This window comes from Eumetopias jubatus, unplaced genomic scaffold, assembly GCF_037043125.1.
Source record: "Eumetopias jubatus isolate StellerSeaLion01/CBP00866 unplaced genomic scaffold, mEumJub1_p1.0 scaffold_16, whole genome shotgun sequence".
NCBI lineage: Eukaryota > Metazoa > Chordata > Mammalia > Carnivora > Otariidae > Eumetopias > Eumetopias jubatus.
In genome coordinates this window covers 2,574,198-2,717,122 of record NW_028274822.1, presented here as the reverse complement: position 1 = coordinate 2,717,122, position 142,925 = coordinate 2,574,198, and the positions used below count along the sequence as shown (strand labels likewise).

Genomic DNA, 142,925 nt, shown 5'->3' with positions numbered 1-142,925 from the left:
ACTTTCTCCCGGGACCACACATGGGATCATGCTCCATGATGAGTTTACTCAGAATTTAGGGTTTCATAGATTTATTTCTTCTCCACTTGAAAATATTATGGACAATACAAACACTAGAAATGTTTGTTAACCTAGTTTACTTTAAGATATCATTTTGTTGTAAAATTTTCAGGTTATTTAAATAGGCATTCAGCCTCTGTATTTGGAAAAAGGTTGAACTTCCTATGAAGACTAATCCCTAAACAAATGGAAAAGACCAGGTACCGAAGTGTGCAGCTGCGTCAGTTCAACCTACAGGGGAGACCTACGCCAGCAGACGGTGCCTTTCTTCCAGGACCATCCTCTCTAGGCCGCCGGTGGCGTCCTAGGAGACACCTGCCGAGCAGGTGGTCTGCCATGTCATCCAGCCGCCTGCCTGATGGCTTCTTTATGGCTCACCCAACAGCCTTCAGAAATCAGGTCCGCTTTCTTCTGAATGTTTAAACGAAGCAGTGCTCAGCCGTGGTTTGCCTGCAGCCCCGCTGATCGCATAGCCTCTGTCCTGTGCACTGACGGTGACTCATGATGTCACTAACGTGGCACTCCTCAAGGACCGTGGTAGCTCAGAGAGCTTAACTGAAGGTACGGCCGTCTCATGATGAGCCTGGGATGTTAGTAGGTGGGAGGGTTGGGCAAAAGTCAGTAAGAGAGGGGAGAAGGTTCCAACAGAATCCTAAGAGATTGTCACTTTTGAATAAATTCGGTGTTTTTCTCTAGGTTGGTATGAACATTAAGTGGCAACCTCAGAAATAATAACATAATTTCATTTCCCTTTTCTAATTTGAAATCAGGGTTGAAAATGTTTTTAGAACATAAGACACGTGTAGCGAGAGGTCTGTATGCAGCTAGTCGGCCTCCGAGGGGCTGCCCGCATGGTGATATTCAAGCAACTCAGAACAGCCGATCCACGCCCACAGGAGACAGCACACCTGCCGTGAGGCCTACGTCCTGCCACTGGTCCTTCCTCTGGGGAATGCTCGGCCTCCTTTTCAAAATGCAAGTGTCTGTAAAGGGCTGATTGCCATACTGTCATCAACACTGTTGCTACCTTGGCATGACTTGGCAGATTGCTTTTCAGTGTCCTCTGGGAACGTGTGGGACGCAGACGTGTACGTTCTGTTGGGTGTGACACACCGAGGAATCCCGGTCTTGTGGGGAGGGGAGATGGAGCAGAGCCAGAAGCCGTGGGGGGACTTAGGGACGTGGGTGAAGGCACCACTGCCCCGTGCTGCAGTTCAGAATCACAGGGGCGTGGCACGAAGGGACCAGCCATCACCCCAACTTCCTGTGACTTTATACACAGGACAAGGGGACACGTGGGAAAGGAGAGTGACAACACAGGCCCCTGACAGTCCCTTGACCACGTCCAAATGTCTGGTTCACGTGCATGTTTCGGTGATTTTTTTTTTTCTGATTAAAAATTAGCTCTCATTACAGAACATTGAGAGAATACAGAGAAGCATCGAGAATAAAATCAGGGCGCCTGGGTGGCTTAGTCGGTTCAGCATCTGACTCTTTTTTTTTTTTTGCAACTTCTAAGATTTTATTAACATGAGTTTTTAAAAACAAGCATCCATACCAGTGTGGGGGTGAGGGTGGGAGAGGAGGGGGTGGGGGGAAGAAGGGAAGAGGAGAGGGGAGGGTAAGGCAGGGCACTTGGCAGGGGGAAGGAATTCTGCTCTATTGGTAATAAAGCTCCAGGTTCATCCCATCATGGATTTCATAGTGCCCCAGAGACACATGGTCCTTAAAAATTGTGTACCACTTCAGGACGATCTTGTTCCAACGGGTGCCAGTTTGGGCTGCGATCAGCTTCTTAAGGTCCCCGACGGTGTCATCAGTGTTGCACTTAACGCGGACCTTCTTCCCTAGACGGTCATTGCAAACCACCTCGATCATCCTGTCTGGAGCTCGAAACGCCTGGAACCAGCCGACGCCACAACCTCCTCGCTCGAGGGCGGAGCCGGGGTCCCAGCGTCTGACTCTTGATTTCAGCTCAGGTCATGATCTCAGGTCCTTGAGCTCGAGCGCCACGTCGGGTTCTGCGCTGGGCATGGAGCTTGCTTAAGATTTTCTCTCTCCCTCTGCCCTTCCGTGCCCTCTAAAAATAAATAAATCAAAACCCCATGAAAGATGGTTACCCAGCAGAGACCAGCAGCATGGAAATGACCTTTCAGAACAGCAGGCTGGGCAGCTGGAGGGTCCGGGTGGTCCCTCTGTCCTCTGACACCCTCCGCTAGCCTTGCTACCTGACCTCTTTCTCTGCACTCTGTGGCTGGGTGTCCAAGGCATCGCCTCTGCTGCTTCTCCACGTTCAAGCACAGAAAGAAAGCGGCTCTCCTGGGCTCTATCCCGCGAGTGCTGCTCACGTCTGTCCCCGGGCAGTGCCATCCAGCCCACCCACGTAGGGGAGCCCTGATGCACCACTCAGTTTAATTGTTACAGTGGCCATTTTATTTTTTAAAAAATTTTTAAAGATTTTATTTATTTATTTGACAAAGAGGGGCACAGCGAGAGAGGGAACACAAGCAGGGGGAGGGGGAGAGGGAGAAGCAGGCTTCCCGCCGAGCAGGGAGCCCGAGGCGGGGCTCGATCCCAGGACCCTGGGACCATGACCTGAGCCGAAGGCAGACGCCTCACGACTGAGCCACCCAGGCGCCCCACGATCGCCATTTTAAAATCCCAAAAGCTACCTTGATTTCAAAAAACGCCCTGTAAATTCTTAGTTTTAAGATAGTTTTGTAAGAGTAATGCACAACAGAAATGGCAAAAAATGTTCTAATTCTACTTTTTAAAGGTATTTAATCAAAATAACTTCATCTTCTAGATGGTTCTTTAGATCCTGTGGAATACGCGATGCTACATTTTCGTGAGCATCCCATTTTAATCGTGGACTGATTGAGATTTTTTAAGAAGAGTTTATCTGGAAAATGCCAGGGCAACTCATATATATCCCAGCAGCACTCCTGCCAAAAGAGTTGTTTCTTTACTGAAAGTGTTGTGCTTCGTGGATTAAGACCCTCACGTGGGGCGCCTGGGTGGCTCAGTCGTTAAGCGTCTGCCTTCGGCTCAGGTCATGATCCCAGGGTCCTGGGATCGAGTCCCACATCGGGCTCCCTGCTCGGCGGGAAGCCTGCTTCTCCCTCTCCCACTCCCCCTGCTTGTGTTCCTGCTCTTGCTGTCTCTCTCTGTCCAATAAATAAATAAAATCTTTAAAAAAAAAAAAGACCCTCACATGGTGAAGGAATGTGAAGTAGATTTCTTGCTTTATTGTCCAGCCTGGTTTCTTGCTGCCGATTTCTCAAAACGAAGCTATCGGTCTCAATATAATGCCAATCCTACCTTGACTCCAAAAAAGCTCCGCTATAAATACTTCTTCTCTTTCATTTCTTTCTTTTTGCGCTGGAAGTAGATGTTCGGCCTTCCTATGAAAAGGAATGATTCTAATCTTCAAGCATGGCATGTAGTGATAGTCCTCAAGTGTTACTCCAGAGAGTACCTTGCTGTGAGAGGGAGCGATCTGCTGCACTCCACGGTATGTAAAACATACCCAGCAAAATCCTCTTGGGGTGCACTCGATTCTGCGGTGGCAGAAGGGCAGCAAATATCTTTAGTTTCATTATCAGAGAAACTGAATCATATCTGTCCATCAGATGAGATTAGGGAACGAGGGTCAAAGGTGTGGACTTGACAAGACTTTTACTCCCCAGCCACTCCTTTATAATTGCCCTTTGCCCTCTCTGGGGTGGCAGGGGGTGGGGGTGCTCCTATGTAGGGTCCCTCTTCTCCCCACTGCTGGAAGTCTTCCCATGGAGGAGGAGACTGCGAGGAGCTATCCACACCCACCCAGAGGGGTGAGGGTCAGTGTAGGGCTCCCAACGTGTAAGGGACCAGGAGTACTGGCCAGACGCCCTGGGCAGCCTCAGTGTCCATTGTCTGGACAACCTAAGAGGGCTCTGGGGGCTCGTAGCTGGTGCAAGCAGGGCCTGGGAGGAGCTCCAGGCTGGCCAGACATTGGGCTGACAGCAACAAGACACCTTCTAGAAACTGCTCTAGAAACCACACCCAGGAGGAAAGGTGCTCCAGTCTCTCTGCCTTGGTCAGGCCGCCTGATCATGACCTGGCCTAGTGAGGGGAGTTGGACTGGGCGTAGCAGAAGATGGCCCAACTGCGGATGCCCTGAAGGACGACACTGGTGGCAACTGCATCCAGGTTCTAGAAGCTTCACCATATGAGCCATGGGGCTTTGGCTGTAAGCGGTATCTTCACATGTTCCCTTTTCTGGAATGTGACTCCCAGCATCTCAGAAAACAAGCGAGGTCTTAACTCTAATCTGGCAATGGAGCAAGACGCCCACCCCATCTAAACCCTGGGTGGTTCCTTGGGCCTTTAAATGCCAGTAGCACTGGGGGCTGCAGAATCCACTCACATTTTCATCAGCGGTCTTGTTGATGATGATGACGATGATAAAATACACACACATAGAAATTACTATGGCAACCACTGTAAAGTACACAGTTCAGGGGCATTACGTTCATGTGAATGTGCAGCCATCGCCGGCATCCATCTCCAGAACTTTTTCATTATCCCAGACTGAAATTCTTGCTGTCCTGTTTTAGGAATGATTTCTTCTGTCTTACTGCGTATTGCCAAAAGGACGGTAAATCTCTTGAGAACAGGAGAGAGTGTTCACAGGTCCCAGCACGAGTGCCATTTGCAATGGGAGCTCCAGTGAATATTTGATGACTGTAGTACGTGTCTTTGTAGAAGTCTGCTTAGCTCTCAGCTCCTCAACCTCCTCAGCCACAGAGTCCCTGTGTGTTAAACTTGACCACAACTCCCAGGCTGTAGCTGATTGGGTCGGCACTGGGCCCCTGACCAACAAGGACCAGTCACGGTCACTCTTTAAGGCCTCCACTGGGGACAGTCTACCTTATTTCAGAATGTGATGGGAAATGTAACATTGAACTGAAAAGATGTAGAGTCCCTAAACTTGCAGATAGATGGGACTCTGAGATGGGGTGAAAGAGAAAGAAAGACTGTGTGTGTGAGAGTGTGTGTGTGTGAGAGTGTGTGTGTGAGAGAGTGTGTGTGTGAGTGTGTGTGTGAGAGTGTGCGTGTGAGAGAGTGTGTGTGAGAGACTGTGTGTGTGAGAGACTGTGTGTGAGAGTGTGTGAGAGTGTGTGTGTGAGAGTGTGTGTGTGAGAATGCGTGTGTGTGAGAATGTGTTTGAGAGTCTGTTAGCAAATGTGTGTGAAATAAAATGTGTGAGTGTGTGTAAAACAGAATGCATACATGTGACGGTGTGAGAATGTGTGTGAGAATATAATATAAACACCAGGATGTGTGTGAGGGTGTGAGAATGTGAGTGTGAGTGAGAGTGTATAAGAGAATGTATATGTGAGATAGTGTGTATCTGAGAGTATGTGTGAGTGGAAGTATGAAAATACTAGAGAATGCATGTATGAAAGGGGGTGTGTGTGAGAAAATGTGGACTGTGCATGTGACAGTGGTTGTGAGGGTACATGAGAGATTATCTGAAACAGAATCATGTGTTCAATGTGAGAGAATGTGTGGAAGTATGGGTGTGAGAATGTGAGATGTGAGATACTGTGTGTGAGAATGTGTGAGAGTATGAGTGTACATAGAAATGTGTGAAATATGAGCATGTGTGCAAGAATGTGCATGAGAATATGGAATTGTGAGAGGATATATGTGTGAGGGTTTGTGAGAGTGGTTATCAGGGTGTGTGAATCGTGAGTGTATGTGTTGAAATATGTGAGAGAATGTGTGTGTGAAAGTATGTGAGTGTAAGTGTGAGGATGTGTGAGAATATTGTGTGAGAGAGTGTGTGTGATTATGGAAGACAAAGTGAAAGTGAAAATCTGTGAGTGTATTTGAAAGAATGTGTTAGAGTGCATGTGAAAAGTGCAAGAATGTGTGTAAGATCATGAGAGTGAGGGAGTGGTAATGTGGGAGCAAATGCGTGTGAGAGTTGTGTGAGAGAGAACGTATTAGAGTGTGTATGAAAATATGTGAGTGGGTTAGAGGATGCATGTAAAAATTGTGCGTGCAAATGTCAGTGTGAGAGTGTGTTGAGATTGTGAGTGTATGTAGGAGAGTGGGCTATGAGTGTGTGAGTGGTTGTGAGTTTGTGTTTGTGAGATTGTGTGTGATGGAGAACGTGAGGGAATGTATGTAAGAATGTGAGTGTGAGAATATGTGAGTGTGTATATGAGAGTGAGTTTGTATGCCAGCAAAGTGTGGCAATTAGCCATTTCTTCTGATATTTATCCCACTATTTCTTAATATCATCTCTTCTCACAATTTTTTGTTTTTCCCATGATTTTGACTCTTTATTCTTCTATTTTGCCAGAGCACATCTCTGGGAGACTTGCAGACACCAGGAGACTGGTGTGTTCAAACATCTTTGCTCTGTCATGCCCAAAAACAGTTCATTTAGAAATCCAGTACTAGATGTGATTGTTTCCCCTTAGAATTTGGACATTGGTCCATTTTTGGCTTTGGAAGTCCAATGCCATTTTGATTTCTGAAATTTTTAAAAGTGGCCTGTGTTTTTTCCTTTCTCTTTCCTCTGGGGAGATCCTGGGATCCTGCCTCTATCAGCACTGTTCTTAAATTGCATGGGCAGGACCTGATGGAAGTCCATTCATTAGGTAGATACTTGGTGGGTTCTTTCAATTGTGGAACTTCATGTCCTTCAATTTGGGGAAATTTCCTGGGGTTATCTTTTTTTAAGATTTTCTTTATTTGAGAGATAGAAGTAGTAAGAGAGCATGAGTGGGGGCAGAGGCAGAGGGAGAAGCAGACTCCTCGCTGAGCAGGGAGCCCCACATGGGGCTCGATCCCAGGACCCCGAGATCATGACCTGAGCTGGAGGCAGACACTCAGCCAACGGAGCCACCCAGGAGTCTCTCCTGGGGTTTTTTGTTATTTCCTCCTCCATGGTGTTTTGGGTTTTCCTTTTTTGTTGTTTTTTTTGAACTTCTATTTATCAGCAGTTGGACACCTTGAATTTATCTTCTAATTTTATCTTCTATTTTTTTTTATGTCTGTTTTCTTATTCTACTTTCTGGGAGATTTCTTCAGTTATATCTTTAATATTTCTGTTGAGTTACTTTCTTTCTGTTTTCATATTTTAATTTCAAAGAACTCTTTTTTATTCTTCCATGTCCTTTTATATAGCATCTTGCTCATGTGCGTGGACAAAGTATATTCTCCTACCTTTGCAAGGACATTAAAGATAGAAATATTTTTTGAAGTTTTCTTTTGCTCCCTGCACTGTACTGTTTTTTCTCTGAGTTCTTTTGCTCTGTTTTGTCTCTGTCTTCCATGCTGGAGTATTTCCCCAAATGTGCGGCAGTGTTTACTTGTTTAGTCGTCCTTGTTAACACACGTACGTCCCGAGTGGGGAGTGAGTTAAAGCTGGTTGGGAGTTCCGTGGTTGACCAGTGGTTCTCAGTCCAGAGCAGCAATCAGCAAGCCTTTTCTGTAAAGGAGAAGACAGCACCTATTTTAGGCTTTGGGGGCCATAGGGTCTCTGTTGCAACCACTCCGCCCTCACTCTGCTATTGTGTGTTGTAATGCAAGAGAAGCCGCAGACAACATGAAAATGAATGTGTATGGCTGTGTTCCAATAAAACTTTATTTACAAAAGTGAGTAGTGGGCAGGTTTGCCAGCTCCCGGCAGGTACCTCCCCTTGCCCTCAGCTCTCCCTAGAGTCCTTGAGACCAGAGCCTCCCTGAACCAGTTTCTCCAGTCTTCTGTGTGGGTGTGGGTGTGTGTTCGGTTGAGTAATTGCCAGTACACACAAGCTGAGGGAGCAGAACTGGGAGTTCCTGTAAACACCACACCTGTTTGCAGGTTTCCCCTTCAACCCTGCTTCCAGAGGCAGAGGATGCCTCCAGATCCATCCGCCCACTTCTGGGCAACGCCCGGGAAGCTAAGGTAGCGAAAGCTTCCTCCAGTCACTGAGTTATGTGCCACTCGTCCATCTACTTTCCATCTCCCCAAACTGTATTAACAATTTAACACATCTGTTTTCTTCTTTCTTATGAGCTTATAACTGTTCTCCCGCTTATGGTCATTTTGGTACGACTTCAGGAGGATGCCAAAATGTCATGTACTTCCAGTCTGCCGTCCTCCGGGAAGTCTTGACATGTTGACAAAGGTCATGGGCAGGATGAGGTCAGGGGAAGAAACATCTGAAAAGAAAACAAAATGGGAAAGAAGAGAGGACGGAGGGAAGTCAACCATTCGAGTTTGGGTTTTTTTTTCCCCACTAAACACAGAGCAGTGAAATGTGAAAGCCTCTTTTACTTGAGTCTTCCTTCTCTTAACGTTAAAAAAGAAAAAAAAAACCAGGAAGAAATAAAATAATAAATAGCACCGAGGGGTACATTTTGCCTTAGAGACTGGAGCTGAAACACAGAGAGGTTTCTCCAACTCCCCTTCTCCATGTTTGCATGCAGAGGAAGCCAAAAAACGTACTAAACATGAAATAGGACTTTCACAGACCATTACGTCTGACAATAGTATTCTTTCTGACGATATTGCAGCCTTTTTTTTCTTCCCCAGGAAATTTTAAGGCAGGAGTCACACTGAGATCAGATGTAAAGTGATCATTGCTTCAGGATGACATAGGTGTTAATCACTGCGGTCGTCTGCCAAGGTTTACTGTTAGTGCAGCCGTGCAGAGGGGGCGGAGTGCAGCTATCTGAGAGGCTCCCGAATTGGGATGTAATGTCATTGTGGCTAATTTTATGCAGATAAAATGTCATGGGGCTCTCTCAGAATTAAATAATTGAGTCTTGAAGTGCTGTTCTTTAGAGAAAGGAGAGAAAATAGTAATGTTCCCAAAACAAAAGCATCGCCATCACACCACCCCCACCTCCTGTCTTTCACCCATCACATGTACACGCAGGCGTGCACACACATACAAGCACACACATGCAGGTGCGCACACATGCACACACACATACATGCATGCACTCAGGCACACATGCAGGTTCACACATTCATACCCTTGCACACATGCACGTACATGCAGGTGCGTGTAGGCACATATGCACACATGCAGGCACGCATCGCACACGCGCACACATGCATATACATGCATGCACACACACATGCATGCACACACACATGCACACACATGCATACATAGTGCACATGTGCACACGTGCATATACACACATGTGCATACATACACATGCAAGTGCTCACACATGCACACACGCACACATGCGCACACATGCGCACACATGCACACAGGCATGCATGCATGCATACCCCCAGACTTGCTGTTTTTCCCTTGTACAGGGTTCTGTTACCTGATTTACAGTTCAACTAACTTAGAATTTAATGCATCTGAATGTCAACTATGGAGGAATGTCGGAGGCAGGTGCCTGGACCCAATGAACTTCACAATGTGAGATGACTGAGGGTGAGCGAGGGGAGCTGAGAAGGAAGGTCCGCCACTGCGTGGTCCCTCCTGTGGTGGCACGCTATCACCTTCCTTGGGTGTGAGCTAGGGAGTTCCACTTGACCTTGAGGTTTTTAAGGCGGGGATAAGCTCATTTAATCCCAAATCCAGTCCTAACCCACTCCCTGTTTATTAGATGAGCTCACTGCAAACGGAAGGTTAGCGACTTGCTCAAGGTCACCCCAGAAAATGATGGAGCCAGCACCCGAGCCCAGGCGCAGTGGGTTGGGGGTCCGGTCATCTCTGATGGGGCTGTGGGTGCAGGTGTCATGGGTCGGAGGCAGGGGACCAAGAAGTCTCCGCTTCCCCCAGAGCTGAGAGTGAAGGCGGCAGGGGGAGGGAGAGCATCCAGTGGTGCTGAGCTGACACCTCCTAGGACCCAAAGACCTAAGTTGCGGGGCCTGGCCGCAGGCTCTTTGCGTGAGCCCCTAAGTAGCTGCAAGTCCTTGGAAAGCCACCTGACCTCTGGGTCTGCGGCCTCGTCTGCAACGTGAGGAGCATGAGCCACGTAATCTCTCAGGCTCCTTCTGTCTCTCATATTCTGCAATTCAGACGCTTGTTGTCTACAGACTTGGTTGTGATCTGTTCATTGAAATTATTTTCTATAAAAAAGAACAAGCTTCTGTTGTAAGAAAGAAAACCCTGTCAGAGGCCAAGCTATGTAAATTCCAGGGATGTTTCCACTCGGCTTTCAGGAATATACTTAGTATCGTGTCTGATTTCAGCAGCTCACCAAGCTGTTGGTCTCCTTCCTTCAGCCCTGCACTGAGTCCATCAGCGGGTCCTGTAAACCCTTTGGCCTTCAGCCCTAAATATCCGGAAGATGCCTGCCTCTGTGCTCCCCCATGACCACGGCTCCGAGCCCGACGAGCTGGGGGCCTGCCGCCGCCAGGCCCATGCCTCCACGTCTGCCCCCTCCAAGCCACAGGGCGGGGCAGCCGCCACAAGGGCCGGGCACCTCAGCCAGTCACAGACCCCTCGCTCACGGGCGCACAGTGTCCCCTGGTTTTCACAACGCCAGACCCTCCTCTTTGCTCGGATGTCAGCGTCCCTGCCTCCTTCCATTTCAGTCCCTCGGTGCTTGCCCCCGGAAGCGCTTCCCTTGCTTACTTGTTCGGTTGTTTGCTTCTGCTCCGTCTCCGTCCACAGAATGCCAGCTGCTTGGCGGCAGGGTCGTGGCTGCTTGTTCACTGATTTCTCCCAGCATCTGGAGTCATGCTGTCCCCGGGAGGTACTCAGCGTGTGAGCACATGACAGCTGGGGCGGCGGGGTGGGCAGAGCGGGAACAGAGCTCCCTTCTGACTGGGGCGTCGTGCTCCCGATGGGCGGATGCTCGGCCACAGTCCCTTTTCCCTCTTAGAGCTCTGAGCTTATTAAAGATGCCTACTTGTTATTATGTTTACATTTCTTTCCATTTTGTTCTAAATTGTGTTTTACCCATCAACCAATTGATGCTACTAACAGCCAAATGAAGTGAAATGTGTGTTTTCTCCTTCACCTCATGTATGATTCCCGTGGGATGATGAGCACCTCTATAAGCAGAGCATCTCTGTCCTCTGTCCAATCATGACACAGCACCAGCAGGTCCCCCTGCATTTTCCACTATCCTGGCATCTGCATATCAAACAGCTACTCGCCAACGGCGCTGCTTTCACTCTCGGACTCTCCACCAGCACAGGAACAGAGTCAAGTAGGAGGCACATCACGTTGGGTGCAGGAAACAATTGCACAGGCCACCAGAGGGGCTGGGAACGGGGACTGAGTGCGCCCGGGGTGTCCAAGACCGTGGGTTCAGGTGGGCGCGAACCTGGACCCGAACCTGCTAACACAAGGCAGAATATCCTGACAGCCCACGTGTTAGCGGCACGGCAGGGCCCGGACACCGGGAGACCCACAGAAGCCAAAGCAGCGGGTGTTTATTCTGAATCGCAGAAGAGAAGCTGCATCCAAAAGCCAGGGAAGGATCTTGCAAACAAAGGAAGAATTTGGCAAGTGCCGGGGATCCCACTGGGGAAGACACAGCAGATCAATACAAGTGAGGTTGACGAGCAGCTGATTTCTGGTCCTCTCTGCTCTGTTTAACCTTGCTTGGGAGAGAAGATGGAATGTGCAAATACATCTGGAACTGGACAGATGCTGAAGCACGTGGTACCAGCCACATCCAAGTTTTGTAGGGGCAGCAGACCGCCAGACACTCCTGACGTGCCTGTAGTAAGTCGGAAAGGTCAGCATGAGTCCTAATAAATGTGTTCAAGGGGAGGGAGTGATGCGATGAATCTTGGGTCACGTTCAGAGCCTCAGTCTTTCACTGTGTTCTGGGGAGAGCACACAGTCAGTGTGTCCTGGCCTGACTGTTCTGCATTTGTGTTACCTTTGGTGGGCTGGATTTGGAAGGCTCTGGAGAAGTGCTGCCCCTCGCTGTCTCCCATGTACACCCCTGCCCTTGTCCTGCACCCCACACTGCCGAGCCCCTCCCAGCGCTCCAGCACCCGGGGTGTCTGCCACAGAGACATCCTCCCATTCAGGGCTGGATCAGCATAACTGCAGAAAACCGTTTTCTTTCCCCTTTTGCTCAGTGACTTGGGGGAAATAAGAGGAAAGAGCAGACTGGAGAGCATATTTGACAAGGCAGGGAGGAAGGAACAGCCCGCGGAGGACAGTGGTGCAGCGTGCAGCCCTGCCCACAGGCTTCCACCCAGAGTACCGTTTAGAGGGGAGCTTCATGTGTTTACTGCATCAGTTTGGAATCTCTCCCCTAGTTACAAACATACTTCGCTTTCCCCTGAAAAATAACACGTGATTTAACCAAACATCTCTTTGGTAGGACATTATAAAGTGATTTGGAAAGAAATGAAAATTTCTGGCTTTCTCTTTTAAAAAGGGTCATATGCCGGCCTCCAAGGAGGACAAGATATCTCCACCTGCTCTTCTAAACTCCCCTTTCTCTCGTGTTCGGTTGTGCCGAATCCGCCCCTTCCCTCGGCGGCCTGGGCCCACTGATTATTAACAGAGACTGCAGGGTAATAGTGTGGGGAAAGACACCTTTGAGGCATCTTTATATCTGGACAAAGTCTGACTTCAGGAAGGTGAGCGACTCATTGGTGTGGTCACTGCGCACAAATTGTTTTTTTCTGGATGTAACACTGGCACCTTGTCTTTAAACTCCAAGAGGAAATTGCTTGTGATATGTAGATGAAAATGGAGAACAGGCTTCTAACCAGGACATCATGAAAGCTCATGACGAATTTGAATCTGTACACAATAGAGCTCATTCACACTTCAGGGCAAATGAAATGTCAAATAATTCTTAAAGCATAATGTGTGGCTTGTTAATCCCTGCAGAAGTCTTCATGCTCTTTGGTAGAGAAGACAGACTGGGAGCAGGGTGGAGCGAGAAGGGGACACTCGTCCAGAGGTCCCTGCCTCCGAGCGAGCACTCGCGAGCGCATCTCTGGAGCAGGGGGAAGGGGGCCGAGCATCCTCACAGGTTGGAAATGTTCTACCAAGTTAACCATCGGAGACAAGGAAGTTCGAATGAATTGCTAATTAATCACTTAGCCATGTTCCTAGTGATTAATATATAAAATACTCTACAGACCAATAAGAAAAAGGCAACACAATGACTCCACTCCAAAAGAAAAATGGTCAAAGATCTGAACAACTCTTCACAAAAGAAAGAGTTGACAAGGCCTGCGAACAAATGGAAAATGCCTAGATTCAAGAGCTGCTAAAGAAACACAAAACAAAAATACAGTAATACATGCCTTTGTGGGCTCCAGAGATAGTAGGCTTTCCCCTAAGTGATAATGCCTTGTGGCAGGAAGGTCTGGGCGGCGGGCCGTCGTGGGGTGCTGGCGGGACCAGGCGCGGGCACCACTGTCTCCAGTAGGTTCGTGCTCCGGGCACAGACGCCCTCAGCTCGAGCCGCATCGCCCGATTTACCCCCAGGAGGAGCCGGGGGTGAGCACAGGGCTGCAGCCCCGTCACCCACTTCCCGCAAGATGAAGACCTAGAAAGAACCCAAGTATTAGCGGCGCCTGGGCGGCTCGGTCAGTGAAGCGTCTACCTTCAGCTCGGGTCATGATCCCGGGGTCCTGGGATCGAGTCCCTCATTGGGCTCCCTGCTCAGTGAGGGGTCTGTTTCTCCTCTACCCCTCCCCCTGCTTGTGCTTGCTCGCTCTCTCAAAAATAACTAAAATCTTAAAAAAAAAAATAGAAGCCAAGTATTAGGTGACAGGCCCCAAGTATTAGATGACAGGCAGGCCGCTAGGATGGCTGGCTGTTCTCGCTTCCCCCTTCCTCCCGTGGTGATAGGACTTGGTCATGTTTAAATTTATGTTTTCTTATTGGATTCGTGTGCACCAAGTTGAAATCACTGGAATCCTGGGTTCATGAAAAATTGTGGAGGTCAGCCCCTGCGTGGGCGTTCTGATGATTTTGTGTCTCTGTGACCACATGATCGGTGCCCGTGAGCCCCCCAGTCAGCACGAAAGCTAGAAGCCAGGCAAGTGCTCCTGGCTGAGGGCACTCCAGCCCATTCTCTCCCTGGTGTTCCTCTTTACGTTGTATCAGATTACATGGTGTGCTCGGGAAGGAGCGCTCTAACTTTCACTTTGCAAGCACAGTAGCATACGCGGGGTGTCTCCTCTGAAAACTAATCTACATTCTGCTGCAATTGCTCCGTTTTGACCACTTCTGCTTTGTGATTATATCATAGTATGTTAATTCACATTCCTGTGGATGAGTGTGTGCAGTTTCCAGGTTTTCTCTCCTGAGAACAGAGTTGCTGTTCAAGAACGCGTGCGACGGCCCCGAATGCGTCCGCTGGCATTCGTTTGCTGGCCTCCTCTGTGGTGCTCTTCTGGGGCTGTCGTAATGGGGTGGTGTCCAACAGCAGGGCCCGTTCTCGCAGCGTCCGGAGGGCAGAAGCCTGAGGTCAAGGCAGGGCTGCACTCTGGGGGAGGGACCCTCCCTTGCCTCTCTCAGCTTCGGGCGGTCCTGGTCCTCGATGAGCCCAGTTATATTACATGTTTGAGAGGACAAAATTTTAGAAATGGAAAACAGATTAGTGGTCATCAGGGGTTAAAGATGGAGGTAGGCAAGGTAAGTGGGCTATAGGGAGGATTGTCAGTGTTCATAGCAGCAACGTCCACAACAGCCAAACTGTGGAAAGAGCCCAGATGTCCATCGACAGACGCATGGATAAAGAAGGTGTGGTTCATGCGTACGATGGAATGTGACTCAGCCATCAGAAAGGATGAAATCTTGCCATTTACAACGACATGGATGGAACTAGAGTGTATAATCCTAAGTGAAACAAGTCAATTAGAGAAAAACAATTATCATATGATCTCACTGATATGCAGAATTTAAGAAACAAAACAGATGAACATAGGGGAAGGGAAAAAACAGAGAGACGGAGACAAACCATAGAGACTCTTTAACTATGGAGAACAAATGGAGGGTTGCTGGAGGGAGGTGGGTGGGGGATGGGCATTAAGGAGGGCACTTGTGATGAGCACTGGGTGTTGTTGTATGCAAGTGATGAATCACTAAAGTCTACACCCGAAACCAAATTTACCATATATGTTAACTAGAATTTAAATAAAAAATTGAAATTAAAAAAGGGTGTAATGGAACTCTTCCGTGTCCTGACTGTGGTTGGTGGACACAAGCCGCAGGTGATAAAATTGCATAGAACTTAGCACCCACCCCCCCCGGATGTAAGTAACACGGCACATTGCATATTCTGGCTGTGATGGTCTATCATTTTGCAAAATGTTAACACCTAGGATTAAAAAGTGAATTTATTTACCCCGATGTTTGTTAGTATCTTTTTGGAAGAATTGTTTGCCATTACCACTAAGTAAGCAAATAAGCAAGCTTTGCCCCTCGAACAGGGGAATGCCGAACAGACTTGCTCAGGAACCAGCAGCCGGAGCAAGTACTCAGTACTCAGCATGTGGAGCGCCAGCTCTCGTGACTCTTAATTAGGTCTCTGATTCTCGACCACTTGCCTGTGCCTCTCTGCCCACAGCTCTTTAGTATGCATGGCATTTCTCCCTAGATTACCGTGATGTGTCTGTCACATTTAATTGCCCAGGACAACTGCCCATGGAGAAGAAGACCCCTCCAGGGACCCCCAAGTTCAATAAGATGCCATCGAGCCAAAAATGCCCACCAGACTTGGCGACAATCCGTCTAAACCACTGTTTTCCAAAGCAGCAGTAAACAGATCTAAACTTCACCTTATTTACACAAATAGTTATTTCTGATGTGCCACCACATTACGTCAGCAAAGTGCCAGGTGGAAGTCCAGGGGGTCTTCGGGCGTTCCTGGTCCCCGGCCACTGGTGACTCAGGCACGCGCGGGCTTCTAGGATGGCCTAGAACCAGGATGAGGGCCTGGAAGATGCAGGTTTTTGCTGAGACCGAGTAGGAACACGCTCACCGTCGGCCTCCTATGTTGCAGGCAGCTTGAGTGTTTCCCACAGATGATCAAACGCGTTCTCTCGATTGCACGAGCCCAGCTATTAGCCTTGCATTTCCAGCTGAAGAAATAAAGTCTTAGAGTGGCCATGCAACTTGCCCACAATCGCACAGAGCTGGTAAGCGGCTGAGTCTGTGTGCACGTATAAACTAGGTGTCCGGAACACTGGGCCGGTGTCGGCAGCCTCTTCCTGCTTTCTGAACACGGAGCAGCCCAGCAGCCCCTGGGAGCTTGTGTAGAAATGACCGACCCGACCCCGGCAGCGTCCCCAGCAGGCTTGTCTCCTCCCTCCACAGTCCTGCGCCTTCTCCTCTTTGGTGAGATGGCTACAGGGAAGTAACGTTGCCCTCGAAGAGCGAGTAGCCTGGACACCAGGCCAATGGCTGCTGGATGCCCGGGGCCCCGTTTTGTTGTTATTGGGGGACTTTATTTTTATTTCTGGGTTTGACGTCCCATTTCAGATGACCATGGTCAACAGAGGGAGAGCCATGCTGGATCTATGTCGATGCACGGTTCATGCCAAGCTTTACTTGGCTAACAACCAGCCTGAAATGTACGGGTAGAAATGGCCCTTTGGACTTTCTTTCCATCAGCCAGGCAGATGGTTCTGGGATGCATTTCATAATGCTCCTCAGAAGGTCCCCCATCGGGGGCATGGTGGCCCCAACTGGGGAGTATATTGCACTGGGCTTCCTTCCCGATTTCCGTTCCCTAGAGTCACACTCCCAGATACAGCACCCGCAGAGAAGCCTCTGTTGCAGCCTCTGGCTTTGGCTGAACCAGGCTAAGACACCTCTGCTCCAAACACGCTCGTTATATAGAAAATGAGGGAATGAGAGAAGGAATTCTTTTGTGCTTCATTGGTGGAAGAAAACATATTCTGTCATTATCCTTTTGGGGTCTTGTTTGAAATTTCAAGAACTATGAAATATCCCGTGTCTCACCTAGCTTTTTGACTTCCTCCGTTTGCTTCTAGAGACATGGTCAGTGGCTGACTGGGTGAGGTCCCTGGGAGAGCTGAAGGGCGTAAGGCCCTGGAGAAGGGAGGCCGCGGGCGAGGACAGAGCTCCGGGACCCAGCACGGCAGCCCGGATGGCCCCGCCCTATGGCCCCGGGGAACTCGGTGCTTCCAAAGTAGGCCCGGCGGGCATAATAGCAATAGCTGGCCTCTCCTGGAGGCTGCCGTGCCGCCGTAAATACTCCATGTACACCGTGGGCAATTCCTAACGCCTCTGAGGGGGGGTGAAGACCCTCCTTGCTCCCCACGCAAGAGACAAGGCAAGGGCGAGTCTTCAGCCCCTTGGCCTTCCCAGTGCCCGGAGCTGGTGGGTTCGGCTCCTGAGGCTGGGCTTTTGGATGAAGCTTGCACTTTCGGTGGTAACTGTCCCAGAATGATGGCAACTGTCTCGTTTTAGACTGAAATTTCCAAGAGAGGTTTCCCACTGGGTTTTATGTGTGTTCGTTTCTGTTGCTAAGTGCGGGGCTCAGCACAACATGGTGTTCCTCATGCAGTTGTCACAGTAGAGTCTCAGGTCCGAGAGCTCCTCCCTCCAGCTGTGCGGTTTGTTTCAGGTCTCAGCTGAGGATAAAGTGAGGCCTTCAGTTTCCTTCCTCTTGTGTCAGACGCGTCCTGCTACACTTCCACACCCTCCCTCATGTAGCGATTTCCTGTGTCTTCAAGGTAAGCTCCCCAAATCATCAAATCATAAAAGTGTCAGAGCTAGACAGAACTTGAGCCGTCACTTACTTTAGGTTAATAAACTGAGCCTCAGAGAAGTTAAGAAACTTAACACACAGCAGGTGAATAATGGCTCTCCATCAGAGTTCCGGCCTCCTGTCAGAACGGTTCTCTGTGCCGTCCCCCTTCAGAGAATCTCTGGGAGAGGCCTGGTATGCCACAAAAAGTTACATGGTGTTTGCTCCACAAATTAAAACTCACCTGTGGTATAGGCAGCGTGTCTAAAATGACAAGACCTACCTCTGAGAGCAGTGATTACAGCAAGGTATTGTTACGGAGTGAATGTTTTGTGTTGTCCCGCCTCCCCTCAGGGTGACGGTATTAGGACCTGGGGCCTTTGGGGGTGATTAGGTCGTGAAGGTGGAGCCCTCATGGATGAGATCAGCGCCTTCGCAAAGAGGCCCCTTCCACCAGGTGAGGACACACCGTGAGAGACAGCCGTCCGCAACCCAAAGGAGCGCCCTCGCCAGAACCTGACCATGCGGGCACCCTGATCTCGGACTTGCAGCCTCCAGGTGGTGAGAAATCAGTTTCTGTTGTGTCTAAGCCACAGACTTACCAGACTGTGGTACTTTGTATAGCAGCCTGAATAGACTGAAACAGCTACCCAGAAAATTTTGAAATAAACATAATTTAAATCTGCATGTGAGTTCCCAAGGCATATAGTGTTGGACAGATGTTGGTGTGTGTGAAGCCTCCAGCACCATGGGTCCTAATAGTCCACCAGTTTTAAAATAGCGATGTCTAATCAAGGCGGCAGCCTGTGAGAAGTGAGTTTCCCTGATGCTTTTACAGTTATTTGCTTTAATTAGATGAACACAGGAATGCATCTGTGCTGTTGTTACTGCTCTTTCACCTTAATCAGAAGTTTTAAGTAATATTTCCCCAAATGTTGTACACATACCACAGATGGTGTAGGAGATTATTTTAAGTGGCAGCCCAACAAATATGTTTCATTTAAACATCTGTGCATTGATTTCATTTGTATTAAAATATATTGCAAAGCACATATTTGATAAAGCACCGGTACCCAAAATATACAAAGTTAAAACTCAACAACAAGCAACAGCCCAATTACAAAAATGGTCAAAGACCAGAACAAATATGTCACCAAAGAAGACACACAGATGGGAAAGAAGCTGATGAGAAGATGCTCTATATCATCTGTCAGCAGGGAGATGCAAAGTAGAAACAATGCTGAGACATCACTACGCTCCATCAGAAAGGCCAGACCTGTGTGGCCGTCCGGTCATTCGCACACTGATGACACTGGGCACCTTGGCCACAGGAACTCGCACTCGCCGCCCAAGACAGTTCGCTGGGGGTTTTTACAAAAGATAAACCCATTCACCTTAGGATCCAGCAGCCCCTCTCCTTGGTATTTACCCACAGGCTTTGAAGATGATGTCCACAAAAGCACCTGCACACAGATGTTTATAGCAGGTTTATTCATTATTGCTGAAACCTGGAAGTGCCCAAGATGTCTTTCACAGGTGATGGATAAATAAACCGGGGTCCTTGCAGACCATGGGATATTATTCAGTCCTAAAAAGAAATGAGCCATCAAGCCGGGAGAATTCACAGAGGAACGTGGAGAGCAAGTCCCTCAGTGAAAGAAGGCAGCCTGAAATGGCCACGAACCATGTGATCCCAGCTCTGTGACGTCCTGGGAGAGGCAGAGCTATGGAGAAGGTGAGGATCAGTCACTGCCCGGGGTTCAAGAGTGGGGGAAGGGAGGGGGTGAATAGGTGACACAGAGAAATTCGGGGGCGTTGAAACTATTCCCTGTGCTGGAATGGTGGTTACATGACATGCACTTGTCAAAACGCATAGAACCAGGAGTCAGCCTCAATGCAAGGCATGCAATTCGTATTAGCTAATACAAATATATCGATATGGGTTCAGTCTTTGTAACAGATGTACCAACCAGCGCAAGATGCCATTCCATGAATGGGAGAGACTGTACGGATGGGAGGGCCTGCAGAACTCTAACTCTGTACCAGATGCTCAATGTTCCTGTAAAGCTAACGCTGTAAAAAGAATCTATTCCTTGAAAACCCCCTCCAAGTTGTTGCTCCGTAAGTAGAGGTCACCTGTTATTATAAGCTGCCAGTGTGTGCCCAGCACGGTTGCTGCGCTGGAGGTCAGCGTAATAAAGGGCTCACGTCCACCTTGCGGCTGAGGACATGCTGGCGGTGGGCTGCCACCAGGTGGCGCTCCCGCCCCTCTCCTCCTTCCTTCCTCCTCCCTCCGTCTCCCTTCCTGCCTCCCCCACCCTGCCTCCCTCCTTCCCTCCCTCTCTCTCTTCCTCCCTCTCCCCCATTTCTTCTTCATTTTCTCAATTCTGTTTCTGTCTTTCCCTTTTCCCATTTCTGTGAGTGAACTGTCATCCCTGGATCTAATAACATGAAGGTGGAGCCCAGTTCTGTTCTTTTGGATGAGCATTGCCCATGGGGGATGGAGAGGGGGAGCAGGGCATGCAGGAGGGGGCGTGGGCTGACAGTAGCCCAAAGCAGCCCTGCTGCACCTGTGGGTTCCTGGCACTGTGGAGCGCCGTGGTGACTGCGCAGTGTGCTGGGTGACCCTGTGAGGCTGCTTTGGCTGGAGCACCCACCCACATACAACCTGGAGGGACCGCAGTCCTACCTGAGCTCTTAAATGCCCCTGGGCCCCCTTCCCCACCTGCAGCCCCTGAGCCTCACCTCACTGTCCAGGTGGTTTTCCCTGTAGCTCCTGGGTTGGATTCCCATCCACACCCTGGCCCCTGGCTGTGGGATGAACCAAGTGTGTCCAGACTCTCCAGCACGCTCCTCCTGAGACCTGGTTTTGCTCTTGGCTGCCCAGCCCTGCCCTTCACACCCAGACCACCTCCCCACTCCCCATGCGGATCCTGAGTCTGAAGGGCCTTGCCGCCTCCTACAAATCCCCCTGTCTGAACAAAGGGATTAAAATCCCAAAATCTAAGGGGGAAAACAGACACTCAGATAACCAACTCCAGCTATTACCAAAGCCATGGCCAGGAGGAATTTGGCTACATGACGGAGGATGCCTCATCCAGACGGGGTCAGGTAGAAAGCTGGATCTGACCATGCATGGGAGGCCGTGAGCGTCACTACTATGGGAGACACAGGGGGCAGGGGGACACTCAGGCTTGGGAAGCCGGGAAGGGCTCTTGAGGTGAATGAGAAAGGATCATGAATGTCATGATGGAAAAACCTGAAATCTTGGGTTGGGGAAAAGGCTGGTGCATGAAATTACAATCAAATTAAAACTTGGATTTCTTGATAAAATACTAGTATCTATCTCATAAAATACCTGTATTTATCAATAAAATATTAGTATTCAGAATATAAAAAGAATTATAATAGATCAATGAAAACACACAAAACCAAATTTTTAAAATAGGCAAAAAACAAAACAAAACAACAGGCAAATTATGGAAGAGGAAAAGCCAATAGGAGGCTCACCCTCACTAGAAATTAAGAAAACTCAAAACCTCACAGGTTAGCAAAAATGGAGAAGCCTGGTAGTGCTCAATGGGGACGGGAACAGAGAGCACCAGGAATCTTCAGACATTGCTGGTGAGAATGTAAGTTCTTGCAATCACATTGGAAAATCATGTTAAACCCCAGCAACTCCACTCCTACAGTCCAGAATATTTATATCCACAGGGACACATGTATAAGGATGTTCAGAGCAATAATATTTGTAGTAGCAAAGAAAAAAAATCGAAAATAGCCTAAACTTCATCAACAGAAGAGATTAAGAAAATTGCAAGATAGTCATACAAGGAACTGTTTGCAGCCGCGGAAAGGAAGACAGTATGCATATCATCACAATATGGAATGAGAAAACAGATGCCTAAGTATATAGAGCTTGCCACCACTTACAGAGGGTGGGCAGAACAGTACCACATGGAGCTTCGAGATGCAGAGGGAGTGAGCACATGAAGACTAGCTCTGTGTCTGCGCGTGACTTCCGGGGGGTGGGGAGCACATGCAGGGCTGCTCTCACAGCCCCGAGGCTGAGGGTGCATGGCTTGAGCCCCGGGCGTGCCCCCTGAAGTTGCACAGAACAGTGGCCATGAGGACACAGGCCTCCAACAGTGACGTCGAGGCCGAATCGGTGACGAGTGTGCAGGTGTTAGCAACAGTATTCATATACTTCTGTGCAGTTTAGCATTACAGAACGTATCTTAAAACAGATTTTAAAATCCAGAGTGCAGGAACTGGCAGCGCCTCGGAACAGTTTAGCTTAGGAGTGAAAAGGTCAGGTTTGAATTTTGGAAAGCTCACTCTGCAGGCAGGATGGGGGATGAAACTGAGAGGCGTGTTGAAGCGGGGTCTAATGAGCCTAGCTTCGAGTCGGGAGGATGCAGGGGAAGACGAAGCCCTGGCAGCCGGGCTGGGGAAGAAGAGATGGAGCTGAGGTTAGCAGAAATGCTTGCAGATGACAAGCTGCAAGGAATGTCCTAGACATCACTGTCGAGACAGGAGGGACGAGCGCAGGAAAGCCAGCAAGCCCTGTCCTAGGAGCCAAGATCCTTAACCGAGACGTGAGCTTGGCGGGAGGAAGGCTGCTCCAGGTTGGGTAAATGGCTTCGAAGTGATGCTGGCACGTGGCTGTGGGAAGACCAGGCAGGTGCTGGAGGGGCCCCACTCACCGGGAAGGGGACGGGGCACAGCCCGAGCAGCTTGAAAAGTGGAGCGTGCGTTGCAGAGGGTTGCTGGCTGAGACACAGGACGGACTGTGGGGAGCAACCCAGGGCCAGGTGCAGCTGTGGGAGGCGGCGGTAAGCTGGGCAAGCCTAGCAGGTGACTGGGCGCACGGCGAGCAGGAGTCAGGGAGGGCAGGGCAACGGATGGAGAGAGCAGAGCTGTGGGGGCCCGGCCCGGGTGTTCTAAGGAGTTCTGGAGGACCAGAGAAGTGAAGACCAGCTGAGAGTGGTTTCAGAAGATCCCATTAAGTTCTACAGTAGAGGTGAGAAGTAACCGGGGAGCTGCACTCCACCAGCGTGAGCAGTGGGTGGGCCCTGAGGTCCTGACGGGGACCAGGAGAGGGACAGGAAGGGCCAGTAGTGGTGGGGCTTTGGAATCTGCCCTTTCCTCCATCACTTGGCCCCGGGGTAACCTCCCCAGGAAATGGGCTGGCTGCGATTAGGGTTCTAGAGAAACGGGGTCGGGTGCTGTCCCCTCTTTCGGCGTGGCTGCCCCTGGGCACTTGACCTCCCCAGAGAGGGGTGCGGGCAGCATTGAGCTGCAGAAAGGAAGCTGGGGTCTGCTAGTGAATTGCTGGCACATTTTTGTTTTTATTATAGCCAAGTGTGACTCTCACACCTGTGATCCACGGGCCAGCAGGGAGCCCTGGGAACGTACATGTTCAAGGACATTTACCCTTTATCCCAACAGGCTCTTCCTTAAAAAAAAAAATAGTGTTTGACGTTTTATCGTTGGAGCATAGAGCGGTGATAGGATATTAAAGCTGTTGGGGGGGGTACCTGCGGGGCTCAGTTGTTAACCGTCTGCCTTCGGCTCAGGCCATGATCCCAGGGTCCTGGTTTCAAGCCCCTCCTCGGGCTCCCTGCTCGGCGGGAAGCCTGCTTCTCCCTCTCCCACTCCCCCTGCTGGTGTTCCCTCTCTTGCTGTGTCTCTCTCTGTCAAATAAATAAATAAATAAATAAAATCTTAAAAAAAAAAAAGCTGCGTGGGGACCTCAGACAGCCATTAGTTCAACTTTCTAATTTTACCATTTGAGACCTAGAAAGGTAAAAGTTACTGTCAGCAGCTATGAGGATTCTATGGGAGAAAATGTGCTAGAAGTGTGCCAGCTTCACAGATCCCCTGTCACACACTGTGGACCGCAGAACGTTGTTGTGAGCTGAGTGTGTGTAAAAAAGATGGAGCTCAGGGTGCCTCTGCCCCATCCCACCCGGGGCAGGTGAGGCTGGTGTTGTGTGAGGTTAATTCGCTGTCAGAAAGGTTCAGTTTACATAAAGCCTCTCATTTTTAGGGAAGAAGTGAACAGATGCCCCCCAATATGAGACAGAATTAAGAAAACTTATCCGTGTTTTAGCGACTCAGGAGAGAAAATGATCAGATCCTGCTCCAGCACAGAACAAAAACAGCCTCTCTTGTTCCCCCGAAGAGCAAGTCGAAGGCGTCAGCCAAGGCTGAAGGCTGGTGAGCCTGCCACGGGGCAACATTCCTATGGAATTCCACGGGATTGGCAGTCCTCTGTGTCAGGGGATGTACGCACACCGATTGTACTTTGGGAATGATTGTTCATGTCGCGTGCCTACTGCACATTGCTCCGGGACGTTTTCTGGAAACAGAAATTCAGGAGATTTGTTGAGTGCCGTTGAACAACCTGATCTCCATTTGGTTTCACTAACTGGGAAGGATGACTGCCGATTTTGGAAAGAGTCTATGCGGCTGTGTCAGAGGGATAGATGCAGTTGCCCCTTCCTGGGAGGCCTGTCACCTTTCCCAGGAAGTGGCCGCTGGTGAGGATGCACACAATGCAGTGCTTCCATCTATGACCTAACACAGCTCTCCAGCACCGTGAGGCACTAAGCAATAAAGGAAGAAGAACGTTGTGGGTCCATGATCAATGTGCCCTATGAGAGGAGTGAGCCTCCTCGAGTAGGAAATGGGAATTGAAGTCGAAATAGGTATTTCTGCCTCAACCCTTGGTGCAGGTGAGTCAAGGACAAAATATGATCTAAGACGCCAAGGGGCACAGAGATGGAGCTGGTGTGGGTGCAGATCGCATGGACCAAGCTCGCTCTGCAGATCAGAGGTGTCTGGAGAACAGCTCTGCTATTTCTTTCCACGAAACTTGAGCAAGAGAGTTACTTCACCCCCTAGGGCCTCAGCTTCCTTGTGTATAGAAAGGAATAACAATCCTCATCTACCACAAATTGGATTCTAAGGAGCAAGTGATAACATAGACAAGCATTTTATAGAAAGGGGATAAATAAGTATCATTCGGGAAAACTTCAAAATTTCAGAATGCTTCACAATTGAATTTAAACAAGTATTGTCCCTATTAGGATTATATGAAAATTTTACCCGAAATTTTGATGTTTTGCCTATTCTTTTTTTAACATTTCAGGACTGAATCTATTCATACAGTTTTGGAAAGTGGACACTGTATCTCTATAATAAGTAGTCTTTGGCATAAAGAACCTAAAATCTGCATTGTCTTTTCAACACCATTTTAACTTTCTGGTAGATGAAACCCTCGTGCCCCCCCCCACCCCGTTTCTCTGCTCATTACTTTGGCAGACGCAGAAGGGAAAGAGCTTGTCTTTCATGTGTCCTTGAAGAGGGTGACATGGTGTCTGGCGTGTAGTAAGCAGCCAGCAGACGGTGAGGAAGGTAGACGACAGACGCAAGGTAGATAAACCAAAGCAGTCTCTTCCATGATCCCACGGCGGAACTTGTCATCATTCACAGTTGTTCAGCCTTCCGGTGTCTTTTAGAGCCCCATCCCTGATGGCAAACTTCCTTTTCCCACTCCATCATGGCCACTGATCATGTCCTATGTCCTCATTAAGCCTCATTCTTCCTTATTATTCAAGACATTCACACGTCACTTGCTTTCTTATTTGAATGTTTGAACATCATTCCTTATTTCCTATCAGCTGATTGTGCTCTCTGAAATCACGCTGTCAGGTGGGAGATCGAGGCCCCCCCCCCCAGTCAGCTCTGCCAGTCCTCACACCCGCCCTTCCATGTGGACCATGCCCATTTTCTTGGGCTCCTGTGTGCTTCTGAGAGAGTCACATGTCGGGACACATTGGTATCACTATGAATTCCAGCTTGGACTCAGCAATCATTAAATTCATCTATTTATTGTATCTTATCATTATAGTGCTGTTGTTTCAATTATCATGTTGTTTCCATTTTCTTTGGTGTCAAACTAAGTCAATTTATTTCTGAAACTACTCCAGGCAATTTCAACATCAGGTGGATTTCAGAGTCTACTTCAACATGCAACCTGTGCATTTAAGCAACTCTGGAGTGAAGTTACCCTTAGCTTGAATCTATCTTGGAACCTGAGAAACAAAGAACAACAACAAATTAGGGTGCCTGGGTGGCTCAGTCGGTTAAGTGTTCACCTCAGGTTCCGGTCATTATCCCAGGGTCCCAAGATCAAGTCCTGTGTCGGGCTCCCTGCTCTGCGGGGAATCAGCTTCTCCCTCTGCCTCTGCTTCCCCTGCTTGTGCTCTCTTTCTCTCTCACATACACACAAATAAATAAATGAATAAAATCTTAAAAAAAAAAAGAACAACAACAAATTGAAAAGCCCAAACATTCTAAGACTTGGCAAGTGTGCTAATGCTAAGCTCTTCCATCCAATTCAAGAGAAAGGAATACTTCACAGTTCAGTCTAGGAGACTAGTATTAACCCAATACAGAGACCAGAAAAACACATTACAGGAATTAAAAAAAAAAAAAAAAAAAAAAAAGAACCACGGACTGATATCTCTCATGAACACAGATACAAAAATTCATAAGAAAATGTTAGCAAGTGCAATATTCATTCATGACAGAAACTCTCAGTCTATGAAAGGAAGGGAATGTCCTCAGTATGATAAAGGGCAACTTGAGAAAACCTAAAGCTAATATCCTAATTAATAGTGACAGACTGAATAGTTGCTGTTACTTTGTCTACCCATTAGTACTAGATACTAGTCTTAGAGGTTCAGGCCAGTACAATAAAATTAGAAAAAGGTGGGGAAAAACAGCTCTATATTGGAAAGGAAGTAAAACAGTTTATTCTCAGAAATCATAATCACTGATTTAAAAAAATTCTTTTGGAGTCTACAGAAAAACCTACTATAACTTTTAAGTTTAGCAAGGTTTCAGGTTAAAAAAAAGGATAAACAACCAATATAAAAAAATAGAGCTATCAATTTGACAATAGATAAGCAATATGTTTAACATGACACAAAAATACGAACTACTCAGGAAGGATATATTTGACAGAAGATGGACATGACCTGAGCATTGGAAACTACAAAACACAGCTGAGAGGAATGGGAAGGGACTTGAGTAAACTGGAAAAGATACTGTGGTCATAGACTAGGTAACTCCATATGGGTAAGGTGTGAATTTCTTCCAAATCAATTTATGGATTCGAAGCAATTCTATTAAAAAATCTCAGCTGGCTTTTTAAATTTTTTTTTTTGAAATTGACAAGCTGATTTTAAAATTCAGGAAATGTGTGTGGCATTGGAGATAAGAGAAACGCAAAACAGTAATAGAACAGAATACAGTCCAATATAGGCCTGTACATATATGAGCAATTAATTTTAAACAGTGTTGGTAAGGCATTTTAATGGAGAAATAATCATCTTTTTATCAAATCGTGCTGGAGCAATTGGATATCATGTTGAGAAAATGAAACTCAACCCTTACATCATACCATATTTAGAATTAACCATAATGGAGAAAGACCAAAATGTTAGAGGTAAAACTTCCAAAAGAAAACAGAAAATTTTAATGACTTTGGGTTTGGCAAAGTTTCCTCGAAATGACACAAAAAGCATGGAACAATTGATAATGTGAACCTCGAAAAACCCCAAAACTCACGCCATTCAAAAGACAATATTATGGAAATGAAAAGGCAAGCCACCTAGTAGGAGGAAATATTACAAAACATATACCTGACAAAAGCAATTGTATTTGGGGTACAGAAATAACTCTACAACTCAATGAGATGACAAACAATCCAATTAAAAATGGGCAAAAGATCTGAACAGACACTACATCAAGGACGATCCATGAATAGCAAATAAGCAGATGAAAAGATGCTCCATTTCATTAGTTATTAGAGAAGGGCAAATAAAAACCACAGTGAGATAACATTACACATCTACTAGAAGGACTAAAATTCAAAAGGCTAACCATACCAAGTGCTGGTAAGTGAAGCAACTGAAATTCCTACATTGCTCGTAGAAATGTAAGACGGCACATCTACTTTGGAAAGCGGTTTAGCAGCTTCTAAAAAAGTGAAAGGAACAGCTACCATTTGACCCTGCCACTCCACTCCTAGGTATTTACCCAGGAAAAACGAAAGCATGTGTTGTGTCCATGCCAAGACTTGAGGCAAATGTTCACAGCTGTTTCGTCTATGATCAGGGCCCGTGCAAGGTGAGGCACGTGGAATATACGTACAAACCTGGGGGTGAGCACAAGCTGCCTTGTTCTTTCACCTATCTGGGTCCTGTTTATAAGACTTAAAAACTGAAAACAACCCAAATGTCCATCAACAGGTGGATGGATAGAGAAATGGTGGTATACCCATAAAATGAAATACTATTCCGTGCTCTCTTCGGCAGCATGTATGATAAAATCGAAATGATGTAGAGAAAATTAGCATGGGCTCCGTGCAAGCATGACACTCAAATTGGTGAAGCATTCCATATTTTCATAAAATAAGTAAGTCCCGAAAAGGTAATGTGACCATAGTTAACAACACTGTATTGTATATTTGAAAGTTGCTAAGAGAGTAGATCTTAAAAGTTCTTACCACAAGGAAAAAAACTTGTAACTCTGTGTGGTGATCAATGTTAACTAGACTGATCAGCATCATCTTGCAATATATACAATTACATATAATTGTGCTACACACCTGAAATGAATGTTATATGTAAATTGTATCTCAGTAATAAAAAGAAAATAACTACTTAGCAATAAATAGGAATGAACTATTGATTACTACAGCAACATGGGTAAATCTCAAAATAATTATTATACGTGCTGCCGACGCAAGCACTCAAAATAATTATTCAGAGTGAAAGAAGTTAGGCAAAAAGAATACATATCAGATGGCTCCATTTATATAAAGTTCTGGAAAATGCGATCTAATCTACAGTGACAAAAAGATCAGCAGTTACCTGGGAATTGGGGATCAGGGAGAGGGGGTGAGTGCACAGGGAAACGAGGGAGTGTTTGCGTGATAGGATATGTTCACACCTTGATTGTACTGATGGCTTCATATTTTATACATGTGTCAAAATTTATCACACTTCACCCTTTAATATGTGCAGTTTGTTGTACATCAATTATATTTCAACAAAGCTGTTAAAAATAAAATGAGGCACAAGAAGAATTTAAGACATGAGTCCTGGGGTGCCTGGGTGGCTCAGTCAGTGAAACCTCTGCCTTCAGCTCAGGTCATGATCTCAGGGTCCTGGGATTGAGCCCCACATTGGGCTCCCTGCTGAGCAAGGGGTCTGCTTCTCCCTCTGCCACTGCTCCACCTGCTTGTGCTCTCTTGCTCACTCTCTGTCAAATAAATACATGAAATCTTGGAAAACAAACAAAACAAAACATGAGTCCTTATTGGATCCTGATTGGGGAACAAGAAACTTTAGATACGATTGGGAGTATTTTAATATAGACTAGATATTAAATATATTAGATTATTGATATTTTTCTTAGATATAATAATGATATCATGGATATGTAAGGAAAAGCATGTATTCTTAAGAGATCTATGCTGAGGTAGGGGGTAAAATGTTGTCATGTCTGCAGCTTATTTCAAATAGCTTGGCAAAAACAAAGTAACAAGAAACAAAAACTGCACACACAGAAAAACCAAAGACAATAGAAAAATAAACAGATAAAGCAAATATGGCAAAAATATTAAGACTGTAGAATCTAAGTGTTCAGTATACAAGAGTTCATTAAACTATTTTTTCAACTATTTTTATGTTTCATAATTTTGTCATTAAAACCTGGAAAAGGGGGCACCTGGGTGGCTCAGTTGGTTGGGCATTTGCCTTTGGCTCTGGTCATGATCTTGGGGTCCTGGGGTCAAGCCCTGTGTCGGGGTCCCTGCTCAATGGGGAGCCTGCTTTTCCCTCCGCTCTGCCGCTCCCCCCTGCTTGTGCTCTCTCTCTCTTCTCTCAAATAAAACTTTAAAAAAAATAAAAATAAAAAAATAAAAAGCTGGAAAAGTTTACCAAGTAGATGTGAAAAAGGACCAAATTATAAAAGATAAATAAAACATAATTGAATTATCAAACTCAATGGATAGGTTTAACTGAAGTTACGGCAGAAGATAAAATTGGTGAATTGCAAAATAAATCTTAAAAAAATTATCCAAGATGCAGTACAGAGAAAAAGAGAAAATACGAAAGAAAAGTTAAGAAAAATAGAGAATAAAATGAGCAGGCCTATCATAAATCTGGCTGGAATTCCAAGAGAAAGAGAAAGAATGGGGCTAAGGCCACCTTTGTAGATATAATCCCTGAGAATTCCTACTGAATCCCTGAGCATATAAATGAAAAGAATCCACACCTAGGCACTCCGTGATGAATCTGCAAGGCACCAATGGCTGAGAGAAGGTCATAGAAGCTTCCAGTGAGGAAAAATGACCTGCAAAAGAAAGAAGACCGAGTACCTACTTGTCATCACTTACGACAGAAGCTAAGCTAAAAGTGGAATATTTTCAGTGGATTGAAAGAAAATAAGTGTTAACCTAGAATTAATTAACTAGTATCTTTAAGAATGAGGGCAAAATAAAGGCATTTTCAGGTAAACAAAAAATAATAGAATGCTTGCTGCTAGTCATGTTCACTCAGTGAAATTTTTTTTTAATATATATATATTTTTTAAAGATTTTATTTATTTATTTGAGAGAGAGAATGAGATAGAGAGAGAGCATGAGAGGAGGAGGGTCCAAGGGAGAAGCAGGCTCCCCGCCGAGCAGGGAGCCCGATGTGGGGCTCGATCCCGGGACTCCAGGATCATGACCTGAGCCGAAGGCAGTCGCTTAACCGACTGAGCCACCCAGGCGCCCCCACTCAGTGAAATTGTAAAGTGTGTATATGAGACAGAAAGAGGTAGGAGGTGAAGTTTGGAGACATAGGAAGGAGTATAGAGCACAAACAAAATCGGAATATAAGTATATTGGAATATGTGAGTATATCTACACAAATTAGACTAAATAAAACAATAATATCTTCTGCAGTTTAAAGTAGAATTAAAACACCAAACAATAGCTTATAAATTAGGAGGAGGGTAAAGATGCTAACCTTCTACTTTCATAAGTATCATCTTGAAGTTTCTAGGTTACCCTTAACGGAATGCGTATATAACTTTCAAACTAGCAAAAGGGAAAAAGGAGAATGAAGGGGAGAAAAAGTCAGTCCAAAAAAAGGAAAGAGAGTGCAGAAAAGTAAACTTAGCCGACATGGGACAAATTGAAAGCAAAAAATAATAAATATTTTTCATCCTGTATTAAAAAAAAATCAACACCAGAAGGCAAGTGCAGGAATAATCATAGCTGCATGTTTGTAAAAAAACAACAACAAAAAAACCAACTCCACATAACCTGGAAGTCGGTCAACAATGGACTGAATGAATAAACTGTGGCATAGTCTTACAATGAAATGCTATACAACAGTAAAAATAAACGAACTACAACTATATGCATCAGCATTAATGAATCTCACAAACAATATGAAACAAAGATGCAAGCCACAGAAGAATTTGGAAAAACTTTGAGAAATTTGAAAAGCTGGACTAACTGACCAATACTTCATTTATTAAGGACATCTAAAAAGACTATACAGCCATAAAGGCAAGGGGATGATTGTCTTAATGTCGGGAGAGCCTATACCTCTAAGAAGAGGATGCCCCAAGGAGGGAGCATATATGAGGTCTTCCAGGGTGTTGGCCCTGTTCTCTAGCTGTGCCTTGTGTGGTGGTTCTGGGGAGCCTATGTTTTATGTCCCCTTTTTATGTCTGTTTTAGTAATCAATTTAAAAATAAGATGCAAGAAAAGGGCAGTCCTCCATGGAACCCTCTGAGACATCCAAGAGGATGAGTCTAGAAATGAATCTACATACAACCTACCAAGACTGAATCATGAAGACAGGAAATTTGAACGGACCAATGAGTAAGGCGATTAAAACAGTAATAAAAAAATCTCCCACCAAAGAAAAGCCCAGTAGTAGATGGTTTCACCAGTGAATTCTACCAAACATTAAAGAATAACACGAATCCTTCTCAAACTCTTCCAAAAAACCGAGGAGAGGGAATACTCTCAAACTCATTTTATGAGGCCAGGAGTACCCTGATACCAAAGCCAGGTGAGGATAGGAAAAAAAAAACAAAAAAACAAAAAACCAAAAAAAAAACCCCCAAAACAAACCAAAACTATAGGCCAATATCCCTGATGAATATATGCAAATTTTCCAGTAAAATACTAGCAAACTGAAGGCAACAGCACATTAAAAGAACCGTACACCATGATCAAGTATAATTTATCCTTGGAAAGCAATGCAAATTAATGTGACACACCACATTAATAGAATAAAAGATACATGTTCGTCTCAAGAGATGCAGAAAATTCAACATCCTTTCATGATAAAATTCAACATCCTTTCATGATAAAAGCTCTCAACAAACTGGGTATATAAAGAATATATCTTAACATAATAAAGGCCATCTATGACCAACTCACAGCTAACATACCCAATGGTGAGGTGTTCAAAGCTTTCCAAGATCAGGAATAAGACAAGGGTGTCCATGCTGGCTATTCCTATTCAACATTGCACTGGAAGTCCTAGCCAGAGCAATCAGGCAAGAAAAAGAAAAAAAGGCATCCAAATCACAAGGGAAGAAGTAAAATTGTCTCTGTTTACAGATGATATGTGTGCATATGGATGGTAAAAAAAAAAAAACAATCCTATGAAACTACATAGGGATACAGCTGTTTTCTATGGATAAGTGAGAATCTTGTGACTAGTCATGTCTACTTCTCGGGATAAAAAACCTCGAGTTGAATTTCCTATTCACCTTTTTTAACTACATAGGACTTTACTAGTTTAGGTACTTATTCCCTTTGATTTCTACTTTCTTCCTTTATCCTGATTTCCTCATCTATGTTTTACTGATATGAATTGCTTTTCTGATATGAATTACTGAAATGAATCATTTACAGAATAGGGTACATTCATACATATTACCATCCAAATTGACTTACAAATGGCCCAAGATTCTTATGATCTGCCTCCAGTCTTTTGTCTCAGCCTTATACCTATGCTAGTCCTGATATACATATGTTAATACTGTCATATTTTGTCTAAGCTTATGTGTATTTCTGTTTTGATGCAACCGTGTACATGGGATGAACAGGTCATCAGATTTGGTTTGCACCTTGGACTTGCTTACAGGCTGTGTACCCTTAAATTACCGGGCCCCTCTGAACCTCAGTACCATCATCTGTAAAATGGCACCTTGCAGGATTATGTAGAACCCTAAAATGTGAGTAGTGGAAAATATGTTATTAACATTTGCCATTCGTTGGCTAGCTGATGTTGGAGGTTAAATAACCTGAGCTTGTTTCTTTTCAGATAGGATTATCTGCCTACTTTTTTCAGGATTTGAATGAATATATGTAAACAAAAGTGAACATAAAGCACCTGACAAAATACTCTATTTTCCCCCCCTTCTCTCCCCTGTTGCCTCTATCTGGGAAGCCCTTTCTTACCATCTCTGTTAGAATGCAAGCATTTACTAAGTTTCATTCAAACGAGTGTCTTTCCTATTTATTTTTCCAACCATAATTTATGTTGTCCCCAAATTTTTCCATCGACTTTTTAAATCTCTATATTGACTAGTTTTGTCTTTCTTGTCCCATGGTTCCAAGATTTTGGGGGGAAGCCATTGCTTTCCCTTTGTATTCCCTCCTAATGCCTTGCATGCGGTTGGTCACTACCTACTGCTTTCAGCTAATTTTCCCGAGGCTACCAAGACCGTGGGGCTCCTTCCTTTGGTTCACTTGAGCCAACCATCCTTCCCTGTGTGATATTGTAGCCTGTCGCAGCCTCCCGGAACTCTGGTCCTGCTACTGTGTCACAACTTTGGGGAAGCTAGTACGAGCAACCACCACCACAGGTAAAAGACGCACGCATCTGAAACTGTACATTTTCACGTATTACACGCGGGGACCGGTCTTCCTCCGACCAGACCCGGTCGTCGGGGGGCTCCCAGCACTCCGCCCCTGGAAGCCTGTGCGGCGGGGACGCGCTCCGAGGGCCCGGGCACCCTGGGCGCGCTGTTTCCTGCAGTCAAACGAACACCGCAAACACAGGTGGGCACCTCCGAAGCCCCCGGCACGCCCAGGACCCTGGCTTTGCCCCTCCTCTTCCGCCAGCCAAGCGCCTTCGCACCACCTGTGCCAGTTCGAAGGGCACCCTTCTTATTTTCCTGACGGCTGCCCCAGCTGGTGACGTCGGCCGGACACACACCGGAGCGGCTGCCCCGCTCGGGCCAGGGCCGAGGGGCCGCCCCGGGGCGACCACGGCCCGCCCGCGCCCGCAGGCCCGCCGCCGGAGGCAGGGGCCGCCAGCCGACCGCGGCCCGCTCGCCCCTCGTCCGCCCCAGGCCCGAGCGGCGGAACGCGCATGCGCACGGCGCCGCTCCCCGCCCCCACCTCGCGCCCGCGCCCGCGCCCCACGCCCCTAACGCGGCCCGCCGGGCCATGGAACCCGCCGAAGTTGGCGCGGTTCTAGCTCTCCCGTGCGCTCAGTCGGGCGCCTTCCCCCCGTGAGGCCCGCGGGCGCTCAGACGCGGCTCAGCGGCCGCCCGCCCGGGCCGCTCCGCCCGCCTCCGCCGCTCGGCCGGACGCGCGCCGCGCTCCCGCGGCCGGTCCCCGCGCGTGCGCGCTCCGCCAAGTGTATGTGTGTGAGTGTGTGTGCGGCCGAGGGGTGGTCCGCCGCCGCCGCCGCCGCCGACGATGCCGCGGGGCCGCCCCCCGAAGCCCAAGGAGAGCAAGGCGCGCGGCGACACCGGTAAGCGGCTCCGGCCCGGCCGGCCGCGCTGTGCCGCTCCGCGCGAATATAGTCCCCGGATGCGGCGCGGAGGGCGCCGGGAGCGGGCCGGGCCGGGGGCGGCCGGCGGGGCCGGGGCCGGGGTCGGGGCGGGGGCCGCCGCCGCCGCCGCCGCCGCCGCCGCCGCGCCCTGCCGCCGCCGCCGCCGCCGCCGCCGCCCAACTGGCGGCCGCAGGGCGCGGGCGGAATGATACCGGCGCGGCGCGCAGGCCCCTCCGCCGGGCTGGGCCTACTTTCCTGGGCCGGGCGGGCGGCGGCGGGGCCGGGGGCGAGTTGCGCGCCGCCGCCGCCGCCCGCCGCCCGCCTCCCTCCTCCTCCCCCGGCCGCCCTCCTCCCTCGCCCCCCTCCCTCGCCGCCCTCCGCCCGCCCGCCCGCGGGCATCCGGCCTCCCCGGCCCCCGCCCGTCCAGCCCGGCGTTCCCGGGCGGCGGGAGGCCTTCCTGGGGGAGGTGCCCTCCCCGGGGCGGGTCTCGGGGCCGCCGGGCCGGGCCGCCGTCCCCCGGGCCCCGCGTCGCGTGGGCGGGCGGGCGGGCGGCGGACGCGGGGCCCTCCCCCCACGTGGGCCCGAGGGAGAGGCGCCGCGGCTCGGCCTGGTCGCCCGGGGCTGCCGAGTGCGCGCTCGCTGCGCGGCCCCGGCGGGGGGCCCGGGGAGGCCCTGGGGCGCGCGGGCCAGCGGGGGCGGGCCTGGCGGGCTCGTACGGGGGCCGCGGGCCGGGAGGCCGGAGAGACGGGGGGCCCGGGGGCCGAGATCGGGGGGCCGGGGCCGGGGCGGTCGCAGAGGCGGCTGCGTGCGCGCTGGGCCGGGGGTGGGGGTGTGGGGCATGGACCCCTGGTACTTGGGCCCTCGCTGGCCGGTGACCGTGCTCGGGGACCCCCGGGCGGAATAAGCGGGGCTCACTGGAGGGCCGGGGCCCGGCGGCGGGCGCCTGCACTGCTTTTCCCCCAGACGGAGAAAGGTTCCTCGTGGGAGCTGCAGATGAGAGTGTTTACCTTGCCCTTCCTCGCATTTAGGAAGAGCGAGGAGCAGAGTAGGAAGTGGTGCGAACTTACTGACGGGACGGACCCAGCGAGGCATCGTTCCTGCGGTCCTCCTGGCCCATCCAGTGAGCAGACACGCAATTAAGGAAATGTTAGAACACAGAGCATATGAATTTCGGCGAGACTGGACACCCCTCACCTAGCTTTTCAGGAGCTGAGATGTTGGCTGGGGAGTAATGCAGGTCTGCAGGTTCCTAGCTGGAGAGTAACTGCTCCGAATCCGGACTAGGGGCTGCTGGTGCCTGCAAGGAGGTCCTAAGGCCGTTCACTGCTCCCGCTTTGGCCTTATTTTGTTCAGTGTTTTTATTTTAAGGTGCTTTCTGGCAAAAATAATTTTAAGTGCAGTGCCTCTCAGTTACTTGGAAGAAGGTGTAGGCTAGACCATGGAAAATGTGCATCAGCTTAAGGCCGGGAACATAATCCCCCCAATCTTTCCCGTCTTCCCAAATGGCATCACTATTCACCTGGGTTTTCAAGCCCTAAATGTAAGCATAATTCTCTTTCTCTTACTCAAGACAATTCATAACTAGTCTTGCAGCTTCTGCCTCAAAATGGTATTTCCAGCCAGCCCTACCCTCTCCACGTCTGGTGCCCTTGGCTGGCCCAGCCGGTCTGTCTCCGGGTGGGACTTCTGTGGGAGCCTCTCACTGCTCCCGGGTAGCCTCGTCCTACCGTAAGTCCATCACCAGCACCCTGGAGGAGCTCTTTAAAGTGTAGATGAAATGGCCACACCCTGATTAAAACTCTTCAAAGGATTTCTCATTCCTTAAGGTAAAATCCACATTCCTGCGGGATCCTAATTGATCTGGCCTTGGATAGGGCTCATTTCTCTCTTGCCTTGCTCTAGCATTCGGTTCTTTGGGTTCCGGGTTGAGGCCACATTTGTGGTGAATTGAGGTTTGTGCTCTTCCTTTTCTGAGAATCCACCTGCTCTTGCTCATTCCTTAGGCCTCAGTGCTTCAGCTTCCTAACAGAGGCCTTCCTCAAACCTGTCTGAACATAACTTTACAGACAAGCCTTTCCTCACAGTGAGGTTCCCAGAGACACTTGGAGGGGTCTGCCGGGTAAATATTTTCATAGCGATACTGTTTGGTTATTTCACGTGGTTAGCATTTGCACCAATGGTACGAAAATTATGAGGGGTAAAATTGCTGACGCCTTTGCACGGATGCGGGTGGCCATGCCACCGGGCTGTGTGAAGCTGTGCTGTCTTCCTGCATTTCACTCAAAAACAACATGCTGAATATATTCCAAGTAAAATAACTTGCAGGAAAATAAAACATAACATATTGCAACCGAGAGAATGCAGAGGCAGACGTGAGGATCCACTTGTCTTCTACTAAGCCAGACATTAAAAAGCTTTGTAAAAGTGAAAACTTTTTTTTTTTTTTTAAAGATTTTATTTATTTGACAGAGAGAGAGACAGCACAAGTAGGCAGCAGGCAGAGGGAGGGGGAGAAGCAGGCTCTCTGCTGAGCAGGGAGCCCGATGCGGGGCTCGATTCCAGGATCCTGGGATCATGACCTGAGCCGAAGGCGGACGCTTGACCGACTGAGCCACCCAGGTGCCCCAAGTGAAAACTCTTATTACTGCTTTTTTGGAGAATATATTTTTCATAAAAGTGTGTATTTGCGTTAACATATAATAGGTTTGTTTTTAAATGAATAAATATTTTAAAAAGCGCTCAGTTTTAGTTTCTAATAGGGCAAGTGGCGATATAATCTGTACAAACTTAAGGTCTTTGGGGTCCTCAATTATATTTTAAAAATGTAAAAAGATCCTGAGATCAAAATGTTTGAGCACTGTTGCTCTGTCAGTTCACTGTCTTAATAATGCTTCTCATTACCTGAAACGATTTTGTTTTCTCTGTTACCATTATGAATTTTATGCCTAAGAAAAACTGGGAAGGTCGGTGGGGCTTTTTACAGATGGGGGAATAAAGCTCAGAGAGGTTCAGTGAGTGATTTGGAAGGTCCACCCAGCTAGTGTCAGAGTTGGGATTTGAGTCTATATTTGACTCCAAAGTGTGCATTTTATTATTTTGTCTTGATGAATATAGAGCCCTACATATGGGTTAATGAATTTCTTGAACAAATATGTTGAAGCACTTCCTGTGATGGGCGGATACTGCTAGAGGCTGGGTTACAGAGTTCAGCGACAGAGAACAGGATCTCTGCCGTGGCTCTTGAGGACCGTGCGTGTCCTGTGATGGTGGGAACACCGTGGCAGCAGAGGGCAGACGCTTGAAGTCTAGGGTTCCCAGAGGAAAGGATGTCAGAATGGAAACCTCAAGAAAACATCAGGAGTAGGCACTGAAAAACATTTCTTGGAATAATAATCAGCTTAGGACATAAGTACAGTAGTCCCCCCCCCCCCCCGCCCCAGTACCCGAGGTTTCAGCCCCTGAGGTTGGAAGCAGGTGGTGCTCTTTCTGACATGTTGTCAGAAGGTCATAGTAGCCTAACACCGTGTCATGGTGCCTTACTTGATGGCATCACAAGAAGAGGGGTGAGTGCAGCATAGTAAGAGACACCACATTCACCCAACTTCTACAGTGTGTTGTTAGAGTTCCAATTTTATTATTATTGTTAATCTTTTACTGAGCCCGATTTCTGAGTTAAGCTCAGTGAGAGGTACGTATGTGTAGGAGAAAACGGTACAGGCAGGGTTCAGCACCCTGTGGTTTCAGGCACCCGCTGGGGGCCTGGCAGTACACCACCTGTGGGCCGGGGGGGCTCCTGGAGTGAAGGAAGCCTCCTGTGGGGGTCGGTGGGGGACGTGTTTATTGAGCACTTGCTTGGTGCCTGGCACTGTCGGATAGAAAGATGAGTGAAATCGGATTTTTTCTCTATCATACTTATTTTAGTTTACTCTTACTAAGTAGTAATGTGACCTTGATGGTCTTATATGGCTTCCATTTGTATTTTCCAGTGTGGTGGTACAGACTTTTTCTCCTGAGCTTGTACCTTTAGTTGGCCTCCTGCTAAGTTTTTGTTTTCTGTTAGAGGAATATTTATAATACTTCATTTTCAGAGAGTGGAGACAAACTGACCTTGAGCCAGATGAATAGACAAGTCTTCTCTTGCTCAGATGATCAGTTCGGGCTATTTTAGCTGTGGATGAATTCAGGAACTCTACTTTTCTCCGGGGGGACTAGACTACTGGGGTGAGCTAAGAGCCGTGGAATTTAGCATACAAGGTGGCAGGAGATGCGCTCAGGTTTAAAGGTGACTCTCATGTACTTCAGCAGACAGAACTACTGGCAGAAACGAGGGGAGGACAGATTCTGCTTAAAATAATAACTTTCTAACAGTATTGGGTATCCAAGGACAAAAAGATTTCTTCATAAAGGAGCACCCTTCATTCTCCATACTTGAACTTTTTAGGTAGGCAGAGACTTGGACTTTTTAGTATTTTGAGAAAAGTGTGTTAGGTAACACATCAGATTTAAAGATTTTATGATCCTGGAATCAAGTAGTGAGTTAACAGGAGTTCAGAATCTTGGTCTTTCCCACAATAAAGGAAAAATATTTCATTATAAGGATTTATTAAAAAAAAAAATCTCGGGTGCCTGGGTGGCTCAGTTGGTTAAGCGACTGCCTTCGGCTCAGGTCATGATCCTGGAGTCCTGGGATCGAGTCCCGCATCGGGCTCCCTGCTCGGCAGGGAGTCTGCTTCTCTCTCTGACCCTCTTCCCTCTCGTGCTCTCTCTCTCTCATTCTCTCTCTCTCAAATAAATAAATAAAATCTTTAAAAAAAAAAATCTCTGTCTTTTACACAAACACGGCCCGGGAAAACGTACAAAACCATAATTGTTTGTGAGATAAAGTCAATTCAGCAGTTTTTAGAATAATGCTTATCCTATGTCAGGGTCATTATATTTTCTCTCTGTACAGAGGCCATGTCTCTGTGCTTAAGCAGTTAGTGTTTTTCAAACTACTTTTTAGTCTTAGAACTTACTACGTGAAATAATACGGCAAGGTCTCAAGTGGTGGTTTTCACTCTTGGCAAAACACCATGGAATTACCTGGGGGAGCTTTTAAGGATCTGGATGAGCGGGCTGTATCTGAGCCTGTGAGGTGGGACCAGGGCATTCCTGCACTGAAGAGTCCCTGGTGGGGCCACTGCATGGTCAGGGCTGAACACCACTGGCCCACGGCAAAAGCAGTTCTGGTGGAAGGGCAGGAGACTGAGGGATTCAGAGACAGACAGCCCATACCTCTGAGGTGCCTTCCCTCCAAATCTCGGCAGAGTTGAAAACTGTTGCCTTAGTGGATTAAAATGAACACTTTATGTAATAAGCCGCGTGAGCGGATAGTGTGCTCTTACTACAGGAGTCAAACACTCAGTTGTTTACGGGTCAGACAGCTAAAGCAAATTAGTGCGTCAGTTAAAGGTAGTAGTGACAGGTAATAGCTGGTCTGGGGCCGTGCTCCTGCTCTGCTGCGTTTAATTATTGCCGTGGCTTATGATTTTTCAAGAGAAGCCAGACGTGTGTATTTCTCTGAAACCTTTAATATTGTATTTTAGCAATTAGGTTAATTGAACAAAACATCTCCAGAGGAAGTGCATAGACTTTCGTGTGCTGCATGAATTTCCATATGTAACCAGCACCTAAGGCATTGGCAGGATCTCCAGGGTTTTCCTGTTCCTTCCCAGTTAGTCATGCTTTCCCTCTCCGTGCTCCACTCTCCTCTTCTGATACCACAGGGTAGTTTGACCCATTTTCAAACTAAATGGAATTCATAGCATGGACCCTTTTGTTTCTGGCTTCCTTCACTCAGTGTTTGTTTTTATGAGATTATCCCTCTTATTGTTTGGCAGAAATAGGTTCAGTTACATGGTTGTATATTATTCTATCATATAATGTACTGTCAATTTATCCTTTGTACTGTGGGTACTTGCGTTGTTTCCACTTGGGGACTATTACATATATGTGCTGCTATGAACTTCTGCATTTCTGGGTCATAGCAGACACCGTGAAACCGTTTTCCAGTGAATGTACTCGCTTCTCCTACCAGCGGTGTCAGAGAGTTGCATTCGCTCTGTCCTGTAGCATTTTAGCCATTCTGGTGTGCAGAGGGTTATTTTGATTTTAAACGTGCAGTTCTGTACTAATAAAGACCTTATATTTATTAGCCATTTGTTCTCTTTCGTGAGGCTGTCATTTAAGTCTACTCCGATTTTCCTCCTGGGTTGAATATTTATTTATTTATTTATTTTTTTAGTTAATAGACTTTATTTTTTATAGCAGTTTTAGGCTTACATTAAATTGAGCAGATAGTACCTAGTTCCTACATGCTCCCAATTCTCCCCCTCAGGCTGCCCCCTGTTATTAACATCTTGTGTTAGTCTGGTACATGTGTAACAATTAATGAACCCATTTTGATACATTATTATTTAATAAAGTCCATAGTGTACATTAGGGTTCACTGTCTCCATAGTTCTGCTTGCTCTCAAATACCGCATAGTTGGAATCATACAATATGTAGCCTTTGCAGACTGCCTTCTTACTAGGCAATATACATTTAAGATTCCTTCATGTCTCTTCATGGCTTGATAGCTCGTTTCTTTTTTATTGCTGAATAATATTCCATTGTCTGGATGCACCAGTTTATTTACGTTTTGAAGGATATCTTGGTTGCTTCCAGTTTTTGGGAATTATAACTTGCTGTAAACATTTGTGTGCAGGTTTTCAGCTCATTTGGGTAAATGTTGAGGACCACTGTGCTGGATGGTACGGTGAGACTGTGTTTAGCTTTGCAGGAAATTGCCAAACTCCTCCAAAGTGGCTGGGTGATTTTGCCTTCTCACCAGCAATGAATGAGAGTTCCTGTTGCCCCACATCCGTGTCTGCATTTGGTATTATTATTATTAATTTTCTTTAATTCTAGTCCTTCAAATAGGTGTGTGGTGGTATCTCATTGTTTGAATTGCAATTCTCTTATGAGATAGAATGTAAATCATCTCTTTGTATTCTTCCTTGCCATCTTTGGTGAAGAGTTCTGTCTTTTCATTATTGATGTATAGGAGTTCTTTATATATACTGTATGTGAGTTCTTTGTATTTTTCTGCTCACTCTTTTTAGGATATCTTTTCATGAAAGAAGTTCCTAATCTTAATATTGTCTAATGTATCAGTTCTTTCAAGTTTGGTATTTTTGGGACTTGTATAAGGAATCTTTGACAATTGTAAGATCATGAAGGCCTTTTCCTATATTTTCATCTTTATTGTTCTACTTCTCACCTTTAGATTCATCATCTACTGTTGAAGGGCATTTGCATTGTTTTAGTTTGCTGGCTGTTGTAAATAATGCTTCTGTGAGCATTTTTAAACATGTGTTTTTGGTACACCTATGTACACATTTCTCTGGGGATATACCTAGGAGCGGAATTGCTGGGTTACAGGGTTTGTGTGTGTTCAGCTTTGGTCACTGCTGCTAAGTGGCTTTTGAGTGACTGTAGTGATTTTCACTTTCTAGTGGAATGTGAGATTTCCGGTTGTTCCACATCCTCATCAATCCTTGTTGTTTTCTTTCTTTTTAATTTTAGCCCTCCTAGTAGATGTGCAATTTACTTTTCTAAAACAATATTTTTTGTTTCATATTTATCATTCCTTGGATTTTCACAACAACCCATAACTACGCAAGATGGAAATCAACCTCATCTTTGTGTGAAGAATCGAGCTGAGCAACAGATTATCTGCTTTGCAGAGATCTTACTAACCACTCGGCAGGACTGACATTCACAAAGTTCATGAGTCCCAGTCCCGCTTTCGTCACCATCTCCCTAATCTGTGACCAGTAACCCATGTTTTAATCTATAGATACCCATTTTTTAAGTTATGTACATTAAAAATAGTATGTACTGTGCATACATACTTCATTGGAAATTGGGACGGAATCTTGGACTGGGCTACCCATACTCTTCTGTGGCGCCCTTTAGCTGTACTTGTTTGTTGTTGCGGTGCTAACATAAATTGTACATTTGTGGAGATGAGAAACAGAATAATGGCAGCAAATAGACCAACAAAAAATTATTACATATGGCATTGTCTAAGGACGCATTATTCTCAGCAGTACATTCCCGGATCATTCTCAAAAAGGCATTGTTACTTTTAGACCTTGGGCCTTGGGTTGTTTTAGCTAGATGGGGAGGCTCTAGGTACTGGAGATATTATTTTGTTATAATTTTAACACACCATGGTTTTGTTAAATTGGAATAATGTGTGTGGTGTCTAAATATACATCCGTCTGAGTTTAAAGTCTTCTTTAGAAATAAAAATGTACAGGTAATAAAAGCAAATATTTGAAAGAGGATTGATATTCCTTTTAAAGATAGAGACAGTCGGGGCGCCTGGGTGGCTTAGTCGGCGAAGTGTCTGCCTTCGACTCAGGTCCTTATCCCAGAGTCCTGGCATAGGGCTGTGTCAGGCTCCCGGCCCCCGCTCAGTGGGGAGTCGGCTTCTCCCTCTCCCTCTGCCTGCCATTCCCCTGCTTGTGCTCTCTCTCTCTGTCAAATAAATAAATAAAATCTTTAAAAGAAAAATAGAGACAGTGTAGTAGTATGAGGCTTGAAAGGGAAACTGCACACAGATACAAATGCTGACAAAGTGGGCATATTGGAAGCACACCTGGGTGAAGGTGACCTTTACTGTGGGAACATGAGCGACCTGACCCTGTTAGAGACCCTTTAGCGAGTCTTTGACCAGTTATTTATCTTTAACTCTGTGTCACAGAAAGTATTTCATATCATTTATCATGAAACCAGTATCAGTGTTGTAGACTCTAATTGTCTCATGGAAACTACTCATGGTTTTGACAAGCAGGGCACTTTGGCTTGACTCTCAGTTGAATGTGTTTTATACTGAAAGAACATAAACAGAGTTAAGCTTACAATTGACATAAAATACTGTTGATAAAATCCAGGTTCACCTGCTGTTTTTATAGTAGGCACAAGGTTAAAATTGGGGTTTCAAAAAAAATGAAATTGGGGTTTCATCTCATAAATCATGACCTTGAGAGGCATGGAAGCCTGAATAATTAGGAGAGAGCCTTGAACTATGAGTTGAAAATTACTTCCAGTTCTGCCTGGCTAACTGTGTGATTTTGACCAAGTGGCTTGTTTTTCTGGGGTCTTAGGTTCCTTAGCTATACAGGAGGTGGAGTGTATAACTCACCTTTTCCCCCCAAGTAAATTTTATTTCTTACTTTTTAATGTAACCGCTTTTGAACAGGTAATACATTATAATGCTTCAGAATTTAAAAAAATGAAAGTCCTTTTCTCAGCCCTATTCCCCAGTCAGATAGTTACCTTTTTACAGGTAACCAATGCTATTATTTTTTCTGTAGTTTTACAGGGCTATTTTATGCACATACAAGCAAATATGTGGTGTATCTGCCCCACCCTCCCCTTTTTAAAGAAGCGATAGCACCTAGAGCATACAGTTTTTTTTCATTGACTACATTTTGAGGATTATTTTTTTATATGAGTACATTTCATTTCCAAATGAATATTTACCTAATAGCAAATACATTGAATAAATAATGGGTGAAATTCAAAAAGTGCCAGAGTCTTCCCTGGTAATACCCACCTCTCTTGGTGCAGGCACTTTTGAGTTGACAGATGCTTGTTCCTTTTTTTTTTTTTTTAAAGATTTTATTTATTTATTTGACAGAGAGCATGCAAGCATAAGTAGGCAGAGAGGCATGCAGAGGGAGAGAGAGAGAAGTAGACTCCCCACTGAGCAGGGAGCCCGATGCGGGGCTCGATCCCAGGACCCCGGGATCATGACCTGAGCCGAAGGCAGATGCTTAACCGACTGAGCCACCCAGGTGCCCCTGTTCCTTCTTAGAAGGAAGCAGGTGCTTATGGCTGGTGCTGTGAACTCATTTTCTGACAGATTCTATGGAGAAAATAATGTAGATGCATTTCACCTAGCTCCTAGGAACAACCAAATGGCTAAGGAAATGTACAAAATAAGAATAGTCAGAGGACACATAACAAGCTGGAAGAATACTAAGGTAATTTTGAGGTGAAGGATGTGAGTCAGGCTACAAGTGGAGATTAGATATGCTGGTCTTAGGCACTTTGGACAACTGGGTAGAGACCAAAAGAGTCATTAGCTTTCTTCTTATCTCTATTTAGCAAATATTTGCTAGGCACTCAGGATGTGCCAGGGTGCAAGCCTTTGGAGGTACAGTGACCAAGTAGAAAGGGCTCACGGGCCCAAGCACTGCAGAGTTTTATCTGAAAAAGTCCAGCCGTGCTCAGACCTGAATGCTGACCAGTGTGAGAGGAACAGGAGAAAACAGGAGAAAGGAGAAAAGAAGAAACTAGAAAACAGTAAAAATAACACACACACACACACACACACACGAAAGTAGAGAGGAGAAAGCATGGTAGCTGGAAGTGGGGCCCCACCTGAAATGGGGGCGACAGCTGTCAGACTTCTCCAGGGCCTGTTTGGTGACCTCGGAAAGCATCCTAATGTCAGAGTGAAGAGCAGAGAAGATGCCTCCATGGTTAGAGAGCTGGGCTCTCGGGGACAAGATGTTGGAAGACGGGGGCGCCTGGGGGGTTCAGCCCGTTAAGCGTCTGCCTTCAGCTCAGGTCATGATTCCAGGGTCCTGGGATCCAGCTCCACGTGAGGCTTCCTGCTCAGCGGGGCTCTGCTGCTCTCTCTCCCTCTGCTCACTCTCTTCTCTCTCAAATAAATAAATAAAATGTTTAAAAAAATGTTGGAAGACGGGCCTGTTGAGAGCAGTAGAGATGTCAACTACTTTTCGGAAACTTTTTATTCAAAACAAAAATAAAAACAAAGTTTGGGGGTTAGCTCAATTAATTTAGAAAATGAATCTGGTGGATCTCATTTTATTTTTTTATTTTTTTATTTTTTTAAAGATTTTATTTATTTATTTGACAGAGACACAGACACAGCGAGAGAGGGAACACAAGCAGGGGGAGTGGGAGAGGGAGAAGCAGGCCTCCTGCCGAGCAGGGAGCCCGATGTGGGACTGGATCCCAGGACCCTGGGATCATGACCTGAGCCGAAGGCAGACGCTTAACGACTGAGCCACCCAGGTGCCCTCTGGTGGATCTCATTTTAATATTAAAAATGCCTCAGCAGGATTTATGGATAGCTGAGATCTTCAATGCATAGTGCTTAAGGATTTAAGTCAGGAGATGCAAACTGGAGTTAAATCAATGGAATGCTATAAATGCAGTAGGTTTTGTTGAACCATCATATCATAGAGAGGCAATTTGTATAAGAGATCAACTTAGCAGGGCACCTGGCTAGTTCAGTCAGTGGAGCAGGCGACTCTTAATCTTGGGTTTGTGAGTTTGAGCCCCACATTGGGTGTAGAGATCACTTAAAATTAAAAAAAAAAAATCATCTTAGCTCTTTAGATCAGAGATAAGGACAGACCTTTGCCATTAAGATTTAGCTGACTGGGCTGATTTGCTGTGCCCGGTCTTGGGAGAAGAGCAGTTTGTCGGCTTGTCCAGTCCCCCTTATGGACCAGGCCTGAATGTAGCTGTGGCAGAGTATGGTTATGGAGGGCCGGCGAGGGCATCGGGTGGCAAGGATGAGCATTAAAGAGGTGGCCGTGTTCCTAAATCATTGATAGGCTCTGTCTCAGTAGTGTCAGGAAGCATTATTTTATTTAATCTGTACAACACTGAGGTAGACTTTATTATGTGGGTGGCTGGTTGATAAATAGTTATTATATACTATTGAGAGTTAAATTGATTTTGAGACTAGTCTTCACATTTTTCCAAGGAAAACAAAGCTGCTTTTTTCAAGGAAAACAAAGCTGCTCAAACAGTTTCTGATCTTTGCAATCAGTTTGTGTTTACATTTGACAGTGAATTTGAGTTTTTGGTAACAGGAAGGGTGAGCAGTTGAAGAGAATGTGGTCGTGCGCATGCATGTGTGTAAGGTGACCTAAACCGGCTGGAATCAGCCCACTGAGTCTCCCTGCCTTCTGGAACCGCACAGTGATCCATCCCCTGCCTCCTGGGGGCAGGGGATGGGCAGAATCCCGTACTGGATGAACTCGTAGATTTGAGCACTGCGCAGTGCACGCAGATCCGTGCTTCTGTTGTGTGGGGGCGGGGGGGGGATGGGCTACAGAGAATACCTGTTCTGATTTGGGAGACGTGAGGAATGTGGGGTGCCAAAATCTCACGGGAAGGTCCTCCAGCTGCTTCTAAAAAATGCAGCGGTGCTCAGGAGGCTGACACTCAGAGGCTGCCATTCATTTGGCCGAACCTTACTTAGATCCCTGGCCCCTCAAAAAGTCTGGTGGCCTGTGTGGCCCGGAGTTTTCACCCCGCCCTAACGATGGGCGAAGGCATGGACGTGGAGTATCTGCATGTCCTAAGGATCCATCAATTGCATGGGCTTCTTTCTGGAAAACACATACTCTGGGGACCAGAAATTTGAATGAGCTTGAAGAAGGGAGAGGCAGAAGGGGTTATCCTAAGGCCTTGGACACTACCCAGGCAGAAAGCAAAGTGTGGGTGAGAGAGCCCGCCTGGCCCTGGGAGAAAAAGGCTTGTGCTTTTCTCGGTGCGGAAACGGCGCGGTTACTAAATGTGTTCCCCCAAAGCAAAGTGAAGGTCCGGACATGCTGTGGATTTTATTTTATTTTATTTTTATTATTTATTTATTTTTTAAAAATATTTTATGTATTTGACAGAGAGAGAGAGTTAGCGAGAGCAGAAACAAGCAGGGGGAGCGGCAGAGGGAGAAGCAGGCTTCCCGCGGAGCAGGGAGCCCGATGTGGGGCTCAGTCCCAGGACCCCTGGGATCATGCCCTGAGCCGAAGGCAGACGCTTACCGACTGAGCCACCCCGGTGCCCCAATGCTGTGGATTTTAAAATTATGCTCAATGTGCAACTAAAGCATGTTTTTCCCTTTTAGTTATGCTTTAATTTGAATTAGCGTTGTTTTGTCTATGAACCAGATTAATATTGTATTATCACTGGGGGAAGGGACTTAGTGAAAATGTGATTTTATTATGTTTTGAGGTTTATGAAAGAGGGAAATCTTGCTTCTTAAGATAAAAATCTTTTCTGGAAAAGTCTTAATTCATAAGCAAAACAAGGTCATTTTGGGTTTTAAATGGATAGTTTCTTATCTCTTAGGGTCTTATCTATCAGTTGCAGTTAATTACATCCTTTCTCATTTTGTGGTAACAAGCAGTTTCAGCTTAGAGGCTGTGAACATTGTTTCGTTCTACATCCTGAAATAGCCTTTTAATTTTGCTTTCTCGGGTGGGGAGGAGCTCCCTCATGACTGCATTTAGCCATTAGGTGGAAACACTGGCTACTGAGTTTTTAAGACACAATTTTCAACAGAAACTTTACTTGAACGTTCCCAACTTCTGTTTCTTTCCATAGTATAAACTTTCCCAAAGGGAATCATATGTCAATTGACATGGTTCCAGCAATCATTTTATTTGGCCCTGGAGAGCATAAAACATTTTGTTACTAATTTAATTAAAGTAGACATTTTGAATACATGGTCTTTGAGTAGAATGTGGATATAATGAATAAATAGAATAGAAGTTATGTGTATCTTTCCTGTGGTAGGCCCATTCTGTTTCTGGATGAAGTTTTTCTATCATATTAGTGTCTCTTGAAACTGGAATCTGCTTTACTCAAGGATCGGCTGGAAGAATTCCTGAAGGTGTTACCAGCCTTCTCCATGCCCCGCTACTCCCACCTCCTCCGAGGCCTCCTCCCCCTCCCATCTGGAGAATTTCTCATTTCTTGTTTACCACAGATGCCCGTGTAGGGGAGGGGGACTTCTGGCCAAAGCTGGACTGCAGGCTGTTTTCTCAAAGGAGGGATTTAAAGGTCTATTGAAAGTTTGGGATGCCGTTGTTTACCACATGGATGTTTGAGAAATAGAAGACTCTCTGGAGCTCACTTGAGTCTTAAAATCAACCCTGCTTTACTTATAGATTTCTAAATTTCAGTATTTTTGAGTCAAATTTGATACAAAGAATTGTATGTGATGTATTTCTAGTCTTTGTATCATTAATATGTGTTATATATTTGTGCCTAAATTATAAGACTTGGAATTTATTATTTTAAAGAATTGTAGAGGTTTAGGACATCTTTATTTTCTGAGATTCTTGACAAATTTTTGTGATTATTACATATTTTTATTTGAAAATACTTTTATGTTTATAGCTGTTGACCTACGTGGGTCTATAGAAGCGCATCATGAAGCCTAAGGATTGTCCAAAGCACTGCGGACAAAGGTCTTCCTAAACCCTAACCATATGGGAGAACAGAAGTTTTTCCTCTCTGACTTAATCTCGCTCTGCAGCAGTTTTCAGAGGTAGATTGAATTAGTGAATTAGCTTTTATGCTTCTACTTGAGTTTTGTTTGCTGAGCGACTTAAGATGAACAATGTGGGTTACTGATGGATTCTCAAAGCGACTTAGAGACGAAATGCCTCTTTGATTTCTAGTGACATTGAAGCCATATTAAGCATGAAGGCTAAGAGACGTCATGGCTTTTATGTGTCTTTGGGTGGATGTCAACTCTGGAGTTTAGTTTCAGGTTTCTAAAAATTCTACCAGCAGGTGCTTTATAAGCCCATTGTCCTGTGCCTCAGGCTTCCCAGCATTTCTCATTTCTGACTTAAAATCATGTCCTTTCGAAAAATTTAAGATATATTAATTTCTTCTAAATTCTCTCATAAATCTCTGCCATAATTTGGTTTCTAAACAATAACCAAATAATTTAGTTTTATTTATGTGATGAGAATAACAACTGGTATTTATTGTCTATACTTATGCAATTTTATAGATGGAGTTTTAACATTGAATGCGGAGAGCACTAATTATGCCTATCAAGTTCCAAACTTCCATAAGTGTGAAATCTGTCTGCTATCTTTTCCAAAAGAGTCCCAGTTTCAACGCCACATGAGGGATCACGAGCGAAATGACAAGGTATGTATTCTCAAGAGGGATGTCAGAAATGTGAGCGTTGAAACTGGAGGTATTGTAAAAATCAGCATGTCAAATACAAATTTTTCTTGTAATTTAGATTGCTAAATTGTGGGGCATTTTATCTTACATGAGTATATCCCTTGATGTTTTGTGCTTAGCTGTAGTGTATTCCTAAGCCTTATATGGTTAATGAGATCAAGTGAGAGCTGGTCTCGTGAATCTCTGTGTTGAAGTTCTTTATCTGTGGACAAAGAAATCATCTCAAAACAGGACTTTCTGTGGTTCGGTTTCTGTGTGACTGAACGCAGACTTGGTATATCTTGGTGTGTTTTTCTCCAGCAGGGAGTGTTATCCCGAGGTGGTCTTGCGTTTTAAAAATGGTGTTCCAGAGATTTTAGATGCATTTCAGCAGGAAGCAACACTGTCTTCGAGACTGGGATCCTTTTTTTTTGCCGGGCCCCTGTGGGCTAGGCTAAGAGTATTAGTGCCTTAATGGAATGAGCTGCCTGACAGAAAGTGGCAGTTAAAACTACCTTTAAAAAATGATCAGTTGACTTTTCCTAGTTTGGGAGAACATACACCAGTGAGCCTTTTGAGGTCAGGAGCATGCCAGGGATCTCTTCTCTAGGGAACGACATGACTAACTCCGGCTTTGTTTTCAGCGTGAATCTGATGTATAATATATATGATGACACATGATATCACTAGTACTGCTGTCAGCTGGTATTACCCTCCTAAGCTGAAAATCTGAAAATACTGACTCTAGTGTCTTGATACTCAGAGAGAAATACCAGTGGTTACTTTATCTTTCTACAAGTAAATGGCAGAATACCTTTCATTTGGGGAAAATTTTAGACTGTGATAAGCAGCTCTCTTAAAATGTAGTAAAAGTTTTTATGATTCCTGATTTTACTTGAAGTGATTCTGTTTAGAGCAGTGGAGTTGGTCAGAAAAGAAGGGAAAAATCTATCCCAGGGAGTTGAAGTTTCTCATGTTTATTTTCATAGAGACTATATCCTGATACATTTATATGCAGCATTTTTTATTCAGGCTTTTTTCTGCATTGATGTGTTGTCGTCCTTATAATCCTTTGAGAAATTCTGTAAGGAGCTTTGCTGTGTCCATTTTAGATTTATTGACTTCAGGTCCAGAAGAGACTTCAGAAGTTCCTTAGATTCTGTCTGTAGATTATGGTACATGTTAATATTTGAATGGCATTTATTGTGGAAACATTGTATTTCAGTGGCTTCTTGACTTTTCTCTCCAAATAGCCACATCGATGTGACCAGTGCCCCCAAACATTTAATGTTGAATTCAACCTGACACTTCATAAATGCACCCACAATGGGGAAGATCCTACCTGTCCTGTGTGTAACAAGAAATTCTCCAGAGTGGCTAGTCTCAAAGCGCATATTATGCTACATGAAAAGGAAGAGGTAATTATTTTGGCCTATACTTTGTTCATGGATTTTTAAAATGCATCTAATCCTTAGGGGGATTTTAAGTATCAACTAGTTTAAGAAGCCTTTCGTATAGATTTCTAGGAGTTAATTATCATTCAGTGTGCCTTGCCTAATTCTCTACTTCACTGACAAAACGTTTTATTTTCTGGCCTGTCAGTATCTCAGGGTAGACACTTCAGTGTGTCGTATCTTTGGAGGATCCACTTGTGCCCACATAGGATTCTGCAGTGGTCACAAGTAAATGTTCGGTCTCTAAAGACGGTAGTATCTCCTCACTTGGCCTCTGGATCCCCTGACGTGTGGGATTTTGGGAGAGGAGAAGAAATTCTTGATGCCCCAAAGCAGTTTATACAGCAAAGTGAGCAATTCTGAAAGGCCCACAGCTGTCCTCTTGGGGCTGCATTGAGGATGACAGGGCTACACTGCTGATGTGTGAACGGGGGCTTCCTGTTGCTGGGGTGGGTGGGCCTGATTTAAAGTACAAAGGGCTATTGCTTTAAAAAATTAAAGCCCCATGTCCCTGATTATTATTGTGTAAAATTAGGAAAATGCAAACAGTAAAAGAGAAAATAAAAGTCACCTTACCTTTAATTCTACTGTCCAGGGATGGGTTATAAAAAACCGTTTGGTATATTTTCTTCCTGAGACAGAAAAACAAATAACAGTATTTAAATTGCATATATAAAAATTGAGTTCATACTTTCTATATACGTTTGTCTCTTCTTTTTATATATGTCTTTACTTTTTAATATAAACTAATTTATTTTTATCTTTTTAAAAGTTACTATATAAATAATGTGTGTTTATTTTGGAAAAAAATTAGAAACTAAAGATTAACAAGAGTAACATTATTAGAAGAACCAAGAATCACGACATTTGGAGAGAATGCATGCATAGCCTTTCAGACTTTTTTTTTTTTTGCTATACATACTTTCCATAATAGTTTATTTAAGGATAGTTTTTTAATTCAAAAGTATTTATGCTACTTTTTTTTAACCTGCCCTTTTTCCTTAATATGTTGTAAATATATCTTTCTCCATTTTCACTTACTGTATTATGATTGTTTCCCCATGTCAGTATTTTAAATTACTTTATTAGTCTCCTGCATCTGGACATAGCATGATGATATGCAATCATTTCTTTTGTTATTTAACATTTATTTATACTTTTTAAATATTACTCCTAATGCATCATTATATGTATCTTTAATTATTTCATTAGGATAGATTCCTGCAGTTGGGTTTACTGAATTAATACTACTTTTTCAGGTTCTTTATAGAATGCCACATTATATTTTAGAAAGCCGTGCAGCCTTGTCCCTTCTCCTGCAGAGTGTAGGTCTTCCGTGTCTCACCCATTGCTTTTTTGTTTTTGCTTTTGTTTTTTTTTGAAAAGCAGAAAGTGCCTGTGTTAAATGGTACATTAAAGTGTTCTGGGCTGAGTTGTACACGCGCACAGTAAGAGATGAGAGTAGGGGATGGCGTTCAGCATGATTTCCTGTTTTGCTGGAAGCAGCTTCTGTGTCCTTCCTGGGCATTCTGGGTGCATACAGATTTCTTCTGCAGCCCCTTTAATCCAGGCCATCCATTCTGTGCCTTTTGTCTTCGGTGGACGGCACCTCAGCTCTTGTGGCGTGTCCGTGCATCGTGGAGCGGTCCCGTTCTTCTCAACAGCACATGGCCTTAACGTTGCGTACACACGAACAGTCGCAGGTCGCCCCTGGCAGACTCGTTGTGTACACACGTACAGTCGGCAGGTCGCCCCTGGCAGATGACGTGGGTGGTTTCCAGCCTTGTGTCTGTACAGACAGACAAAGCTACAATGAGCAATCTGCTCATCTACAGATTCTGGTTCTTGTGACTTGCTGGGAAGTACTTCCCAAGTCCCACCGCATTGCACAGCACACACGTGCATCGCACAGCCTGGGAGGTCACGCCGATCCCTCCACCTCCAGTCTCTCCCTCCCATCCTCCACCATGGGGACCCAGGCTCCTGCAAGGGCACACTCGCCACTCCTTTGCCCTGTCCTGTCTTTGGCTCTGAAACAGCTTCGCAGTAGCCTGGCTCGGCCCACTGTAAGTCAGTCTGTGAACATGGTCTAGGGGCTGAGGGACGTCCAGGGCTCTTGGGTTCAGTCCACGTCCTGTTGTAGGCCCACCCCTTTCCCGTGCGCCCTAACTGCCCTTGACATGGGTCTAGTTGGTGTGACCACAAAGACAATCCAAAGCAGAGTAGGGCTTGAGGGTGGGGCGGGGGTCGGTTTCAATATCTGGATGGTAACTTACTATTACAAGTCACAGTGACATGAACAAGGGGCATCAGAAGAGCCGCCGCCTCCTGTACCCTCTGCCTGGTCCTCCCAGGGTCCCCGGGGCACTACCACCTTCTCGAGTTTCACCTTTGTCTTTGCTGTGTTTCGCTGTCATGATAAGCAAATGTTCATATGCTTCCTGTTTTCCTTTTCTGGTTTATTATTAATGTGAACGTTAGAATTTTGCCTCGTTAAAAATCAGTTGGTACTTTTACGTAGATAGACTTAAATTTTTAGATTGTTACAGGGGAAAATTGAACATGTTTACGGGTTTGAATCTGTATTGTCAGAACATCTCGGTAGCCTTCCACCCTTTCCCACGTGGGAGGTAGGTGACAGAAACCTGACTGGACGACCAGCACAGGAGGGGTTGGTCAGATTACAACAGCCCGTAAACCCCCAGACTTAGGGACTCCAGCGGCAACCCTCTCAGGTCCCCTCCCTCCTCGGGAGCTCTGTACTATCACTTTGCTATCGCTTGATAAACCTTCCTTTGCTGCCACCAAAAAATAACCAAAAAACAAAAAAACATCTCAGTGACGTTTTGTTCATATGGGTTCGGTACGTTTAAATTCTAAAGTGTTCTAGGATTTTTATTAATCATTTGGGGGTCTTTCTGTTACGTTTTTGTCATTTGTCCGTAGGAAAGGAGTGTGTTTTGTGTTTCAGTTTTGTAGCCTGCCATCCTACGAGATTCTCTTTGGGTTTTCATCTCTATAGGCTCATCTGCAAATAATAATTGGTTAATAAGGTGTTTTGTTTTCACTAGTATGTTGGGGGGTGTCTAGAATAAAATCACCTGTTGATCAGTATAAGTCATCATAATATGTAGTGATCGCATTTCCCCTAACTTTTTATTTTGAGAAATTTCACACTTGAAAGATTGGTACAATGAATACTCAAGAACAGTGAATCCTTTACCTGGATTGACCAGTTATTAAAATTTGCCAGACACCACCCCTGCCACTTCACCCCATCGTCCTGTTACCGCTTCACCTCTAAACACTTTAGTACGTGCTTTTCCTCCTGCTCACAAAACCCATCTCAGACCCAAGAGTTACCGTTGCTACAGTTGTTTGTCCTCAGGGGCCCTCACCTGGGTGGCAAGGGATGAGGTCTTGCCGGAGGTGAGTGTGAAGGGAGGACAGCTCTTCCTTAGGCCTGCAGGCGAGGCCGGGAACAGATGCAGGGGGAGGTGGGGGGGGGGGTGCAGGCCTGGACCAGGGAGGCCGCTCCTGCTGGGCCGCAGCGGAGTTCCCGCGCCCCATCCGTCAGCTTTTCCGCTCAGGCCCAGGCCCAGGGGTGGCTTTCTGTTTTTATCCAGCGCTTCGCTCCCCGCAGCCCAGGATTTGCCTTACTAGCTTAGCAGTCCCGTGAAAAGCTACTGTTGGTGAATTGGGCCCCGCACAGCTTTTCGAACCCGGGATTTCCCATTCCACACCGATTCCGGCTCGGTGCCTGCCTTTACCTGGGGCAGCTCCCGAAACCCACCTTCACAAGGGCAGCATGGAGCTCGGCGTCCGCCTGGGCTGCGTCGCCCTGGAGAGGGCCCCTGAGCCGGGCCTGGTGCCGCTGGGCGCCGGGCCCGGAGCCTGGGGCGGCCTGGGAGCCCCCCCCCGTTTGTCTCTGTGAAGTGGAGGCGCTGCTCTGTCTTCCTGAGGCAAGGCAGCAGGCGGCTGGCCATGGGCGCGGGGAGCCTGCCTGGGGACAGGGGAGCAGAGCCTGATCAGAGCGCGGCACACGGGCCGTATACGTGGGACGCGTGATCGCTGCCGAGAAGGAGCCCAGGCGGCCGCAGCCGGCTGGGCCTGTGGGAAGCCCGCGGGATGGCCCGAGGAAAGGCGTCAGGACAGTGGGGACACGGGCTCCGGGCTGCGACGGCGACGACGTGAGCCGGGGCTGCGGCTGTGGGTGCTCTTGCAGGGCCCCCGGGGGGCGGTGAGGATGGTTGGGGCACGTGGTGCTTGTGTGTGAGCAGGGCGACCGCCGAGGGTGGCGGTGGCACCGAGGGCTGTCCCCTCGCGGGACCCTGCGCCTCGCTGCGTCCCCACTGCACTGCTTCTTCAGCGCTGCCGTCTGAAATCGACTTTGACTTTCTCCGTGGTGGGAATGGGCGATAACAGTAATTGATCGTTTCCAGACAGTCTTAGTTTCTTGGACATTGGTTTCAAAATCTTGCCTTCGTTGTCTCTTCTTTTCCACGCGCTTTGTCCACGTCTTTTCCCATGTTGTTCCTCCAGATGGAGCTCACCGTCCTTGGCTCTGAGGGCTGTCTCCCGTGTCCCTTCCTTTGCTGGAGGCGGGCCCTGTGGTTTGTAGCTGTGCTAGGACGGCAGGTCCCCGAAGCCCGCCTGACCCTCAGTGTCCTCGGAGACAGCCCAGCTGTCTTTGCCTTTCGCTGTCATGGTCGTGACAACGTCAGCGCGCCCTCGTTTCGGACTCCTTTTTTTCTTAAAAAGGCCTTGGAGGAACGTGTATCTGCTGAGATGAGTAGACTCTGCATTTCTGTTCCCGTTGCTGTCCTGTCTTGTGTGTCTCCTCTTGAGTCCCTCAAGCCACCCACGGTCCCGGGGGAGGGAGAGGCTGTGGTGGCGCTGGGGCCCAGGGCCCGCGGCAGGTGGCGGCGCGAATGTGGATGCCGGTCGTGGCCCAGAGCCGCTGTGTCTGCCGCGGAGAGAGACTCAGTCACCTGGCCTGGTCACCCCACGCCGGGCAGGAGCTCCTGGCGAGGGTTCTCCCTGGGCAGAAGCAAAAAGAAGTGCTTGTTTCAGGTGGGAAAATGCGTTGGCCTTGTGTGAAAAATGGGCGCTCTTTTCTTAAAGGGCGGTGTTAGGTTTGGAGTTTTCCTCTGTCCCCTGTGTGGCCTTGTGCGGTTTGGAGTTGGTAGGGCCGCTGTACCCTCCGAGGCTGTCCAGCGCCGCCCCCCCCAATCCTACCTCTTGTCACGTGGCCCGAGGACGAGGAGGAGGGAGAGGCCCGGTCTGCACGCGAGAGAACACAGTCCCCACGCACAGTGGTGGCGAGTAGTTTCTAGTCAGAGCCCTGTGCTCGGTGAGGAGCTCTATTCCCGTGTAAGAAAAGAAGAATAGATATCGGAACACAGTTATCAGTCTTTCCCACACATGTTCAGACAATACATTTCTGGCTACCTTTTTCTTTTTGGCATGTTTTTATTTCTCAGTGACTCGGTATGAATATGGTATTAGTAATACAGGAAGACGTCCTGACTTTTAGTCACATGCAAAAATAACCTGTAAGGATCCAGCCAGCCTGGAGAAGCCTTCCTTTTTTTTTTTTTTTTAAAGATTTTTTTCATTTTATTTGAGAGAGAGAGAGAGAGCGAGCACGAGAGGGAAGAGGGTCAGAGGGAGAAGCAGACTCCCCGCCGAGCAGGGAGCCCGATGCGGGACTCGATCCCGGGACTCCAGGGGCCTGACCTGAGCCGAAGGCAGTCGCTGAACCGACTGAGCCACCGGGCGCCCCGTGGAGAAGCCTTTCTTTCGATCCCAGCCCCCCTCCCCCGCCACAACTGACACCACCCAGTGGGCACATAACCCGCTGATAGAGGGCTGTGGAAGGCGGGAAGAAGGCTGGCAGCTGAGGGACTTCGGGACCTGAGGAACAGTACGACAGTGAGCTCCTTTGGCTTCTTCTTTTACTCCCATACACCTGGACAGGTTGCTGGAGAAGCCTGTAGCCTTCTGCCAACAGGCACAGATGAAAACACGCTTCAAGGAAAGCTGGTTCCCCTAAGTTAAAACTGGCAACAAAAGACTGGTTTACCAATAGAAAATTTTTTGACGATGCCCACCCTGCTCCAGCCAAATACCAACTGAGAAATTGCTCAGCAAGGTTGTGAGTGATCTTCTACCCCATCCTGTCCCAGTTCCTAAACCTAAACCAGAGGGCCATCTGGCCCTCTGATCCCGTGACCGCCTGGGATCAAGTACAGAGGTAATCTTGCATCTCTCTCTGGCAGAAGGAGGTGGTACCCAGGCTCCCCCACCCGATGGTGTTAGCAGAGCCAGGCTGGAAGCTGACCTCTCATACTCTGCCCGGCAGAAGCAGGCAGTGTTGTGATTCTCTGCCAGAGTAGTGCCGGTGGGTCAGTGGGGAGCTGAGCCTCACTGCACCTGACAGCAGTGAGATATGAGGGTGCAGGATGGACTAGTCTGCACTGTGCTTTCTACCCCTGGGGTTGGCGGGACCCTGTAGTGAGCCTTCACCCCTGACGTGCTCCTCTGCTGCATCTAGGCGGAGTGACTGCCTGATAAAAGATAAGCAGAGATCTAGAGTCTCACAGCCTGACACCCAGAGTGTCCAGGATACAGTGGAAAATCACTCAACAGACCCAGAACCGTGATAGCTCCAACTCTAACGTAATGAGAAAAGACAGCATATTCCAACACTGAAGGGACCCTGATGAAATTATTTGGCAAAGATTTTAAAGCAGTCATCCTAAAATTGCTTTAACAATTGTTTTGAAACAAATGAAAAAATTGAAGAGAAGAGAGAAGAACCAAAGGGAAATTACAGTGAAAAATGCAGTGAACATAAAGAACTCAGCTGAAGGGCTTGGCAGTGGAATGGGGAACCCGGAGCCTCCCGATGAAGCCCAGGGCAGGGAGAGGACATTCCATACTGGAGTGTGGAGGGTGTGAGTGATGGTCTGAGAGATGGGGCCACAGGGAAGGGTCATGCGGTGGCCCCTGGCAGGGACCTAGAAGGGCAGCCGTTACAGGGAGAGCGGCTGCAAGGCGGTTAGTACTTATCATATTTTATACTCTGACCTGTAAAAATTAGACCGTCAGCAAGATGAGGGCTGATCAGAATGCCATGCATTTCCCTTGACGAGTTCTGCTTGTCACTCGTCCAGGATGGAAATTACCCAGAAGGGTCTGTTTCTAGGGGACAAAGCAGTCACTACTTCTAGCCTGGAGGATTGCTGGCAGCTCTGAATATGGAGAATGCAGGACAGGGGAATGTCCCTTAGCGGTTGGCGAGGAAGCAAGGTATGGGGCTCCCTGCTAGGGCTTCCTCAAGTGTGGCCAGCTGATGGGAGCCGGTGGGAGGCGCGTCCTGGCTCCTGGGGCTTTCTGGGTGTGAAGCAGAGGCAAGATGACACTCTCCACCACATGCTGGGTTCTGCCCCTGGCCCCGGGGCACTTGCCCTGGCTTTTGCTAAATGAGGGAGCTATGTTCCGAGATCGAACAAGTGTAGATAGCCCCTGAAATATACTAATCTGCTCATTGAAAGAATAAAGTGAGGATGGGACAGGTTGGGAGAGCCAAGTTGTATTTCACAATTACAGGAAGGGACACCTGGGGCAGCCCCGAGCAAAAATGAGTGTTTTGCCATATAAATTTAGGAATTTTTTTTTTTTAAGAGATGCAGCCAATTTTGTTAGGTATTTTTTTTCTTTTTGACAATTTCCTGAAAAGAATTTTCTTTATTATCAACAAGATGCTGACATCTTGTAGCTCATTATTTCCTTACATTATTATGTAATAATACTAACTTAATGTTACTTAAGTTGAAATCATTATTGGATTGCTCAGAATATTCCCTTCAGCTCATCTTTTTTTGCCGAGGATGCTCTCAGTATCAATGAACTACTCATTTTAATGGGGTTTACTCACACTTACAGGGCTGTTATGTATAGAAATTAGAAGAAAGTCTGATGGAAGAACTAGCTCAATAACTTTTAATATGTGAAAAATATTTCGTATATATTTTCAAACTAAAATATATCAAAGTAAAATTTATTTTATGTTTGTTGTTGTTGCTGCTGTTATTTGGAAATAACAGTGTCTGCTCATTGACAGGTTATACTCATTTTCTCCCCGTGTTTGGACAGTCTATGTTGAGGATGGTTTAAAAACCTGTACGACGGAACTCTTGAGTCTGCTCATCCAACTTCGTCCTCAGCCAGCGATTACTCCTGCCGAGAGCTGGGCTGAGTTCTCCCTCTGTGCCCTGCTCTCTGTCGAGCATCTTACACCTGGGCGGCAGGTGCTATGACATCCCTGTGGTTAACACCCCGATGCCACGTAGCTAGTGGTGAACCAGCCCAACTCCAGGCCACATGTACCACTGTTACCTAAAGGACAGAGGAGTCATTTAAAATTTATAGTACCCATATTAAAAGAGTTAAAAAAAAAAAAAGAAAAAGAAACAAACCAGATGAAGTAAATTTTATTTTAATATATTTTATTTTGAAAATACATCTAAAATATTATTCACATGTTAAAATTGAGCTGTTTTACGTTCTTGGCTTTTCGCAGTAAGTCTTTGAAATCCTGTGTGTATTTCGTGCTTTTCACACCGTGCTGTTCAGACCCCACCTGTTTCAGGTGCTGGGCAAGCCCTGTCTGAATGGAGCCCGTGACCTCTCTCTGTGAGAGTCTGCCTGTGAAACAGTGATAAGTGTTTCCATTCAAAAATATCAGCTGTCACTTTGTTTTAAGGTAGTCTGTTAAACTCTAATCTTAATCTGAGTTCTGTCCTGACCCTTCTGTGGCGGTGAAGTCCTTCTGCTTCTTTAATGTTTCCTCAGCACAGGTGTTCGAAATGCCAGGTACCCAACAGCCAGTCTTTGCTCAAAAATGGCACTGTTCTCTCATCTGCTTCTCTGGATTTCCTTTTCTTCTAGCCAAGATGATTTTTATATATGCATATTTGGACATAATGACACAGTTTTTGACGGTGAAAATCGTGTTTTTTCTAGAGGAAAGTGTAATTTGTGTATCACCATTTGCATTTCCAGTTCTTTTAAGACGTCATGGTTTTGAAATGTTCGCTCTGCTCACGGATGGTCTTTGCTTTTGCAGAATCTCATCTGCTCTGAGTGTGGGGATGAGTTCACCCTGCAGAGCCAGTTGGCCATACACATGGAGGAGCACCGCCAGGAGCTGGCTGGGGGCCGGCTTCATGCCTGTAAGGCCTGCAGGAAAGAGTTCGAGACATCCTCCCAGCTGAAGGAGCACATGAAGACTCATTATAAAATTAGGTATGAGCCTTTCCTTGGGCTTGCCAGAAAAAGAAATCTATACAACATATTAAAAATGGGTGTACTTTGCTATGATTGCTTAAAAATATTGTCTACTTTAGAAGCAGCAACACAGCGGCTAATCTGGAATGGTGTCAGGATAGCTTTTAAAACGTGTAAGTCCTAGTCCCGTGTACGGTAAGAAAGAGAAGCTCAAAAATTTAAAGCAGTCATCAGGCTGCAGGAGTCGAAATATTTAGCAAGTATTATAGTGTTAAAAGTTGTGGGACAGGGTACTGACAGAACGTTTTCATGGGTAAATAATGAGGTGTGTATGGTAGATCCACAAGGGCCAGATCAGCACCCTTTATAACAGATTTATTCATACTACCTGTTTAGAACTTCTGTGTTCCTGACACTTGCACTTAGTGTGCATTTAAACATGTGTGAATAAAACTTAATCATTGCAAGCAGCCCTATCAGACCCGGAGACTTTACGTCCCCACTTTGTGGGTGAGAAGCTCTAGATACAGGACCGAGTTACTTTCCCATATGGTTTTACAGCTTGGAGGCTTCAAGCATCAAGGATTTAAACCCTAATTGCCTGGTTTTCGAGCTCATAATAGTGGCTTAATTAGTAGGCTGACAGCCGTGCTCAGTTGTCACACTTGTGGAGCGAGCTGAGGAGTTATGTGTATGTGTGTGTGTGTACTTCCTAGTAACAACTACAGCAGTGTCCACACCAGTTAATAAAGGGTATATACTGTGTGAAGACTTTGTCGGATTTGTTCACCCTCTTAGGCGCTGTGTTTTAGTGGCGTGGACGGCACACCCCACAGGGCCCGCACCGCCTTACCCTTCCCACGCCCTCCACTTTGCCTTTTGTCGACTAATGGGGGCCCCGAGCATGCTGCATGTGCCCCATCACGCTAGGTTTTTATTTGGATGAAGCTTTAACAGAGGCAGGTTTCGTGTGTCTCCGAGGGTTTTGGAGAGATGACGAAGGGTGTCTAGGCGGTCAGCATGCAGTCGGCTGCGCTGGCTTCTGGCCCTTTTGGGATGGAGGGACGGGCCAGACAGACAGCCTCATCCTCATGGAATGTGCATTTATCAGGGAGATGAGTCAGTGTGACGCTTTCAGATAGTGCTTGTGTGGAGAAGGGAAGAAAACTGGGTTGCTCTGGGGCAGTGCTGGGAAGGTGGGCAGGGTGGTGAGCGGGCTGTCGAGGCGGGCCACGCTGAGGAGGGTGTCTGAAATGAGGAGGGCCATGCGGGCCAGGAAGGGGAGAGCAGTTGCCACACCTCAGCTGCAGTGAGTTTTCTCTGCACTGGAACGCAGAAAGGAGGCTGGCGCTTGGGAGCCCACCGTGGAGGGGAGCTTGCTGGCGCTGGGTATGAAGGAGGCGGGCCCCGGGGCTGAGGGCCTCAGGAAGCCATGCTGGGAATGAGGATTGTATCCCAAGGGTAGGGGAAGTCTGCCCCCAACTTCCCCTGTGGGGTGGCTGTGGGGGGTGGTGTTGAGGCAGAGAGGCCGGTGAACCATCGCAGCGGACGGTGGTGGTCTGATAACTGAAAAGTGGGGAGGTCTGAGCATCTTTGGAGGTGTTTTGAGTGAAACCGGTAGCTTTTGAAGATGGACTTGAAGTCAGGGGCGAGAGGGAGAATTGGGAGCGACTCCTAAGGTTTAACCTTGCCCAACTGGGAGCTGCTGTTTCCTGGGTGGGGTAGCAGCAGGAGGGGGATGAACAGAATCCTGTTTGGCTCACACTAGCTCGCAGCCACCAGGCAGCCGAGCGCAGAGACGTCAGGCGGAGAGGGAGACGTCTGGGATTGGTGTCAGGGGTGCTGGACGGAGAACTTGGAGGTCGTCAGCCCGTGGGTGGTGCTGAGAGCAAGGAGACTGGAGGACAAAGCAGGACTTGGCAGTGTAGGGGTCGTACCCACACACGTCTTTACGTCTGAGCACCACAGGTAGAGCTGTGTCCAGAAGGGACATTCTCACCTCTCCCCTCCAAGAAAAGAAAGCCAGGTTTATCTTTTCATTAGATAGGGAAAAATGAATTTTATGGTAATGAACACTACCAAACAACTGCATGTCTGTGTGTATCTGTTTGTGGAGACACACACTTACATGTGATTGATTTCTCATTAAAGCATGTTCTGACCACCAGTCGTCCACACTTGCTGGTAGCATTTTAATTGTGAAATTGTAATACAGAGGAGACGACTTCATGAATATTTTCCCCCCGTGTTATACCAGGGTATCAAGTACAAGGTCTTATAACCGGAACATCGACAGGAGTGGATTCACATATTCATGCCCGCACTGTGGAAAGACATTTCAAAAGCCAAGTCAGTTAACTCGGCATATTAGGATACACACAGGTATGAAATACATTCACTTTTGGGCGATTTATGATACGGCTTAGAGGAAAGAACGTGTGTTAGAGCTAGCTAGAACTGGATGGTAATGTTGGCTTTTCTGTCCTTTGCTCTGTGACCTTGGTCTTTACTTTGAGATTTTGAGTAGTCAGTTGGATGCATGTGTCTACAGTACGGGGTGATGTTCTGTCTGGACAGATAGGTTTGGGGTCTTGGGTTTGGGGGTAATGTATTTCTCTTTTAATTCATCAGATGCTTACACATGTGGAATTATATTTTGATCATTTTTCTCCCTCTCTAGGTGAAAGGCCATTTAAATGTAGTGAGTGTGGGAAAGCTTTTAACCAGAAGGGGGCATTGCAAACTCACATGATTAAGCATACAGGTGAAAAACCCCATGCCTGTGCCTTTTGTCCTGCTGCCTTTTCTCAAAAAGGGAATCTCCAGTCCCACGTGCAGAGAGTTCACTCAGAGGTAAACATCGAACTCGGGTCTGTGTGGTGCTCGTGGGGGTGCGGTAGATGGCTCTGGAGTTAATGAGTGAGCCTGAGAAATTCTTTTCTACTTTTATTTATTTATTTATTTATTAAAAAGATTATTTATTTATTTATTTGACAGAGAGAGACACAGCGAGAGAGGGAACACAAGCAGGGGGAGTGGGAGAGGGCGAAGCAGGCTTCCCGCCAAGCAGGGAGCCCGATGCGGGGCTCAGGGAGCCTGATGCAGGGCTCCATCCCAGGACCCTGGGACCATGACCTGAGCCCAAGGCAGACGCTTAACGACTGAGCCACCCAGGCGCCCCTCTTTTCTACTTTTAAAATACAGGTTTAGAGTTTGTGCAGAGCAGACCTCATTTTAAACAAGCAAATAGGTACATCTCTGTGTGGACACCTTACTGACTTCCGTGTGGAGAGATAGAAAATATCTTTTTGTGGTCTTATGGATGCTATTATAGCTTTGATGAATAAATGTTTGAAGATAATCATAATACCTTTGTTAGTTACAATCCATCGGTCTGGTTGTTAACATTTCATCCCTTTGGCAAATTTGAAACAGACACTATCAAGTCTAAGAAATTGAAAGACAAGAAATAAATTGAGAGGAAAAAAGTATTTTTCTTATTACTGTCGTTATTGCTAAACTCACCCATGGCCTCATTCACGTTTTTTATCAGCCAGAGCCCTGGTCTGTGTGTTTCCCTCCATGTGAATTATTTCGGTGAGACTGTTGTTCACCATTTCTTGTTGTCTGCAGATCATACTGATTTGTAAAATGTCTGGAAGTATTTCTCTTAAGCAGGTTAACCTTTGCTCTTTCCTGATTTGGTGTTTGATTTATAGTCTAATTGTAGAATATAAATTAATGCTCAAGTGACAGAAACACTTTTGTCATAGATCATTTTATTTCATGTATAACTGTTTTGCAGAATGAAGACTCATATTCTTTAAAAGCAAATGTGTATCTTTTTATTTTTTCCTTGATGCTTTAAGTATCACTGAAATAAAAAAAAACCCTCCACCCTTCACATAGTTTATAAACATATTCAGCCTTCCATATGTGAGTTACTTTTTAAAACTAAGTTTTATTTTCTAAGACCCAGACACCTGAGGAGGAACACCTAAATACTAGTGAGGCAGTGATAATGTGGAGTGAGGTTTCCTTTAGATCTCAGAAGAATAGAAGTGACCTGTACCAGTTATTCTGGGGGTGCTGCCTCTGTGTGCAGACGATTGCTTCGGGATGGCTGCTTACTCGTGTGGCACCCAGAGAGACCTCATTCCCCTCCCCCCGCTGGCAGCCTGCTGAGATGCCCACCGGTGCTCCTGAGGTCAACGAAACCCCTCTGGGGGCTTGCTTGGCTCCTGGCCTGAGAGCCCCTGGGTCCTGTGGTGGGGCAGATGGCTGTGTTCCAGAAATGACCTCAAAGGGTTGGTTTGTAAATATTATCCAGTCCTGTGACAAACCTTAAATTTGGTTCTTAACAAGGTGCTAGAAATGGAACAGAATATCCGTGTGCAGAGAAGGCCGGTCCGTTTTCAAACCAGCCTTCGTAATTACAAGAATAACTACCGCTGGACTTAAATAATGGCGAAGGAATAGTTGAGATGCTTTCTGTGTACCCGGAGGTTCTGCTTCATTTCCCTCCCCTCCAGGGTCCCCTGTTGGCTTTATCATAACTGTGTACAAAGAGGTTGCTGACATGGAGTATTGGGATTGGTGATGGAAGCTTACACGGTGTGCAGCCCTCCTTCCCAGCCTGTGTATCGTAACGCACCAAAGGCTTAGTTAGAGTGCTGCTCACACCTGTGTTACACTGTGCGTAACCACTGAAGAAACTGAGACTGTAAGTCAGGTATCTTATTTTCACCAAATTACAATAACTGGAAACTATGTCTTCTTACTTCCGAATCTGTTCTTATTTATGGAAAAGACTATGAAATTTCAATTAATTTCACACTGGCAAGGTCAATGCAAGAGTTGGGTCATTGATTTTAGAACTATCCAGTTTGAAAGAAAAAGTAATGTTAAATGGTTAGATTGTTTCTGCCATTTTTAATGGAATGGTAAATTATGATTTGCTATAATTTAAATATTTTTGTCTAATAGTTAATTGTAAAAAACAGTTTTTTCTCTTTTGTTCTTTAAGGTCAAGAATGGCCCTACCTATAATTGTACAGAATGTAGCTGTGTATTTAAAAGTCTAGGTAGCTTGAACACTCATATCAGCAAGATGCACATGGGCGGACCACAGAATCCAGCAAGCTCTACAGAGACCGCTCATGTTTTAACGGTGAGTCTAGCAAGCTGCTTGATAGGGGGATAACCTTTTACCAAAATTGGTCATCTTAATTGTGACCTTTAAAATGGAATATTATTTAGTACCACAAAGGTGCTATGAAAGTTTTCTATAAGGAGGTAAGAGTACTTTCTTATTTTTTTAATTAGTGAAAGAAAATCAGTCTTTTTAAACTTCAGATTAGTATCAGATGATCCTGATTTAAGAACTGTCACCTGAACCAATGAAAAGCACGCAAAATGCAATCATTAATTTATGAAATGGTAATTCTTACAGTGCTATTGATGGTTACTATTGACTATTCTTTATCCCTGTGTGATGACTTAAGAATCAGTTAACCATTGTAAAATAGTATTTCTCCATGTCTGATGGGACAGTGGTAATTTTTTCCTGAGGATGTGGCCTTCTGTGAAACTAAATTGTGTTAAAATTGGATGACACTCGCTCCCACGCTTGTGTTCGGGTTCTGGTGGGAGTCTTGAGCCCTGCCTAGGTCTGTTACCTCTTTCCTCTCGCAGCTGGTAGGGAGTGGCTGAGTCTGAGTGCGGGGCAGCGCACCATGTGTTAGCACTCGTGAGCTGGCTTGGTGGTTTGTGCTGTCAGCGTCTGCCTCCACCAGCATGGAAACTCGTTAGCGCTTGGTTCCTGGGCTTTATGTTCACATTTACGGTTTGTGTTTTGTTCTCTTTTCTCAAAATATTGGCAGCTCGGGATGGTTCCTCACCTAACTCCTGATCAGGAATCCCCACGCGTTAGGCCAACCCTGTGTTGTACGTCCTGGATCCACCTTCATGCACCACGCAGAATGCTGGGTCTGACTTCCACCGTCTTTTCCACGTGGCGTTTCAGGCTCCTGCGTGTCTGGGCAATCAGAGCGCTCTCTCCTTGGATGTTCTTGGCTCTGGCTTTTCTGAGCATTTATGCCTCTAGTGCCCCTCTTTTCCAGAAATTTCCTGAATTATCTTGGCCACAGTGGTTTCTTCTCTCTTATTTTCTTTATTTTGTAACGCTTTTGTTTCTGCATTTTACTGGACAGGCGCGAAGGTGAGGCCTGCGAGCTTACACCCCCACCTTGAGCTGATCGTCTCCCTGTCACTCAGGAAACCTTTGAAACGTGTAGTGGGACAGTTCGTTCAATATGTTCCTTTAAGAGCCCATATTGTGCCCAACATAAAAATCAGTGAGGCGTTTTATTTAAAATTTGTGTTTGGGATATTGTTAGATTTTAATGCTCCTAAGGAAGATGTGCCTATTCCTTTTTTTTTTTTTTTTAAGAGAAGTACAAATTAACATACTTCTTACATTTTCAATGACAATGCTGCTGCGTTTCAGGCCACGCTGTTTCAGACGTTACCTCTCCAGCCGACGGAAGTCCATGTCACGTCTGCGTCGAGCCAGCAGAATTCCCAGGCCGTGACCGATGTCATCCAGCAGCTGCTGGAGCTCTCAGAGCCGGGGCCGGCGGAGTCCAGCCAGCCCCCACAGCCTGGCCAGCAGCTCAGCATCACCGTGGGCATCAACCAGGACATTTTGCAGGTGAGGCGTACCTTCTTGCTCTCGTCTGTGCTTGTCCGAGACCGGGTACCGTTACTGAAAAATAAATAGGCAGGACTTGTCCAAATAAAGGAATCATCATTAAATATGCGTCCTTATTGAAAACATTCTGTTGGAACAAAATATGCTTATGGGCAGTGCAGAATTCTAAATGATTAATCTATAAATTTAAAAAAAGGTTTAAAACTTAATTTTCTCTCTAAGCGATTTACTTGAGAAGAATAGGCCTTTCACAACTTTCTTATATCTCCTGTAACTATTGGGGAGAGTCAGGCCACCTCTCTTAGCAGCTTGTGAACGGGCCACGCCCCTGTGGGAGAGGAGGAGAAGGAAGTGGGGCAGAGCACGCTTTTCTGATTTCCCTACGCCGGTCCAGCCTTAGCCTCAGATCTTTCATTTACAAACAGATCTGGCCTGCCTTCTCCTCCCGATTTAGTGACCAGTTGTGAAAACTAACCTGTCACCTACGTGTACCTTTGGGGTGACCAGTTGGTATAAAGGATCTCGGGGTGCATGACAGCCAAGGTCTTAAGGGTGAACCCACTGTAACTTAACACAGTGATTCCCAGATGGTTTAGAGATAACCAGAGAGGTCTCAGGTAAAATTTCTAAATGTCAAATTAATTAATTCCAAGTCCTTTTAATTTAGCATACCGTATTTTGGGTGGAGGTGAGCTGTTAGTTTTCAGAAGGGACATTTCAGCTTCAAAGAGTTGGAAGTCTAGCTTATAAATGATGGTTGGCAGTGCAGATTTTTATAGCTAGTAGGGCAGAATTAGGGTTCTGTGGGCAAAGAATTGCATCTCTGTAATTGATTTTGGCAGGCAGATTTGGGCCTCCCACCTCCTAACCTGTTAGTTCTGTTCTGTCTCAGCAAGCCTTAGAAAACAGTGGGCTGTCTTCAATTCCAGCTGCAGCACACGCTCACGACACCAGCCACACCAGGATGCCCTCGGCTCAGGTTCAGAATCCGGATGCTCCTCACGCTTCGAGTGAGCAGACCCACTCCACAGAGGCAGAGCAGGAAAAAGAACAAGAAAGCCCAGAGAAGTTGGATAAAAAAGAAAAAAAAATTATAAAGAAGAAATCACCATTTCTACCTGGTAATTTTAATACGCTTTAAGGTTTACACGTTTTGGAGGGCATATTGCATATTTTTTCTTTTGAGGGCGACGTGGTTGCTGAATGTTCTGATAGTATCAACCTATTTGTTTGCTATATAAAAAAAACCTCGACCATCGTAAACCTTGGGCTGCCTTTCTCCCTGTGATCGGTGTCTCCTCCTGACAGTCCTCCAGGCTCATTGCTGGGTCGTTCTGGCCACTTTTGTCCCTTCCTTTGCCACCGCACTGCCGTCTCCTGACTTGTAAGTGTGGCTCCTGGCGGACCCTCAGCCGTTTCCCCCTGCGCTCCCCTCCAGCTCCGTGGTGTCTGGGCTGTTGAGCTCTCCATCACCTGCCCCGTGTGCACGGCCAGGCCCTGCCCTGGACTTGGGGATGCAAGCTGACGTCACAGGGAGGCCGGGCTCCCGCAGTGTCCGAACAGGCACGCGTCTCAAGGATCACCCTTCCCACGGGCTTTCTGTGCCGGAGTGTCTTCCTTCTCCCCTCGTCTCCCCCTGTCTTGGAGAGCTCCTGTGGTCATAGAATGAGGGCAGCACCTAGAGGAGACTCTGGGCCCTGCCCTTCCACTTCTTGGTGCTCGCTGCACTTGGAATGTTTCTGACCCTCCTGTGCACCATGTATGGCCGAGTACATTCTCTTCGTCTGTGGATACCCCATGGGCCTCTTGCACGGGGCCAGGCATCACTACATCTTTCCCAAATGAAATCAGTTTCTGTGTTTTGGGCATGAGCGTTTCTCTAGAAATGTTTTCTAAGTGACTGACTATACTGCTTCTCCCAGGTGTCTTGGGGAGCAAATGATTTCTTGCTGCAAAGCATGGGATGATGACCCCTCTCATCTCTGTGAACACTTCTTCTGAGCATGTCTCTTCTCAGTGTTGACATGTGGTTGTGAGGTCCTTGTTCCTGCCCCTAGAACATGGCACTTCTGCTCCCCTTTTCCCCTTGATCTGCCCCCTCATCCCCGAGTGAAACATGGGATGATGGAATCAAAGCGGTTTATCATCCAGAGACGAAAGAAGGGGAAAAGCATCCTTTCCACATGTTTTTATTCACGATATGAAGCCTTCTAGGGTTAGGGTTAGGGGCTAGGGGTTAGGGTTAGGGGTTAGGGGTTAAGGTTAGGGGTTAAGGTTAGAGGTTAGGGACTAGGGGTTAGGGTTAGGGGTTAGGGGTTAAGGTTAGGGGATAGGGTTAGGGTTAGGGGTTAGGTTAGGGTTAGGCATGCTCCATCCTGGTCTGCTGCACTTTGTCTCCTGTCCTGAGCATAGATGGTGGTTTCAAAACCGGGTTACCGTTAACATACACATGATTTTAATATGGACTATTCTGATTGTAGAGTTTGCAGAGGTTATGTCCGTTTATTTTTGAAATGCCTGAAGAAATTAAATACATGCACAGACTACTGAGCAAGTTTATGCAATTCTAGTGAATTTTAGACAAATGTGATCCTCAGTACAAGTTGAGAGCCAGCATTTTTTTTCCTTAGTCGTCCCTCACTTGTCATGATAGAATTACTGGGGATGCGTTTCTGTAGTAAGATACTTCTTCTGATTAAAGCTTTTCAGGGAGCAGGACATGTTTAATGTAGTGACTATTTCTGGAAGTAGCTGTGCAAAAGGGGAGTTGAGGGCCGTTTGGCGCCCCGAGGAGACCGTGAACATAAGCTCTTCTTTTTTTTTTTTTTTTTTTTTCATAAGCTCTTCTTAGAAGCTTTGAATTCACCTTAATCTCATGTCCCAAGTTGCTCACACTGTGCCATTTAAGCTGTCACTATTCGGCTTCCGTAGTTTAGTGTGAGAAGGTTTTAGTCGAATTTGTTTTGTTATTTTTAGAGATATATTGTGTATTAATTCAAAATTTAACAAATGCTTTTATATTTATCGTATAACTGACATATAAATCATTATTAAAACTTCACAAAGTTTAAAATTTATTGCAGTAAAATACTGGCTCTCTAGAAATCACAAGGAAAGGTGTTTTGGAAAGATGGTGACTTACTCCTTGAAGGATGGCAATGGTATAGCTATTCTGTGTGGAACTCTTTCTTAAGGCCACAGAGATTTTACCTTTTTAGGCCAGAGTATGACTGGGAAAACGTAGCCCGAGCTTGACTCCTGTTCTGTGCAGTGATAGGCCGGCATCCTCGTGGCCTGCTGCCGGGCATGGGCTCCGGGGTGCCGTCCGTGGGCTTTAGTTCATTGGCCTTGGAAGCGATGTTGATTGCCCCTTTAGTGTTGGTTCTAGGTCTCTGTACCAGCTCTCCTCCTGCTTTCTTACTCTGCTGCTGGGGACCTGTAAGTGCCTAGGGCTCTGATAAATCATGACCTTAATCGTTGCAAAAGAATTAAGTATGAACTCATTCTTGGTAAGGACCTTTGCAACCCTTGTACTTTTTCTAAAAATAAAGTGCATGAACAGGTTTGGACTTTCATACCTACTTTGACTAATTCAAGAGACTGATATTTTCTTTCCATCTTTGCTTTGCTTTCTCTTTAGAGGGTCTATATTGTGAATAAAGAAAGTTTCTGTATTCATAGTTCAGATAAATTACTTGTTATTTTGTATTATTTTATGCTTTTATATAATACAGTATAGAAAACTTTAAAAAGACTATTATTCATTTGGGTATAGTTGGATTAAGTTTGAAAATTCCATAATTTATCTCATTTGTGTACAATTCTTTGATAGAGTTTATGAGGTTTTCTTTAGGTTTGTTTTGAATTGTCATTTATAATTAAATATAAATATTATTTTTACTTAAGGCCTTTAATTTTTTTTAGTGGTAGTCTGGTTTGGAGCTGAGTACGCATTAGTAGTAAATATAACACACTGCCATATGAAGTATTAGGAAGGACAGCTAGCTCCAAGGTGTTTATGGTGCAGCACAGGGTCAGTGCGTGGGCAACGCACAGCAGAGACAATGGTGAGAGGCCATAGAGGCGTATTGTTAGTTAAAGATGTGCCCTGAGTTTGAGATAGGAGAAGTCGGTGGGCCACAGTGAGAAAGTAAGAGCTTCACTGAGTTGGAGGGACAAGAACCAAGGACTCATGGGAACGGAGGGAAGCACATGAGTGTTGAGTGAGAGTCCCATGAGGCAGGAGAGCATTCTGCTCCAAGGATCACTGTAACAGTTTCATTTTGTGTGTTTTTCTGTATTAACAGTTATTTAAGAAATTCCTAGCATTAAATTCTGTTGATATATATAACTAACATTTTATGCAAATCGAACGTTTAGATAAGGGTGTATTTGGTTGTAGTCACACACATAGAAAACACCACCCACAGGTTACAAGAGCACAACTGAAGGATCCCCTGTAACCCGTTTGAGACTTTGGAGGGGCCTGAAAGGTCATTTACTGTCTCCACAGAGATCCTGTCTTTTTCTTACTGATTTGTTGAAATTCTGTATATAGTCTAGATTTTATTTCTTTGTCATTTATGTGTTTCAAATACCTTTTCCAGAAATAGCTTCTCTTTTCACTCTCGTTAGGATGTCTTTTGATGAATAGGTGAATAGAAATTTGTACTTTTAATGCAGTTGTCTTGATGGTGTAACTGTTTTGTATGAAAATCTTTCTAAAGGTCAGAAAGATTTTATCTTCTTAGACCAGAGTGTGATCTTCATAACTTAGCCTTTTCTTGATGATTTAGAGTCATCATTATGAATTTCATTATTGTTCAGTGCTATGGTTGCCTTTCTATTTCTATTTCTTCAGTCTTTCTATTTATAGTTTGTGTGTTCTGTGTTTCATGTAAGAAATTTCTCCTTACCTACATTGAATTCTCCTGTATTTGTTTTTTTTTAACTAAGTGATAGGACTTGAACTCACGACCCTGAGATCAAGACCTGAGCTGCGTTCAAGAGTCGGACACTTAACCGACTGAGCCATCCAGGCGCCCCTGAATTCTCCCATGTGTTCTAACAAAAGTATTAGAACTTTTCTTTTCACATTTACTTCATTAATTTTTTTGGACTTTATTTTTACGTCTAAGAGGTGTGATTGAAATCTTTATTCCCATGTGGTAACTAGTTGTCAAGCACCATGTATTAGAAAATCTGTCTCTTCTCTGATATGTGATACCAGGTTTGTTAGGGATTTCGTTTCTGTCTCTGTGTGTGTCTAAGCTCTGGGTTTTCAGTTGTGCTGCACTCTTCTGTTTGTCTATGTGGAGATCGATACACTGTCTCTATTATTTAAAATAGCTCTTAAAATCTGTAAGGTGGGTCTTTATTTTTCATTCTCTTTTGTATTATCTTGGTCTTTGATTTGACAAAATTGGTATCTTTAACCAACTGAGCCACCCAGGCGCCCGACAAAATTGGTATCTTTAAAATACAGTGTTTTTTATGTCCCTGAACGTATTTCTCTTTCTATTGGTGTCTTTTGTTACATAAAGCTCTTGCAAGTCTTCTCAGATTTATTCTTTTACCTTATCCTTTTGTCACTGTAAACTATTTTTATGTTGCAATTTTTGTTATAGGTATGTAGAAAGATAATTGGCTTTTGTATATTGATTATGAATCCAGCAACCAATTAACTTCTATTATTAATTGTAGCACTTTGGACACTATGTTGGATTTTCCATGCAGATACTATATTGTGTATAAATAATGACAGTTTTCCTCTTCTTGGCTTGGTACATTGGCTTGGACTTACACCACAGTGTTGTGTAGAGGTGTGGAGAGTGGTCCGCTTCCATCTTAACTTTGAACGGGGGATGGTTTTAATGTTTCACAGTTGAATTTGGCTTTTTACTCTTGGCTTTTCATAGAACCTCTCAGATTTGGGAGGCTGCCTTCCACTGCTGGTTTACCAAGGAGGTTTTTTGTTTTCTTCCTTATGTTGAATATTATCAAATGCCTTTTCTTTCTCTTTTGTTATGATCATATGTTTTTCTATTTTAATCTCTGAGGTGGTAAATCACAGTAATTGATTGGAAGCAAACCATGTCTTCCATCTGGGCCTCCATGTTACTCTAGTTTCTCTCTCTTTCCCTTCCCTCTCCCTCTTCTTTTCCTGTATTTTTTCTTTATGACACATTTTTGAATTTGCTTGGCCAATATTCTTTTTCTCAATTTCACTTAATAAAATACACTTTTTTATTAAAAAATGGATAACACCAGTTACTTCCTTTTAAATCAGTTAAATTATAAAACCATTGTTTTATAGAATGTATACTGGTGTTAAAATAATTTAAAGAAACGCTATCTAGAAAACATTACTTTTGGTTATTATGTTCCCCTCATACTTCTACAGCATTTTTATATGCAACAATTTGAGTTGGCATGTAAGCAACTTCTCTTGTCACTTATCTGTATTTGGGGAGAATCAAGCCCATTTTATAAAAAGTCATCATGCGTATCCTGCAGGAAGCTCAAAGCAGGTTTAAAAAGATCTGTGTGAATGGCACAGAAAAATTCCTTTTTTATAAATCATTAACTGAGCTCCCTGGCACGCATAGGGAGAACAGCTGTGACAGCGGGGCACCTTTGAGTCATTTTAAAGAACTTTAGCGTCAGGCTTCTGGAGCGCTTTCCCAAACTGAGGAATTATTTCTGAAGCTACCTGGGAGGGTAGGTGTTCCTTTTGAAGACCCAACACTTTGAGCTCCCTTCCAGGGTCACTGCACCTGCAGGTGAAGCCTGCACTGCGTGCGTCTGTCCGGTCAGAGGTGCGTTCTGAAGGTGTGGGAACCACGCAGGGGTGCTGTACATAGGAACAAAATCAGCAGACCCCACTGGTCCATCTTTGCCTCCCTGGAGCTGTACCAGCTTTGAGCGGGTGATAGAGTGCATTCTCTGTGCAGTAGGGTCTGGATATTGGACTGTTCCTCGGTAACGTCTTCTGCACCTTGCCTGCTCTGACTTCAGCTCATTCCACCGACTGTTTGCGGGAAGGCGAGGTAACTCCTCTCTGAAGCAGCAGGCTGGCTATTTGTCCACAGAGCAGCACTCCAGAATTGCATGAAGCAGGGGCAGGACCATATGTAGTATCAACAAGGAGTCCTGTGCCTTACCTTTGCTTGCAATCGGGTTGATAAAGGGCATGAACTGCTATCGAGCAATAGTTTCGGAGAACTCGGATCTCCGCCAAGAAGAACGAACGCGGGCATTACCCAAGTTCCCGTCCTATCTCGGAGCAGTGGCTCTTGAAACGCTGTCTGAGAAGGGAGCGCCGTAAGATGCTGGAAGAGCTTCTGGAAACCTGTAGAGAGCCATATTGCCACCCTCACTTGCCTAAAGCGTGTAGGGCACCTCTCTCCCCCCTGTGCGCGCTCAGCGTCCAACTGAGGCTCAGCCGTAGAAGCCAGTGTAACTCTGGGGAGACTGGAGTGTGCCCAGCGGTGACGTCAGCTGTCTTGTGTTCTCTACAAACGTGGCTTCACCTTCACCCTCGTTTCCAAATTCAGTTCATCAGTAGTCAGTTTTTCCTAACAGCCGGCACGATGGCCTCTGTTAGCTTTTGCTGCTCCCAGAGCACTGTAGGCAGTTTCAAAAGGCGAAGTAATCCTGAAAAACCCATAATGTTAGAGGAGATGCCATCACCGTCATGAGTTGGGAGCCTTGACCTGACACCAACATCCCTTGTTGCAGTACCTTCTGTTGTCTCTCCCCATTCTTCATTTAGTCCAGCCAGCTACCAGTGCCGCCCCATTCCATTTCCGGTTTAGAGAAGTCAACAGCATGCTCCCGATCAGTGCTGAAAAACGCAGGCGACTGTGGGACTTGATACCACAATTCTGCTGGGCTCATTTGTCAACAGAGTCTCTTGGTTTGTGTATGATTTCAAGTGAGTGGTCACATGGCTTTTCCTGTACACGATTTGTTGGCCTATGGCCCATCTGCCCCATCACTGGCTGTGCGAGGGACACCCACTTGAAGGCGCTGACATGTGACTGCTGAGTGCGCACACTGATGGATGTGTAAGATGTGGTAGCATGATTCCTCCAGTTTGGAATGCACGGTTCCCACAGCGAGCTTTCGTTCAAGTATTCCTGCAGCCTCTTCTGCTCTGTGCATCACACCATGACCCACCAGCTGAGTCCGTGGCCTTGAGGATTCAGGGGTGCAGACCTCCTCCTCAGGGCTTCTGTCCACTGCTGACGGAATGCCAACAACAACCACAACCAGACTTGGGCCATGTAGTGAAATATTCTGTGACAGGGAGTAAGGGGAGACTTGGGCTGCTTTACTTCATTCGAAGGTCTCTCTCTTTGGAGATGCAGCATCTGAACCTGAATCCCAGGATATGAGCATCTCCCTGATTAGTTGCTGTTGAACAGGAGTTAGGTCTGAGTATTTATATTTAACTTGATGTTTTGCTGCTTGAAAGCAGGACAACTTTCTATGACTCTCCCCTGTTCCCTGGGCTGGAGCTTCTGCTTGCACCTGCGGCATCTGGGGAAATCTTTAGTTGCTGGGAATCAGCCAGGACCCTGTTTCTGGTGTCTGAGCCAGCACTTGGATGTGGCCCCAGGAGAGCCTTTCTCTCCATCCCTACCGCTGAACTTAGAGTTCTCTGAGCACAGTGGGTGCCCTCTGGTCCCACTGAACAGTCCACAGGTGTCTTCCTGTCACTCAGTCCTGCCTCCCACCTGCAGGGCCGGGTCCCTGTCCCGTTGTCACCCCTTTCTCCAGCACGGCCACAGTTGGCGCTGAGGACGGAGCTGGCTGCGTTCCCGGTAGCTGCTCTTGTGTGGAGCCTGGTTGAAGAATGCGGAGGACGCGTCTTGGATACGTTTGTTTTCCTTCTGCTGCAGATCTTCCGTGGCACGAAGGTTTTCCGGCATCTTACCCTGTCTGCCCCAAGCTGGACTCTTGCTCGTCCGCACCTGACATCTCGTGCTCTGGCCGTTGTGAACTTGACGTTTCCGGAACTTCATACCTGGCTTTTGCTTCTTCTTTGCCTGGTAGTCCAGGCCCTGCTGTCTTTCCAATGCAGACTTTTGTTTTTTGGTTAAGATTTTATTTATTTATTTATTTAGTAATTTCTTCACCTAATGTGGGGCTCAAACTCACAACCCTGAGATCAAGAGTCGCATGCTCTTCCAACTGAGCCATCCAGGTGCCCCTCGAATGCAGGCGTTTTTGAGTGTTCTTACCCTATGGGACGAATCCACACGGTCTTGGCCCATGTACACGAGTGCAGGTTCCTGTCTCAGCACATGTGTAGCTCTGTCTGCATACCTGAGGCCCTTCAAGGGCAGGAGTCTGCCTGCAGTGGCACCTGGGGCACAGTAAATGCTCTCCTTGAAGTAGAGCCAGAGGACAGATGTTTGTGAGAAAATTATACTCAGACTCTGGAATTAAAGACTTCAGTATGTGCCCTGACTTTTCCATTAACTGGCGCCTGACCTTGGGCAAGTTAGCTAACCTTTAAAATGTCAGCTTTAGGGGCTCCTGGTTGGCTCAGACAGTGGAACCTGTGACTCTTGATCTCGGGATTGTGAGCTCGAGCCCCACGTTGGATGTAGAGATGACTTAAAAATAAAATCTTTTAACAAAATAAAATGTCAGCTTTGTCATCTTTGAAATGGGGCAGTGACAGAATAAATGGGAGAGAATCGAATGAGAAAATCCATGCAAGCCATTCGAATAGTGCCTGATACATGGTAACTGCTTGAAGGAACACGTATATTTTAAAATTATTTTTTTAAATAGGTGAAACTGGCTCATGTCACATAATTCAAAAGATCTAAAGCGGTGTGTGGTGAACAACCCCCTGTTCATCTTTGTCCTCCATGTACCCCTAGGGCCTGGGCAGCTCGTGGCCTCTCTGTGGTTTTTAAATGAGCAAGGGCATGTTACTATATATTGTGTATCTATTGGTGTTTAGCAGGATGGGGGGCATATGGTATATGTATATATTTTTTGCAGTTTACTTTTTTGCTACCTGGTACCTTCTTTTACGAAATGTCTGGGGATTATTCCCTTGTATGGATAAATAATTATTTAGGTTATTTGCAGTCTTTTGCTAATACAAACAATAATAAATTTATATAAAATCCCTTTGAGTCTAAATACTTTAGTGTGTATTTCCTAAGGCCAAGATATACTATCTTCGATAATCATAGGACAATAATCAACATCAGGGTGTTAAAATTGATCCAGTCCACAGATCTTATGCAGATTTCATTATTTGTATCACTAATGTGCTTGATAAAAAGGAAAAAAAAATCGTGCGTACTTAAGAAGTTGTGGTGAATATTGCTGATTTTCCTCCTGCGCAGTTGTGTCTGTCTGTGTTCCTGGTAGCACTGTGTGGAGCGCCTGTTTGCTCAGAGCCTTTTGAACAGGTTCTTGTCCATATCTAGGGATCCCTTTTACTCATCAATAGGTTAAAAATGGTTTCTTACTGTGGTTTTAATTTCATTTCTCTTAAAAGAAGTCAAAGGCTGAGGAGCTTTTCATGTTAAAGAGCCACCTGCATTATTCTGTTTGGCTGACTCTTGACTTTTATTTGCTGTAATATATTAAGGATGACAGTATTTTGAGAGCATATATTCTCTTCTAATTTGTCTTTTTGAGTTAAAAGGGAGAAATGTTTTGTATTTCCATAGCCAAATTTGTCCATGTTCCACGGATTTTGGACTTGTATAATACTTAGACTTTGATAACTGACGTTATGGAAAGTAACCTCTTTTTTTTTTTTAATTTTTATTTATTCATTTGAGACACAGAGATAGAGAGAGAGAGCGAGAGCATGAGCAGGGAGCGAGGCAGAGGGAGAGGGAGAAGCAGACTCCCTGCTGAGCCAGGAGCCCGATGTGGGGCTTGATCCCAGCACCCTGGGATCATGACCTGAGCCGAAGGCTTAACCATCTGAGCCACCCAGGTGCCCGGAAAGTAATCTCTTTTATCTAGCACTTTCCTACTTTCATATTTTAAACTAAATCTTTGACTCAGTTTTATTTTTTATTTGCAGACAGACACCCCTCTGTCCAAACACCATGCCACCATACCATTCTTTATACCCACAGCTCTATATGGGTCTTGTCTGGACTGTGTTCTGGGCATGAATCTTTTTATTCATGTGTTCTGGTAGCTCTGATGTATGCCTTTGTAACTAGCAGGGCTAGTCCTCCCCAGTTACACTGTTTTCAAAGTGTATTTTTGACGATTGTCACATACTTACTTTTTCATGTGTACTTTAGAATTGTCTGCTAAAGTTCCAGAGCCCTAGTTTTTAAAAAAATCCTATTGGTATTTGTAAATAAGTGATTTAACCAGTGAGAATTGATGTCTTTATAACTTTTAGTCTTTGTACCAAGAATAGGGTGTGTATTTCCATTTATTCAGATCTTTATATTTTTTTCGTATTTTAATAGTAGTTTAAAACTTTCTTCTGGATTTTGTTAGATATGAATGATGTTGATTTCCAGGTCTTAAAATGTGGGCCTATTTCTTAGTTTTAGGTTTTTAAAGGCATATAATCATATCATTTGTAAATAATGATTTTACCTTTTCCTTAGAGTTTATACTGTATATTTCTATATCTTATCCAATTTCATTGGCTTGTATCACTAGAATACAATAAATTCAATGCAGTGATAGTGGACTTTTTCCTGATTGTAATAGGACTGATTTTATTATTTTCCTATTCAGTCAGATGTTGTATTGAGGTATGTTTATTCAGCTCCTCCTGTTTTTAGACAGTTTTTTAAAAGTTAAAACTAGATGTTAAATTTTAGTAATTGCCTTTTCATCTTGAAGATGATTCTAATATACGTTTTTACTTTTAAATTTATTAATATGTTGGACCAGAAAGGCAGTTGCCCAGCACCAGGGAAATTTGCCGTGTAGGAATGCAGATCTGGTTTTCCAGATCTTTCAATTTGTCAAAGGGTCGAATATCTGGATTTAATTTTTTTCTAATAGTATGTGGTCCAAACAAAACATATGTGGGCCACCTTTGGAGACATCTGCAGGGCTGCTAGTCTACTATCTGTTCCAGTCCATTCCCAGAAATAATTAGAGCCTGATGACAGTTTTATGTTATGTCATCGTGGGTAATTAAAGATAAAGTTTTCATTTTTGCCCGGAAAAAACCTGATGGGGTGGGAATTTCCCAAGTTTAGCTAATAGGTACTATAGTTCCCCCACCTTTTTATACCTTGCTTTTCTGATTTGTCATAAGACCATTAGATAATTATTACACTTTTATGACTTAATTTTTATCTATTGGTATTACACGGTCTTAAATTTCAGACTTCAGTAATATGAACAAGATCACCATAAAATAAATGTCTTTCTCTCCTTTTTAAAGCCACTTCCCTTATTTCCTACTTTTTTCCCTGTGGTTTGTCCTGGTTTCCATTGTGTGACTGTTTTCTAAAAAAATACCCTTTTTTATTCTTTTACCTAACCTCATTTCCTATGTTAATTAGTCTTGAAAAGAGCATTGTATTCAGGAAAATACATTTTCTTTCCTTATAGATTCACTTAACATAAGGAAAATTCCTTGCATTTACTAATAATAGAGAAGCAAATAAAAGATTTTCCCCCAATAAAGCTATGTCTGTACAGACACAGTTAAATAAACAGTTAATATTTTCTGATGAATTTCATTAACTTGGCCAAAATCTGTGTAATTTCAACTGGGTTGTTTACGTCATTGTAGATGACTGTTTAACTACAGATGAGTAAATCGAATAAAAAATTATGAAGATAAAAAGTGATCCTGCTGAATTTTGTTTTTAAAATTTTTGTAATTTAGAAATCATTTATTATATTTCCATAAATTAGGCTTGTGATTTTTGTTCTCGATAGGAATAGTTTTAAACCTGATTGAAAGTTGAATAATAATATTTAAAGTTACAAAAGAATCTTTTACATTTGATCATGAACTAGTATATATCATACGTACTGTTTCTTTGTCGTAACTATTTGAGTGCCTTTTTACAGCATGAAAATTCACCATCTCCTAATTATTTGCATGTGTATTACATTTTATTCCATGACATCAGATAGATTCAAACAATGCTTATTCCAACTTCTTTCCTTCTCTTAGTATTCTTTGAGTTAATTTTGGGGTCATTTGCTCACATTGCTTTTATTCACATTTACAGTGGACTGAGTTTGGCCTCCAACTATTGATGTATATTACCTGTCCACTTAGTGCTCTTACCTCTCACAGGCTATGATTTGTGTTCTCATGGGACTGTCCAGATTTTCTGCAAGATTAAATCATAGTCTTCAATAATTTCAGTGATCATGGAAATGTCAACTTTTTTCATAATTGATCATCTATCTTCTGCTGTGGCAAAACGTATATAGCTTTTTATAGGTACGGTATATTGTTTTAATCTAACCCTAGAAAGACATTCAAGTGCCTTCATATTTGGTATCATAGCTGGGCTGTTGGTGTTCTTCATTTGGCTGCAGGTTCAATCCGTGAGGAGAATGGCGTTCGGTGGCATGTGTGTCCCTACTGCACGAAGGAGTTCCGGAAGCCTAGTGACCTGGTGCGCCACATCCGCATTCACACCCACGAGAAGCCCTTCAAGTGTCCGCAGTGTTTCCGGGCCTTCGCCGTGAAGAGCACCCTGACCGCTCACATCAAAACACACTCGGGCATTAAGGCCTTCAAGTGCCAGTACTGCATGAAGAGCTTTTCCACCTCGGGGAGCCTCAAAGTGCACATCCGCTTGCACACAGGTGCCACGGGGGCCCTCCGGGGACATGGGGTCACAAGGTCTGCGGACAGTAGTGGAACACTTTGAGGGCTCGTGTTTCTTTCTTTGCCTAAGTATTTATGATTACCTTCTAGAGGCGAGGCTCCGGGTGTGTGTTTACCAGTGAAGAGAGAGCCGATGGGACTTTGATTCTCAGGGAGCTGATGGCTTAATGAGGGAGGCAGGAAGCAGTACTGCTTAGGGAAGAGCCGAGAGATGGTGCTCGTGGGCAGCCACACTTGGAGGTAGAGGAGGCGGGCCTTCCGATGGAAGAGACGCCTCAGGTGGGGCATTTGTGCCGAGGCCTTGGGCAGCGAGGGAAAACCTAACACCTACTCTACCTTTCGGATATTTTGTAATCAGTATTAAGGCATGAAAACGTTCATATTTAGGCAGTAATTTTGTAATAGTTTTATTTATTTATTTATTTATTTTTAAAGATTTTATTTATTTATTTATTTGAGAGAGAGAGAGCGAGCGAGCACATGGGGGGGGAGGGTCAGAGGGAGAAGCAGACTCCCCGCTGAGCAGGGAGCCCGATGCGGGACTCGATCCCGGGACTCCAGGATCATGACCTGAGCCGAAGGCAGTCGCTGAACCAACTGAGCCACCCAGGCGCCCTTGTAATAGTTTTATTGAGATATAATTCACAGATCATAAAATTTACTCTTCAAGTGAATTCGGAATTCACTTTGTTCAGAAATTGTACAACCCACCCAACTATCTATTTTCGACATTTTTATCGCCCCTCCCCCGTGGAAGAAACCCCCTACCCATTAGCAGTAACCTCACCTATGAACCTGGGGTTCCTGGGCCGAGCTGACCATGTGGATGAGGGTTTGAAAACGCTAAAATGAGTCAGATTTGTTATATGCCATTCTTAGGACTCTCCAGTTTCATTTATCAATGAAACTATAAGTGAAGGAAATTTCCTTCAGGAAAGTGAATTGATAGTGGAGAATTGTTAAGAGGAAATTATTAACTGTCGTTGTCATCAGCAGCAGCAGCATTACATACAACTAATAACAACTACTGTTCACTGCTTGTTTGCTAAATGCTCAGAGCTGCTAAGTGCTATTTCGACCTGAGTGTGTTCGCTCCTGGCAACGAGCCTGGAGGCAGGCACTGTTATTCCAGTTCGCAGATGATGGTTTGAGAGAGAGAGCAGTCTCACACACTCTAGTATTCTTAAGGACTGCATATTTAAATATTTTAAGGTTTAAATATTTTACAATGCAAAGTTAACAAATGTTCTTTTTTACTTAAAATGCTCTTATTGCATCTAAATATGCACTGTCTGCAAACAAGGGAAAAGAAGTTGAATTTATAATATCCCTGAAATTATAAGCATGAAATGATGAATATTCAAATCAGTATTAAAATACTGGAATTTTGTGTTGGCATTAGTTGTTGAGATGTGTTTTCTTGAAATAATTCTACAGTATCTTTTTATTTTTATCAGGGGTCAGACCTTTTGCTTGTCCTCACTGTGACAAAAAGTTTCGAACCTCAGGCCATAGGAAGACTCACATTGCTTCTCACTTTAAACACACGGAATTAAGAAAGATGAGGCACCAGCGCAAACCGGCAAAGGTTCGAGTCGGCAAGGCCAACGTTCCGGTCCCCGATATTCCTTTGCAGGAGCCGATTCTCATAACTGACGTAGGTAAGATTCCCTTCCCCTTTGTACCGTACAAGGATCATATAAATATTATGGCCTACATAGTTGTAAGCATGGTGTTAATGAAGTTTTTGTTTGGCATTTTTGCTTTATGGCCTAGAATGTTCCACAATCAAAATGAAAATCCTAGTTCTGTCTAAACTGCTCAAATTGCGTTCTTGGTTAAGGAAAAAATGATGTATACAGGTGAAGGTATTAGTATGTAAGTTCTCATTGAAGAAAAATTTCTGCCTCAGTAGAACTATCAAAGTGGACAAGTGTTCTTTATGTGAAATACAGAGTGCCTTTTATTATTTTTATATTAAGATCTCTGTGTAGTATGTAACAGATTATTGTATGGCTGCTTTAATCTTTGGACTTGAAAAGAAAAATTGCCAGCTTTTAAGGTTTTTTTTTTTTTTTAGGCTCAGTGTTATAATCAAGGTAAAGTACGACTTTGTTAAAAGAAAACACTGCTTATGAGAATCTTCAGAAAAATGTTTTTGTAAGTGCTAAACAAAATTAAAGAAACTTCATTAAATTCTGTGCTAAAACTTTTATTTTTGTGCAGTTCCTGTATTTCATTATGTCTTAGGCAAGATAATCCAGTCTATGAACAAACTTAACATTAAAGTATAACTGAATAAATTAAGGTTAAATGGTATAAAGGGAGATATTTTAGATTAATATAAATTATAATCTGCTAATAAGATGATCAACAACCATGAATATTTAGGAGCATCGCATAAAATATATAAACCAAGAACAAGTAGAAGAAAAGAGAAATATTCAAATTCTATAGTATCGTGAAAGATCCTCAAGTAGATCGATTTAACTAAACAGTGAAACTAAAAGAGAATTTGAAGTACACATATAAAAAGGATTATTTTATAGCTTTATAGAATCTTTTACTCTATAGTACGTACTCTTTTAAATATACATGAAATAAAAAGTTGATCAAATCCTAGGATATAGAAGAACTTTAAATTTTCCAAAGTAGACATTGTGCAGGACACAATCTTTGATTATAGTTCAGTGAAAGCGTAATAGAACATAGGTGAATGTGTTAGTTATAGTTCAAATAGCTAACACATTTGAAAATTTAGCTGACGTGGACCTTTTCTAGAATAATGTACTTACCGTAATTGACTATAGAAGAAGTGGAAAACTCCAAAACAGACAGCAAGTAGAAGGTCATCCTCCCCAAAGTATCGTTCTCTGATGATCTTATGTCTAAGATCTACTAGGCTTCCAAGGAACTATGATTCTTAGGGGTATTAGTTGTTCAAAGCCAAGAAACTGATCAAAGCTCCCATGGGTGGTTAGAATACTTTGATGCCCTTGTCCGCTTTTTGGTAGCTCACAAAGCAAAGCAGCAGACAGTTTTACTTAATGTGTGTTTAATCTTTACTATAAACTGTAGGTTCTCAATGGTTTGTGCTATACCTGAAATGCAGAAAAATCTCTGAAAGTCAGGACAAATTCAACATTTATTTAGTGGCCCTAGAATTATCCTTCATGCTTGAGAGTTACCTTCAAATTACCAGTTTTTTTCAGTTTGCCATTAATCAAATTAAACACCTGTGGGTTTCTTGACTCAAAGTTTGTAAGCCCTTAGTTGAGTTAAACTACAGTCCTAGTACTCCAGACATTTTCCAAGGTTCAAATGGGGTACATTTTACTTGTTGATTTCACAGATGCTTGTGAATCAAAACTTGGACCTAATTAGTGGGAGCAGAACTCTCCTTTGGTCTAGGCTGAATGAGATACATGAGGAAAATGATTCATAGTGTGGCTTCACATTGTAAAATGTAAAATATTGTAAATATTTATTTTCATGCTTAACTTCGTTATTTATATTTGTGTCTGTCTCTTTCAGACTCTGAGCTCCTTGGGGTCTATATAAAAGACGTGACTTTAATAACCTTTGGGGGACAGATTTTGATAAAAACATGACAGGGTTTTTAGCATAGATAAGTTACAATTATTTGACTTCATTGGGAGATGAGCTGTTCGAGTTCAGCCTAGTTACTTAAAACACAGTATGTCATTTAGACTAAGACTGTCACTTAGGAAAGTATTAGAATGCATTAAAACGACTAAATCATTTAGTCTGTGTATTAAGGAAGCACTGTTGGTGGTATTGTACCATATGGTCATAAAAACTTTTAGAGCTGTATAGGAACTTAAAAATAGTCATTCCAAAACCTCTCTGTATTCCTCATTTGTAGGTTATACAACTAGTTTGTACTCATGGTAGAACTAGAATCTGGATCTTCTGATTTCTAGACCAGAGTTGTGTTCAGTAAAATTCACTTCCTCTGCATACCCATTACCATTGAATGCCCAGGCACAGAAGTGTAGAAGAGCACAATATGAATTTCAAGTAGTCATTGTATCTTGGTGTCAAGCACCAGTAATTTATTTTCCCAAGCACCAGTAATTTTTACTGAACTTGAATATTGTGAAATTTATTGCATGTTAGGGATTATATTTCACTAGACATGCTGTCTTATACTCTAAATGTTTTTTCTTCTAATTCAAGAGCTAAATTTTAAATACAGTTATGTGCAGACTGCGGAGGTATTGGAGTCAAGGTGATCATAATATTCAGAGGGAGTTCATTATTACCATCATAAAAACCTGAGAGAGTTCATTACCACCAGATCTTCTTACAAGAAATGCTAAAGGGATTTCTTGGAGTGGAAGTAAAAGAACAATAATTAACACCATAAAACATTAAAAAGTAGCATAAATCTCATTGGTAGTGGTAAATATGCAATCATAGATTCTGCAATATGGTAATAGTGGTGTACTTTACTTACAACTCTTGTTTAAAAGTTTAAAAAAAAGAGAAGATAGTAAAAATAACCATAACTATAATAATCTGTTGTTACATAGTATAAAAAAATATAAATTGTAACAGCAATAACCTAAAGTGTGAGAGGGAGGAGAAGTAAAAGTGTAAAATTTATTAATTCTATTGAAGTTATTATCTGTTTAAAATAGGGTGTTACAAGTTTAAGGTAGTCTATGTAAGCCTCATGGTGACCATAAGGGAAAATCTATAGTAATTGCACAAAAGAGCATGATAAAGAAATTAAAACATATTGATACCAAAAGGCATCAAAGTACAAAAAAGACAGCAGAATAAGAAACAAGGAACATTGGATCCAGAAAACAATTAACAAAATGGCATTAGTAAGTTCTTATCAATAATTACTTTAAATGTAAATGGATTAAATCCTCAAATTAAAGGACATAGAATTTCTGAGTGTATAGCAGAACAAGACCCAGTGATATGCTGCCTACAAGAGGCTCATGTTAGCTTCGAAAAGATACACATAGTCTGAAAGTGAAGGGATAGAAAAAGACATTTCAAGCAGATGGTAACCAAAAAAGGCAGGGGTAGTTATACTTGCATCAGACAAAATAGACTTCCTTCCTTCCTTCCTTCCTTCCATTTTTAATTTTTTTAGACAAAATAGACTTTAAAGTGGAAATGATGAAAAAAAAGACAAAGGAGGTCATTATATAATGATAAAGGGGTCAATACATCAAGAAGATATAACAATTGTAAATATTTGTGCACCCAACATGGGAGTACCTAAATATATAAAGCAGAAACTAACAGCTAAAAGGAGAAATAAACAGTAACACAGTAATCATTGAGGACACTAATACCCGACTCTCAACAATGAACAGATCATTCAGATGGAGAACAATAAGGAAACAGCAGAATTGAACAACACTATAAACCAAATGGACCTAACAGGCATATACAGAACATTCTAACTAACAACAGCAGAATACATATTATTCTCAAGCACACATTAGACATTTTCTAGATTAGATCATATGTTAGACTACAAAAAATGTCTTAGCAAATTCATAATAGTCAAAAGTCTCCCAACATAGAAAAGCCCAGGACCAGATGCATTCACTAGTGAATTTTACCAAACATTAAAGAAGAATTAACATCAGCCTTTCTCAAACTCTTCTAAAAAACTCAAGGAGGAAAGAACATTCCCAAACTCATTTTACAAGCCCAGCGTTATCATCATACCAAAACCAGGAAAGGACACTACTAAAAAAGAAAACTACAAGCCAATATCCCTGATGAACATAAATGCAGAAATTCTCTATAAAATGCTGCTAAACAAATTTCAGCAGCACATTAAAAGAATCATTCACCATAATTAGGTGGGATTTATCACAGGGATGCAAGGATGGTTCAACATATGCAAATCAATCAGTGTGGTATGTTAAATTAACAGAATGAAAGAAAAAATTCATATGATCCCAATAGATGCAGAGAAAGTATCTGACAGAATTCGATATGTATTCATGATAAAAAATGTGAACAAATTAGGCAAAGAAGGAACATATCTCAACATAATAAAGGCCGTATATGACAAGACTACTGCTAACAATATACTCGATGGTGAAAGGGTAAAGGCTTTTCCTCTAAGATCAAAACAAGGCAAGGGTGCCCATTCTCACCACTCCTATTCAACACAGTGCTGGAAGTCCTAACTAGAGCATTAGCATCAAAAACAGTAAAATACTTAGGAAAAATTTAACAAAGGAGGTAAAAAATCTGTACCTGAAAACTAAAAGACACTGATGAAAGAAGTTGAAGAGGACACAAATCAATGGAAAAGTATCCCATGTTCATGAACTGGAAGAATTAACAATGTTAAAATGTCAATACTGTCAAAGCCACCTATGGATTCAGTGCAATCCTATCAAGATTCCACTGGTGTTTTTTACAGAAGTAGAAAAAGCACTCCTAAAATTGTTACGGAACCATAAAGAACCTGAATAGCCATGGAAATCATGAGAAAGAACGAAGCAGGAGACATCATGCTTCCTGATTTCAAGCTATACTGTAAAGCTGTCATCATTGATACAGTGTGTTACTGGCATCAAAACAAAGAGAACAATGGAATAAAATTGGGAGTCTGGACATAAACCCAAGCATATATGGTTAACTAATATTTGACAAGGGAGCCAGGAACACTCAATGGAGAAAAGACAACCTCTTCAGCAAATGGTACAGATTATTCACACGTAGAAGAATGAAACTAGACCCTTATTTCACACCACTTACACAAGTTAACTCAAAATGGATTAAAGACTTAAATTTAAGACTTAAAACCATAAAAGTTCTAGAAGAAAACATAGGAACAAAGCTTCTTGACGTAGGTCTTGTTAATGCTGTTTTGGATATGACATCTAAAGCACCAGCAACAAAATAAAAAAATAAGTGGGACTAAAACTAAAAGTTTGTGCACAGCAACAGAAACCATCAATAATGTGGAAAGACAGCCTATGGAATGGAAAAAAAAATTGCAGTCAATGTATCTGATAGTGTTAATATCCAAAATATATAAAGAACTCATACAACTCAATGGCAAAAAAGAAAAAAAAAAAACCCAAACCAGTAAATAAATTAAAAAAAAATTAAAAAGTGGGTAAACTACCTGAATAGACCTTTCTCCAAAGAAGATTGTCAATAGGCCGACAGGTACATGAGAAGATGCTCCACATCTCTGGTCAGTAGGGAATGCAAATTAGAACCAGAGAGAGATGTCATCTCCTAGCCATTGGAATGGCCACTATCAAAAAGACAAGAGATGATGGATGTTGACGTGCACTGTTGGTGGGGTTGTTAATAGGTATAACTGCAATGGAAAACAGTATAGAGTATCCTCAAAAAATTAAAAATAAAACTACCATGTGGTCCAGCAATTCCACTTGTGGGAATATATCCAAAGGAAATGAAAACGCTAACTCAGAAAGATAACCACACCCCTCTGTTCACGGCAGAATCATTTACAGTAGCCAAGAGATGAAAACAACCTATCGGTGAATGAATGGGTAAAGAAATTTTGGAATATTATTCATCCGTAAAAAATGAGGCAGTCCTACCATTTGCAGCAACATGGACGGACCTGGAAGCCGTTTTGCGAAGTGCAACAAGTCAGGCAGGAAGGCAAATATTGTATGATCTCACTTCTATGTGCAATCTAAAAGAAGCAAAACAGAATGAAACTCATAGAGCAATAGGTCAGACGTGTAGTTGCCAGAAGCGGGGAGGAGGAGGGGGAATTGGAGGGAGGGGGTCGAGAGGTACAACTTCCAGCTGTAAGATAAATGAGTGCTAGAGGTGGGATGTGCGCCACGGTGACTCAGCTGTGTGATGCTCAGGAAGAGTTCTGGAGAGAGTAAATCCTGAGGAATTCCCATCACAAGGAGAATGTTTTCTGTTTTCCTCCTTTCTTTTCCTTTAATTGTATCTTTACAAGAAGGTGGGTGTTAGCTGAGTCTACTGTGGTAACCGTGTCTGTAGACATAACTCAGACCATCCTGCTGTATGCCTTAAACTTCCACAGTGATGTGCGCCAATTATTTCTCAGTAAAACTGGGGGAATCGAGACATAAGGAAGGGATTCTATTCTGTAGTTGCTTCTCGATTTTCAAATCACAGATTGATATATATATATATCATTAGGAATATATATATATATATCATTAGAAATCACTGTTTTCCCCTATATATCACTCTCTGCGTGTGTGTGTGTGTGTATCACTGTTTTTTCATTTTGTGTAGCATAGATATTTGAAATACTTTTCTCTGAAAGTGAGCCAGGCTTTGGTTATCCATTATTTTAAACCTCAGGGCTGTAATGATTGATTGTCCCAAGTTTATATTCATGTTTTAATTATATCAATATTAGAGCATTTATCTTGCTTTTTTTTTAAAGATTTTATTTATTTATTTTTTATTTGACAGAGAGAGAGATAGCGAGAGAGGGAACACAAGCAGGGGGAGTGGGAGAGGGAGAAGCAGGCTTCTGCTGAGCAGGGAGCCCGATGCGGGGCTCGATCCCAGGACCCTGGGACCATGCTGAAGGCAGACACTTAATGACTGAGCCACTCAGGCACCCCCATCTTGCTTTTTTTTTTTTTAACACATTTGTCTAATCTCGTATATTGAATTTATTTTATGTTATGTATGATACATAATGTGTGTTATGTTTGTCATCATTTTGTTTTTTTGTTGTATTTGCGTTTTCTTACTATTTACAATATGAGAAAGCTCTTCTAAGACTTAAATATATTTTCCCCACACACTAACAAGATAAAGCTTTCTCCTCTGTTATCATGGAAGGAATTTAGAAAGTTTTTTAAAAAATATTTTATGTATGTATGTATTTATTTAGAGAGTGAGAGAGGGGAGGGGCAGAGGGGGAGAGAGAGAGAATCTCAAGCAGATTCCATGCTGAGTGCAGAGCCCGATGCGGGGCTTGATCTTAGGACCCTGAAATCATTGATCTGAGCCAAAACCAGGAATTAGAATTAACCTACTGAGCCTCCCAGTGCCCTGGAATTTTAGGAAGTTTTAAGGACATTTCCAGTTTGTTTTTGAGACACAGAATTCATCAAGTAGAATTTATTCATGCCTTTCTTTGAGATTAGTAGTCTCCTTAAAATAATATATGTATATATGTATACATATACGGACTGATGGTCTAGTAGAAATGACATATTATCAGTAAGACCTTAGGACATTTATGTATGTTTAGTTCACCCTTCATTTTTTTTCTTCAAAGATTGAGACCTTGTAATTAGCCTAACTGTGTAACAGAACTTTGTTAAATTACTGGAAGCGAAAAAGCATCTGAAAAATGAGGTCTGTTATTTTACTGCCTTAATAGCTCAAAGTAGGGGACCCCTGCCCCCGCCACCCACTTGTAAAGGGCTCTGAATCATTGAGGGATCTGTTTGTAAATACATATGCGTGGACACCATCCTCGAGCTTGTAATTCCTTGGCTAGGGGGGAAGTCACTAAGGTAAACAGTTGTGTAGACAAGATTGTTTATGGCAACATTGTGGCACTGTACAGTTAGAAGCACTAGAAATATTCATCAAAACTCTATGAAGTGAACTGCACACACTGGTCCAGTGGAATTCCTAGCAGACATCAGAAGGATGATGAGGATGATGTCCCATGTACTGACTTGGAAAGACAGTAAATGTATGTATACGAAGTATAACCAGAACAGTGTGTATGTTTGATCCACTTGTGTTTGTGTATAACAAGCTCTTGTGTTAGAATACACACAACTGTTAATTATGATTATCTCTGAGTGCAGGTTCTTTTGTTTTTCTTTTTATGAGCTTCCTCATTATTTGAAAAGGGGCCAGAGCAATTGTAGGCTGCCCGAGAGTTGGAAACGGGGCCCCGGCTCATGGAGCTACCGGCAGGATTGGGAAGGAAGTGATGGCAGATTGGGAGGCCCGAGCCAGTCCCGGGCGCAAGGCCAGGCCTCCTCAACTCAGAGCAGAAGCTGTCGCTGGAAATGAGCGTGCCAGCTTCAAGGGACTCACTGTTGGCCGTAGACTCACTGTTACGGAAAACAAATGAGGAACTAGACATTCTGTGAAGTGGTTTGTGATGGAGAACGTAGGTTCCAGAAGCCACAGGAGAAAGAGTTGTGTGCTTGGGGGGTTGCTGCAGAGGTGGGTGGCTGGAGGGGGACCCTGTGTAGAGTAGGCATGGCACAGCGTGTGCCTCCGAAGGGCTGGGAGCTGGGAAGCCTGGTGCGGACGGCCCGTGTGAAGGCTCTTGGCCACATTCTGGCGTCCGGCCACTCAGCGAAGGCCGGGCGGGTGCCGTGGGCCGGCAGTACGGTGTCGTCTCACGGCGCGAGATGGGGCGCAGGCGACTGCTTGTATTGAAACCACGCAGGCTTGCCGGCTCCTGAGCTTTGTGTCTGCAGTGCAGGGCTCTAGGAGGATGTTCACCTGCCATTCTGCCTTCATTAACGGATTTCAGGTCTGACTCGGTGGTAGGCTTTTGAACAGCTTCTCCGCACCCCTCTTTGTGAGGCATATTCTTTTTTGGTAGACAAAATGGCAAAAGCAATAGTTGGTTTTCTTATTTGTGAAGTGTCTTACTTTCTCCCCCAATAAAAGAGATAGAAGACAACCACTGGAGGATTTTACTTTTTCAAAATGACTCTGTGAATTTTGTTTATTTTACTTACTTCCAGAAATTTATGTAATTTGTATAACTAGTTGCTTAAAATTATTTCACTTTCTATATTTTTCTTTCTCATTGCTTTTTAATGTATATATTGTCTAGTAAAGTACATAAAATTAATTTATCACATTTGTATATTTGTACAGTTCATTTTAGTTGTGGGGTGAGCTTTAAAATTTTTTTATTGATGTTTTTCTTAGAAATCATTCATTCCAGGGGCACCTGGGTGACTCAGTTGAGCGTCCGAGCCTTGGTTTCAGCTCAGGCCATGATGTCAGGGTCCTGGGATCGAGCCCCAAGTCAGGCTCCACGCTCTGTGGAGTCTGCTTGAAATTCTCTCTCCCCCTCTGCCCCTCCCGCTGTCTCGCGTTCTCTCTCTAAAATAAATAGATAAATCTTTAAAAAAGAAAAAGAAACCATTCTGTTAAGTTCAACAAGGAACAAGAAAGTGGATTATCAGATACTATTTATTTGGAGTTTATAATTTGAATTAAGTGGTACTTTTATGCTAATAGTTATTGAGCCTATTTGCATAAAATCCCAAATAATTGTGCCTGAGAGTTGCTGTTGTGTTTTCCCCAAGAGACTTCCTATGTAAGCATTTGAATGTCACAGTTCCCTAAGCTGAGTCGTGACCTGCAACTTCCCTCTTCTCAGTTGCCCTTTTGGAGAATATTCACGTGAGCTTTCTGTTCTCTTCACCTAATTTATTGGGTCGTATTCTGTCCTCCTTGGCAGGTGTCATGGGCCCAAAGCTGTGTCCCTGGGACGGGTCCCCCTGCTCAAGTTACAGCCAGTGGAGTGGGGAAAAGAGTTGGGAGAAGGAGCAGTGACAAGTGCTGGCTTTGCCCAGAAAAGAGCGAGAGCGTAGGGATCTGGAGGGGCAAGATGAAGGGTAGGAGGGTGGAGATGGTGAGCGAGCCGGTGTCGGAATGCCACGCTGAGCAGTTGTGGTGATTAAGTACTTGATAGGAAGCCACTGAAGGCGTGTGTGCACTCTGTTGAGACAGGAGAAGGTTGAGCAGAACAGTGCTTTGGAGGCTAGCATCGTCGTGGTGTGTCTCCACCAGATTCAGTATGTGGGTCCTGGGAAAGGTGACTCAAGCTGTTTGTTTTGAGTGGGAGCTGAGTTGCTAGCAAAAAGCCGGGGAGCACAGAACAGCGTTGGAGCTGCTGGAGAGAGAATGTCTCTGAATGGCCCTGATTCGGCTCCACTAGTCCAAGACACTTGTGAAATGGGAAACGTCTTGGCAGCTTTAGGGTTTGTGCTGTGTGGATTGAACATAGATCACAAGGGAGGGTTCTGAGTTCTCTTTGAAAACTAAATGGGCTTCCGATGCAAGCCTCAGGACTTAAGTCTGATATAGGAGTGACATGGCTTAGCTGAGCTACTGAGTTCTCTCCGGCTTTGTTATTTTTTCTCCATTATTTGAGATTCGTGGCAGCAGAATAGAAATGGGGCAACAGGTTTACGAGGCATTGGAGAAGTCAGATCCCCAGGACTGGCCAGTGACTTAACGAGACAGGGAAGGGAGTTCTCAGAAATTCTGAAATACCTGGCCCCGTATGACCGGGAGGAGGGGTGTTTGTCATGTACAAGGAGAGTTGGGAGAGGGAGGTAGGCTTTGGGGCAAAGAATCGAGCTGGAGTCTGGATGTCAGGGGAGGTTGGGACCACAGAGTCCTAAGAGGTGCCTGCCGAGAATCCTGGCGCAGTGAAGCGAGCAGGGAGGTTGGGGGCCGGGCCCAGATCCTGGCGGACAGCTGTGCTGTCCTGGGGGAAGGAGGAGTAGCCAGGGGCGTGGACAGTGGGGGTCTTTCTCTTCATGTTCCAGGTGAATGCGGAGTAATTCAGAAGGCTCAGGTGTATGTTTGTCCTGAATTGCATATTTAACTCAAGAGCTTGATCAAGACATATTATTACATAGTCATCCGAAGGGGATTCTTCCTTTATTGAAAGTATGTCAAACCTGAAATACTCAAGCTAGCAGTTTTGCTATTCACAGATAACCCTTCAGTAAAATTTCTATGAAAATGCTGACTTGTTTTTAGAACGGAAGATCATGTTAGAATCATTTGTGTTTTGAGTTTATTAAAGTAGTTAGGGTGCAGTCTTTATACTGAATAAATAAGGGATTTAGTGTCCTGATTAACCTACATTTTGGATATAGTTTATTTAGATTCCATGCCAACAAATGTAGGAATCCATTAAAAATTGGCTCTAGAGCCAAAGGGAGTAGCTGTGATGTACAGATAGTCCCTATGTTGGAAAGTTTCTGTCTTGTATGAACTTTGTAAGTGTTTCCCAGTGGGCCTTTTTCTAACACAATTAAGATAGCATTTAGCGGCAACACTGGAATCTATACTTTAACTCCTCAAAATTTTCATCTTCTGGGAAAAGCAGTTGCTTTTTAACATTTAACTTTTTTAGTAGCATTAACAGTGAATTATTCCTGATTTTCTTTTGGTTTGTAGGTCTTATCCAGCCCATTCCAAGAAACCAGTTTTTTCAAAGTTATTTTAATAATAATTTTGTAAACGAAGCAGATAGACCGTACAAGTGTTTTTACTGTCATCGTGCATATAAAAAATCTTGCCACCTTAAACAACACATCAGGTAAGGTAACAGATTCGGAAATGGAAAATGTAGAGGAAATGCAGTGATGTAGTGAGCTGGTGATGTGGAGAAGTAGTAAGGAGGGTAGTGTCAGCTTTGGGTATTTAAAATGTCGCACTCGACCCCAAAATATTTATTGGTGACTGATATCTTCATTCTTTAGTGTCTTGACTAAAATATTTTGCCCAGAAATTGTCACTGAGTTTTATTTGCATTCCTCTTATATTTCAGCATTTGCAATTTCTAGGACGTGTCAAACAAGTACTTGGTCTGTCGCATTACAGTTACGTACTTGAGCAGTTTTTCAGGTGTGTTCGTCAGCGTTTAGATTAATGCTTTTGCTAGCAGCAGTGAAAAGAAAGCAGAAACTCGGTCCCAAGAGACGGTGAAATGTCATGAAAGCACTTAGAACGTAGGGGCAGGCTGCTGATGCAGCATTGTCTCCGCGGTGCACCAGCTGTGTGTGTGGCTTCGGGCAAGTCACTCGAGCTCTCTGAATCTCGGGTTTCTCACTGCTTAGCTTTAAAAAGTGGTGCTCAAGTGAAAGAATGTACGAGTGCACTCTAGAGATAAAGCATTATAAAGTTGTAAGAAGCTTATTCATGAAAATTTTTATTCTTTTTAGATCACATACAGGTGAAAAGCCTTTTAAATGTTCTCAGTGTGGAAGAGGCTTTGTTTCTGCAGGAGTGCTCAAAGCACACGTCCGAACGCACACTGGACTAAAATCTTTCAAGTGTCTGATATGTAACGGAGCTTTCACTACTGGTGGGAGCTTACGGCGACATATGGGTATCCATAATGACCTTCGTCCCTATATGTGTCCCTATTGCCAGAAAACATTTAAGACCTCACTAAATTGCAAAAAGCACATGAAAACCCATAGGTAGGTACAATTCTGATGGTCACTTTTTAGTAATCTGTAATTCCCAGATAGTGGTGGAGAGTGTTTTTAAGAAATAATTGTCTTTGATTCCTGTAGTATTATGTCTAGCTTGAGGTGTATGGGCTGAAGAAATTTTTACGTCGTTGTTAAGAGCCACAGACTAAAATGTTAATGCTTTTATTTTTAATATAATATTGAAGTAGTCTATATTGGGCTGAATGCTTTGTAAGCTCTCCTAAAACAGGCAGTAGCTGAAATGCTAGCTAAACTATGGCTGATACTATAATTAGGTCATGAAGATTGCAAAAAGGAAAATCTTAGTCAACCAACCCTGTGATGTCTAGGCATGTCATCGGTGTATCTGAACGGTCTCGATTCTGTGTTGTTGACTTAAACAGAATGTATGTTTTAGTTATCACATAAATCCATCATTAAAACTTACTTACATTTTTATTTGACTAGAGGGCTGTCTCATCTCTAAATGGAGGTGAGCCAGGAAGCCCTTGCAGGAATGCATTTCTGGCTGTATCTGGAGCTCATTCACCTGTGCTTCTGGGAAGCCACAGTAGTCTGTGTTGTAATGAAACGCCTGGATAAGGTGACCACATCCCGGGAGACTTTGAAAGTAAGCGTCACTAGGTCCACCATCAAAGAATAGTAAACCTTCTGCCCCAGAACATTTATTTTCAGGCAGTACTTTAACCCAGATATCTCTGCCTGATATTACCAACAAAACCAAACCCCAAATGGTAGAATAAGCTAACTGTGAGAAATAGGTGTTGGGTTTTATCCCTCTGATGCCCAAGCACATGGATGCCTAAGCACTTAGGGCAAAGAAGAATTGTCTTCTTTGATTTTGGCACAGTTGATTACTTGGCTGAGAAGTTTAATAGCTGGAATATGATGTTGGTGGTGTCAGTGTGGGGGACTCTTACCAATTTTATATCCAGTTTATACTTTCCTGCATTTTATGGAGGAAATGATGGGCTTCACATGCATTTGAACTGGGGAATTCATGGTGCCTAGATGTTCAGGATCCTGTGCCCCCTGTCGCTATCCCGGGTGCCTGAGAGCAGTATGTGCCAGGAGGGTAGAGCTTAGACAGGACCTGGCCTGGTGGCACTCGAAGAAGACTTTTTCTGTCAGGAATTCAGGTTCTTTTAAGTCCGTGCACTTGCCGTGGTGGTGTGGGAGTCCACGCTGCGGGCCTCGTTGATGGATGTGATAGCCAGGGGTAGAATTTCTGGGAAGTGGGTCAGCTGGTTTTGGCTGGGTTGCCTCTATTAGGTGGAGTGTTGCACTGGCCGCTGATTGTCATGGGTTATGCTGAGGGACACCTGGCACGGTTACTGTAGGAGATGAGTGTGTGGCTTGAGGTAACAGTGTAAACTGGTGGGTCTGTCATGCTGCAGAGCTGATGATCTCCTTCCACAGATTGTACGGACTCTTGATCCCACCTGCAGGCAGCGAGGAGCTCCCCTGTTTCATCCCTTCGTTTGAAGTGCTGGGAATTCCTAAAATACCATATACACTTATATTAAAAACAAGTATAAAAGGTAACAGTATAGAATAGTATAGAAAGTAGTAAAAGTACAGAATAAAAGTTACCGTGCAGAAAGTAGTAAAAGTACAGAAAAAAAGTTACCATGCAAGGCACACTTGCTCCCCTGTGGGGGGTTGTGGAGAGGCCCGGGGTGAACGTCCTGGCACTGCTGAGTCACCATCATAGTGAAGGTGTCACCGTGTACGTTTTCATACCTGCCTATTTCTATGACATTTTCCCTCTTCCTCAGTGAAAGTCGTTGAGAGGTGACTACTTTTGATATTAGAAAATGAAGAAGAAAGATTTTGTTTGGAACTAGAATGGAGTTCTAGGTAGGCAGATTCATAAGATTCTGGAATCAGGCAAATGGTGGAGTGTGTTTGTGTCTGACCCTGGTAATTTGGAGAGGGGAAGAGACCGGTCATGTCTCTGATACGATGCAGCCTATTCATCAGGTTTGAGCTGCTTTTTTTAAGTTCTTTGATTCATTCACTGAATTCACTGTTCAGTTTTCTCTTTGAAAGATAAATTGTTGACCTGGATGGAAATGTACTTCATATATTTACTATATGTAACAGCAATATTAACATGAGCATGGTTTTGCAGAAAATAGGAGCAGCCACGTGTATGCCTCCTAGTGGGTGTTCTGTCACGCAATAGATTGTTGCTCAAATAAGGTGTCTGTGCCCCGGACTGCAAGGGACAGCAGGTCGCGGGACTCTGCCCCCGGTCTCTGCACCACATTTGTTTATACTGCTGAGATCGGTCCGTAAAGGCCCTATCTTATTTTGTTCAATTCTTTTTTACTTATTGCAGAACGAGTTTTAATTTTAATTTTGAACTGGGACAGTTTTACCTTGGAACATATGTTATCTTTTTAATTTTCTTTTTACATTTTAAATATTCTGGCGTGTGTTGTCCTTCATCCTCTCTTTGCTGCTTTCATGTCCCTATCATCTGTGAAATCACTTAAAGTCAAGGGAACATGATTTTCCTTTAGAATTATTAATAGCATTTCATTTCAACTGGATTGCCACCACGGCTTCAAAATGAAATAATTTTCTTAAATGTTATCTCATGATTGGCGGCTCGCACAGCAGTTCTTCATGGGAGTAGGTTTTGACAGCACCTAACTGTGCGGATTGTCGTTGATGTTTTGAAGATACGAGCTTGCCCAGCAGCTCCAGCAGCATCAGCAAGCTGCCTCGCTGGACGACAGCGCCGTGGACCAGCAGAGCATGCACGTCTCAACGCACATGCAGGTGGAGATTGAGAGCGAGCAGCTGCAGCCGGCGGCGACGGCGTGCCCCGCGAACCCCGAGGCCATGCTGGACCTGGAGCCTCAGCAGGTCGTGCGCACGGAGGACGCGGGACTGGGTCAGCAGTTGACGCATCAGCCTCTGGAAGCAGATGAAGGCAAATATTTCACAAGTTCTAACTCTTAGAACAATCCGCATACTTTTGCAGCCGTGTATACTCGCTCCGGTCTGTGTGGGTGTCTCTCATCTCTGACATTTTCAGTCCCAATTTGTGCTGTGTGTACGCCTGAGAGAGAGTTTGCTGTGATAGAGAATTACAGACATAGGACCTTCAACACATCCTGTGTTGAGAGTAGCTTTCGTTTTCAGTAAGACCCCATGTGTCTGATCACTAGTGTCCTGTTACTGCGCAGCAAGAGTCTGACGCACACACCAGCGCGAGTCTGCGAGCCGTTGTCCTTTGGCCTGCAGCGATCCAGCCATCGCTGTCCTCATCGATGGAGTCTTGCTACAAGGTGTCAGCTCAGCTGTAGACAGTGAGCTTGGGGATGTGGCTGATGCGTGTCTGGCACGGGCTGCTTCTCCCGGGCAGGCCCGCTAACAGACTGTTTGCTGGCCAGTTTACGGTCTGATAGTATGGAAGCCCCAGGTGTATTTAGTCGATGAGCAGGATTTTGTGCTTTTTATCCTCTGTGTTCTGGAACAATGCACATCCAAAAAGGTGTTAAACAGTCCTTGAGTGTCATTGTATGACATACCTCAGGGTATTTCCCTATTTGAAGACTGTCTCAGTTTTAGGGTGAACTGTGAAGTGATATTCTGGAAGTACAAAGATAATGCCTCAACTATATAAAATTACATACTTATATAAATATATACAAATATATATCCCACATATAAACATACAAGTGTTTATATACTTACGAATATATAATTTATATATAATATATATTTAACAAGTTAACATGTAAACATAATTATCTATCTATATATATGTAAAAATTGCCATCCTGTCTTTTCAAAGTAAGGAGGCTAAGTTTTGAAACCTCATGTGAGTATATCCTTTTGGACAGATCGGTGGATGTGCGCATCTTCGAAATGTATGAATTCCCCGCCCGTCTGTATTTTTATCTCAGACAGGTTCGTGGCTCCGCCACCCGCTCTCCAGGGGCACATGGACCAGTTTGACGAGCAGGCCCCTCCGCAGCCATCCTTCGAACCGGCTGGCTTATCGCAGGGTCAGTGGTGGGTCCTGCGCGCGCATTTCAGGGGCTCTGCCCGGGTCAGGAGAATTCTACAACGGCCTGAGGTGTTTGTTTTAAGGCCCTTCTGAAATTTATGATTTCCAGCCCGGTAACTTTCCACGTGGATTGCGTGTGTGTGCGCACGTGCGTGCATGCGGGTGTGCTATTTGTGGTCTGCTCAGGTTGTCTGAAAAGCACCTTTGATGACCATTCTGCACGTAGTTTGTGCCAAGAAACGGTGACTGAGTAGAAGTCAGGACGGTGGGACAGCCGTGTGTTGATGGCTTGTCTGTGAGCCTGCCTGGTAAGGGTGTGTGCTAGGTGCAGCCTCCTGCCTGTGCGCAGGTGTTCTTAGAGCCTGCTGGCAAAAGCTAACCCTGATTCTAATTCAGAAGGTAGAAATCTTTATTTGTGAAGCCACTTTTTTGGCGTGACTGTAGTATTTTTTGTCGAGCTCATATTTTCTGATTTGTTTCAGGCTTTACCGTGACGGATTCGTACAGCCAACAGCCCACATTTGCCCCTGTCCAGCAGCTACAAGACTCCAGCACGCTGGAGTCTCAGGCCCTCTCCACCAGCTTCCATCAGCAGAACTTACTGCAGGTCCCCAGCTCTGATGCGATGAACGTCGTGAGTGTCCACGGAAGGGGCGCGTGTCAGTGGCGGGCACATTCTGTTTTCCTCTGTGCTGTACTTATGCACGTTCAGCTTACCTAGGAGGGCATGCTCGCTTCTTGTGGCCACATGACTACGTCACCTGTGAGGCTGAGATGCCCACGTACACATCTTTTCCCGTCAGACATTTATATTTTACTTAGAGACTTCAATCCCGTGATAGGGGATTTTACCTTTGGGTTAAAAGTCAGTAAAGTGCCGTGTAATCACATGTGAAGGGTCTTATGCGGCTTTAGTGGCACAACCTAACTGTTTTTAATGGTGGAATCTTAAATGTGGAATCTTACACCTTAGAACGAAAATATAAGGAATGCTGACATACTAAAAATAAATATTAAACGCATCATTTAAAATTTCTACTCGGTCTAGTTGGAGACATTTAAGTTTTGGTTTTGGTTTTGGTTTTCCCATTTTGGGAGAGTTTTCACTAGTGATGGACGTGATCGGCCCATCAGTTGTTTTCTTTCTTTACAAGCCGCCATTGAGAAAGAACAGAGCCACTGTTGGGAGCTTCTCCAAGTGGTAGGCCTGGGCCCTCCAGTGAAAATTTCAGAGCACTTTTTCATAGCGTAGAAACCATGTAGTTCCGATGCTGAATCTGGGTAGAGTCTGGGCAGTGGGGAGCACACTCTTCCGTGGTGGCTTGCCCTTTACTCCAGAGCCCTCTGAATACAGCTACATGCCTGATGCACTTGGAGCGGATGAGGGGCCCTCTGCTTTGCTCAGAGAAGTCAGGTGACCGCCTGTTGCCGCACGTGGGTGGGCTGTCCACCGTTCAGTCCTGTGCCTGTTCTGCATGTCCCTGAAGGTCAGCTTACCTCTGTCCAGTGAGCGTCATGGTTTTCTGCAGTAGTCGGAAATCCTCGGGCAGGTCTGCTCGGTTCCTGCTGTGGTAGCGGGCTTGCTGCACCTGTGTCAGGAATGGGTGGTGCTGACGGGCTGCTGCCCGTGGGCATATGCTGTTGCTCTCGGGGTGGGGTGGGGGGGATGTTTCCTCTCCCTGTGGTTTTGTGGCAAGCGAGGTAGTAGGACTGTGTTCATTCTCAGTAAGACGAGAGCAGATGAGTAATCTCTTACTAAGATCCATAATAATGTGGACAGATCAGTTTCATGGTTGGCTAAATTTTGTATTAAAGCAAATTAATAGAAAGTAAATAAGTATTTAATAAAATTGGTATGAATGATTTTTATTATTAATCTAGCCAAATGCTTACAATGAGCTATGTGGAGTTTCTCCTTTGAATCTGCATTTATAAATTTCTTATCCTTAGTTGTTCGTTGTTTTGCATTTATTTATAGATATTCAGGTAGTCTGCTTTATACTTCTGCTAAATTTTAGACAACGCGTTTGATCCAAGAGTCGTCCCAAGAGGAACTGGAGCTGCAGACTCAGCGTCCCCAATTCCTGGAGGACAGGGAGGACCAGAGCCGGCGCTCCTACAGGTAGCCGTCTGCACATCTCGACGCCATGGGGCGCTGCTGGCCCGACCGCTGTGCCCAGTGCGTGCTTCCCCCTGCCAGGCCTCTGCGATCTGCCTCTCTCAGAAACCCTGTGAACGGGTCCTCTCTTATCCCCATTTTATGATGATTAAAGGATCTGAGACAAAAGAGGTTCACCTGCTAAGATTTCTGCAGCTAGTTAGTGACAGGACCAAGGTTGGGAGGCCGCAGCCTATAGGTTTAACCTGCTCTGTCGTGGCTTTCCTGTTACCATGTTTTCAGAAATAACTGAAATTTACTATGTGCCTGTTGTTCAAGGTTCTTTGTAGGCTTGATGCATAACAACCAAGGTGCACCATGATTGCAAAGACAGTTTTGAAGTCCACCTGTTCATCCTTCATTCACCTGTACGTTCAGTGGCATGTAGTGCGTGTGCTCAGCGTGCCTGCACTGCTCCGGACGCACGGACGAGGGCAGACTCTTGCCCCCGCTCGCGCTAGGCTGTGCACATTCACAGCGATTAAGATACATGTAGTTTTACAAAACTGGATACGACTCTGTGCGTCATATAAGAAGCAAGATGCGTATTGTCTTTATTGAGATAGTCTTGGCTTCATAGTATTTTAATAGTTTTCTTATTGGAGATGGTGTGTCACTTTCATAGGACTCGCAAGGAGGTCAAGGGTTCCTCCCCCAAGACATTAAGAAACATGGAACCGGCAGCCTAAAATTTCATTATATTTTTTACCTTTTGCCTCATTATTATGACAAAATAGAGAATAGCAAAGCTCCCTGAGATGTGCTTCCTGGACCCACGGCTCCAGAGGAGCTCTTTCTGTGGACCCTGCCCCTGGCAGCTGGGGGTGTTCCCTCGCCTCCCTGCGCGGCCCCTGCACTGCGACGGAGCACCTGAAGGCCGTGTGTACTCCCGGCGAGGTGGCTCTCCCAGGGCGAGTGAGTCCTCAGGGTTGGCTTCTGTCATCTAGATTGTCCTTGGACACTGTGGGAGAATAGCTGCGTGGTCAGCAGAGCGGGCAAGGGTCATCCGTGAGGAGAAAGGAAGCAGCGTTTTGGAGGCAGAGAAGGGCCCCGTCTCTGTGGACAGAGGATCCTGGGTGGGAGCCCGGCTGGGGCCAGGTGGGGACAGTCTTGCTTCAGACTGTCCTCTGAGGGTGGCTGTGTCTCCACAGCACTGGTAGTGTTGTCCTGGCAGTGCTGGTTGCTTTTAGTTCATAGATGTGAACCCTAGAGCACCTTTCTCAGCAGACATGAAATGGTTTAGTTTGATGCACTCAGTTCTGCAAATAGATGATTTTCTCCTGCTGCTGTGTGTACCAGAACCAATCCCAGCTTCATCTGCAGCATTATCTTTCTCAAATCAGTCGATGAGTGCCGTTGGCTTGCTTTTCTCTTTTTAATGGGTACCCTCACTGAACCAAGCTTGTATCATGGAGTGAGATTTCAAAATGTGTTCCCAGTTTGTCGGTCTTCAGTTCGGCATGGCCGTTAGCGGACTGTTAGCTGCTCTGTGCAGGTACCTGGTCCCAGAGGCGGTGGTTTGGAATGTGACTAACGTCCTGCTACAGCTTCAGACGGGGAAGTGGAAAAGGTTTCCGAATGCTTTTTTTAGTTTTTAATAATATGTGAATAAGAATTTTGAAATATTTCATAATTATTTCATCCTTGAAGTAATTTTAATATATTCTGTAACTTAGGGGAAAATGATACTGTACATTTACATATTATTCAAAATAGCTCTAGGAAAATCTGTTTTGTCATGTATCTTATAAACCTAAAGAGTATATGAATTGGCATTTCCAAGTGTGTGGACTCAGGAGCGATTCTGACCCTGAGTCAGTGGAAGGTTTCACAGTGTCTTGTATGACTTAGTAAAGAAAATAGTTTGTAATAAATTTTTTTCCTGTTAGTTTCTGATTAATCAGGTAGTATGCCTCCTGGGGGATTGCTGTAGGATTTACTGGTAATGAAATAATAAAATATGTTTAAGATTACAGCTACTCTGAGCAGAATTTGATCTGACAAATTATTAGTGCTGCTATTTCATCATTTCTTAAACGTTGGAGCACACACCTGTGTGCAACGGTCACGCGTGATTGTTTAGTGATCATGGGGGCGACTGTCTTCTCCTGTCTCAGAGGGCACGCTCATTCTCGTGCCGTGAACTGACGCGGCGTCTGCTCTCCGCGCTGTTTATAGGTGTGAGTACTGCAGCAAAGGCTTTAAGAAGTCCAGCCACCTGAAGCAGCACGTGAGGTCCCACACCGGGGAGAAGCCCTACAAGTGCAGGCTCTGTGGACGCGGCTTTGTCTCTTCCGGGGTCCTCAAGTCGCACGAGAAGACACACACAGGTCGCTGTCTGCCGCGCTCGGGGCTCTGTGGGATCCAGGGTGTCGATGCCGGGCTGCGGCCGTCAGCACCACCCCTTCTAGACCATTCCCATCATAGCCAGAAGCAGCTCGGTATCTGTGAGTGCTCACTCCCCGTTTTCCTTCCGGGCCCCTGCCCCAGGCAGCCAGGGGTCTGCTGCCGTCTCTGCGTCGGCCTGTTCTGGACGTTCCATCTGCGTGCAAACACGCAGCTCCAGCTTCCTTTCCTGGGTGTGTGTCCGGGCTTCTTCCAGATACAGGCAGCACGTCACTCCCTTGTGGAGCAGAACAGTATTCCACGGTGGAGGTGGACCCCCTCTCCTTCCTCTATCATCCGCTGTGGACGGGGGAGTAGTTCCCATCTTTAGGCTCATGGGAATCATCCTGCTGTGAACATGCATGTGCAGCTTACGTGGATGCGTTTCCATTTCTCCATTTAAGACTGGAATGGCTTGGTCATGGGGTAACTCTGTTTAATTAAGCCTTTGAGTTGATCAGACTGTTTCTCTAAGTGGCTGCACTGTTTCACTTGTCCACCAGCGATGAGCGAGGGTGCCCCTTTCACACTTTGGCGTTGTTTGTCCCTTGTACCACGACCATCCCTAAGAGTGTGCCATGGTGTCTATTCCTGGGCTTCATTTGCGTTTCTCTAGTGGCTAAGGATGCGGAGCTCCCTTTCATGTGTGTGTTGAGAAGCAGCTCTTCTAATCCTGTGTCATTTTTGAATTAGATTATTTGCAGTCTTATTGTTGAGTTGTTTAAAGAGTTTTTAATATAGTCTTTATCAGATACATGATTTGCAGTTAAATATATTTTACATATGTTACTTTTGTCTGTTTAATAAATTCAGTATGTTTATTTCATATATTAATGAATCTGTTTAATATCAGTATATTCTTTATAAGGCTTTATTTGAACATAAAAACATACCGACAGAGCAAGGATAGGCTTTGTAGGAGTAGTCACAGTTGGTGGTCACAGGCCCTGGGAAGACAGGCGGAGGGCAGGTCCCGCGAAGGCCGGTTGGAAGGCCCTGCTAAGGAGTCAGCACTCCCCGTAGCAGAGAGGAGCCCATGCGACTTGGACAAGGAGCCGTGGCCGGTCAGCGAGGTGCTTGGACAGTCAGGTGCCTCTGTGTCTTCAGTCCAGAATGGACAGGGCCTTCCTGGCAGGCCTGATTTGGAAGTGAAGCTATACTCAGGTGTTGTAGGCAGTTCTCGCGTCACTGGCTGTGGAATGGTGAAAGAAGATGGATTTGAGAAAACCTTTCTAAGGCAGAATCCACCACATGTTGCCAGCTGGAGTGTCAAAGACGGAAGTGGGAGCTCTCAAAGAGAGAGCTTGGCATTTGTTTAGAGCAATGTTCTTGTGCCTTTAATTCCACAAGCGCATTAGTCCTAAGACACGCTGTGTCCATTTCCTAAAATAAGACCAGGGCAAATAAACGGTCTTCAGTTTTGGGGCTTCTCGAACGTATGTTTGTTTGCTTTCGACTGCTGATACTTTAAGTTAATGAAATGCGGGTTTTGCTCTTGTTCCCGTTGCCACAGGGGTAAAGGCGTTCAGCTGCAGTGTTTGCAACGCCTCGTTCACGACCAACGGCAGCCTCACGCGGCACATGGCCACACACATGAGCATGAAGCCCTACAAGTGTCCGTTCTGTGAGCAGGGCTTCCGGACCACAGTGCACTGTAAGAAGCACATGAAGAGGCACCAGGCCGTCCCCTCTGCTGTGTCCGCCACGGGGGAGGCGGAAGGAGGAGGTACTGCCCCGTGTTGATTCGAGGCTCAGTAACCAGATGCTCGTGTAGTGGTGGATTAGTGCACACGTCATCGTTAAAACTAGCTTGTTTTCTGACTGTGACAGCAGTGTGTGCTCTCTGGGAAAGGACTCAGGGCAGAGAAGGAAACCACCTCACCAGTCACCACAGCCCAGAACGTGCGCCGTAGCCGTGCAGATGCGAGTGGTGGTCGAGACATTAATTTCTTGACAAGCGGGGATTCGGGCTTACATGGTGGCTGCGATCCCCTCGGTTTTCCCTCCGCTGGCGTCTGTCGCGGACATCAGCTCCAGGGGCTACGTGGAAGCCCGTCGTATTCTGTTCTGTAATTCCCTCTGGATGGACGTGTGCCTTCCGTCCAGGTCTCTCCCTGAGCCAGCAAGAGCCAGCAGTTAGGGAGGGCTGCACCCCTCCACTGGCCTGTGGGTGCACTGCAGTACCTCAGCTCGTCGACACGAAGCACCGTGTAGCTAGCTCAGGTTCAGACGTGCCGATGAGCGCACCTTGCTCCCAGTAAGGGCCGTCCTCCTGGGAAGAGCACTGTGTGTGTATGAGGTGATCTCTCTTTAGCACATCCCGGGGGTGAGATGCCAGGATTAGGAATGTGCTGTTGTCTGTTTGGACCACACAGCATTTGAGCCCTGTCACCCGACGGTGCATCCACAGTGTGAGGCCTGACGGTGTGCACGGGGTTGGTGCAGCATGTTTGTGGAGTGAGCGTGACGCAGCTGGCGTGTGAGTGTTGGTTGGCGTGCTTGCAGCCATCAGAAGGCTGGCGGCTCGTTGGCTTCTGTCCCCAGTTGCTTACCCCCGTGTGCTCTGTGCTCACCTGGCCTCGAGGTCACGGTAGTCTCCCCTGCGCTCGGCTGACGGGACGGCCCTGTAGCTTGTTCTTATATTTGGGGAAAACGTCTTTAAAATGTGCCTAACCTACCTACAGACGTAAAGACTGACGTCTCCACAGCAGAGCAGCAGCTGCTCTGGGCTCTTCAGTGGGTCATTCTGAATGTCGATGTTTCCGACCTCTTGGACTTTGTCACGATGTGGCGCCAGCTTTTCAGTCTCATCGTTGCACTGCGGTCATGTGATGAGTGAAGTACAAGGAGAGAATAATAGCTCTTCTCCTTGCAGTGAGTTACAGAACGTAGGACACCACGTACTGCTTCTGGCACCCTGTGGTGTGGAGCTGACGCAGCAGCCTCCGGGTCTGAGCCCCTGTTCCTTCTCGTCGGCTGGGGGGGCTCCTGTGGCGGCCTGTATGTTAGCTCCCCACAGTCTTTCGTGGGGTTTTCCTCTCTGGGGTCCCTGAGGAAGAGCAGCTGATGCGCTGCTTCCCGCCCTAGGGTTTACCCCATCACGTGTGTTGGGACAGTGAGCCTGGGTGGCCCGATTCCATGGGGTTCTGTGTCTTCTGTGGATAGTGCTCCGTTTCACTGCCTTTTGCCCTCCCGTGGCTTCGCCATATTGATTGGGTTCTTGGAACTCTCTCTCCACCTTTCATTATCCGTGCTGGTGGGGCCACTGTCTATACCCCCACGGCCCCAAATCTTTCCAGATGTTACTCTCTCCTCCACAGCCCACCTTCCCTCTTCCCACCTCGGCCCCTCTCTCTTTCCTTCTCTCCTCTCCCTCCCTCCCATCGTTCTCCCTTTATCCTAACAGAAACACCCTGTAGCTCTTGTCACTAATATGGTGCTAGCCCGTGTCCATTTGGCTAGTTGGTGTTTCTGTCGAGGTTTTATTCTTCTGGTTTTTAGTCATCTGTGCCATTCTGACCTCCCACTCCCAGCCAACTTTTTTTCCTTCTGTTAGATTTTAATCGCACCTTATTCTTGTTTTCAATCAGTGTAAATATATTCTTACGTCTCACTGAGAGAATACTTAAATGTATATATTTTAAGGGTTTTTTTGGTAACTAATTAGGGCCTTTTTGCAAATTTATCACCTTGGTCTTCTGTCTTGGGCTGTGGATTTTCTTTATGTGATGATAATTCTGTTTTTGCCTGTATTAGTCAGCGAGTGTCTGTGTTTATGAATGCTGGTGTCGTGTGTGGATGCTGTTGATTCCGGAGCTCCCTGCTGGGCTGGTCCTCAGGGAGGCACTGTTGTGATGAGGTGACCACAGTGCATCTCCCTTCTGGGGACCCATCTCGGTTTCCCCACGGACTAGCAGTGTGAAGGAAACTCCTTTGTCCCAAAGAGAGCTTCACCGAGTAACTCACTTCAAACCCTACAGAATTGTTTGGTTTCATTTTACTTGTTTCGTGAAAACTTAATTTTTTATGAGGATTGGATCCGTTTCCTGTATTTTATTTAGATGTGTGTATGGAGGAAGAGGAAGAGAATTCTGAAAGAAGTGCATCTCGAAAAGCTCGTCCCGAGGTCATCACTTTCACAGAGGAGGAGACAGCGCAGTTAGCGAAGATTCGGCCGCAGGAAAGCGCGACCGTCTCCGAGCAGGTCCTGGTGCAGTCGGCGGCCGAGAAGGACCGCATCAGCGAGATGAAGGACAGGCAGGCGGAGCTGGAGGCCGAGCCCAAGTACGCTAACTGCTGCTCATACTGCCCCAAGAGCTTCAAGAAGCCTAGCGACCTGGTGAGGTGAGGCTGCCGGCGCCCTTCTCAGCGTTTGCGGGAGCGTCTGTGTGCGCCTCGACCATTTCGCCGCGGCTAGGGAGGCCTGCTTCGGAGGCTGGTGCCTCCTGAGAGGCTGGCCAGTTTCTACAGCAGCGGTTTTAAGCCGGTGTAGATTCTGGGGCTTCCATTCAGGCTCATTCGGAATGTTGGTGAGAAAGCAGTGCACTCCGTAGATGGCTTGTACGCAGGTCTAAACGGCTGTGCTGGGAACAGGGCCCTTTATCCGCGGTGTCCGTCCGTCCCCTGAGTGGGCCGTCCTCCTCCTGACCTTTGTGACAAGGTCGTGGTGGCCTACCTCTGCCTCACGCGCGTGTTTCGTCATCTCTTCCCCCCGGAAGACGGCGGGGGGGAGTCCAGTGCGGTGCTGTGACAGGGACAGAGCGTATTCACCTGACGTGTATCACAGTGTGGTGTTGTGGTCGTTCTACCTAATCATCAGTCATTGTAGTTAGTCTCTTACCTAGGCCTAATTTAGAAATTCAACCTCATGAGAAGTACCATGTAGGTACAGGGGAAACAGTGTACATAGGGTTTGGTACATCCGTGCTTTCAGGCATCCCCTGGGGGTCTCAGAACATATTCCTGTGGATAGGGGGACTACTGCAGGTAAAAAAAAAGAAAGAAAGAAAGAAAGAAAATGAATTATTTATTGAGGATGACACGGTGCTAAGCTGTGTAGGTTTGCGGACCACATCAGGGACCTGCTAACCCCAGGAGTGCTGGTCTGTGTAGGGAGCGAGGGCACAAGCACACGCCAGGGTGGATGGTGACAGTGTCATGAGGCAGCCTGTGATTAAGGCCAGTCAGCCTGATAGCAGCGACTGGCATGAGGTCAAGTCCAGCAGGACGGTAAGAACTAGAACCCAGGACCCTGAGGCTGAGCCTGGGAGAAAGAAGTGGGAGGTAAAGCGTTGTCCTGCCTGCAGTACAAAACCGGGTACTTAGTGTTTGCTCTAGGAGGGAGCTGATGGGTGAAGGTGTAGGGCAGCATAGCGCAGGGAAGAGCAGTTGGGATTTCGTGGTGGGTGATGGAGCAGGCTGCTCTCAGGACCCTCCACGTGGGTGGGACAGAGGCTGGTGGCAGAGTGGCTCCCGTGTTGGAAGTGCGTGTCCAGTGAGTCTGTAGAAGGTGACAGCTAGCCTGCACTCTTCTTCCCACATGGGAAGGGAAGTATGCCAGTGAGGGTGATGGTGAAGTCGGTGAGTGGGGATTAGAGTGAGTCCACAGGGGGCCGGCAGTGTCCCTCCCGGGCACCCCCTGAGGTGAGGGGTGCAGTCGAGGCCGGGGCGTAAGACAGCAAAGCATATGGCGAGGAGAGCACTAGGCACTTTGGTGAAGGAATTGGGGTGCTTTGTAGGTAGGAGTGCAACCGGGCAGGAGGGGTGCCAGGAGGGGAGCACAAGGGGCAGCTGGTGGGAAGAGCCAGGTCAGCGTGAGGGGCTGGTTGGGAATCCCCGACGAGAATGCCCTGAGGGCCAGGGCTGCCAGCGTGGAGGTGATGGAGGCAGCACTGCGGGGATCCACACCCCACGTCAGACCCGTGCAAGGCTGTGGGCCTCTGGACAGTGCCGAGGGGTAGCCCGCCAAGACACAGGGCAGAGGCGAGAAACCACTTGGTTGTCGGCACGTATGAATGCATCTGCATCACGACATGGAGAGTGGTGCCTAACAGCGAGAAGCGCTGGAGAGCCTCACAGCTGATTGATCCTTTTGTTCTGTCCTGCATTTAAAAGTCGTGGGCAGCTCAGCCTGTCCTGCTAGATACTGGGCAGAGATCATAGGGAAGCAAAACAAAACAGAAGCATAGCATGGGAGGCCGTCAGGTGAAAAATAGTCCTTCCTGCTCCCCACAGACAGCCAGTCAGCAGTTTCTTAGGTACGGTTTTGAGAAATGTCCACATATATGTCAGCGTTAAGTTCTGCAATTTTATTTGTTGCATAATTTTTACATATCATTGGGTCTTAGATATCTTTGTCAGTACCTGCACACCCATTACTTTCCTGTTAATGGTGACATAGTGTTCTCTTGTCAGGGAATATTAAAATTTATCCCATTACACCCTGGTATGAGCATTTAGCTTTCCATGTTCAATTACTACACGAGTATTACGCGAGTACTGCACGAGTACTGTGTAAGCACTGCACGAGTACTGCATGAGCACTGCATGAGTACTGTGCAAGCACTACACGAGCACCGGATGAGTGCCGCATTACACAAGTATTGTGCGAGCACAATACAAGTACCACGGGAGTACTGTGCGAGCACTGCACGATCACTATACAAGTACTGCACGAGTACTGCACAAGTACTACAAGAGCACCGGACGAGTAACACATGAACACCGCACAAGTACTACATGAGCACTCATGAGTACTGCACGAGCACTGCGTGATCAACGCATGAGCACTGCACGAGCACTCTACAGGTACTGCATGAACACTGCAGAGTACTATATGAGCACCACGTGAGGACTGCAGAGTACTATACGAGCACTGGAGAGTACTATACGAGCACCGCACGAGTACTGCAGCGCACTATATGAGCCCCGCATGAGTACTGCAGCGCACTATACGAGTACTGCATGAGCACTGCACGAGTACTGCAACGTACTATACGAGTATTGCATGAGTACTGCAGCGTACTCTGCGAGTACTGCACGAGCACTGCAGAGCACTATACGAGCACCGCACGAGTACTGCAACGTACTATACGAGTACTGCATGAGTACTGCATGAACACTGCAGAGTACTATATGAGCACCACGTGAGGACTGCAGAGTACTATACGAGCACTGGAGAGTACTATACGAGCACCGCATGAGTACTGCAGCGCACTATATGAGCCCCGCATGAGTACTGCAGCGTACTATACGAGTACTGCATGAGCACTGCACGAGTACTGCAACGCACTATACGAGTATTGCATGAGTACTGCAGCGTACTCTGCGAGTACTGCACGAGCACTGCAGAGCACTATACGAGCACCGCACGGGTACTGCAACGTACTATACGAGTACTGCATGAGTACTGCAGCGTACTATACGAGTACTGCATGAGCACTGCACGAGTACTGCAACGTACTATACGAGTATTGCATGAGTACTGCAGCGTACTCTGCGAGTACTGCACGAGCACTGCAGAGTACTATACGAGCACTGCATGAGTACTGCAGTGTACTATATGAGTCCTGCATGAGCACCGCACAAGTACTGCAGTGTACTGTTCGAGTACTGCATGAGCACCGCATGAGCGCTGCAGAGTACTATACAAGCCCCAATGAGTACTGCACGAGCACCGCGTGGGCACCGCGCTGTGTGTTTCTGTGTGTATCCATGGGAGTGTGGGGCCAGTGTTGCAGATGCTGCTTGCTGGCCTTCAGACGGGCTGTACCACTTATGCCCGCTGGTCTCTGAATGCTCCCCAACCACCCCGACCGCGCCCTCAGCACACAGATGAGGGAAATGATATCTCATCCTTTTAATTTGCTCTTTTAAGTGCTGAGTATGGGCCAAACCTTTTCACGGGGCTTTGGCCATGTGTGTTTCTTCTGTAAGTTGTGCATTGCCCGTTCTTCCACTGTGATATTTCTCATCTTCTTACCAATTCATAAGCACTCTTTGGTTTTAAAGAAAACCCCTGTTTTCACTGGTCTTGCAGATTTTTTTGTTTGTTTGTTTTCTTCTGGATTTGTTTGTGGTTTTTTGTGTAGAGCGAAGATTAAAGGTTTTATTTGGCCAAATGTATTCAGCCTGTACTAACACATAATTTTCATTTATATGGATAGTTATGAGGTTGTTTGTAAACGTATGTAAAATTGAACTGAAAATCACTTCATTGCAAATGCTTTCTAATTGCAAATGCTTTTTGGCTAGGCATGTTCGGATCCATACTGGAGAAAAGCCATACAAATGTGACGAGTGCGGGAAGAGCTTTACTGTTAAGTCGACTCTGGACTGCCATGTGAAGACCCACACAGGTAAGGACAGTGCCTGCGTCATACGTAGGGGCCTTACAATGGCGTTTGAGATTTGTTCCTGTGTATCTTGCCCACAGAAATACTTTCAAAGTCATAGAAAGCTTAAAAATCCTGAGCCACGAAGAAATGGGTATATAAGAATTTTTGATTCCTGACTTGGGGAATATGACCCAGATAACACTGAGGAGAAGGAGCTTGATCTCAAATGCCAGGCTGTAGGTTGTCTTGTATTTTTATTCAGTTTTGAACACCTTTGTTAAGAAAATTACTTCTTAGTCTCATTTAGGCCAAAGAGATTTGGCTTGTTGAGGTTTTACAAGATCTGGGGATTTAACAAATCTCATTACAGTTCACAGGTAATAATTCTTGTTATGTGGGGGGAAATGTTTTAAAGGAAAAATATTAATGTCCAGTTTTCAATGGCCATTTTTTTCCCCGCTCATCTCCTTTGAGGGAACTGAAGGTGAGTTGTTCTAATGAAAATATATTGAGGCTTTGCTTCTTGATGTACACAGGGCATCCCAGTGGTTAGGGGGGCAGGCTTTGTACCTCTGCCAGTTTGGAGGTCAGTGTCCACTTCCGAGCCACTTCTCTGAGCCTCCAGTGATTGCTTAGAAAGTGGCACATGGTGAACTCTTAGGAAATGGTAGAGGATTATGGTTATCAAACTAATTTATATTCTTAATTTTTGATTACCAGCAGAATTGACCAAAAATATACAAAAGAAATTTCACACATTTATATAAAGCCGTATGATTCTTTTCTGATAGGTTAATATTCGGAATTAAATAGATACGTAAATGTAGTGTGTCTCTTCTGTGGGCAGTGTTTCTGTCACTTTGTTAGGTGCCATGTGTCTGTTTCTCTTGTGTGACGCTGTGAGCTGCTGAGGACCAGGAGGGGTCCGCTTGGCATCCCAGGTCCGGCGGGGGGTGGTCGCTGGCATGGCCGGTGCCAGTGGTGTTCAGGATGACTCGCACATGCGGGATTCAGGGCTGGCCCCCACACATAAGGAACAGAACAAAAAGTCTCTGTGAGGAATACCTTTCAGGCCTCCTGCTCCATGCTGGGCTCCTTGAGTGACCTTCGAGGCCCCCGAGCAGGGTTGGGACAGCAGGCCTCCCTCTTCTGGGGTGAGTCCCCGTGTGCCCACTCTGGTAAACAAGAGTCAGTATTGCTTTCTGGGAGCAGTAGAGGGAAACAGAAAACCAGGATGCTTTTGTCCTCCCAGAGCCTGTCCGGGGCAGAGTAGGTGGGTGACAGGGCACTCAGGCCCAGCTCCACGGCCTTCATCATGCCCTGGGCACAGGAAAAGCACGAGAGACCCAGGGGCTGAGCGTGTGATGCACACCTATGGCTCCAGGGTGCTGTCCCCTTGTGCAGGTGTGAGACACAGGTGCCGAGACACACATGTGCCCTTTGTGCATTGAGGCATAGGAGACCGCGCCGCAGGGCTGAGCTGCTCAGGGACGTGGGCCTCTGCTTCCGCCGAGGTTCAGGGTGGGCAGTGGTGCCCATGTGCTGCAGACATCTGAGCACGGGCACAGCGCTGGGCTCACACTGTAGACCGCCTACTCACTTCGGTGTCTGTGTAGCAGCACTCTGTCCCTTGCATGGCGTCCTGTGGGAGCACGGGGCTCCCTTCAAGCACTCGGGCCCCCGGGGTCAGCACCCCGCTGGCCCCTGCTGACCCCTGGCTGGACTCCCCACAGGTCAGAAGCTCTTCAGCTGTCACGTCTGCAGCAACGCCTTCTCGACGAAGGGAAGCCTGAAGGTGCACATGCGTCTGCATACAGGAGCGAAGCCTTTCAAGTGTCCGCACTGCGAGCTGCGCTTCCGCACGTCGGGGCGTAGGAAGACTCACATGCAGTTCCATTATAAGCCCGACCCGAAGAAGGCGCGGAAACCAGTGACGCGAAGCTCCTCGGAGGGGCCGCAGCCTGTGAATCTGCTCACTCCGGCGTCCACCGACCCCAGTGTGTTCATCATGAACAACTCTGTTCTCACGGGACAGTTCGATCAAAACGTGCTTCAGCAAGGTCTGGTGGGCCAGGCTATTCTTCCTGCCTCCGTTTCAGGTGAGCCCGGGGCACAGGGGAGGGCTCCTGAAGCACGGACACACCCCGCCTGCCTGCTCGGGGGCACTGCTGGGAGCAGGGCGACTTGTGTCTTCCTTGGAAGTTCCCCACAGGGGGCAGCTGGGAAGACTAAAGTGCCATCGTTCAGATGGGTTCCCTTCCGTTCCTCCTCCTCGCACGACATCTGCTTTTTCTTACTGGGTTTAAATGTGTGTTTTTCTCAGCATCCTCCCAGACTTCACAGTGAGATGTGTTTGGTAACTCCTCATGCACAGTGTAGGTAACATGGGAGAGTTCGCTAACTGCTCTTGGGTCACCTAGTGCTTGAAAAGCATACGTTTTGGCCATTTATGGGTTTTGTGGATTGACAGAGCGGCTGAGGCTAGCTACCAGGCATGTGTTGTGGCTTTCTGTGTATGTGACCCGTGCAGTGATTAAAGTCTGAAAAAACACGATTATTCGTTGCTGTTTTAAATCTTGGGCTAATCAATGTAATCTCTTTGAGCCTAGTTTCCGGGTGTGTTTAAGATGGATAATATCTATTTCAGAGGATTTGTTTTGCATTGAATCAGCTAAGGTGCGTGTATGGCATGGGGTAATTATTGGTACCTGTGACTAGATCATGTTGGCGAGGTGTAGGACTTGGGTATATAAAAAGCCTTACGTGAGAATGAGCTTCTTTCCTGTCGGAGGAGCTTTTCCAAAGGCAGTCATCCACGTTGTGTCTCTTTGCAGCCGGCGGTGATTGGACAGTGTCCCTGACGGACGGGAGCCTGACCACCTTGGAGGGCATACAGTTACAGTTGGCCGCTAACCTAGTCGGCCCCAATGTTCAGATCTCTGGAATCGATGCCTCCAGCATTAATAACATCACGCTGCAGGTACAACACGTGCCATGGTGTCCTGGGCTTCGATGTGGTCAGAATCGCATGTCAGCATGAACTTTCCACAACGAGTATCTCTGTTGCTTTGCAGATTGACCCGAGTATTTTGCAGCAAACGTTACAGCAGGGCAACTTGCTTACTCAGCAGCTGCCGGGGGAGCCCAGCCTGGCCTCACAGAACACCTCTCTTCAGACCCAGGACAGCACGGTCCCAGCCAGTGTCGTCATCCAGCCCATCCCTGGCCTGTCCTTACAGCCCACCGTGACATCCGCCAGTCTGACCATCGGCCCGCTGTCTGAGCAGGACCCTGTGATGACCACCAGCAGCAGTGGTAAGTGAGCGCCGTGGGCACTGAGGACACTGCGCTGCCCCTTCTGTCTTTGGGAAGCTCAGCAAACACATCAAATGTCCCAAGAGTACCTAAGCTTCCCTAGCGACAAGTGATGTGTAATCACCGTACACTCCTAGATCGCTACCCGCACCTGTTCCCGTGGACCTGTTGGCTTCCGGTTTCACCATAAGCCTCTCCTCTGTCTCTGCAGGAGGGGATCAGAGATGACTGATGTTTTCTTTTCAATATTCTTTTGAAATAACTGTCTCACTGAACGTTTTTAATATAAAAAAGTTGAAAATTACTATTTTTTTTAAGCCCAGCTTTATTTTGTTTTGTAATGATGACCAGGGACTCAAGACCTCTCTCAGGTGATGACATCTCAAGGCCTGGTGTCCACCTCCAGTGGCCCCCACGAGATCACCCTGACCATTAACAACTCAAGTCTGAGCCAGGTCTTGGCACAGGCTGCCGGGCCCACCGCTGCGTCGTCCTCAGGGTCTCCCCAGGAAATCACCCTGACCATCTCTGGTTAGTCACTTCACATTTTAAACCTGCTTTTCCCTGCGACTTGAGTATACCTTATTCGTATGTGTATGTATGTTTGTTTTTTTTTTTTTTTTTTGCAGAACAGAGTTTTGCATACAGCCGGTGCTCAATACGCATTTGTAATAAATGTGGGAAATTCAGGTTTAGTGAAATAGTGTCATAGTTCAAATCTAATACCAGAAACCAGCAGTGAGAGTTACTCATGTCCTCCGGCTTGAGTCTGTTGTCCTCTCACACTGATTTGGTCCACGGAGAGCAGGCTACATAGCTTCTTCGTCCATCTTCCTGCTCCATTAAACTGGAGGCGTCTGACTGGGGTGACGTGTGTGCAGGCGCATTCTAGATGCCTACACTCCTTCTCGGGATCCTGCACAGACTGTGCAGGACAGTGTTAAGTGTGCTGTAGGGCACTGAGAAGTCCCTACTCTCAGTGGGACTTCTGAGTAGGGACTCAGAAAATACCCTCTGGGTGTGCAGGTCACTTGAACTCGGCAAACCAGTCCTATGTGTCAGCCACCACACGAGGTGCCCCTGTGCCAGGACGGCTGTGCTCGCCGTCAGATTGTCCTCTGGTGTCATTAATTCGCCCAGCACGTTCTCCTCTGGCTCAGCCTGCAGCGTATTTTATCAGTGTGCTTTGCCCACGTGACTCTTAGCTGTTCGGTAAATGAAGCAATAATTTTTGTGGCTCTTACGTGCCAGGCACTATTCTAGTATTTTTACAGATATTAACGCATTTGATACTAATTTATTTAGGCCTCATAGCAACCTTATGAGGTGGATGTTAAAGACAGGAAAAACATTTTGCTAGGAGGCAGGACACTGTCGCTGGGGAAGAGGGAGCTTCATGTGGATGTGGGAGCATTTTCCCTTAAAACACTGGGAGTAGTGGTGGGCAGATTCCTGGACCGACCCAGCCAGGGGAGCAGGCCAGGCTAATAGAGTCGCGTTTCAGGGAGATTTCTGCAAAATTTGTGAGTGCAATAGAAAAGTTATTCAGAAGGAAACCAAAAGCTTTCTTTTTTAGGGAGTGTCTTTATTTCTTTTACTATATGTGACAAACTTGAACCCGTTCTTGGATGGAGTTTTGGTTTGGAGTGACATGGAGTGATTTTAGATGCTATTAGGCAGCAAACATTAACTTTCAATTTTACATAATCCAATTACCTTCCTGGTTTCTTTGTATATATCTGAGTTTTAATACTTTTTTTATTTTAAGGAAGTTGTTTGTTGAGCGAGTTCACTTGTCTTGAGTGCCCTCAGTGTATGAGGCACTGTGCTAGTCCTGCACAATAGGCCCGTCCTGCAGGGTTCCTGCTTAGCGTTCAGACTGTGTGTTACTTAGCGTATGGATTGTGCTACTCTTTCTTCCGTGTTTTCCTGTTCTTGATCATGAAGTTATTTTATTACTCATCAGTATTTTCAAAACAGTAAGGAGACAGATTTAACCATTTTTTTAAAAAAAATTGGCTATAAAGGTTTATCCTGGGAGAAATCTTTAAACCAGTTGATGACACGGGGTTTGCCCAAACCTTGGGCTTGAGACTTCTTGTTCTCAGTCGTCATTATTGTGCTCATGGGAATTGGCAACTCACACATCAGTGTTTCCTTACTCCATGCTAAAAAGGCTGTAGGAAAACTTTCAATTTATGGTCACTTGTTGAAAGCGTTTAGGTAGGATTTTCAGTTATTTTGTAGGAAGTTCTTCTTTCCATTAGTGTGTATAATTATACATGCTTGTCCATGTTAGGAAGCGATTATTACTTCAATGAAGTTTTTTGGACTTTTAGCAGTTCAGAGGTCATTTGAGAAAGAAACTGAACATTGGGTAAAAGGCAAAAATAGTGCTCAGGCTCCCAAACGATCTAATTCCTCTATACCAAAGCCCTCTTATCTGATGTCTCAGCTAGTTTTCAGCAGAGAATCAAAAAAGTGGTACCCCACGTACTCTGACCCTTCATCTACAGGCCTTTTGAAGACGGGTCTGCTGTGCTGATCAGAGTTCTGTCTTGTGCCCGGCACGCACAGCTGCTTTCCCCTTTCTGTTTCTGTAGAGCGGTGTGAGGATGCTGCTGATGAAACAGCCGAGGTCAGCGTCCTTCTGTCTTTTGATGCTTTTCCCTCCAGTTTGCAGAGTTGTCTTGCTTAAACCTAACTTGACAGTAGATTTTTTTTTAAGGTGACTTGTTTGTGTCCAGTCTTCCCAAAGCATTCAGTGTGGGTTTTGTTGACATGTCAGCAGACTGTCCAGTTCTCCCATGTGCATGTTTCCCTACAGTAGCACAGCTTTTGTGACCGTTACAGCTACAGAAGCTGGAGTGCACAGGTTTAGAACCGAAGGCCAGTGCCCCCCAGTGGGCATGCACCCCAGGCACGTGTGAGCCCCGAGCGCCGTGGTGTGGGGAACCCTCAGCCAGGAGCCGCAGCATCGCTGCTTCCTCGAGCCCCGGCGGTGGGAGGTTAGGGGAGGGTCTAGCATCATTTTGTCGTGTCCCTACGATGCACTTAAACACACGTTTGCCATAAGTTCTATTCAACAAAGTTTGTAATTTTAAGTGCCTAAATACTGAGGCAAAGTGCCAAAATACTGCTCAAAATACTTGAGCAGCGCTTCAAAATGCTTCACAGCTTACAGAGTGTGAACAAATACTGGCATTTAGAGGAAATGAATGTATTTCATGGTCTTTTCATTCTTTTCTGTAAGTATTATTATAAATAAAACAGCTTTCATTTTGATAGCATGTTATTTCATGTTTAACCCGCTTGCCAGGATGTGACTTAACGTGTTACTTTCAGATATCACAATATTAATTTCCATTTAGGTCAAGATCTTATTCAGCACAATGCTAATGGAAGTAGTGAAGTGAACGGAAGCATAAGGCTATCAGCTCCTGCTGCCAGTGGTCAGTCTGCAGGTGCCACCCTAACCATAAGCAGTGACCAGCTGCTCGCCCAGAGCGCGACCCTGAACTCCTCAGGTACGCAGCCAGCGCGTCAGCACCAGGGACGTGATCCGAGAGCCAGTCGCAGGGCTGTGTCCCGGTTGCAGGAGAGAAGGCGCCTGTCTTCTTTCCCGACTGGTGCGTCAGCGGTGTGTTCTGTCACCTGGGACAGGTGCTTGTCCCTCCGTCCAGGATACAGTTCTGCTCTAGAGTTACCCACCAGTTAGTCGTTCTGCTGACTAAGGAGTAAAAGCGAATCGTCTCAGATAGACAAGGTGCCGGGTGTTAATGCACATGGGCTTGTTGAGGACTCTGTCCCGAAGCTGCCCCCTGCCACCTGTGCGGGGACCTGCCTAGCTCATGGCCTCGTGCCCCACAGCGAGACTCTCCTGGCACCAGCCCACACGACGAGAACGCAGTTTTAAAAAGGCATCTTTCTAGGGTTTTGAAGTGTAGACTTTGATAAATAGAAGCAAATGAGCTCTAGTAAAATAAGTTACAGATTCACAAGGACTCGTCAGTGGTTTATGATGACATGCCTGTCTCCTTTTTTTTAATCTTATAGAGATTTTATTCATTTCTTAGCCTTCTAATTTTCCAACTTTATCGTTTTTTGAGAAAAAATTTAGTATTTAGATATGTTTGTAGCTACAGGAAGGCTTTTTTTTCATGCTTATTTGAAATGCTTTCTTATGCAGTAATTCATTTCTTCAACAAAAGACTGTACGTGTATTGTGTGGCAGAATTGTACTGAATCTGGGAATGTGACACTGAGCAGGACAGACATAGCCCCTTTGCATTTTGGACCCTAGAAACTGATGGAGCGGACTTCATTGAAGAATCTGTAAAGCATTGTAAAATTGTGGCGGTAACGACAGATAGAGGAGAGCAGGCCAGAGGTCACGGGGCACTCACCTGGTGGGGTCGGCTTCTGTGAGAGCGGGGGCGTCTATCCTGAGTGTGGCAGCGCGGCGCTGAACAGAGGCCCGTGAGCTGAGGTGGGCTGGCACGTCCAAGGGGGGCACGGTCCCCTCGGCACAGAGGAGGAACTTCTGTCCACCCCTCTCGTCTGCTAATGTGTGCGCAGGCACCTGCGTGGTTAAGGACTTTGTCTGAATCCTGTGTCGGCAGATCCCAGCTGCGTTTCTGGCGCGTGAAGTTTCCACTGCATCTGTGCTCTCTGTGTTTCGTGGGCCAGCGCGTGTGGTTATCGTCGACTCCGTTCTGGAACGTTAGCAGAATCCCGGCTCCTCGCCGGCCTGCTTCCCTGGGGCGCGTCCTGGCTGGCAGGGGTGGGGTCGTGCGTCTCTTTGGAAGCCCTGCCTGACCTCTTTAGTGAGCTTGGCAAGTGGATGGAAAGAAGGAGGATTTTTGGTGTTTTAATTTAAATGGAGTGGTTTTTTATGCTACTTTGGTGATCCTGGATGTTTGCTGGCACAGCAGGCGACTTCGTTGAAAGTGGGGCTCGTTCTGCTCAGGGTGGAGAGCACATGGGCTCTGGGGGCTCTGCGGCATCTGGTTGGTTAGATGTGGGGTCTCTCATCTCCTGCGTCTGCGTCGCCTGCACACTTAGTGACAGGACTCACGTTGCAGGGGAGGCATCTCTCTGTGCGGCGGGGGGAGGGGCTGGAGCAGCTGCTGTGCGTGAGGACCACTGTGAGTCACGCACTCGTGGTCCTTTAAAAACCACAAACATTCCCCTTTTCCTGACTTAATCTCTGTCTCTTCTTTACACTTACTGTCTTAGAACTGGCTGAGAACACTTCTTTTCTTTAGCGTAATTTGGTGCCTTATTTAAAATTTTTTTCCAAGGAATTTAGTGAAATAAAAGTTGAGCTCCTAATTTTGAATGTGTAAGGATGTGATGTCAGCTGTTATACACAGAGGTTAGTTTTATATGAGCAGGTCACTTGTATTATGTTCTCCGGTACCTTTGGCATCTTTGAATAAACCTGGATATGGGAAGGGATTCTTTCTGCGTTGAACTACTCAATCCTTGATGGTAGGCAGGTATTTTTGGAGGTTTGCACATTCCACTGGTAGGAGTTATAATAATGGAACTGACCCCGTCGGTATAACATTGGTTAAGAGATTGCATCTTGAAAGGGCAACATTTTCCTGAGGGTCAGAGTCACTCCCAGGCCCGGCTTCAAGCCACACCAGGAATTGAAACTAAAAATGACTTTGCAATTAGCCATGTCTCTTCTAAGAAAAACAGTAAAACAAAAACTCTCAGTGTTTGAAAGTGCCACTTTATGTGGCCCTTTAGATCAGAGCACAGCACAGGTGCCCGTGGCCATTGTCATCTGGAGTTCCCTCTGGGCATGACATGCCGTTGAGGCTTTGCCTCCGGGACAGCTTTGGCCCTTTGCATCTTGACTGCAGCACTGAAAACAACAGGGCGTTCCCTTTTAGGGGCATGTAAATAAACAAGTACCGCAGAGTTCCATGTGCAAGACAAAAGCACGAGCTTCTCTTCAGGTATCTGACACGGGGTCTGAGGCCACTTCACGGTCTGACCCTGACGCATCCATGACAACATTGGACACACGTGGTTTTCTTAGGACGTGGTCACACGTGTTGTGAGCGCCTTCCCAGAGGCAGAAGGTGTTACTAACAGGCTGGAGGTTTAGTATGGCTTTTTAAGGAATTTATCTCAAATGGCTGTTATCTTTTGGTTCTTACCTTTGTCCACTATTAACATAATTTTGATGAATAAATTGAGTCATGTTTTCAGTGGAAAAAAAAAGCCACAATTCTGTTTTTCCTTCCTTTGTAAGGTTATTTTGTTTCTTCTAGATTTAAGTACGATCAATTACTTCCTTCCCAGCAGCTCAGAAGTCTTAACATTTCCCATTTGTGGGTACATTTTATAATTATGGAGGACATTTTCCCCACTTTCTCCTTGGGGATGAATGGCCAGATGATGTGTCTCCCTCTTCCCGCAGTCCCTCGCAGCGCACACACACCTTTCTTGCCACGTTTTTATCTCAAGAAAAAAACTGATCTCACATCCTTAAAACTGCTTATGAAACTTTCCAAAATTATCATTAAGTTTTCTCAGAAGCTATAAAAATTATCCCCACAAGGATTTAAGACAGTGATGGGTTTGATGACCATAAGGGATTTACTCATCCTTTAGAGGTGACTTTTTTTGAGTTAGAACCGTAAACTGAGTAAGACTTAGATTTCTGTGATGTGGCCTGGAGGACTTGCGGTTTCAGAGCCGGTAAATGAGGACTGAAGGTGAGAGTTTGCAGTCTGTGCTCCAGTAGTCAACCTTAATTTCCAGGTTGAGAGTGTTCAGTTTGAATGAAACTGTAGTTTCTAGAGCTTTAAATAAATCTTTTTGTATATAATTAAGAACTATATGTTGAACAGATGTGATTGAAGCTTTTAAATAGTTATGCTATTGCATGTTTTAGAAAACTTCATTTTTTCCTACTCACATTACCCGTTTTTGGACCATTTTGAGGCTAGAAGTTCTACTTGAACTGATACCATCCTCTTGGAAAATGTCTTGAATGTGGAACATAGCTGAACATTCATTCACACACTGTTGGCGTAGAGATGTGAACTCTAGCGTTGGCTGAGGTCCTCACTGACCTCTGTGTTGGGATTCACTTCAGCTCAGTGACAGGCTTCTGTTTCCTCTTTGGATTTCCTGTGCCTGACAGTCCTGGACCCCCTCACTGAATTAATGATCATCAGGGAGTCCGATTCTGCTGGCGGGGAGCGGAGAAGAGACATTCCTTTATTTCAGGAGTCCGGGTGAGGCTTGAAGTCTTGGCCTTGTGAGTCGCAGTGAGCCCCGTTAGCCTCTGGTTTCACTCTTTGTAGATATAATTCTGGTGAGCCTTTCACCACGTGCTTCTCTTGACCGGGCGCTTTGACGGCCCAACCCCGGTCTTCACCCTAGTGATTTTGATTGAACACCAATGCATGTAGCTGGTCGTTGCCATGTCCTCAGGATTCTTCTTTTTAGTCTTCGTCTACTCGTGTTAAAATCATACGTGCATGCTAGTCTGCAAGGGGAAGGGTGCGTGGAGGTGACGTGAGAACACGAGGTTGACCCACGTACTGGTAACTGGAGTGCTTAGAACATACACCCTCCACAAATCCACACTCCTCTGGCCCCAGCGTGTCCTAGCAGAGTCCACTCTGCGCAGATGCTCAGCGAGGTGGGAGGGGTCGGACGAGGTTGTCTTTGGAGCCCCGGTGGCTGCTGCAGAGCAGAGACTCCTAGCCTCCTAATGGTTATACTGCTTTTGAAGGTTCCAGGTCTGTGCAACACAGTGTGGGACTCCAAGAGTGTGGATCTATGGAGGCATGGTATTTGGAGGACTCCAGTTACAAGTAAGTAACCTAGTTTCCCTGCTGGCCCCTGACGCAGAGCAGAGGCTCTGGACCGATGGGGCCCAAGTCACAGCACAGTATCCACAGGAGTCTCTTTTTGTTTTTAAGCCTAATTAGGAAATAACGTTTTCACCTTTTGCTTTCGTTACCATCTTGGTATCTGTAGCACCTAGCCCAGGGGCTGACACAGGGGGTGATGAGTCACATTTGTTAGATGAATGGAAGGACAGATGGTGAGAAGTGTGTGTGTGTGTGTGTGTGTGTGTGTGTGTACACGCATGTGCATGTGTGTTATGCTTAACAAGTAAAAACTCAAAAAATTGTTTTCTGTGGGTGTCCACCACAGGACTTTTGATAATTCCGTGCTCAGCCCATCTCATTTGCCGGCCGAGTGCATGAGTTTCTGTTTTGTAGAAGAAAAGGCCTTTCTTTGCCTGATTCTGTCCCAGATTTCTTCCTTTCTCTTATCATTGGCTACAAGGGGAAAATACTAAAAAATCTTGTTGTCTGTTCCAAAGAAAAGTAAGATGTCGTGCAGGATAAATTAATATTTAAAGGGTTGCATGAGGTTTATTTCAGCCTTAGCAGACATAGAGGAGGGTGAGGGGGCGCCAAGCAGGTGTGGTCACACTCTAAGCCGTGTTGCTGATCGATGTTCGGTGGGTCCCGTTTGGTTCCTCTCTTCAGGCTCCTCTCTGGTCCTGGACGGGGACAGTGTCCTGGACATTCTTGGCAGTTTCCTTCTGCCTTAGCAGTAGCGACTAGGACTATAGCATCACATTTTTACTCTTTTACTGTGTTTTTCTTGATATTATACTTAAGCAGAATGTATTTATGCATAAAGAGATTCAGAGACTGTAGAAGCCTGGCCTTAAAATTGGAATGAGAGATTCTATGATTATCTTGGTATAATTTCAGAAGCTTAGGTAATGTAAACGCCGATTCTGACAGATCAGTTCCTTCCTAAAACCACCCTCCCATCCCGTTATGATTGGACTTGCCCAGCTTTGCCGCTGAAGTGCCTCTTCCTTTTTCGTAGAGCTGAATGCTACCCCTGGAAGCCTTCCTTCGACGACACCCATGTCTCCATCAGCCATGTCTGCTCAGAACCTGGTCATGTCTTCATCAGGAGTCGGAGGAGATGCCAGCGTCACGCTCACTCTGGCCGATACTCAGGGCCTGCTCTCCGGAGGACTGGACACAGTCACGCTCAACATTGCTTCTCAGGTAGGGCGCTGCCCTGCCCTTTGTGGGGGGTCGTGGCACCCTTCAATTTCTTCTTTCCTAAGTGCACATGCTGGGCATCGTTTTCAAAACTGAAGTGGTTTTTTCTGATTAAAATATAAGTAATGTGTTAGATGCAATAAGGAGACAGGGAAATTCAGATAAAACAGAAGACTGTTTTTAAAAACCCACTGGCCAGACGGGACTGTGATTGACCCTGTAGCGTGTCGATCCTTCCGAAGCTTTATATGCGCACGTGTAGACAGGTACGTTAACATTTCCACAGAAGTGAGCTTGTGTGTATGTCATGTACTGTGAACTTCCCTCTTACTGCAACATGAACACCTTCCCCATCAGTGATTTTAATTTTTTTTATTTTTTAAGATTTGTATTTATTAATTTTTTTAGAGAGAGAGCAAGCACATGAATGGGGTGGGGGGAGAAGCAGAGGGAGAGGGACACGTGGCGCCTGACCCCATGACCCTTTGCTAACTAAGCCACCCAGGTGCCCCCCCCCAGCATCAGTTGATTTTAGGAATGCAAAGGTTTTTTAACGGCTCTGCAGCATTTAGTTTTATGAGTTTGTTGAGGGGCATCGTGAACATTCAGGGTTTCAGTAAGTAGTGTAGAAATTCTCACGCTTTCAGTGACTTATGGTCTTAGGTGAATGCCTGCAGTGTGCCGGATCGAAGGGTGTGCATTTTGAATAATGCATTGAGCTGAGACACCGGAACACCTTTCAGAGTTTAATTAGAAAAACCATGATAAATTATAATGGAGAGTCACTGTACTAACCCTATCTGGTCATTCCCCTTTCTGTGTCCCTGTCCCTGCCGTAAGCACGGCGCGATGTGCTGAGGGATCAGAAGCAGGATACGTTCTTGTGGCTCGTTCGTGTGCACTCAGGCTCGCCGCACAGGATGAGGAGTTAAGATTGTGGCCTCCAGGGCAGGAGTGGTCTGGCCGCATCCCAGCCAGCCACAGGGTGGCTGTTTGGACTCTGGATTCTAGTCCTCGCCGTTTGTAAGAGAGGGACATTTGTCCGCCCGGCCAGTGCGGAGCCAGTCTCGGGCGGTTCGTACCAGCAGGTCGTTGTGCTTCTGAACCGCTCCCGCGCTGTTGGCAGAAGCCCTCTCAGGGCCCCTGGCGGGAGTCGGCTCCCACGGGAACACGCGGCCCGCTGCAGGGGAGTGGGGGCGAGGGCTGGCTGCCGGTCGGCTGACCAGTGTCTCCGCCAAGTAGCCCTCTGCGGAATAGCCCATGGTGGCCGCGTCGGTGCCGGAGGCCAGGGCCTGCTGTGCTGTCCCCCCCTGCGTCCTTTCACCGTGAAGGAAGAAGTATCTCACTGAGCTCTTCACACAGTGTCCCATTTACTTCTTCTCCTGTGTTAGTCATCACCTGTTTGTCAGGACATTATCATCTTCTAGATACTAAAAATTAGTATTACATTTTAAAATTATAGTTGGAACAGGAGGGGCCATCCTAAGAGGTCAGCGGTGTATTTTCTTTCTAGATGCAGGATGCATGGAGCTTGATTGGTGTTTGGTGGGTTGTTGTGTCCTTATTTCCCACCCGGGACTCTCGTGGTGACGACTGTAAGGGTAGCCTTGTATTGCGGTCCTGGCGCCACCTCGCCGCTGATGGGCACCGGCAGGGTGCAGCCGTATGCGGGACGTGGCCCCTGTCCTGCGGTGTAGATCCATCCACACTCAGGGTCCGGGGTGGCTCCTTACTGTAGACTTGTAACTACAGTAAAGAAGTAGTCATGACGTAAGAATTCTTTAAGATACAAAATTTAATGAAATTTAATGCCTTGCAGGGTGGGGTCAGGTTTGATCAGAAAAAGCCAGAGGCATTTATTTCTGTGATTATGGGTTTGTTTTCTGTTTGTTAAATTCTGTCACTTTGAGAATTAATGATCATTATAATTGCAGTGAAAGTTCAACGAAGAGTTCTCAGTATTTGCTAGGGTCCATTTTTAAAGTCTGTAAATATTTGCTGGGGATGTGTTTCCTCGGTGCACTGGGTGGTTGCTGGGCCCCCGACGTGCCCCCAGGCAGGCTCAGGCTCATGGAAGCCCCCCAGGCAGGGTGCAGGGGTCGGGGCTGAGAAGGGAGCTGCTGCCTGAGAAGGATCTCAGAGGGCATGGGAATGAAGTGTTGATCCTGACGGCAGCAGCGCTATGATGATGTAAGGCCCACGTGCAGGGTGAGTGCAGTGGCGGGCGCGGGTTCTGGCCCCACCGTGGCTCCATCGGCAGCCCCGCCCCCCCACTCGGTGATACTGCTTGGCACACCTATGCACACGTCTGCGCTGCTCCTATGGCTAAAACTCTTCCGTGGTCCCTGCTGCTTACAGCACCAAGGCCACGTTTCTTTACAGACGTGGCCTGGAGGAGTCTCTGCTGTCTGCTTGCTGGCCCCCGTCCCTTCCTCCTGGGTCACACCCAGCACAGATTGCCAATCTCCCCACGCCCCCCGCTCCGGCTGTGTGCCCCCCCACCCCAGCTCTGTGTCCCAGGGCCATGTCAGGCCACGGCAGGCCATGGCAGGCAGTTCTCCTCGTCAGCCGCCCTCTCTCTCTCCTGCCCCAGCGCTGATGTCCAGCCTGGCCGGGTTTGAGAGCAGCGGGTGGGGGGGGGGTGGCGGCACTGAAGTTGGTCCGGATAGACAGCAGCTCCCTCCTGCACGTCTGTGGGTTACCTTGCTTATCTATACTCTCTGGCTTACTTTCCCCAAATTGCCCAATCAAAAACTTAATCCCAAATTGATTAATTAGCATACATTGTATAAAACAGTGGTATTAAAAATTTCCATTAGAATTTCTGTAGTTTTATTGGAATCCTTTTTGTTAGCCGCCAGACTTGAATTGAGCTCACAATGATCTAATACTCTGAAAATTTGAAAAAACCAGATCAAACCTGTCTTAGCTTTATGAGTGATATTTTTCTAAATGTAATGAATTATTGCAAAAATAAAACCATCATTCTGTTGTCAAAAGTTAATGAACATATATGGAAATGCTTATAAATATGTAAATTATTAGGATTGTTTATGACCATAAAAATTTGAGCTGGAGATCAAAGGTGCTTGTGAGAAATTAAACATTCTAGAAATAATTGTTCAATACAGATGAGAGTTAGTCACTAAGAGGCACAAATATCGAAGGGTTTAATAATCCCTTAACATAGTTCACAACGTGTGCTCTCCTTGAATTTAGTGAGGAAGTGAAGTGAGAGCAACGAGCAAGGGCCACGGGCAAAGGCGGCAGCTGATCCCACATGTCTGCTCTGAAACTCACTCAGCATGTGGAAAACCGGGGCCTCCCGAGAGCCACTGAAGGAGCCCAAGAGTGCGAACCTGTGAATTTTAAGTGTTAAAAAGACATGAAAATAGTATACATTGTGTACCATTTTTTCTATGTTTTTGTTTCTTTATAAATTCCACAAGAGAAAATGGTGGTAAAAGCATAAAGGGGTGTGATCTTCAGTAGTTTACTCACATAGTGGTGTTAGGTGGCTTGAACCCAAGGGTCACAGTTGAGTCTGTAACAGCAGAATGTTTGGAAAGAAGACATTTATGTATGTCCACAAGTAATCGTAATTTTAAACTTGCAAATAGCCCAACTAGAGAAGACTGTTATGTGGGGTAAATGATCATTTTGATGCACCACAGAAGAATTAGTTTATTTAAAAATACACTCTGTTGAAGTAAAAGTTAAATTACAGTGATGTACCTGCATTAAAATGTAACTTTGTGGTTGCTTTACTAGGGAAATTATTGAAAGGAAAATTGGTGGGTCATAAAGATTTCTTCTTCAACTACAAACCTGAGATGAGTTTTTCTTTCCAAATTTTGGACTATTGGTGGCAGGGGTGGGGATCAGGCCTACTACATCTGACGATTTTGTAAGGAAATGCAAGCATTCACTTAAAAATCTATTCAGGGGGGCACCTGGGAGGCTCAGTCAGTTAAGCGTCTGCCTTCGGCTCAGGTCCTGATCTCAGGGTCCTGGAATCGAGCCCCGCATCAGGCTCCCCGCTCAGCGAGAGGTCTGCTTCTCCCTCTCCCTCTGCTTGTGTGTGTGTGTGCGCTCTCTCTAATAAATAAAATCTGAAAAAGAATTTTCAAGAAAGCAAAGTGATTTTTCAGTTCTTGTTCTGAAAACAAAAATAAGTAACTGATTCGTTCCTGAAATGAATTCTATTTTATATGAATTCTTGTAGGTTTGGTGTTTTTTTTTTTTTTAATTTTTTATTGTTATGTTAATCACCATACATCACATCATTAGTTTTTGATGTAGTGTTTTATGATTCATTGTTTGCGTATAACACCCAGTGCTCCATGCAGAACGTGCCCTCTTTAATACCCATCACCAGGCTAACCCATCCCCACACCCCCTCCCCTCTAGAACCCTCAGTTTGTTTCTCAGAGTCCATAGTCTCTAATGGTTCGTCTCCCCCTCCAATTTCCCCCCCTTCATTCTTCCCCTCCTGCTGTCTTCTTTTTTTTTCTTAACATATAATGTATTATTTGTTTCAGAGGTACAGATCTGTGATTCAACAGTCTTGCACAATTCACAGCGCTCACCATAGCACAGACCCTCCCCAAGGTCTATCACCCAGCCACCCCATCCCTCCCACCCCCCACCACTCCAGCAACCCTCAGTTTGTTTCCTGAGATTAAGAATTCCTCATATCACTGAGGTCATATGATACATGTCTTTCTCTGATTGACTTATTTCACTCAGCCTAACACCCTCCAGATCCATCCACGTCATTGCAAATGGCAAGATCTCATTCCTTTTGATGGCTGCACAATATTCCATTGTGTATATATACCACATCTTCTTTATCCACTCATCTGTCGATGGACATCTTGGCTCTTTCCACAGTTTGGCTATTGTGGACATTGCTGCTATAAACATCGGGGTGCACGTACCCCTTCGGATCCCTACATTTGTATCTTTGGGGTAAATACTCAGTAGTGCAATTGCTGGATCGTATGGCAGCTCTATTTCCAACTTTTTGAGGAACATACACACTGTTTTCCAGAGTGGTTGCACCAGCTTGCATTCCCGGTTTGGTGGGTTTTTTGTTTGTTATTTACTTTATTAGAATACAGATAATTGACCCGGTACAAAACACTCAAACCTTGGTCGTTAGATATGGAAGTGTGGTTTTGGGTCTTGATAAGAAGTCAGAGTGTGACTGTATGCTTCAACGGAAGTGGTGGGTGCGATGGAGCAGGGGTTCCGCTCTAACAGTCGTGCGTTGTAGTGCCTGGAGGTGTCCTAGCCTGGGCTGCCGAAGCCTCCCTGCTTCCTTCCTGTGAGTGCCGTGGGCCTGCCTGGATGTTCTTGCTGCAGCACGGTGTGTATTATGTTCAGGCGGGCATGTTGAGTTGTGTAGGGCATGGCAATGATGACTGCTGAGAGCAGATCCCTGATGAGATGGTGGAACAGGGAAACACTGAATGAGGCTGACTTTCAGGGGCGTGGTAGGGAGTTAGGTTGGCTGTCACACCAAGTCTCGTCTATCAGGGTGGCAAGCCTTAGTGATGTTTGAGCAGCATTTCCCAAACTTGGCTGCACATCAGAATCTCCAGGCTCACCTTGCAAGTGTGATTCAGCAGCTGTGGGTGGGGCTGGACTCTGCTAGTGAGCACCCGGGGCCCGGCTCCCCTGCCCCACGTGCACTCGGGAGTGAAAATTCCTGTAACTTCCACCTTGGTATAAACCAAAACATAGCCAAGAAATAAATACACTACAAGTAATCATCAAACCGAAGATAAAGGACTTTCAGATGGTATCATCTTAGCAGATTCAGGTCACCACTTCCTTGGGTGTGGCTCATTGTTGAGCATTCATTTTACTAGACACTGATTTTTAAAACAGGTGTATGCATTAAGAATACTTAATATTAGCGATTGAAACACTAATAAGCTACAAAATTACATTGTATTGGGAGTTTTTTTAAATTAAAACTTTTTTATTTTACTTTATTTATTTGACAGAGAGATAGAGAGAGAGCACAAGTAAGCAGAGAGGCAGGCAGAGAGGGAGAAGCAGGCTCTCTACTGAGCAGGGAGCCCGACGCGGGGCTCGATCCCAGGACCCCAGGATCACGACCTGAGCCAAAGGCAGCCGCTTAACCAACTGAGCCACCCAGGCGCCCCTTAAATTAAAACTTTTTATTTTGAGTTAATTGTTGATTCATAGTCCGTCTTAAGAAATGATACAGACAGACCTTGTGTACTGTTTACCCAGCTTCTGCGGATGGTAGCATCATGCAAAACTCTAGGTATGATATCACGGCCAGGTATGGTTGTTGTTATAGTCAAGACCCAGAACCTTCCATCCCACAGGTGTCCCTCATGTGGCCACCCACTGCCCCTTCCCCCTGGCAGTTGCTAATCTAGTCCTCAGGGCTATAATGTGTCATTTCCCCTTGATTAACCTGTATCCGTGCAGAGTCTCAAAGACCTTAGCTTTCATTTGAGAATATATGAGTTTATTGAGCCAACACTGGTTCTTACAAAAATTGGAATTTCTGGCTAGCAGTGGTATTTGTCTTTGATTCGTAAAATTAGGAAATGTGAATTTATTAATTTTGACTGATACCATTTTCCCAAATTGGGTGGTCTGGTAAGAGGGGTGGCAGAGCCAGTGGCAGACGAGTGATAGGAGTCAGATGTGACTGGTACTTGAAAGCAGCGATATTCAACTAACTTCTGGTGTAAGTGGGGTGGCAAGCTTTATTGGTACGCATAGGACCTTGCCAAAATATGCCACGTTCGTGTAAAAAACTTCGATAAATGGAGACACCTAAAATATCATTTCACTTTTCTTAAAGGTGCATATGAAAAGCAGAGAATCCAAATCAATTTAAGAAGCTCCTTTTCTCTAGAATCCATGATGCTCTCCTTGTAAATTTATATTCTGCCCCATGTCCTACCCCCATTGTCTCTGTGTCCGTGTCTGCCTGAGGAAGTGTCTTTCCCATGAGAAGTAGACCTGAAATTCTTTCAATGCCTTCTCATCGTCCTTTGCCTGCTCCAGTCTTTATCTGCCCCGTGGGAGCTGGGCTTGCCCCAGAGAACACCCCTCATCTTCGGCCAGGGGTGCCGTGACCAAAGTGCTCTTGCTGACTCCGTGCCCCTCTGTTGATGGCGGCTCTTCAAATCCTTGTGTGTTCTGATCACACGTAACGTGTGTGAGAATCAGCGTTGATTTGGCAGGTGTACAGGTTTGTGTGGCTTCCCATTTGGAGCCTGTGGTTGGGCCAGCCCAGCCAGACGCCCTGCTGCACGCCCCACCCCACCCCGCCCCACCATTCTCTCTTTCTGTCCCAGATCCACGGTCAGTGTGAGAGGTGCTGGAGTGGTGGTAGGACTCAGAGCAGTTTGTGTGCATTTGTAAACGAATAAGCATTCTTTATATTTACAGCGCTGTTGAGATGCACCATATATACTGTAGTGTTCACCCATTTATTTGAAGTAGAATTTAATGGTCTTTAGTATATTTACAGAGTTGAGCACCCATGACCACATCTACTTTTGGAACGTTCCATCACCCCAGAAAGAAATGTGGTACCATTAGCGGTTAGCAGTCACTCCCCGTGCGCCCCCCCCCCACCAAGCCCCAGGCCCCCGACAACCACCAGTCTACTGTCTCTGTAGACGCACTTGTTCTGAGCATTTCACATCAGTGGAATCCCACAACACGTGGTCCTGTGTGGCTGGTCTCCCTCACTCAGCATCCTGTTTTCGAGGCTCATCCGTGGCCTGGCCCGTGCCACACACTCCAGTCCTTCTTTTGGCTGAATCGTATTCCGCCACTCAGATACACCTCATTTTGCGCATCCACTCACCAGCTACCTGATACTGGGGTTTCCGCCTTTTTGGCTGCTGTGAACATTTGTGCGCGAGCGCTCAAGGAGGTGAGGGTTTCATTTCTCTCGAGCACACACGTGGGAGTGGAGTTCTGGGTCATGTGCTGCTTCTGTGGTGAACTTTTCTGAGGACCTGCCCACGTGTGGTCCCCAGTAGCTGCACCGTAAGAGATCTCGTACGTTACTACTGGATTTGATATCGTCACAACTTCTAAACTAGCCCGTCTTTACTAGGGTCAGCAGTTCCCAGCCTTACTCGCGGATCCCTCGCTGTCGGGCCAAGGGGGAGCAGGTTCTCCGCAGGTCATCCTAGTGAGCCACACCCCCCAGCCCTCCGCCGCGGCGTGTGAGGAAATCGCCTACCAGGTACGCCACGCACCTGCGTTCACACTCAGTCGCGGGTTGTAAGGAATGTGGATTGAGAGGGGCTGGTCCCAGAGGGTTTGGTGGGGGGGGCTGGGGGACCGCTCCTGGGGGCCATCTCTAGCTGAATGGGAGTGAAGAGCCTGGGCTGAGCCGCGCAGGGCCTGGGGGACAGCCTGTGTGGAACGGTGGGTACTGACTCCCTCATTGCATGATTTGTGGTTTGCTGGGGCCAGGTTTTTGTGCCACAAAATAAGATGTAGAAACTAGTCATGTGTGAGGCTAGTTGTAAATTTATTAAATCTCCTATTCGCCTACAGATCGGACTTCACGTGGACACTTAGTTCTTTTCAAGGGTTTTCTTGTAATACCTTTGCCGATTCTTTTAGGTCTGGTTGTACCTTTTTTGTATACACACGTGTGTGTGCGTGGACTATTTGTCATTTGATAGTTTTTCCCTTAAAATGTATGTTTTGAGGGTCTAAGACATTTAGTAAATGATAGTTCTAAATATAGAAGACTAATAAAATCTCTTTCCTTCAAACTTTTCAGAGTTAGAGGTAAAGTACAGATAATAAATAACCACTGGCTCTGAGCAGCATTACATTTTATGCAGTTTGAGCAAATGAGTTTCAGGACAATTACTTACTGGTCTTTCAGTGGGACAAGACTCCTTTCTTATAAAGAAATTAGACACGGTCAGCACGGGGAGTTTCCCCAACCGGAGCTCATCCAGATGGAGGTGAGTTTGTGTCTCGGGCAGGACTCGGAGCGTGCCGGCGGACGCGTGGGCGCAGCGCTCATGGCTCGCGATAGCGTGGCTCCCGGGGAGGCCCACGTGTGCCCACGGAGGACACTCGCCGCCCGGCTAGCTCCGGCCCCTGTCGAGTCAGTGCGCGTGGCTGTGCGTGGCCGGCTCTCATCCTGTGCTCCGTGTCTGCAGGTTTAGTGCAGCCCGAGCCTCTTCGATTCCAGGGGCTTTCAGGCTTCCTTTGACTCACAAGAAACAGGTTTATGCACTGACCTGAACACGTAGTGTCTTTCCGTTGTTTCTTTGCTTCGCACGCACAGACCCCTGACAGAAATGTCACAGGGAGATACCTCCTTTGTGGCGGGTGACAAGACTGCATCATCTGGGCGCTTCTGATCGCTTGTTTTATCCTTTTTCCATTCCGTTCTTTTTTTTATTATAGCACAGATGAATGATCTGAGAGCACCTTATAGAAATCTTTTGTTGTTAAGTCTTTTTCTTTAAATTTTATCCATTTCTATATATTAGAAAATTATGAAAAAGTACTTGATAAACTAGAATAAAGATGTTGACAAATCCCATCAATTTTCATTATAATTACTTAAAATTTTCTTTCACTAAGTTGTCATATACAAGTTTTTATCTGCAAAACTAAACTCTTATTTATAAAAGCTGGGTAATAAACTCCTGCTTTATTTGTTTTCGGGGTGTTAATGGCATCCCATTAAAATGATTTGAAAACCTCATTGGTTGTGATTCAGAGTTTCGGGCAGTGCTTTAATCCACTCAGGAGCTAACATACCTTCCGCAAAGTGTTATTTATCCTGCAGTTTGCTGAGAGAGCTCTTGAGCCAAAGCAGTAGGGCATTTTGGGAGCAGTAGCCTTTATACTTGTCTACGCTAAAACTGCTACCGTTAACAGCACATACTGAGTGCGTGCCGTGTGCTGGGTATCGTTCTCAGCACCCTGGGTACTGTACCCCGATACTGTTTATCAGATGAGTCACAGGGAGGGAGCAGCCAGGGCAGTTTGCCCCTGGACGGTTGCGTGCACGGAACACCGTTCTGTTCGCTAAGCTCTGCTCGGAGTCCAAGAGCGGGCTGGTCTGATCCGTGGCCGTTTCCTGGGATGACAGGCGCCGCGCTGGGGGCCGCGTGTACTTGCGTCGGCGTGTGTCTATCATCCTGTCGTCTGTCCATTTACAAACTGCAGCCACTGAGTAAAGTCCGAGATTTCCGACCCGCTGCAGGTAGCTGACGTGTCGGCCAGCCTGGCCCAGGGCGGGCCGCCCGAGAAGGAGGGCCGGATGCACCAGTGCTTGGAGTGTGGCCGCACCTTTGCATCGGCCGCCATGCTGCTTCACCACAGCAAGGAGGTGCACGGCCGGGAGCGCATCCACGTGTGTCCCGTGTGCAGGAAGGCCTTCAAGCGCGCCACGCACCTCAAGGTACGCTCTGCTGTGCTCTGGCCACCAGTCCCCGGGGGTGAGAGACACTCGGTGGAGTCTGTGATTCAGTAGAAGCCATGAATCTCGCTCACAGAAAGAGTAACAAATTTTCCCATTTTTTGGAGGGAAAGGTCAGTGGGATTTTAGTTTTATCAGATCCGCTGGGTTATATGCGAGTGCAGTTCTGAATCCATGTCTAGTGGGACTTAAAATGACAATGAGATACCATTTCCTACCGAGCAGAGCAGCAAATAGTAAAAAATCTGCCAGCACCTAGTGGCCGGACCGTGGGGAAGCAGGGTCGCCCCTCTCCCTGGGGGCCCGCACTTGGCACGGCTTTCTGCAGGGGAACAGGGGCCCCTCGGCTCCTGGCTCCGCACCCACCTTGAGAATGGGGTTCGCATGCCAGGAGAGGGGCTGCGTAAACGCTGGGACATGCACGTGGTAGGGGAGAGGAGGAGGAAGGGCTTTGGGAAGTGATTTGCAGGGCCGCGGTCGGGTGACATGCCGCGGTGGGGGGGCGGGGACCCGGCCCCGCGACTGCCGGCCAGCGCTCCTCGTTAGCAGCCGCGGCCTCATCTGACCACTAGTTAGCCCGCCATGGATCCCGCCTTCTGCTGCACGGTGAACCCGCATGTCTGCCCTTCAGACCCACAGCTCGTTTGTGTGCCTCGTCTCTCCCTCTGCCGTGTTTTCTGGCACCTGCACGTGACCTTCACCCATCCCACAGCCCCAGTCTAGTCATGAGAAACACTTCAGACAGTTCTCAGTCGAGGAGCAGCCTACCACATAGTGACCAGTGATCCTAAAAACTGTCCAGGTCATCGGCAGAGGGAGGGCAGAGGCCCCGCGGAGCCGCACAGCTGGTACCTGGGGGGCGTCCGGGGGTCGCCCCCCACCCCCACTGAGTCCCCGAGGGCGCTCATCCCAGATCGGCCTCCAGTCGTCCTTGCTGCTCACATGGGCCCCCGCGGTCGTGTTGCAGGTCTGGAGAGTCCCCCCGGGATCTTAAGTATTTCTTCCCTTCTGTGTGTGGTCTGTAATAGGAGCACATGCAGACGCATCAAGCTGGCCCTTCGTTAAGCTCCCAGAAGCCAAGAGTGTTTAAATGTGACACCTGTGAAAAGGCGTTCGCCAAGCCAAGCCAGCTGGAGCGGCACAGCCGCATCCACACAGGTAACCGCGAGCCGCACGCTTCCAGGTCAGGGTTCTGGAAGCTGGAGAGAAAATGAGACTCAACGTGTAAATATTCATTTACAACATAAGCCGTTATTTGTAAAGCTAGGTTCGCATATTCTGTTCTTTCCTTCATTTTTCATCAGTTCGTCACGCTGACTTTTCAAGTAAGAGATTTTGTGGTTTCCTTGGCGACCGTGGGGAGTAGAACTGTTAAGGGCTGCCGTGGCCTCTGGGGACCTTGCCTGCATCGGGGCCCCCCCGCCCCCACCTCCGGGCTCCCTGTCCTCCTACTGCGGGGGACGCCATTCTCTCTCCTCCTCTTACTTCTTCAGGCTGTTCTTTGCTGACTTCCCGTCACCTCCTAAACCTGCTCAGGCCTGTTGTCTCAGGAAAAACCAACAACACCAAGACACAAACCCCCATCTCCCTGCCTCTTGGCCCATCTCCCTGACAACTCACTTGCACCCTCCGCCCCTGCCGCCCTGCTGTGGCTCACGCGGAAACACCACCGTCCCGGGCCCTGTTTGCTGAGGCCTGTCCTTTCGGGACCGACGGCGGGACCTGCCTCCCGCTCTGGCGGGCAGCCCCGTGTTCGCACAGAGCCCGACAGAAGCCCTGGGAGTCTGGCAGATGGGGACCCTCCCGTTCCCCTCTGAGCACGGGCAGGTGGGACCCTGGTGTCCTGTAAGCCGTCTCACCCACTGATGCACACCCTTGTCCTGCGGCACCCGGCCGCGGGAAGCCTCGGGGACCCACACATCTTGCCACCTGGAGTCCCGACTCTGCTCCCTGAGCGTCCTCTCTGCTGGTCCCCTCTGCCCGGCCCGTCACCCTTGGCCTGGCCGCCTTTGATTTGCCTGCTGGGGTCAGCTTGGACACCCCTCCCCAGGAGGCCTCTGTGCCCCCCGGTGCCCCTGGCTGGCCCACAGACCTACTTGTACTGTCAGCAGGTGCTCCCCATCAGCGTCCTTCCCCGGCCCTCGGGCTCCGGTGTTCTCAGTGATGTCCCTGCTTGTCGACGCAGACCTGGCACGACCAGGTGTTCAGCGAACAGCTTTTGAGGGAAAGACAGACATGATGCTGTATTTACTCAAAACCATGGTTTTAAGGGATGGAGACTACCGTTTGCCTGTTAGCACGAGCTAGGTGCTTCCGAGGGTTGGGAGAAACCCGCTGAGGGCATATCGCTGTGGGCCCTGCCTCTGCTGGCTGGGTGCCCCCCCCCCCCCCGCAGTGTGCACGGCGCCTTCAGACCAGCCATGGCCCCTGTGCAGCCTCTGGTCCCTGCTGCTCCCCTTCTGCTGCTTTGAAGGGGTGTGTGTGGGCCCGCCAGGGTAGTCTCCTTGTGACTCAGCCCGAGTCACCTGACTCGTGTCACAACCACCTCTGTGACATCCTTGTCCTTCGGGCGTGTGACGTCCTCCCATGCCCGGTCCCGGGGATTAGAGCCGGAGAGCTTCGGGCTGCTCTAGGGCCCTGGCTGGCATGGGGGGCGGTGGTAAGCCCTCCCGTGTCTTGGCCCCTGGGTGGGAGGGACATACTTGGAGTGATGGAGGCTGACACCTGGGGAGGATGCCAAGCAGGTGCTACTGGAGCAACCACGTGGGGTTCATGCGGACACGTGGTCCAGGGAGGCCACGCAGGGAAAGGGGGTGGACGCCTGACCACGAGGCAGCCGCGCCGACGGGAAAGAACCTTCTGGGCCCAGGGGAAGGGCTTGTGCCCCTGGGGGCCTGGCAGTGGACGAGCGTGTGGGGCAGAGTCAGGGACAACGAGGGGGCAGGACTGCGGGCTCAGGCCGAGCCGGGCTTCCAGCAGGGGTCAGCGTGCCAACGTCCCTCCCATCTTTCAGTTTCTGTGTTAACGTCAAAGCAGTTAAAATGACATTTTAAAAAAATACTGGGTAAAGTAATTAAGTGGATTTGACATTCTCATGAACTTAGCGTCATTTTGCTTTACTGCCCCAAATGTGTTCGGAACGCCTCGTTTAGACCACGTGTGCTGGATGCTTTTAGGAGTTTGAGTAGCTTTTGATTAGCGTCGTGTTCGAGCCGCAGCATGGGGCAGGGCTGCTAGAGCTGCGGGGCGGCAGGCCGCCGGGGGCCGCTGGGGGCCGGGGCCCCTCCTGGCGCGCGCTTGGCCGCGGGCGGTGCTGGCCGGGCGCTGACGCGGCGCCGTCTGCCCTCAGGAGAGCGGCCGTTCCGCTGCACTCTGTGTGAGAAGGCCTTCAACCAGAAGAGCGCCCTGCAGGTGCACATGAAGAAGCACACGGGCGAGAGGCCCTACAAGTGTGACTACTGCATCATGGGCTTCACCCAGAAGAGCAACATGAAGCTCCACATGAAGCGCGCGCACAGCTACGCCGGTAAGACGGGCGGCCGCGGGGCGGGCGTGTGGGCTCCGCGCGGCCGGACGCGTCCCCCTCCCGGCCGCGGGGCGGCGCGGCCTTCCCGAGGGAGGGCCGGGTGGGCGCGTGCGGGGCCGGGGCCTGGAGCGGGTCGGGCCTGCCCCGCGGCCGCCCCCGGCGCTCACGGCTGCTGCTGCTGCCGCCGCTGCTCGCTTGGCCGTCCGCCGGCGGCCCGTGTGCCCGGGCTGCCCGCCCTCGGGGTCGAGCGCTCCTCGGCGGCCTCTGGACGGAGCGCTCCTCGGCGGCCTCTGGACGGAGCGCTCCTCGGCGGCCTCTGGACGGAGCGCTCCTCGGCGGCCTCTGGACGGAGCGCTCGGGCCCGAAGGGCTGCGTCTGTTCACTGCAGAAACGGGGGCGGCCGCAGCGGCTGCCCTGCCCCTCAAGCTAGTCTTTCTCCTCAGGGGTGGAGAGCAAGTCCGTTTCTAGCGGCCCGTGCCCCGATGTCCTTCCCTCCCCGTGAGCCCGGGGGCCGCCGAGTGTCTGAGCTCTGCCCGCTCTGTCGCCCGTCCGCAGGCAGCGCGCCGGAGCCCGCGGCCCAGCCGGAGCCCGGCGCCGAGGAGCTGAGCCGCAGCCTGCGCCTGGAGGAGGTGGTGCCCGAGTCGGCGAGCGAGTGGCAGGCCCTGGCCCACGTGTTCTGACGCGGCCGCGGGAGGGGAGAACGGAGCAGCGCGGGGACTGGGCTTCGAGGCGTCAGGTGTTGAAGTGTCAGCACGCTGGCGCTTTTCGCTGCAGACTTGTCTCCAGAACCGTTGTCCTCAGAGACTGACGGGAAACACCCGCGGGCGGGGCGGCCGCGCCGGCGTCCCTTTTGCCCGCAGTCCCCGAGCTCAGGCCCTGCTCCAGGCCGCGGCCGGTGCGTCGCGCGAAGTCGTCAGCGGGGCCTGCCGGTCGCGGAGTGTGGCCTCCTCGTGTTAGAGACAGAGGTCAGCGCGGACGAAGGAGGAGGTTTTCCTTCGTGCTTTCCGTTGTCAGAAGCATAGCTCGTGAAACATAAAATCGGTGCATGAAGTTCAGAAAAATGTTAGAACGCACAGGGAAGTGTTTTCCATTTTCTTTCTCTGTGCATTTTGAAATTAGAAATTGACTCTTTAGTCTACCATAAGTTACTGGACTACCTGGAGAGATGGCTGGACCACTCTCTCTGCATTGCGATTCTCGAACCGTTAGCTACAAGAATGCAGCATCGGGGCATAACGGGGGGAGGGGGGCCCAAACGAGGACGAAGGCGTCCTCACAGGGTGGGGGGCGGGGCCGCACGGCTTCCCGAGTCCACCTTGGGGTCCGTGGGTTAGACGGTTGCAGAAAGCACAAGGCGTGCGGGGCAAGCCGGTGAGAGCAGAGCTGTGTCCTCGGAGTAAAGGAACCGTGGCCCCGTTCCCCCCCCCACCCCCCGCCCGCCCAGCCACGAAGCGGCGTGTTCGTAGGTTAGAGGTGACACCCCGAACAAGCCCCGTGTTCCTCTCTTCATGCATAGGCAGGTGTGTTATTTATTTCAGGGAACTCTTTACTATCATCAATGGTGCCACATGGAACATGTCCCAAACCAAATCCCACCCCGAGCCGGGGCAGAGTATGCGTTGCTCCTACAGCATTCCAAAGACGGAAAATTCTTTACTTCATGTGAGTTTCTCCTTCAGAATTATTTATATGTTCTATATATAAATACATATGTACATAGACAGATATATGGGCCTCTGTGTGGCTGAACAGTATATTTTGTAAATAGAAGCATTCGTCCCGATTACAGAGAGAGAGCGCATCAGAGTTCTGACCTCCCCACGAGCACTTCAGATCAGTATTGTATTCCTTATCGTAGTAAATGGGTATCTTTTTCATTGTAACCTAAAGGTGGGGTTGTTTTGCTTTTGTTTTTTTCCTGAAAAATAATTGCCTTTATTTTGTCTCATGACCTCCCTGGTTTCAGAAGAGAGCAGCTTTATTATAAATATTGTGTGGACTTTGTATATTAAGAGAGGAGCTCATTTCAGATTCGTGAAGAAAGAGACATTTTCACTGTTATTTTTTCAAAGGGCATCTTTTGATTTTTGTTGTTCACTTTTTGGCGTATGTACATAAGTAATATTGATGATGATATAAAAACTTTTGTTATGTGAAAATATTTAAGTCAGAAAACTGTTAAATAATATTACTTTTTTTTTCAAACTGCTTTGTGTATTGTATATTTTTTTAAGAAAAAAAAAAAGCCTTATTTGACGTATTCTTGTGATACTGGACTTATATATCCTGAGGTTTTCCTTGAATGTCAGTGTGTAGCTGGCTGTAGTCCATATATTCCGAATAATTGTAATTGTGCCAGAGTTTTAAAGATTCTGCTTTTAATGCACTTTTCTTTTATAATTTTGTATTAAAATATTTTAGAGATGTTGATCAATTTTGGTGAACAGATATCTCCAAAGTTGAAATTATTGGAATTTAGAAAATTTTGTTCTTGCTAGGTTATTTATTTTGGTTGTAGCATTAAATGTCATCTCTCAGGACAAGTCTCTAAAAGGGGTTTATTTAATTTCTAACTGTACAGAAAGCATAGTTCAGTGAACTGTGTTGGTGAACCGCCTGTTTATGTAAGGCCTTACCAGGTGAATCTAAAGCCTACTTTTATTTTCGTCAAAGAAAAAGAAAAAAAGACCTCTCAGTGATTCATTTGTGAGTTTTCTCAATTTATTAACTATTAGCAGGCAAACACAAGACATTAATATGTTATTTTTATTTACTTCCTAATTATAAAAGCTGCTTCTTTGCAAAACATTCCTTGAAAATATGAGGTTTTGTAAAGACATAATTTCACTTGAACCTTTGGTGGAGTACAGGTTGATCTTTATATTTTACTGGTTGATAAATGTCTTCTGACGAGATTTCTAGCCTCCTGCATAACCAGGGTTTTGAGAATAGATAACTGTATTTTTAGAAATATCTCATCATAGCATATCTGCTTTGGAATAACAATAAATAAAAAATGAAGTTAGGAAGTGTGATTAATTTTTTTCTTTTAAAATATTTACTATATAATAGTTTTGGCATATGAATTAATTTCAAGTTCAGAATTTTTTAACAGAGCAGAACTTGAATGGTATTTTTCTTTGCCTCCGTGAAGTCCAGACAATGAAAACTAGCCCTCGCAAGGTCTATCTGAAGAGCTTCGAACTTAAAAAGTCAGGATACGGGTCACCGACAGGCACGCCGTCCCTATAGGCTACAAGCCTCATTCCTGTTCTGTCACCTGCGTGATTGGCCCTCGTGAGCGTTACCTCTCGAACGTTCCCGACTGTCTTTAACCCACTTTTGTGATGAAAGAAGCATTCTCGGGAGCTGAGGGGAGGAGCTGCCTTTGCACACACAGCCAGCCTAAAACCCGGGTAGAGTTCTTGTGATGTCGAGGTAGCGGGGGTCTGGTCCACTGGAGAACGCACAGGCCGTCCTGTTTCCCCAGAACGGCGATCGGCGGCCATAAAAACGTCTCCTCAGCAATGTAACGGCAAACGCCCCCCCCCTGAGCTCTCCGGTGCCTCCGCTGATCCTTTGGCGCGTGGACGGGGGTGGACGGGGGGGGATCCCTCGAGGAGCCGAGGCGCGAGGCCCATCAGGCTGCTCCTTAGCCTCTCACGAGGTGGTGCTGGCAGCCGGGAGGCTCAGTCCCTGTGAGTGAGTCCTGCTGTCCTGTCGGCTTTCTCTTTGTCGTCCAAGTGCAACGCGGCGGCCTGTCCGTCGCTCCATGTGCCGCGCTCCCCTGGGCGCTGTTGCTCGTGAGGGAATGTGAGTCTGAGCCTCGAGGGCATGGCCGGGGTTCTCCGGTCTCTTCTAAACGCTCCTGTCAACATTTACGTGCAAGAAATGCATTCGTCGGTACAGGTACTGGATTTTTTTTTTTTTTTAAAGTGTAAGTAGATCTCTGTTCTTCCCATGGAGCTTCCTCTCCACCGAGAAATATGTGTAGCTCGTGAAGATACACATTTTTAACATTAAGTGATCACTCAGATTTATGTAAGTAACATCTTTTTAGGAAAATACGTAAGATATTACAGGACTGCTTTCTGGGTATTATTTTAGGGACCTCTCCTGTCTGCTTTTTGCCTGTTTTTTTTTTTTTTTCCCCCCAGAGGTTTATTTCAAAGTCAATATTGTGCTCCTCCCCGCCCCCAACAAAATTAATCTAAGGGTCGATCATTGCTAATCTATTCTCCTTCTCAAATCTATCATATAAAGTAAGGCAGAGATGAAAGTATATAATTGGCACTTTGTAGTCATCTAGATTTCTTCTCTTTTTGCCACTTACTCTCTATTCATGCAACATCGCTGTTTTGGTTTCTTAGAAGAGAATTTCAGAAGTGCTTACATTCACATTTGGGGCCTCTATCTTTACCTTATTCTGAGAAAAATTAGCCTTTTTTAAAAAAGATTTTATTTACTTAT

At 46.2% G+C, this 142,925-nt stretch overlaps 1 protein-coding gene, 1 long non-coding RNA gene, 1 other non-coding gene and 1 pseudogene across 14 annotated transcripts; 2 read left to right on the top strand and 2 right to left on the bottom strand.

Annotated features, from left to right (window-relative positions):
- Positions 1–1,560: 1,560 nt before the first annotated feature.
- Positions 1,561–2,004, bottom strand: LOC114208935 (ubiquitin-like protein 5 pseudogene; annotated as a pseudogene).
- A 21,393-nt stretch (positions 2,005–23,397) lies between these two features.
- Positions 23,398–34,068, bottom strand: LOC114208941 (uncharacterized). Of its 2 annotated transcripts, XR_003609188.2 has the most exons (4): positions 32,269–34,068; positions 30,088–30,165; positions 25,052–25,832; positions 23,398–24,094 (listed from the first exon to the last, which is right to left on the bottom strand). It is a non-coding gene; the product is annotated as an uncharacterized LOC114208941 (long non-coding RNA). The 2 variants fall into 2 exon arrangements; XR_003609186.2 differs by having other exon boundaries at positions 23,398–25,832.
- On the top strand, positions 28,106–28,212 carry LOC114208947 (U6 spliceosomal RNA). Its single transcript, XR_003609195.2, has one exon. It is a non-coding gene; the product is annotated as a U6 spliceosomal RNA (small nuclear RNA).
- A 399-nt stretch (positions 34,069–34,467) lies between the features above and the next one.
- Positions 34,468–141,484, top strand: ZNF236 (zinc finger protein 236). 11 transcript variants are annotated; one of them, XM_028102870.1, is made up of 33 exons: positions 34,509–34,589; positions 48,871–49,021; positions 49,496–49,638; positions 50,910–51,074; positions 60,244–60,422; positions 62,662–62,786; positions 63,085–63,257; positions 65,431–65,574; positions 66,913–67,116; positions 68,009–68,237; positions 80,647–80,919; positions 82,399–82,602; positions 94,124–94,265; positions 94,891–95,151; positions 97,857–98,110; positions 99,090–99,191; positions 99,676–99,827; positions 101,212–101,315; positions 103,530–103,681; positions 105,250–105,462; positions 107,798–108,080; positions 111,990–112,093; positions 113,806–114,171; positions 114,907–115,052; positions 115,147–115,387; positions 115,739–115,918; positions 118,759–118,914; positions 124,274–124,461; positions 132,584–132,715; positions 134,714–134,911; positions 135,958–136,087; positions 138,279–138,455; positions 139,011–141,484. In XM_028102870.1, the coding sequence occupies exons 3-33, from the start codon at positions 49,612–49,614 to the stop codon at positions 139,133–139,135; spliced, it is 5,529 nt and encodes a 1,842-aa protein (XP_027958671.1). In that variant the 5' UTR covers positions 34,509–34,589; positions 48,871–49,021; positions 49,496–49,611; the 3' UTR covers positions 139,136–141,484. The 11 variants fall into 11 exon arrangements, with proteins under 11 accessions (XP_027958669.1, XP_087875666.1, XP_027958670.1 ...); XM_028102871.2 differs by lacking the exon at positions 34,509–34,589 and adding an exon at positions 35,489–36,436; XM_088019542.1 differs by lacking the exon at positions 34,509–34,589 and adding an exon at positions 37,106–37,229.
- The last annotated feature ends 1,441 nt before the right edge of the window (positions 141,485–142,925 follow it).

What these genes read in the sequence shown, in the direction of transcription:
- ZNF236 (XM_028102868.2), top strand. Translation starts at nt 34,535, where the DNA reads ATGCCGCGGGGCCGCCCCCCGAAGCCCAAGGAGAGCAAGGCGCGCGGC. An exon ending in GAAATCACCATTTCTACCTG is followed by an intron (nt 68,238 to 80,646) that starts GTAATTTTAATA and finishes ATTTGGCTGCAG; the next exon opens with GTTCAATCCGTGAGGAGAAT. An exon ending in GCACATCCGCTTGCACACAG is followed by an intron (nt 80,920 to 82,398) that starts GTGCCACGGGGG and finishes TATTTTTATCAG; the next exon opens with GGGTCAGACCTTTTGCTTGT.